Raw genomic sequence first — 144,179 nt, 5'->3', positions numbered from 1 at the left:
CACTATCTGGAGACACATCCACGTTTTGTTGCATCTACACCTCGGTTGGCTTATAGCCATTATCCAATCTCTGTACATGACGAGTTTAGTGCCTAGTTTACCTCAGGTTGTCTCTTGATCCCCCAGCCGGTGACACAGCCCAAGCCTAACACACCTTGGGAGAAGAAAGATTGTGAAAGCAGGCTAACTTTTAACCTCTAATATACCAGCCTAAGTTTAACAATGAGAGAGAGGGAGGTTTAATGCATCTGGGAAATAAAGGCTAACCTCACAATCCAATTCAAATTTTGGGAGTCATTGGTTATACGCCTGAGAGAGTGTGACTGAGTAGTAGTCTGTTCAAGGTATTGAAACAGTAAATGAAACATTGTGGGAAATTACTTCTTAGTATTCCCGCCTGTGTTCAGAAAATAACTTTAAGGCAAAAGGAAACACCAGAACAGAATGTTGGTTTAAAGCTCAGAGAGACCGGTTTATTCTGCTTTAAGTGTGCCCAGCATGGTTTACAAACGACCACCTGAGTCTCCTAATCTCTATGTCTCTCCATTGACAAGTGGCACATCTTTATACATTTAAAACCCATGTAGTTTTACAACAGGCCATTTACTCGGGGCTAAAATTGAACTCCAGCCAGAGTTTCACTGTACTTGACACAGCTACTCCTTGGCTAATATATATTTATTGTGCATTTGCTAGGCCCTTATACATAAGTCAAATCTGTTTCAAAGCACCCACAGGGCAACAGGGAGGGGAAATGGGATTGAGAACAGTGAATACAGTGGAAGATAAAGACAAACCTACTATGCCTTGTAAGTATTCAGAACGTGAAAGTGCAGCTAAAGAGGGGATGTGGGGATGGGGTAAGTGCTGGAATGTCCATGCTCATGGACGAGCAGAAGATGAAGTGCATAGTATGGTAAGTGCTATGCGGCCTTGAGCCGCATTGGGTAAAAAGTGAAAGCCTACTGGGTTGAGACCGGTGGGTGCCGATGCAAGTGCTACGAGGGAGGCAGAGGCTGGGGCGATTGGGTAAGGGAGGCCAGGTCCCTGAGGGATGCATAAGGGACCTGGCCACCAATCACAGCGACTGAGATTAGGGAAGGATGGAAGGAAGTGGTGAAGAGGAAAGTCTTGAGCAGCTTCCGGAATTAGAGAAAGTCCTGCTCAAGACAAAGCAGAACGGGGAAGCTTTTGCATAAGAGGGAGGCAGCTGAAAAAGGCGATCAGCCTCAAGTCCTCTGTTTAGCTAAATGCTTTACACAAAGAGAGTTGGTGGCAGAGGACTGCAGAGGTCTAGAGCGAGAGTATTAAGTAAGAGAAAGTTGCAGGAAGTGTTGTCCCAGGCAGCATTGCGGATGATGCAGAGGGATTTGAATTTAATCTGTGCCATAACCGGGAGCCAGTGAAGAGTTCTTAAAGCCGAAGAGATACAATCGCAGAAGAAATGCAATCCCTGGGCTTAAGGCCAAGGGAAAGTCTTGCTGCCCTATTATGGATTAGCTGGAGTGGTCGTAAAGTAAAGGAAGGTCAGGAGAAGGCTATTGCAGTAGTCAAGCCTAGAGAGAACCAGGGGTTGTGTAACATTGAGAATGGAGAGGGAAAGTGATGTGCAGAGGTCAAGGAAGAGAGTGGAACAGGGGAGTGCAATTCGATGTTGAAATCGCCCATCAGGAGGAGATTAGAGGTGGTTGATAGTAGGGAGGAACAGAAATCAGCCCATTCGGAGAGGAACAGGGTGGCAGTGCCAGGAGGCATGTAGATGGTAGCAATGGTCAAAGAGGAGGGAGAGATGACCAGCTTGCAGACCAGGCTCTCAAAGGAAGTGTACAGCTGGGTGGGTATGACGGAAGAAGGAACCCACTCAGGGAAGATTAAGGCAACCCAACCACCAGCACGGTGAGGTCGTGGCTTGGAGATCATCTCGAACCATCAGGGAGAAGCGAGTCAAAAGCAGTGACTGAGCTGGCATTGGCATGTCTCGGTAAGAGCGAGAATGTCGAGGTCAGTGTCTTCAAGACAGAGGCAGATGACGGTGGAATGTTTGTTGGCTGAGTGGGTGTTAAGAGTAGCCAGGTGAAGGAGGTCTCTGCCTTTGAAGGTTTTCTGAGGTGGAGTACAGGGACGTGGTACACCAGTCAGAGGGTGAGGGACGAGATAGTGGTAGGGGGAGAGGCAGGTGAAGGAAGGAAGTTAATGAGGGATAGCAGGCGCTGGTCAAAGAGGAGGAGGAGGTTGGGTTGAGGACCCTGAACCAAGATAGTACCTGTGTGGTAGACATTAATGATGCAGTGTGATGATGACAAGCTAGCCAAGAGGACTTCCCACTTGATGCCATCATGAATGGGAGAGGATGTGAAAGGGCGGAGAGTGGAGATGAGGAGTCCATAGATCTGGAGAAGGGACAGAGAAGAGGATATTAGTGAAGACCAGTCTGGAAGCTGCCGCCGACCTAGATGCCTGCGATGGATAGGTCAGGGTTTGTGGACAGGATGTCTTTTTTTGTACTTTTTCCTTCCAGACTTCGTGAGAGAGGGAGGATAGGTGATAGTGTAGCAGTTAGAGAAGATAGGTGAAATGGTGAGAGCCATAAGCATGGCAGAGGTTAGTTGAGGAATGAAAGAAGAGGCGCTGCACATCACAGTTCTAGCTAAACTCACCAGGTGGCCTAGTAGGCAAAATTTAATGCAAAGAGGGTGCTGTGAGAAACCAGAAGTTGTCTCACCCACTAGGCCCCAGGGATCTGTCATCCAGGTGCCCAGGACATAGCCATTGCTTTTGGATCCAGTTCTTAGGGTGGACCAGTGCGGGAGAATCACCTGGGTGAGGGGTCTTTGGGGAATGGGACACCAGAGAGACGCAGTATCCCCTTCCCAATAACACCTTTACCCCATCCTACCAAAAACAAACACTTTCACACTGAAAGCCTGCTATGGGAGAAACAGACTAACACCCGAGCAGTATACCTGACATGTTTCAATACAATGGTCAGGTGAGGTCAGGTAAGTGCTGACCATCACACACACCTGACTTCCATTAAGCTTCAAAGTTATTCCTCAAACTCAGTTCCCTATAGATAACTCGTTGTCGCTATAAAGAGCTCTTCCTATCCCTGCAGTGGGTGTTCTCACCCTACTCATGCGCTGCTGTATCGCCTACAAGGGGTTAGGGGATAGAAAAGAGCTCACCCTAACCTCTCTAATTACTTTCCTCAATTTCTAAAAGCGAAGTGCCCACTAATGATGGAAATCAATGTAGTTATTTTAATGTTATTGTTCCCTTTAAGTGTGGTTTATCACAAGCTTATACTAAAAACAACTAGACATGTGAAGGTTAGTTCTTCCATGAACATCTCAATGTCTTATTCATAGTGCTTGGGACATTGGAAAATAGATAAAATGACATAATAGAACTACAGGCCCATTTCTTTCTTTATATGGGTTCTGGGGATTGGTTCGTCAGGCCAAGCCACTTCTTGTCTACCGGTTTCAGCGGATATGGACCCGCTCTCCGCTTTCTTCAGGACTTCCCTGTGTCTCTTAGTAATGCAGGGAAAAGTTTCATAAAAAAGACATTCTTGTCAATGATTGTCTTGTGCTCCTTCATTCACTTTATGCTCCTTCATTCACTTTATGCAAGGCGTCTCAGGGGCGTCTCAATTCTGACTCTGGGACTGTAAGCCTTTTCAGTCTTCTGTTCCCTAAAAGGGGGGTATATGCAAAAGGTGCAATTTATCAATATTGTATTTGTCTACAGGCATTGTTTCCTCTAGTTTAGAGACACAGGAAGAGGAATGCTTACCTCCTCTTATGTCAATCTCTGTGGGCAGCTGTATGTATTCAATGGCCCCTTCGGAGTAAGCTTGTTCTAACAGCGCTCCCCCGGTCTTCTTTTTAGGATAATATCTATGTATAGAAACAAGTAATGGGTAGATACTTATTCTCTAAAGGAATGGAACCTAATAGACACTTAGACAATTCTAGAAATGAAATAGACTTTAGGGCTCCATATTAATCACCCCAGTTTGTTTACTCGTTTAGATCAGTTGTTGAGCCCAATCTGGTGTCATTCCTGGCCAGTGGTTGGCCTAATAATCACCTTCCCAAACCTATTTCAAGGAATATGTGAGTCAATACTCATATTATGGTGCCGTGTTGTGACAGGTAAAAACGCTTCGACAAGGTTAATACAGCTTTTCTTAGTTTGTGCGTGTTCCCCTATGCATCAGCCAGCCGTTCTCACAAGGGTTAAGTGATCGAGTAAGCTCTTATTAATGCATGCGGACGCTGTGCAGTTACTTGACACAGTAAACGTGCGGGCAACAGTGTGGCTGTGTATTGCATTTAGAGCAGCCGTGTGTTAAAACGGGACTTAACTATATAAGCATGCAGCCAGACGTTAAGTTCTTAAATAAACATACACCGTGGAGAGACTGAATATCATCTAGCATCTGGATTTACTCAAAGTGAACTAAACATGCAAGCAGCGATCTGTCCGTTGACTTTTACAGAGCGACCGTAATCTTTAAAGAAGCTCGTCTGCAGCCAGATGCTAATTGCTAGATACGACATAGCTTATGTAGAGGGCTAAATTGAAAATAGTCAGACCATAGATACTGCGACCCGTATTGTATTGTATATGCTTCTTACCTCCAAGAGTTTGGGGACCATCCTGGTAACCGAATTTTGTTCAAGCCGGCGTGTAATGCGCCATCTTGGGAGTCTTATGTTTATATTGGGAGGAGTGCAGTACGTGATTGCGCCGCTCTGTTAGTCCATTTTTGATGTTCATAGATGATGGAGCTGTGTTGATAGGCGGCACCTCCCATACGTAAGATGCCTTCCGCCACTCACCAATTCATTACTGGACTCTCTCTGCCCGTGGGGCAGAGTAGTCGTTTCATGTGACGCCTACCTGCAGAGCTATTACGCATTTCATAATTATTGAGCACTGTATTCCAAACACCATAAGTATTGGATCTAGAGTATGGAGCCTGAGTATATCATAATATGTATCGTGGTTGATGATGTAATAGAGGGTAAATTGTGGATGTATCCCATAATAAATCAAGCAACGCACATCTTGATCACATGTGTTACTGTGTGGACCGTAATGATGAGGATATACATATGTTCCACATTTTAGAAGTAACTCGATTCTCAAGATTTTATAGGACCGCTAGGGTCTGCCAGCATATTTCTTCATTTAACCCGTCCCGGTGACTGTTCAATCTGAAAATCCATTGTTGTTCCCGTCTGAGTAGTATGGCCCCAATGTTCCCTCCACGTCTTGGAACCATTACATTTTCAAGAATAGTCCAAATCATATCATTCTCTGAATGTTTTTTGAGCATATAGTGTTCAACCAGTGGAGCTGTGAGTCTCTTACGTCTGATGTTAGATCTGTATTCACAGATTCTAACTCTTATTGGTCGTGTAGTCATCCCCACGTATTTCTTAGCACAGGGGCATTGAATGAGATATATTACATGGGTGCTATTGCAATTAGTGAAGGTTCTTTGCTCCCAGGGCATGTTCCATCCTATATCGATAGATGTCGGTCGTTTTGTAAATGGACATACAGAACAAACCCCACAGGGTGTATGTCCTGTGGTTTTTGTATGTTGCCAGAGGCATGGTTGGTTATCATTTTGGGGTAATTCCTTATAGGTATGTACAAGGCTGTCTCTTATGTTCCTCCTTCTTTTTACTGCAAATAGGGGAGTACTTAACTTAGTTTCTCCAACATTGAGGAGATACCAATGTCTGGTATTCTCCTCCCAATATAAACATAAGACTCCCAAGATGGCGCATTACACGCCGGCTTGAACAAAATTCGGTTACCAGGATGGTCCCCAAACTCATGGAGGCAAGAAGCATATGCAATACAATACGGGTCGCAGTATCTAGGGTCTGACTATTTTCAATCTAGCCCTCTACATAAGCTATGTCGTACCTAGCAATTAGCATCTGGCTGCAGACGAGCTTCTTTAAAGATTACGGTCGCTCTGTAAAAGTCAATGGACAGATCGCTGCTCGCATGTTTAGTTCACTTTGAGTAAATCCAGATGCTAGATGATATTCAGTCTCTCCACGGTGTATGTTTATTTAAGCACTTAACGTCTGGCTGCATGCTTATATAGTTAAGCCTCGTTTTAACACATGGCTGCTCTAAATGCAATACACAGCCACACTGTTGCCCGCACGTTTACTGTGTCAAGTAACTGCACAGCGTCCGCATGCATTAATAAGAGCTTACTTGATCACTTAACCCTTGTGAGAACGGCTGGCTGATACATAGGGGAACACGCAGAAACTAAACAAGAAAAGCTATATTAACGTTGTCGAAGCTTTTTTACCTGTCACAACACGGCACCATGATATGAGTATTGACTCACATATTCCTTGAAATAGGTTTGGGAAGGTGATTATTAGGCCAACTACTGGCCAGGAGTGACACCAGATTGGGCTCAACAACTAATCTAAACGAGTAAACAAACTGGGGTGAGTAATATGGAGCCCTAAAGTCTATTTCATTTCTAGAATTGTCTAAGTGTCTATTAGGTTCCATTCCTTTAGAGAATAAGTATCTACCCATTACTTGTTTCTATACATAGATATTATCCTAAAAAGAAGACCGGGGGAGCGCTGTTAGAACAAGCTTACTCCGAAGGGGCCATTGAATACATACAGCTGCCCACAGAGATTGACATAAGAGGAGGTAAGCATTCCTCTTCCTGTGTCTCTAAACTAGAGGAAACAATGCCTGTAGACAAATACAATATTGATAAGTTGCACCTTTTACATATACCCCCCTTTTAGGGAACAGAAGACTGAAGAGGCTTACAGTCCCAGAGTCAGAATTGAGACGCCCCTGAGACGCCTTCCATAAAGTGAATGAAGGAGCACAAGACAATCATTGACAAGAATGTCTTTTTTATGAAACTTTTCCCTGCATTACTAAGAGACACAGGGAAGTCCTGAAGAAAGCGGAGAGCGGGTCCATATCCGCTGAAACCGGTAGACAAGAAGTGGCTTGGCCTGACGACCCAATCCCCAGAACCCATATAAAGAAAGAAATGGGCCTGTAGTTCTATTATGTCATTTTATCTATTTTCCAATGTCCCAAGCACTATGAAGAAGACATTGAGATGTTCATGGAAGAACTAACCTTCACATGTCTAGTTGTTTTTATTATAAGATTGTGGTAAGCCACACTTAATGGGAACAATAACATTAAAATAACTACATTGATTTCCATCATTAGTGTGCCTTTCGCTTTTAGAAATTGAGGAAAGTAATTAGAGAGGTTAGGGTGAGCTCTTTTCTATCCCCTAACCCCTTGTAGGCGATACAGCAGCGCATGAGTAGGGTGAGAACACCCACTGCAGGGATAGGAAGAGCTCTTTATAGGGACAACAAGTTATCTATAGGGAACTGAGTTTGAGGAATAACTTTGAATAAAGATATTCTGTCTCTTGTGTTATAACAGTATGGGTGGAGACAGGATTGGCTACCCAGTGACTTTATTTGTGATTAAAAATTCCATTAAGCTTCACCACTCAGATAAAAGGCGAGAGCACACATTGAGCGAGGGAAAGCACACAAGGAAACAGCAGTTTCAAAACGGAAGCTGATCGAGAGAAGAAAGACGGCAAAACAGAAGGGGATCACGAGGAGGGAAGTTCCCTTGACCTTTTCGACAAGGAACCGTTACTTTCCAGAAACCTCGAGAATAGAAAGCGTAAGACCAGGAAACCGGGCTGAAGAATCCTGCATTGTTTGTCAGAGATACCCGGGGTCCCTCCCACATCAATAATCAAGGCAGGGAGAAGCAATATCCGCTGTGGTACCGTCCTTGGCTCCAAGAACAAAGTAGCAGCAGTGAAATCAACACATTCGATGAGTTGGGAAGACCAATACAAGACCGGTCTGTGTTGAAGCCAAGGTTGCAAGTAACAACATTCCATGGCGAGCGCTGGAACGAACATTGTTAAAACACGTGTTAAGAGACGCAAGTAAAGTTGAACTGTTGATGAGTGATTGAACTTTAAAAGCAAGATACAAGACCTTTGACAGAGTGGTCTGGCACCGGGTGTGTGGTCAATCGAAGGCCTCTGTAAGGTATTTAGCTAAGCTGTGGAAAAAGCGAAAGTGAGAAAAAGGTTACATCAAGAAGAGAACAAGTAATTGTGAATCAAAGTGGTCCTGCGACGGGTCGTGCAAAATCCTGCGCACAGTCAAAATCTTCGATATTGATGAAGTAGAGAAAGTTTGTAAAAGTAGATAAATTTGGTCCAAGCCTGGCGGAGCGAGACCAATTGAAGGTTTTGTGTTAAAGTGGGTCTGAGCCCAGCGCAGGGGGCCACAGGGTGAACAGTAAATCATATGTATGTGAAATCCTGAGAAGAAAGGAACTTTAATGTTTGTCGTGTTGCATCAGGACCTCTGAAATAAGAGACTTTGAATGGCTAAGAGACTTTGGCACAAAAGGCACTGATGTGGAGGTTTTAAACTGCATCCTCATGCTAGGCAAGCCAGAGAGTGTGCTAAACTCAAGTGTGCCGACTTGCCCCGTGCTGAAAACATGGGGAATGGAAGCCAACAGCTTGAATATCCTGACATATCATTTCTTGAACACTTTTCTTTTGCATAACATTGTTTCCCACACTATTTGTATTTAGAAGTAAGGCTTGGCAATAGGTTTATTAGTATAGGCCCTTTTATTTTGACAGTTTCGACTAGGCCTGTGGTATTATTATTTGATGGTCGTAGCTTGCTCCCATCTTTTGATTTACGATAGAAGGTCAATAAACACCCTTGAACTGTCATCACTTGTGTCTGTTTTACTGTTTGATACCATGCCTTCCTTACAGTGCAGAGATGTAAAAGCGCACACACCTAAATTCGAATTTCAAAAACAGTGGCACAAATGCAATGCAAAGAGGGTGCAGAGATGTAAAAGCGCACAAACCTAAATTCGAATTTCAAAAACAGGGGCACAAATGCAATGCAAAGAGGGTGCAGAGATGTAAAAACGCACACACAAATTCGATTTTCAAAAGCAGTGGCACAAATGCAGTGAGAGATGAAGGTTAGGCGAGGCATGGAAGGCAGAGTGAGTAGGCACAATAATTGGTTCAGAAAGTTAGTGCAGGAGGCATGGGCAGAGTACAGCCATCACTCACTGGTAGAACTGCAGGGAGCGTAGAGGTTTAGGGGCCAAAGTTCATGGAGTAGCAGTATGTAAGTCTGGAGGCAGAATCATAGTTTGAGAAGGAGGAAAAAGATGGAGGACCTCAAGCCCTCCTCGGCATGGACAGGCTCAGACAGGGGCTTTAGTCGTTGGCCTTTTGTGTCCCCAGCTGACCAATGAGGAACAGGGGCAGGCAGGCTGGTGAGGCAGTGCTTACAACAAAGATGGTGTTGGTTATCTTTGAAAAATACAACTCCCAATGGATTTCAAGCAGCCCCACTGGGCTATAAGGAGAACAAAGATATAACACACTTGGCCTTGCTTCGAGAGCACATGTGAACAGCTGAACCCTAATAAGGACAGTGTGTTTTTGCAGGCTAAGGGCTTCTTTAGAAAGACCATGTTCGCAGCTATGTGCTTAGAGAACCTATGTTAAATAACTTTCAAAGCCTACAATTTTAATACATATTGCTAACAATTGGTCCTTTTTTTAACATAGTTCTTTTAACTATATCTATTTCAGTAAGTAAATGAATCTGCTATATCTATGATAAACATTTCCCTAATAACATTCTTCTGCATAAAAACATTTGTGGTGGATTTTGAAGTTGCCTGTTTTCAGTAACATAGTTTCATCGGGGTCACTTTTTTTACTATACTAAACAAGGATAGCGCTACATAACATTCCAGTGATAATAACCTACCTAACACACACATTCACTACTGACAGTACTGCATAAACCCCTTGGCATAACACTTTTGTCTTTTTTCTTTTTCTCTGTTAGGAGCCTAAAGATACATGAATTCTCTTTGGGATGAAATAGCCATGCATGTCAACTTGTGTATGGAGTAAAGAAACCAGCCAAAATAATTTCCATCAGGACATGTTTCATGGAGCTCATTTGCCCTTGGTAGTGTCTCTTTTTACCTCACCTTTTTATGTAGTTCATTAGAGATGGTGGGCTTGCCCACCTCGTAGCTGTTCCTTACGGCAAGAGATTCCTTTTTGTAGTTTGCAGTCCAGTTGCTGTTGAGTCACAGTTTCCTGGGTCTCAAGTTATATTGCCCACTCTATTGCTCCAGCAATGACTTTGTGGATGAATGGCAATGATGCAAATGTCCAATGTCTCAGCAGAACGGGTGCTTTCCATGCAAAACACGGCATGCAATGGTGTGGGTAATCTAAAGAGGATGATGCTTGCTTTTATGTGTAAAGCGCGGACCAAAACAAGCAGCCACAATATCTTTGCTGCCATCTGAGTGTGGAGCAATGCCTGCAACGCCCCTTTTTCAATTGGGGGGGCAAACCTACTGCTCGACAAATACCCAATCATCTGCCTGGATGCCGTGCCCTGGCCTACCCAATAGTGTTCAGAAAAATACTCCAATCAGCAACCTGTTTGCAGAGAATAGACAGGTATGTAGTAAACTCTTACAGTAATTGATTAACAGCGGATATAACACATTTTGAAATTTGGCACAGCCCATTCATTTGCTGGGCGGCCCATAACTACTTTGTAAGGAGACAATCCAACACCTGAATGCACTAATTCTGTTGCAGCATTAACAAAAGATACATTACTGCTGCTCCAGTCTAAGGCGTAAATACTCCTTTACAAGTATATTTTATTTTTTCCAATGCTTACTGCAGTTCTGTCTTCCCATGGGAAATACTTCTACCCATTTGCCAAACATACATTCTTATCACAAACACATCATCTTGACAGGGAGGCAACGTTAATAAACTCTAGCTGTAATACTTCAAAAGAAACTTAGGTGACCGAAAATGTCTATTTGGGGATACCTGACTCTTCCCAATGTTATAGGACACACATACTAAACAGTTTATGAAAGGCAATCATGGCTGGTATTTAGTTTAGTGTTACTCCACACTGTAGTGAGCAATTTTACACATTCCTTATGCACCAATATGAGACAGGCCACGAGCGCAGGACAACCAACATTAAAGGTAAATATATATATGTGGTATTTTCCATTTTTCATCATCTTGCCTATCTAGCCAATAACACCTACATATTTCCCGGTCTGTTTCAATTCCTGAAACTCTTGCTTAGCCTTAATAGTTCGCACTGTTTCAAGGGTATTATCAAATATGATATTCTCTGACTGAATCATGTGTGCAATATAAATAGGTGTTACGGGGACTGTGCAGTTGCCTTTGCAATTTGGTCAACAATAGCATTACCTTTCCCATGTGATTTATAATGGCCTTGGGTGCATTAGATTTAATGACAGCTAGGTTTTTTTAGTGTCACTGCATACAATAATTTAAAAATCATGGTACCAAGCTGCATTTTTATTCCATGCTCCAATGTAGGAGAAAAATATGCACACTGTCTGTTAATTTAACCTTTGTTGTTGAGTTAGTACAGATAACACAGAGCTTTGCTTTTCATGCACAAACAACATAAATCAGGCGTGCCTAAAAGCAGGTGAATTACATAAAGCAGATTTTAAAACATCAAAACTCTGTTGCAGAGCAGCATTCCATGGCAAGGGAACTGGGGGTGAGTTGCATGCAAATGTTTCAGCAAATCCATTCCCAACAGATTTAAAGCACATTTATCAGTGACAATAAGCTGAGCCATGCACAATATAGGACCTATACTGTACAGGATTAGATATTGGACTTTGGACTGGCCCTATGCTGTGCAGTCTGTTGTGTATAGCCATCTTCATAATGATTCCTTTCTGAATATTGCTGGCCTTTCCTAGGGTGAAAATACTTATGCTGTTGCATTAGTGCTCTGGTTTTTAATTCCTTCATTTTCTTGTCCTTCTCCCCTTTATCTTTGGAATGGTGATTGGCATAATACCTAGCCATAGTCAAAATCTGGGCAGCAGCTTGAGTCGGCCATGTAGACTCTTAGGTTCTATCATTCTTTAAGTGAGGCAAAAATCATTCTACAAAATGTGAACAAAAGGCTTTCTGTCCCTCTGGCATAGCCATGTCCATACCACTAAACAAGGTAAAAGCTTCTTCCTTTTGCACAAAATATCTTTCAACTGACTCCCCTTCTTCCTGTCTGCAAGCAGTCAACCTATCCCAATTAATTTGCTATCGGGGAACCACTTGCTGGATACACATTATCAGTAGTGCTGAAAGGGCTATTATTTCTTTGGACAATTCCCCAGTCATCCCCCTTTCATTTGCTGCCTCTATCAGCTCCTCCCACTTTATGACAGGATCTAAACTGTCTTGCATTTTGCTTTGGCGCCATATATCTGCTGGCAGAATGCATGAAAACAACTGATTTATATTTCCCAATGTAAGCAGACCTGTTTTAAGTATCTGGTCTGGCTGGGTATACCACTGGATTCTAATATCTGGATAATCTTTAGTAAAATACAGTAATTCCATCCGATTCCAAGGGACATGAATCTGTGCGTCGGATTATCAGTGTCAAACCCAGGCACTTTTCTCACTGGAAATGCTCGAGTTACCATAGACGTTGATGGGGCATTTAGGATTCACAATAAAAATGTTGACACTATTGCAGTACAGAGGTTTGAATGAAGCTTATTCGATTGCTTGCTCCATTTTCTCATAGTCATCTGGCAGAGGATACACTTTATCGTTCTCATTCACCTTTTTATGTAAAAGCCACATTTGTTTGCATAGCCTTTGTACTATTGCAAATATATGCATATCTCGTTGCTAGGGCATGTACACTTTAAGCCTGTTCTACTCCTTCCACCCATTTTTGATCCATGCCAACACTACCTTTTCTGCGGTTTCCATGTTGTGAGCTGTAATCATGTGGCCCTGAGGTGAAGGGAAGACCACCTTATCACTAGGTACTCCAATAGGGGCATGGGGGAGGCCTTTTAACCATTAAACATTCTAACAACTATTCTGTCTCATCCTCTAAAGTGACTTTTGATTTGTGTGTTGGGGCTGAGGGGTAAGCCTTGGCTACATACACACCCTTAATCCTTATTACATGTTCATGGTCTCCCTCTTCCCAATCTTTTTGTTATCTCTTTCTGATCATTTGCGCACGCTTTCTCGTTCTCAGATTGTGGTTCACGTTTTTTAATCTGTGCTTCCCTCATAGATTTTTGTCAAGCATAATCTTTCCATTGTTTACAAGTTTCCCAAAGCAGGGGTCTAATGGCCTTATCAACCATAGCGGCTAATATTTCCCTTAAATATCCTATTTTTTCTAGGTCAAAAGACCCATGCACTGCGAATTGTAAATCAGGGTTGTTGGCAGTGTATTCATGCCATTTATGCAAAATCAACACTACCCCCAAGCATCTCCTGATCACTAGCTCCCACCCCGGCATACCTTCCGGGTGAACAGGTAAATGTTTTTCTAATTCCGGTCGACTCTTACAACATTGCAATCCCATTTCTGTTCTACTTACTTTGTGATCACAAAGCTGCTTTGAAAATGTCCCAATTAAAGTGCTGTGAGAAACCTGAAGGTGCCTCACTTACTAGTCCCCGGGGATCGGCCATCCAGGTGGCCAGCACACGCCCATCGCTATTGGATCCAGTTCCAGTTCCTGGGGGTGGACCAGTGTCACCTGGATGGGGGATCTTCGGGGGGTGGAAGTGGGACACTGAAGGGTGAGATGTGGTATCCCCTTCATTTTGACAACTTTTCCCCATCCTGTCCAGGATACGTAGAAACTCTACCCCCCTTCCGTACATGAGCACTTTCTCACCCCGTGAGCGACAACGAACTAATCAGAGCTGTTTACCTGACATTTCCCAACACAAGGATCAGGCAGAATCAGGCAATTACAGACAACTAAGCCCACCTGAAAGCCCTTTCCCTTCCCCACTGGTATAAAAGGCGGAGCACAAGAGCACACTCTGAGCAAGACCGAATGTAAGAGGAAACGACTATTCCAGGATGGCAGTTCAAACGGAGGTGAAAGGCGGCGATATCTGAAAGGACGTTAACCTGCAAAGCCTCTGACAAAAGAAACATAAGACCGGGAATATCGCAGCTGGTAAATTGTGTGACGGATGTCAGCGGTACATGGATCCCTCCCGCACGGATAGCCAGGGCGGTGAGACGTGGTTTCCATCATGGTACCGTCCTTGATTCCAGCGGCAAAAGGAACGCCAATGAGTTCAGCACAGTCGGTGAGTTGGAAGAACGGATAGTGGGCCGGACTTTGTTAGACTCAAGGTTGCAGTGGCAACATTAAGAAGATTAAGAGACAGCAGTCTTTTGTGATTGAACTTGGTACCAGAGATAGAGTAATCCGGAGCCACGCGGGAGCTCATTCGAAGATCTCTGTCTGGTACCCCTCTCTTGAACAAGGAAAGTATTGAACCGAAAGATAGTGGAACTACAAGTACCAAGAGGCCATAGAGAAAGCCGGCATGAGGTGTCAAGGTGGTCATACAAGGATCAGGCCAAACCCCTTGTACAATCCAAAGTCCTTGGCACGTTGTGGAAATTGTGAACTGTGGGAATTGTGAGACAGGTGTTGGCGCTCAGCAGAGGGGAACGCAGTGCGAATTTGTTATTGTAAAGAAACACACCCTTGCCATAGGCTAACACAGTGACCCAGCGAGACGTGATTGCACTTTGGAAGTCTTTGTTTAAAGTTGGCAAGTGCAGTGGAAGGTTTGAGCCCGTATGAGAGGGACCTAACAAAAGATGGTTGTTTAAAAAGTCATTGAGATTTTTGAATATTACAAATAAGGAACTTGATTGAAAGACGATAGTGAACCCGACAGAGACGTCCAGACAAAAGTGTAAAGACACTAAGTGAACAACATTGTGACAAGTATGAACCCTACTGAGGGGTTTCCACAGTGAGTGGTTGGGCTGAGCCCGGCTGAGGGAGGCTAATCACTAAGAGGAGGATCGGAGCCCGGCTGAGGGGGTTCCAAGGGTGAAGAGTAATCACCCTACATGAAGGTTAAAAGAAGAACTTTTGTCCGAAGAATAATCACTCGACGTGAAGGTTATCAGAACAAACTGTTTGTTTTGTTGGTTTTGGAATATCAGGCCCCTCTAAAGCAACAGACTTTGCATCAGAAGAGACTTGGGCACAGAAGGCCCCGATATAGTGAAAAGGAACTGTAAGTTCGTGCCAGAAGCCCAGGAGTGTGCTGTTCTCAAGAGTCCAGCCTTTTTCCAGTGCTAAAAATGTGGAGAAGGGAGACCCCGGCCATAACATCCTGACTTATCATTTGGTGAACAATTCTTTCTTTTCTTGTGAAACATTACCCCCACACTATTTTGTAGCATAGTGGTAAGGATTGGCAATAGTTTTTTTTAGTATAGGCCCTTTTTATTTGACTAGACTCCACTAGGACTGTATTATTATTTGATGTTCGTAGCTTGCTCCCATCTTAGATTTAGGGTTGGATTAGGCGTTTATCTCACCCGTTTTATAGTTTAATAAACACCCTTCAACTGTGATCACTTGTGTCTTTCTTGCTTTGATACCATGCCTTCCTTGCAGCACCCACGATCAATGCAATCTACATGCTTATTTCTTGATTCATCTCTACCATGGATTCAACCTGTGTACACCCACTGTATTTCCCTATTGTTCATTAACAGTATGCTGCCTATAGAAAACACATTATATTTTCAAGTGTATTTCTCTTTGGTTCATTAACAGTATGCTCCCATAGAAAATACATTTGATTTTTATAACATCAGACCATACAACATTATTCTGGCACGGTCTCACCCCTTTTTCTGCAGTATTCTGTGCCAATGCTTCACCAGGAATGTAAATCCCTTTTCCTCTCACAGAAGGGCCTCCCTCAGTTGCAGAGATCAACGTGTCGAAGAGGTCAGCTGGTGAGTGAAGGTGTGGCTGCTGGAAAACTCTTGTCCAAATAACCACACACCCCACACCCGACTCTCACCCTTTGCCTGCTCTCCGACCGTGGCACATTTAGACCAACTGGATCTTAACTGCAATGAGGTCCCATCCGGTGATGCTAATTGTGGGAAAATACTTCTTAGTATACCCACCCGTGTTCAGAAAATAACTTTAAGGCAAAATGAAACACCAGAACAGAATGTTGGTTTAAAGCTCAGAGAGACAGGTTTATTCTCCTTTAAGTGTGCCCAGCATGGTTTACAAACGACCATCTGAGTCTCCTATTCTCTCTGTCTCTCTGTTGACAAGTGGCACATCTTTCTACATTTACAGCCCATATAGTTTTGCAACAGGCCATTGACTCAGGGCTAAAATTGAACTCCAGCCAGGGTTTCACCTTACTTCAGGCAGCTGCTCCTTGGCTAATATAACACAGTGGGCCTTGCCTCGAAAGCATGTGTGAACAGTTGAATCCTAATAAGGACATTCTGTGCTTTTGCAGGCTAAGGGCTTCTTTAGAAAAAACATGTTCAAAGCTATCTGTTTAGAGAACCTATGTTAAACAACTTCCAAAGCCCACAATTTGAATACATATTGCCAACAAAGTACTACCAAGGAGAAGGCTGCAAGAACAATTAAATCACTGGTTGCAAACGTAAGGTAAAGAAGCACTTATCCAAAATTCTAGAAAGAGCAATTGAGAATGCCAGAAGGAGGAACTTACCACTGGTTGCAAATCTGTGGCAGACAGATCGAGAACGTTTGTTCCTGAATCTTCGACAAACTGAAAGTAAAGTACAACTATTTGTTCCCAAGTCTGTGACTACACTGAGAAGGGAATGGATTCATTGATTGGCAGGATACAAAAACACAGAAGTGGTCTCAAATCCTTGAAAGACTGAGGGTGAAGTGGAACCAGTGATTGCCAGTGCCTAAATTAATTAAACAGGAAGTGGACATGTTGCTACTTGATGGGAGTCTGTGATGATCCCAGTTTAAAGGGAAAAGATCACATTCATAAAAATGAATCACTTTTTTTTATTGGTTATTTTTAAAAATGTGCAGGTCAAATTATTCTCAAAGGTGAACTGCACATGCAGGAGTGCTGGACAGCAGTTCAAAAGATGCACAAGCAAGCCTCATTGCATACATTAGGGTCGCAAGCGCAGTCCTGACACTAATGTATGACTAGCTCCCACCACTCCTACTGGTGCTGTGAGCACATTCCACAGTGACATTCCCTTAAATGGTCTGTCTTTGGGACATGATAAAAAAAATGAAAAAAGCATTACTGTAGCCATCACCTTGAAACACTTGCGTATAAGTGTGTTACAAATGCCATATCATATCATACCCCGCGTCTGGGGGCGTGTACGGGCGGCAGCGCAGTCTGGAAGTAGTTCCCAGGACTTAAGGACAACACTTCGGTCTGGAAGGTAAGGGGGGAAGGAAGGGATGCGGGGAGTGTGGGGAGGCACCAGGAAGAGGCTCCCTGGTGTCTCCCCACAACCAAGATAGTGCCATCCTCGGAAGCGCCTCTGGTGGCTGGAAAATGCAGGCAGTACACAGTGGGCCTCATTACAACTTCGGCGGTAGCTGTGCTGGCAGAACCGGCATGGCTGCCGCCGGAGTTGACTTTTTACCGGCACCCCCGAATGGGCAAGAACCGGGTCATGCCGAGTTCGACGGACCCAGTAAATGCCCATTTGCGGGTGCCGGCAATAAGGGACTCCCCATACCCATTCCGCCCCATAGGGCTGAATGGGAATGGGACGTCGGATGCACCGGCACCATTATGAATGGTGGCGGTGCATCCGACGTGCTGTGCTCGCTGGTGCTGCTCTGCCCGCCAGGTCACACATGGCGGGCTGACAGGCACCCACGAGCACAGCTCGTAGTATGGCAGTCCGGGAACTACGGTACCGGCATGCTTACCGGTACCGTAGCTCCCAGACTGCCATGCTAATAATGAGGCCCAGTGTGTTCTTGCATGCTTTTCCAGCCACCTCATTGGCTGAGCACCCTTTCTACGGGTGTCTGTGTAAAAACAAAATAATAGAGATCCAAGTTGCCCACCGTGGGTAGAGGACTGTTATAAGTGCCTCTCCCCACAGGGCCAAAAAGAAGGTGGAAATATAGCAATATTTGTGGTCAGGAGCACCCCCCCCTAAAGACAACCAAAGGGGTATCCAAGGAGGAGCGCATCCAGCCCTTGACGCGCCATAAATAAAGGAACACGACGGCGGAATGGGGTGGCACAGCTCCCAGGTACCGCCCGGACAGAATGCAGAAGAAACGTGGGACGGCAGCCACTGCACAACACAGTGAGGGACAGGACACCAACTCCGGACAAAGCGCAGGACAACCCGTGCTCAACATTAAAGGTAGTGGATGGTTGAGGACAAGGTTAGCGGGTAGCAAACGCAGCCCATTACCCAGACCGCAGGAGCATTGAGCCGGAAGCGTCCGACAACGAAAGGCAGGAGGCGTACAAATCCTGCCCGCAAGCCCGGGGAAAGGGAAACAGAGACGCACCAGGAGGAGCGCCAGATAAACGCCTGGGTAAATGGAGGCACTAGCTGCACCCACACAGAGGAGGGAGCTCCATCAAGCACCCAGCAGTGAGACACCACGAGGGTCAACCCCCAGGAGGCACAACGGCAAAGGAGGAGACCGGAGGGTCTTCGGCGCCCATTAAACGGACAGGAAGGAATGGATGGGAAATCTGTGGAGGCGCTGCTATAGCGGACCTCACCCGTGTGTGAAGAAGGTGCAACGAGGGGCACAGAGGGACAGAATGAAGCCATAACCCCCACCACAACTAGCTTAAGGGAAGAGGGTCCCCACAGAGCAGACGCATACTAGTGAATACAGGGACAGGGAGGCCAAACCCATAACAGTGTTGCGCGCCCCAAGGCACAACAGGAAAACCACCCGCGAGGCATCAGGGGCACGCCAGGAGGCTCATGATATAAAACCTTTGCAGCCAAAAGCAATGAGAAGAGGGGTGCCCCCCCACACAAAATGTACATATACAAAACATTTATCATTTACTTAGCAACAAGTATGGAAGAGGAGAAGGTAAAGGAATAGGACGGTAGGGGTAGTCTAAACTCCAAATTCCAAGCCAACTCAGTACCAGGACACTCAAGAATAAGGTGCTTCCATGTTTCTTTACTAAGATTACAAAGACAACACACTATTTCTTGGCTCAATTCCTTCTACGAGGCTCCATGATATCCAATGTACAGAGCATATTAAATCTGAATCTGAGGTAAATCATTCTGATTCGTCAGGAAACATTCTCAGATATGCTCGGAAGGTATTCATCTGGTTTACAGTCTGTTTATAATGATCATACATTCTGTATTTCACAATGTTTTCATTCGGTTGCCACCAATCCCATTGCTTTACCTTAATTGTACACCCTATTAGGCTTGAACAATAATTCTTCCCAATTAGAACCTATATTATCCAATGTTTTGAAGCACTTCAAAAACATCCGGACATGACGGAGAAAGTACCATCCATTTCATGTATATGTGAAGGCTCCCCATTTCTCCATGTGAACTCATTAACTTCAAAGAGACAGAACATGCGAGTGACTCTTCCCAAGCTTTGAGGGTGTTTCAGGAGTTACCTGAATTTCGTGAAATTTCATTTAATAATACACTATTTAATAGTAATGATTTTATCACACTGATCAAGAACCCCTTATCCCATGGGCAAAAAGGCAGACCCACATGAGCAGCCACTAATGCCTCGTCTGCAGGTAAGAAAATCTACAATTTCAAATTTGTATTTAGATTTGTACAAAGTTATAGTAAATTACATTGTCACAGTCTTTTGAAAACGACAAGTCTCTTTCTTGCTGAAGTAGTTATTTGAATCTGTCCTTTAAACACTTTACAAAAAAATGATTATTGTGCAGTAGTGCTAAAGAGGCTGATTCTACAACCGGAAAACCTAGTATCCACTTTCATGTCCCTCAGCTTGACCACCTCCTGTGACTGACCAAATCGTTCTACTAGACCTTCCCCAGTTACCCAGGTTCAGCAGTGCCGAAAAAAGATTTAGGACTTTAGCCCTCTGGAACAATTAAGATATATAAATTGATTTTTCTTATCTATACGGACTGCCTGTGCACATCATGGGACTACACACACCCAATGCACCATCTCATGTTGAGGAATAGTTATGATAATCTGCCATCATGCTTATTGGTACCACTTAAAACATGCCACTATTATAAAACATTTACATAAAGCCTATGTGTAACAGGACCAACATGTTTCTTCAAACACTCTCCACCCGGATGACTCACCCTTGCTCTTCCCAACCCTCAGTCCGCCTACTCCATCTGAATCACCTCTTTCTTTCACAGATCAGACATGGAAATCCTGGCAGAGACAATTCGTCAAGCCTCGGACAAGCCTAGGTGCTCTGAGACACCTACAGTGGTGATTTGTCACACTATAAAAGCTCTAGGATATAACATGTACAGAAGGATAAGCGATTGAGTAAGGCCATATCAGAGACCTCGGGTTACCAGCTTGTATATGTACATCTTTTCATATAATGAAACTTACTTCAAATGTTCTCACTTGCCCGCCGTAAGTAAGATAAATATCTGAGCCAAGCACAACTGAGCTGTCACTGCTCTTCCGCCAGCTTAGCCTTTTTTAACGGTTCCAACCTATTCCACAATCTGCACACATCAAATATCCACAATTTTCTTCCATTACTTAGGTTCAACCCTTTCCCCCTCATGTCTGCCTACGAGCATTATGCTGCAGGGTCATATACTCCACCTCGTCTCCCACTTCTCAGTTTATCCTCTCCTCTATTTATCGTGTGTGTGTGCGCGCGCACACAGTCAGGAGGAGTGACAAACTGAACAATTGAACAACGTCTGTGATTTTAAGCAGGTTTATTCTGAGGTTCAGATGGAAAGGTAAAGATGGGGATTAACAAAGATGATAGGCACATTTAGTGCCTGTTTTAGTGTCCACAGGAAAAATGATTTCTCATAGGGACCCTACCATTAAGAACATGGGAATCTCTTTGCCACTAGACCATTGCTTTGAGAGTTCTGTTATCAAGGAAGGGTTAACAGTCCCCTGGATTTTGTAGGATGTCCCCTCCTAGCCAGTCATTATCCAGGATCAAATTTTGTTCTCCCGAGCTTCAGGGCAAGGTTAGGTGTGAAGCCTACAGGAGAGGCATTCAATCAAAAGGGAACAATTCTAAGCGGAACAGTGAGTGGAAGGGGAAACAAATCAGCCTTTGCCTTGTCTGTATGATGAGTTGACTGTCTCACAGCTGATATGGATAAGCCTTGTGCTCTGAGTGTTAATTTACTGCTATCCCCCCGCCCCATCTAGGCCAGATTCCACCCCCGCCCCCATGTGCACCTTCAAAGGTTGGGAAAACGTCACCACTTGAGGTGGGTGTCTCAAAGTTAGTTGCCACCAGAGTCTGGGCAAGAGACTGCAGCTGGCATCACTTTGAATACGTTCCTCAAGGTGTTGCCCAGGCCAGTCTTTTTAACCAGATTTTCAGTAGGTCTCCTAATCTTGCCTGTCCCTTCAAACTGGCTTCTCTTAAATTCTGGCTAAACTGATCCAGCCTCCTGTTTCTCGGTCTCCCTGTTCCTAATTGGCCATCTGGGGTGGCCCAAGGCATGTTTAGGTGTGCAGATGCTCCTTCTCCCTGCAACTGATTGGTCTTCTTGGCTGACACAGGTTCTCTTCTTCAAATGCTCCTTCCCTCACTACTCACTAGAACACCCCTCTCGCTTGAACACTGTCCTATCACATTGTCTGGAGGCTTCCGTCTGTTTTTATAGAGGTGCTGACAGCGATTGTGGACCCGTTTACGCAACAGGGTTATACTTCATGATAGGCCTCTCTATAATGATTGCACATTCGCTTCAATTGTGTGGCCCGTGATCTCCTTAGTCTGCATGTGTTGCTCGTTTTTTTTTCTAGAGGATATGGCCGGTGCCTCAGCCCCCATGGCCCGAGATTATAAGAGACTTGCCCATGTTGGCATCAAGTGGTGCCATCATGGCAGCCTACGGACCCGGCACCACAGCTTTCCTATGCCTTTGTGAGTTTTGTTTCCTGCATGCAGCGGCTCTACATGGAGCACGAAGGTTTGCTGCCTGGGCTTCTTCTGATCAACTTTTTTCACTTTAGCTCCAAGTTGTAGCCCTTGCCAGAGCTTGTTCATACTCTGTGCATGGAACCGTGGGCAGGCGCAGAGTACATTTTCAAAGGAACCGCTTGTTCTGGGAAGGACAAACCAGGCTTCTGGTGCCACTTTTCTCAGGGTTTTCACCCTTTGAATGCTTGTCTGGACTGTGAGCTCAAGGGAGTAGGCGGACTCTCCTTACTAATATGATGTTGTTTTAGCAACTTTGACAAAGGATAACTCCTAGAATCACCCAAGCTAGTTCTGGGGAGCTCTGGGGCATCCCCCTTATACAGCCTTTAGGGGTTGCATCACAGTTGCTCCCCTGGCAGCCACAGTCCCCCAAGAACTCCCTGTAAAGATTAAAAAAACAGGAGACCTCATTAGATAGCACACAAGAAAAACTGAAACACAACAACAAAAACTAAAAATACTTATCTATAGTCTAATTGAAGAACAGAGTCCAGTTAAAGATTGCAAGCTTCTTTGAGGAAGTTAAATAGCAACCATTTTCTCATGCACAAAGTGGTTTGGTTTATACTTTAACTTCGCAGTGAGTAGTTAGATGTGTAGTGAGCCATTGAACTGCAACATGCCTGACTAGTAAAGCAAGTGAACACTTCCTAAGATACCTAGTTCCTAATGAGGAAATATTTTGAGGCAAAAGGCGCAGGGCATTGTTCCTGCAGTGCTTTCAGGACACCTTTCCTCAGGCAGACAAGATCAGAAGCTTATACTGCTATAGTTGATTCTAAACAAGGCAGTTTTTAGCTTCAGCTCTGTCTATTACAGATGTCACTTTGCTTTCCATCTCCAATCATTTTGCAACAGTTGGGGCCTTAATTTTGTGAACAACAATACCTAGACAGCAGTTAAAGCACCACCACCATAAGACTATTACAATTTGCCCAGAAAGCATGGCGCCAGCTGATCCCTTTGTTGGAAAAACGTGTAATTCAGTAGAAAACTGTACATTTTGGGATTATCATCAAGACTCTAATCACTGTCCATGAATGTGTGCCTGCTACTCTGTTTTGCAAGTGGATTCTCCTGCTATGCCAAATAATCGATACCTTTGGAACATCCTGGAGGAAATGTAAGGTGATAGGAGGTGGTAATGTCTCTGGGTGAGGCCTTACAATTTTCAGGCCTTTGCTACCGAAGACTGAGGCCTTGGCATAAAGGGATAAGAAAGCTCCTAAATACCTACCTTTTCAAAAAAGGGTTAATTTGTTCCCTGTGAGCAGCACGTGTAGTATATTTAATGACTTATTTGGACAATATTGCCTTTACCTACTACACAATACTTTTACCCAAGAGGTTTCAGCCAATCCTCTGCCAAATGTTCCAATTCACTGTGACAATGTGACCATTCGGTTATGAATGAGACTAGAAATGCGGACACAAGTAATAGAGAGAAAAGCTGTATGCCAGAGGCGTGTTTTCTAGAAGACTACTGGCATAAGTGGCGACTCTAATGGGCGGACCCCTTGATTGCGGATACAAAATACATTTTTCTCTAAAGGACTTTCAAAGCCATCATAACAAACAAGTCTATTCAGTGAAATATTAATCAGCTCTTAAACCCAAATTCTCAATTATGACTCATTTGCCAAAACGAAGCAATGTTTAGAGAGGACTAAATGACAGTGTTAAGTGATATGTTTACAGAATGAGAAAACACCCAAAAGGCACCAAATTCATTCCGCCAGATGAAGCAACACACATTTTGGTTCATTTGCTCTCCTTTATTGCATATCATCGCTGAGGTGGTGCACTTGGCTGCAGTGTCTCAGTCTGGCCACTTTCCTGGTTTGAAATGTCGCTGCAGTCTTGCACTTTCTGCTGGTTCTTCTTGTACTCGTGCACTTCTTTTTCTGACAGAGGCCTCAAAACACACATGCCGGCTTTTCCATCTTTAATCAATTTTGGTTTGTACACGCAAACAGCCCTTCCAGGCATAGTGTCAATAATTTGCTCAAGAACAGCCTGCAACAAAATAAAAAATAATAAAATGTTTACTTTATTTAGAAAACCTTTGATTAAAGCTCGCTTATTTGAGAGCTAGTGAGTGATAATATTAGATAGCCTAAAATTCTTGGGGACGGGACATTGTCCCAAGCGATAATGACTCCCCTCCCGAGGTCTAGAAGGCTATTAGCACTGGTGGCAGTAGCAATACATGTTTTGGAGTGTTGGGGGTGAAGTAAAACATTTTACTGTAAGAGTGAGCGAAGCAAAAAGAATAAATGAGGTTGTACATTTTATTTGTGGTTTTTATGTTGTAGTATTTAAAGAACATGTTTGTCTTCATAAGAAACTGTTAGGCAGAAACCTGTGCAGTTCCCTCTGGGACCACTGCAAAAGATTTAAGACTACAGGTGTTTGGCAGTAAACTCACTGGGTAGCAGTCTGTACCACACAGATTCACTTGGTAGCTGTGGCTGAGCAGTCAGACTTCCCTCAAGAAGAGATAGGCAGTATACAGAGTATTCACAATAGGCCAAAAGAACACAGTAGAACAAGTAAACAATGACCAGGGCTTGGTGTAAAAGAGATATAATTATTTATTTAAAACCACATCTAGAAAAACACACAGGCACTAATAGTAAGCAATTCAAAAACACGGTCATTAAAAGATATACACTCCCTTAGAAGAATATTAGACAAGTCTTAAGTAAAGCCCCACTTATTTTCAGGTTAGAATAAAGGGTAATCCCTATTTTTTGTTGACGGGGGGTCTAATCTGAAGGAAGGGACGATCTGTGAAGGAAAATTATGAAATACAGATTGACTACCCCTCTCTTTTAGTCTTATATGGATCCCAGGTCAGGGTTCAGGGCAACCTGTGTATTACATTCACTTAGGTAATCTCTTAGTTGAGAGAAATTGCGCAGCAACTGCAATTTATTACAAAATATCTATCTCTTTAATAGTCATAAAAATATCTTAAAAAACATTTCAGACATGATTATCAATCATACCATTCAGTCATCATTCATATATTCTAACAGGGGAGTTCTAAAACTGAGGAAAAAACTTGTGCATAACAATTGATCAATGTATGCAATTTAGACATTGGAAAAAGACATTAGATTTTCCTTAGGCAGTCGACATATGTTTCGGCCCATTATAGTGTACCACTTATGTCAACGGTGGTCACAACAGTAAGTATCGGGCCATCTTCAGGACAACAATTACTTAGTGGTAGATCAATCTTGTTCCCCATTAGCACACAAACACATACATATGCGTCTTCTGTTTGTGTGTCTTTGGATGCCGTCTTACTTTGGCTATAGCTAGCTCGACGTCTTATATGGTGTTCCTAAGTAAAACTCTCAGAGGTAGTATACAATGGACATCTCTGATGTTCATACAGGTTGGTTGCTGCTATTTGTATATTAGAAGCTGATCTTGCTTTTGCTGCGTGCGGCCAGGTTCCTTTTTACAGTTTATTTGGACATATGTTCCAGTAGTTGATTTATTACCTTATTGTGCACCGTCCGTGCATTGGAAAGGGAGCCTGTCTCCACGAGAAGACGAGAACGATTTCTTATTATTTTCAGACAGCGGTGAGCGCTTAACGCAGATGGCACTCTAATAATTCGTTTTAAAAGGGAGAGAAATGCAGAGAATAAATTGAAACAGGTCACAACACTTTTACAAGAACACAACAAGAGAGGAAGGCAAAGTAAAACCGTGAAGTTAGAGTTCAGTAGGCTGGATCCACTTTAAGAGGATCAAACAAAATGTGTCCAAGGTCACACGGTCGCAGTGCACAAAAGTTTTGAAACGGTTCAAAAAGAGTTGCATTAAAGAAAGGGACCTGTTAGGAGGTCAGGCGGCCAGCCCAGTCTAGAAGGTTAAGGGGTAATTATTACCTTGCAGCAATCTTTAGAAAGGGAGGCCTGGCGGACACGGTACCTTAAAGTGGTGAGAATCCTCCAACGGGGGCAGTTGTTCCTGGCAGCGGATGCAAGTCGGTGCTCAGTCTGGGGGAAGAGAGGATCTCGTTGGGGAGGAAGACAGGAGTCTGTTGCACTGCCAGGGAAGGAACCAGCCGCGGAGTTTCTCAGGTAAAAGGAGCGGCCCTTTGATTCGCGGTCCAGTGGTAAGTGGCTATCCGGTTGCCGGGGTGCTTGGCATGGGCAATTCGACCACAAGCCGGTCTGGGGTGGGAAGAGAAGAAGGTAAACTGGTTGTGCCCACCAGTCAGGGGAAGAAGCCTCTCCAGCCGGGAGATCTTCTCTGTCGTCGGGAAGTGGCGAGTCGGTTCCACAGGGCTCCACCGGTGGTGTCGTCGTAGTAGGTCGGCTCAGCTTATCGCTCGTCGGATTCTCAGGTCCTGTGGCGACTTCTGAAGTTCCAGTCCCCAAAGCCCTGCTTTTATGCAGCACACCCCCGTTCACTCAGCCTAGCTGTCAATCAAACCTGCTAAGTGGTGAGCCGGCCGGCTCACCACTTGTGCCAATCACACAAGAGTGCGACTTGAGTTACCAAGGTAACTCAGTCCAGGGTGCCTAAACCCCCTCCCACACCCCCTGTGGTACCCAGACAGAGTGGCACCACTTTTAGAGGCTTCTGTGGAGAAGCCCGCCAAAAAGTGGAACAAAGGGCTCGACTTGGGTTGGAGTCACAGAAGAGAACACAAACGCCATTTTAGCATCGAGTCCTGGCAAAAAATACCAACCGGCGAATTAATATTAAATAAATAAACCGGCTGTATGTTGGAGGCTATGAGAATTAAATAATTAAAGTTGGTAGCCTCGAACAATGGGAAAATCCCATAGGGATATATTCGCGGTCGAATATAAAAAGTAGTATCCACTGCCACCAGCCAAAACTCTATCAGGGGGGATGGAGACGTGCCCCCTCGACTAACAGACCCCAGGGCAATCGAATTGCCCCGACCAGTACGTCCACAATATGATGGTTTGTACTGGTTTCTGTTAATAATTTGGGACTAGTAAAGCCAATGGTGACTTTACATGCCCTGGGAGACAGTAGTCAGTCCCAGGGTATGGAGTCTATGGTGGGGTGTCACTATGACACCCCTGTGTCACTGCACGGAGGCTGCTGTGTAACACACATAGTAAAAACACATGAGACCCTATGGAGTAAAGGACCCCATAGCTCATAAAACACATTAACAGTCAAAGGAACACCATAAATCATGTCCAAGAGTGGGAGAAAAAAAGAGTCTCACTCTTGGCAGGAGAAAAAAACAAACTCCAGAAATCCAGCAAAGCTGCTGGGGGACTCACTAGGTTAGGAAATTCAGCCTAAACAGAGAATTCTCCCTAACAAACATTTGAATTACAATTCGGTTAAAATGGAACAGGTTTAACATGAGCATGCATGGAGAGTCACGCAAAAGTACACGGTTTCTTCTATAAGAAAGAGGAAGTAGTTCCTTTCTCGTCAGTGTGTTAACTAGCATGTTGTAGCCCAAAAAAATCTTTCCAGAGAGAAAGTGTCTTGTTGAAAATAATCTTGCCAGAAAATTGAATTTGTTTCCTTTATCTGCTTCTAAAGCCCAAATGTTCAGAATGCAGTCAATACCAGTAGTTATTGACTGCACTCGAAACATTCTGATTGGCTGAGAGGAGGTCAATTACGATCTCCATGTGCTAATCCTCTACTTTCCACCCTCTGCAACTAATCCAGAACAGGACTGCAAGATTTATCATTGGCCTCAAGCCCAGGGACCATATGTCTCCAGCCGTGAAATGTCTCCATTGGCTATGGTGGCTGAAAGGATCAAGTTCAAGGCCCTTTGCATTGTCCACAAGGCTTTCTGGGGGCAGTGCCTGCACTACATCAAACTCTCTTTCAAAATACCTTCCTTCTAGAGCCCTTCGCTCAGCTACCTCTAACTCTCTAAGGGTTAGACGCTTCTCTAGGTAAAGAGTGGGGGGTAGATCTCTCCCCTCTGCAGGTGCCTCCCTGCCCCTCAAACGTGTGCCAAACTACCTGAAGATCTGCAAGCAGCTCAAAGCGTTCCTCTTCTCCGCTGCTTTCTCTCTCTCCCTCCACTGCTGACCTACCTGACATAACTGTCTGCTCTATGTTCCTTACCCGTATTTTCCAATATTTCAATAAAGGGAATGCTCTTCCTGTCACAAGTTTCTCCTCCATTAAATATCACATTCTTTTTCATTTTAAATGCATCCATGCAGCGGCTTCTCGCTTTTTCCCCATCCCCCTGCACCCACATGTTTGAACGCAGCATAAAGCTTTTTTTGCTCACGCCACCCTTCTTATTTACACTCTCCCGTCACAAAAACAATGAACAGTGTGTGGCTCTGTAATCGTGTCGCTGCAATTCCCCCCCCCCCAAATCTGCAATTTTTCCTTGATGAGCTCAAGAACGCAAATACTGGATGTGCCCCCTGAGGTACCTTATGTTTCTTATGGTTACGCCAGGCCCCCGATGTCTTTCTATGTGAAAACCCACACGTTGCAGGCTCTGGGAGGCCACAATGACCGGCTGCATCCTGTCATCATTTTCAGTGAGCAGGAGATGACTGCACAGCAGGCCTGAGCCTAGATATTATCGCTGTTTAAAACTAAGAACACGGTCCTGCATCCAGACCCTATTCCTATAGTATCTATTTAACAGTTTGGGATTATCAGCGATTTCTGAGAGCACTGCCAGGTAAGACTTCAGGTCCGTTATTCCACTGTGAATGGCCCATTATGAATTATCATAACAAAGGGTCATTTATTATGGACTCACCCTGGCATGCAATCGGGACTTAAAGAACATAGTTAAACTACCGCGACATACTCTAAGTTAACAGGGCCCACACTGATGGCTCCTTTTGTCACTGACCACAGTACAGATACCTGAAAGTCGTAGACTTGAACTTATTTAGAGAATTAGGTAGTCTACCCCCCAGGGCATTCATTCCTAGTCAGATTGATGCCAAGGGTGGCATTTCCTGTGAACAATCTGGCACTACCCTTTTTCCTAAAATTGTCATCCTATGTCATTTCATCATTCCCCCATTGGAAAGGACCCCTTAGTGGGTCTATTCATGAGGCAGAACGAGCTCTCTTACTGTGGATGTTTCCTTAGTTACTGTCTGAGCATGCACTTGCTAGGTAATCTCAATGCTACATCTTCTGTTTAACCCCCAAACTGAAAGAGAAACGAACAGCACCATCCCATTTTCTCCATGGTGTGGCGCAAGTCGGAATCCATAGTGCTCAAGTGCAAGGTTTTGGCACAGCCAAGCACATTACGTTTCCGCTCTGATCTACGCTTCCTCTGGCTTTACAGTGTAGGCAGTGAAGTTGTTAAAACACTTGCCTCAGAATAAAGAGAATCAGTGAGAGCTGGGTTGAATCCAACATCTACCAACACCCAAAACCAGAACCCGTTTGTTTTAGTAACATGTTTTCCCCCCTCACTCACCATCCCCTCTCTCCTTCAAGGATTTCACACTGTCTACCCATATTACATATCAGGTGTACAGTCACACTCCTCCAAGGTCTAGAAGGTGAAGTCTTTAAGAGCACCATTGCTGAACATAATCGTCCTTTAGGAAAGACAATAACTTCGCCCACTCTTGCCTATAGCAAGCCAGGTAATTCCTAAGTGAATAGGATATCCACTCAAGGGCGACAAATTCACATAGTTACGCACCCAGTCGTGATAGTAGGTGTGGTGATACTCTTCCAATTTTTTGCAATGAGAAGCCACGCCACTGCCAGGAGGATCACCACTGCTTTTCTGTCCCCCTTCGGGAGCTGTCGGTGCTCTCGGAACCATATTGCTAGAAGGTAAATGGAGCAAAAATGAGGACCAAGGCCATGAAGCCAGCGGTGCGGGCTGCACTCCCTGTTACCACGATGTGGTATAATTACTTAACTGCGTCTTTATAAGTAGTAAATCTTCAAACAATTTCTTTGAGTTTTTGAATTTGAAGTTTATTCGTTTTCACATTGGTGCTACACAGTTATAGGTCACTGGTCTAGCAGATGCATCACATGAGCTCTAGTTGGCCTATGCATTTCGGATAAGTATCTTTCCTCAGGGCCAGCTCATCTTGGTTAATATCATGTCTTAACCAATTACTGGTTGGATAAATTCCCCACTGTATACCAGAATACAACATATTTTCAATAAACGCATGCATCATAATACGTGATATCAGTTGAACATTGTAATCCATTCATCAGAGTCATCTCTAGAGAACACATATTGTAAAGACACCATGGATTGTACAATCAGTAAACAGTGTAGAAGGTAAATGGAGACAGTGTTCAGCACCGGGAACCCTTGTACCTTTTGCAGTGTGTTCCCTACTGTCACTCAAAACTCACGGATCTTCGAACAGGACCACCAAATGGGTTGCCAGTCCCCCTGTGCCCCACATTCCTTCCCAACAGCTAGGCGGTGTACTGGTGTTCATGGCTTGTAGTGCCATTGTACCATCATTTTGTACCAGATTTCTCTAATTTGGATGGCGTTAGAGAATTTTGGAATGCATTTCCATAGCTCCTCCCACTGCTCCTCATCTACCTTCGCCTGAACGATGGACTCCCACTTAGTGATATACTGTAGTGCACATCCAGCGATAAAGAGACGAAACGAGATGCTTAGAGCCCAAATTAGTTAAAATATATGTTTTTCAAAATAGTGAAATCCCCAATTGCTGCTGCCTTAGAGACCAAATGCCCGAGTTGATTGTATCTATGTCGCTCCCCCTCTGTTAGCTGGAACAAGGAGCATAAAGATGACCTGTCAAAAAGATCTCACACCAGTTTACACCCAGCCATTTCCCATCTGACAAATTAACGATCTTCACACCACGGTGTAAATTGCGGGTTTCGAAAAAACAAAGGTGTGAATGGTGAGGGGAAAGTAGATGGATGGTATCTTTTGACCAGACCGTCCCAGGTGTCACCCACAACTCCAGTAACCTGGCTGAGATACATGTTTTGTGGTCCCTTCCCTTTGGAAAACCATAACACCTCGTTCAGTGGGGATCCCACCACTGCCCTATCCATTTTAACCCATGGTTTAGTGGCATCTGGGCAGAACCATTCCTTAATGACTCTGATTTGGGCAGCCTCGTAGTATGCTTTAAAATTTAGGAAGGCTAGACCCCCTTTATGCTTAGGTAATTGGTACTGTACGCAACACCCTAGTCCTCTTGCCCCTCCATACAAAGTTGCCTGTTAATTTTAGCATGTTGTCTGCAAATGCCATATTATTGCGTTTAATCCTGCTGAAAGGTATGCCCTTTATTCCCCACACTTCCTTCAGGCAAATCAACAGAGGCTCCAAGAAAATTGCTAACAATAAAGGGAAAAGGGGACAACCATATGTTTTACCTCTTTGAAGCTCAGTCCTCTCCAACAGGGATTCACTGATTACCAACCCGGGCTGAAGGTGCCATGTAGTGAGCCTTTACCAGTTGTAAAAAACCTGTTCCGAACCCCATCCGTCCCATTGTGGTGAAGAGAAATGACCATTCCAAGGCCTTTTCGGCATCAAGAGAGCAAAATCACTGGCATATTTGTTTTGCAGAATTTCTCAATGATGTGGGAGATCCTGTGAATATCATCGAACGTTTGTCGGCCGCTCACGTAGCCTGCTTGGTCCTCCCCTATAAATCCCGGCAATAAGCCGTGCAATCTATTTGCTAAACTTTGAGTGCAGATTTTAGCGTCTATGTTGTCCGGTGCTATGGGTCGATATGACCCATATTTGGAGGGATCTTTGCATGGTTTGGGGATCATAAAATGTTGGCCTCCTCCATTGAGGAAGTAATGCCTCCTTGTTTTCGAAATGAGTTACATAATATGGCCATGATGGGAGCCAGTGTTGTTTTGAATTTTTTGTTTAAATGGTGTCTAGAAAGCCAGCCAAACCTGGAGATTTGTGCAGTGGCTAGATGTGTATCCCGTTGACTACTTCCTGTTGGGAGATCTCGGCTTCCAACATTATATTGTCGTCTGCCGCTCTCTGTGGGAGGGATACAGTGTTTAAGCAGTCCGACTGAGCTTCACTGCTAGGGGAAGGGGCTAGGGGAAGTGTATAGTGTGGTGTAGAATGATGCAAATGTCTTTAGAATAGCCCCTGTCTGAGTGACCCCCGTCCCTCTATGTCCACCACCTCCTTTATTACCCTCAAAGCATGCTGTTCCCGAAGGGCCCTGGCCAGCAGCCTCCCTGGTCTGTTGCCCTCTGTGTAGTATAGCTGTTTTGTTCCCAGAAGGGCCTTCTCAGCCTTTTTAGTTCGAAGGAGCCCGCTCTGACCCAGCAATTGTATACCTCTTGTTCCAGGGCCTGTTTCAACTCCCTCAACTGTTTAATCCTCTGTGCCTTTAGTGCGATCAGCTCCCCCCTAATCACTGCCTTGAATGCATCCCATGTAGTACTGTTGGAGGATTGACTTAAAAAAGGCAAGAATGTTCTCCCTAATCACACTAGTTATCACTCGGTCTTGGAGAAACTCCCTGGGGAAGTTCTATTTCTAAAGTCTGCTACCCCTGGTCATGATGTCTATTTTAGCTTGCACCAGGGCATGTTCCGAGACCGTAATGCTCCCTAAGTCTGTTGCCATTACCCTGCCCATTAAGACGGGGGTCATCCAGATGTAGTCGATTCTGGAGAACGTCTGGTGGACCCCAGAGAAAAAGGTGTATTCCTGTTTTTGGCCGTGTGTCACTCTCCAAGAATCCCTGATGCCCATCCTATCCATAGCTGCCATCAGGCGTTTTGACACGGTCCCTGCACCCTCTAGTCTAGATTTGCTTCTTTCTAGATCTGCCGTCCAGACAAGATTAAAATCCCCCATGAGAACTACCTCCCCTTCTGCAAAATCTTCTAATTTGCCCAGTACTCTAATCACAAAACCGCTTTGCCCAGCGTTAGGGGCATATAGAGATGAAATGGTAAGTGTCATCTGACCTAGATGCCCGCAAAGCAATACAAATTGACCCTCTTTGTCCTCCCTCATTTTAACAACGTTAAGTCTAAGTCCTTAAGGGCTATCAAAACCCTGCATGTCCTGTTGGTCGTATTAGCCTGGAATGCTCTAGCAAGGCCTCTCAGTCTATCTCTTTTCCTAATGTGTGTCTCCTGGAAGGCTACTATGTCTGGTTTATGATGTCTTAAGGTGATGTGCAACCTTTTTCCTCTTAACAGGGGAGTTTAGGCCCCCAATGTTTTGTGAAAGGATCAGTAATTTGAGACTCCTACCAAAGGCCTTCTCTTTTTACCATGGGTACGCTCAGAACATTTTCTCTAACCTCTAGGTCACCCTTCTTAGGGCACCTAACTGTAATCCTTGGTCTTCCCTTTCCCCACCCTTAAACTACACGTCCCCTCCCCAGCCGCAACATAACGCACATGCAAACCAACAGTCGAGTCATGGTGCGACCAATAAAAGGTTCCCTGAGCAACTAATGCCCAGAGCCTACCAATTGACCTAGAACACAAACACATGGGCTCCCTAAAGCCTACCAATAGATTCAAAACCCTCCACGATCCCACCCCCTAGAGAAGACCCTCCCCATCTCCCATTGCCATCCGCCTGCCGCCGAGGCTGCTGGACCTCTGTCACTCCACCCTCATGTAGAAGATTCCCTCCTCAAGGAACCTCTTCCGCCACATGACCGAGGTCCCTTAAGTTTCTGTGACCATTCCAATGCATAGGTATTCCATTTCCTTTGCCTGCTGGTCTCTGTTGTGGCGTCCAGATCTTCTTCATTTGGGTACAGCAGAGACAGTGTCTCCCTTGCTGTTGTAATGCGATGTGCTCCATCGAGGTGCAATAGTAGACCAAGAGGGAAGGTCCCTCAGGATTGTATCTCCCTCTTGGTGAGTTTTTTTTATCACAGGGCTCAACTCCCTGCGTTTCTGAAGGGCGGCCAAGGCTAAGTCCAGGTTTAGCTGGTTTTCCACCCCCTCACCTGCAGAGGGCCAAGCCCTTCTTCCGCAGGCCAATATAGCTTCTTTCTGAGGGTAGCTCGCCAAGGCTGTGATGATATCTAGAGGTCTGGGATTGGGGCCGATACTTGTCTGACCTGTGCGGTGCACCCAATCTAATTTGATGTCATCCACTGGAGGTTCCCGTCACCCACTTCTTCTGGCAGATTTTGTATGCGGAAGTTGGAGCGCCTGAAGCAGTTCTCAAGGTCTTCACACTGCAGCTCCAGGTTCATAGATGTTGTGCGTAGATTCTCCAGTAGCCCCCTACTAGAGCTGATGCCTCCGATAGCTCCTGAATAGCCCTTTTGTTAGTGTCTGTCCTCTGCCCTATTTGGTTTAAGTCCACCTTTATCTCCCTAATGGATTGCTGGAGTTCCTCCTTAACCAAGCCAAATTGTTCCTGAAAAGATTTCATGAATTTGTCTTGGAAGAACTTTAAGCATTGTAGTAGCTCAGCTTTATTCAGAGTGTCAGTGTGGTCTGTTCTCCCGGGTTCTCTGTTATCTTCATGCGTCCTCCCTTCAAGGATACACCCTGACTCCAGCAATGTGGCAGGTTGCCTTAGTCTCCCAGGGTCAGAAAAACTTGCCTTCAACTTGGCCCTAGGCATAGAGGGAGGTTTAGAAATCTGCTCCACCACTTCAGGGCTGCACTACCATCCTAAAGGTCAGAGTATGCGGAGGCACGGTAACGGTGCCGCCAGGATGAGCCCCCGTCCATCCAGAGTCTGATGGTGGCGTTTCTGGGCAGGGTCCCTGTCCTGCCCAGAAACCACTTCAAATAGATGTTACTGCTTTAGCAAACCCCCTACAGAGACCGTGGCACGCTTTCTCCACCTCTGCGTCGGACCGCCACCAACCTCGAATCGGTCAGGGCTCCTTCTCACCCAGGCCTCTGGATGCGGCCCACGAGCACCGGCTCCTCATCCTCACTCGCGCGTTGGGTGCCCTACCTTCAGTTTCCTAAACAGATCCACCCTTCATGCCCCAGCTTCTACTCTGGCAGCAGGACTTCTCGCAAACCCTTTCCTTGTGAGAGCGGGCCCTCCTTTGCCACCTCTCGATCCGCCTCGTCCCTTCTGCATGCTAGGACTACGCCGCTCTCCGGATCACTGGATATTGTTCGGAGATCAGCCCCGTACACCAGGCACCGCGCTTCATGGACATTGCTTTGCCCCTCCTGCTGGCTTTCTGGTTGTCCAGTGGCACCTCACCTGTCCGCTGGGGTCTGCCGTGCCCCAAGCATGACTCAGCACCCCCACAGATGGGCTTCGTTGTCAGCCAGGTCTGATCCTGGGCCGAGGGGGTCTCTCGTTCTGGGTCACTGTGGCTGGAATCATGTCCCCGTCACTTGGGGGGATTACGTGTAGTAGTACTTGTGATGGATATCACAGAACCGGTGCAATAGGAGGAAGGAATGCTTTTCTGCTGCCGTTTCTCTTGTGGAGTACACCAACTCGCTCCTGTGTCGGCGCCATTTTGATTGCCCCAATGCTGCTTTTTAGTTTTCTTTCTGCAAACAGTGGCACTTTTTAATTACAAATAAAAAGAATGAACAAAGTGGTAAAAAAATGTATACTGTATGGGGTCACTGGTTATCACTACCTCCAGCTCTTTTGATTTTACCACCTCCGATAGCTACACCGCCACCTTCACTACACCTCTCCTGATATCACGTCCAGCACTGCCTTATATACATGCCAACCGTCCCTACTACATTTACACTAAAAGGGTCAAACTCCAAAACGTTTTCTTTCTTCCTCCTTCTGAAATATCACCAGCCCAGATGAAAGTCAATAGCGTATTCGGTTCTCACATCTACTCTCGCCCCATCGCAAAGTTTCAGTGTTTTTAACACCAACGTTCCTGTATACTATGTTTTGCTTTGCTAGTTGGTGGCTGTGTGAGATCATCGATGCCCTGATTAAGAAAGAGGACTACCAAACCCATCTGAAATCTCTGCTGTGCTCATCACATGGTCAATGTTACCTACAAAGTCATCTACCATGTTCAGAAAGCTCTGAATGTCGTGTTTTTACAGTACACAGATAGTAGTGCACTGTACATGCCAAAATGATCCAATGTATTCAAATCTATTGTCGCTTACAGAGTGCATGTATTTGCCTTGCATTCTAGGACTTGGAGTCTTGGCTCGATAACTGGAAACACTAACCTGGGTGGTGGGGCTGTAACCCGAGGTCAAACAAAGAAAAAAAGCACCCATACATTTTCTGCAGAGTTTGCAATTTGTTCGGCTGAACAGTCCAGTACCATTGTGTTTCTATTATGTTCTATCCTGTCACCTGTGATCCATGATGCTAACAAGTGGGTGTTGCTCGCAAAACAGGCGATGGTGACAGGCGTGCAGAATAGGAGGATTGTGCTGCCTCCTGATTGTGTTGCTAAGGCAGACCATTTATTGTTAGAGCTGCTTGGTAATGTTAGCTGAGTGATGAGACGTCTGCTCACAACTTGTAAAATATAGTCAAGTGGGAAAGTGTACCCCAGCTTTAAATGATAACTCATCATACACACGGTTTCTTGTCCTTTGTTATAACAGGATGAGACTTTTCATCAATAAGTCTATCATGAATGTCCTAATGAAAGACAGAAATCTGAGCTATTTTGTACTTATTTTATTTAGTGGTGATGCACAGGCAACATGTGTTTCGCACACCAGATGTGTTCTAAAGGCTATAAAAAGTCTAAAGGTCTGGAGTACATCTGATCAGTGTTTGCCAGAGTAATGATTCATTTGTGAAAATTCTTGTTATTACTAGTAGAGAGTTTCAAAGAATTGGTCTCTTGCTTCCGGTGGCCAACAGATTGGAATAAAAAAGAAAAATGTATTAAAATAAGTCAGGTTTGTAACACCTTAGTGTCCCTGCCGGCTTTGTCGAGACTTTGTGGAGGACGTCAGTAACATGCTGTTCACAGATGACAAATCCGTCATGCCTAAGCGACTGAACAGGATTGTGTTTTCAAATGAAAGAGTGTTGAAATTAACTTCTCAAGTCAGCCATGGGGATGGGGGGATGAAAGAGGGAGACTTTAGGAGGTCACCCTAGTTATGGTGAACAGGGAAGACTCTGAGAGGTTAGTCAAAACCCAATCACGTTAATGTGGATGAGCAGTCAAGGCTTAGAGTTAGGAAAAGTGAGAGTGGTCTAGGGTTACAGAGACTCCACACAGGGCAATACTTAATAATTCAATTTAGACGGTCAACTTACAAAAATACAGTAGTTTATTCTGCCTTTGAAGACAACATTGTAATCAAAAACCATATATCACATCATAGTGCAGCCTATGGCGATGGCTAGTGGCTATGTAGTGTTTTAAAATATACAGTGGGCACGGGTGAAGGCTGTGCTCACTGGCCAGGGCCGAGGGCCCTTTCTTGTGGGATCAAAGGCTGTGGCCACCTAGTGGGGCCAAAAGAAACATATTGGGGGAACATGTACAGTGAACACGGCCGAAGACCATGGCTAGTGTCCTGTAGTGTTTTAAAATATACAGTGGGCACGGCCAAAGGCCGTGCTTTCTGTGGGCAGGAAAGATATGTATAGTGGGTCCAAAAGAAATATATTGGAGGAACATGTGCCAGTAGCCCGTCAAAAAACTATGGTATAATAAAACCCAGTGCTCCAGATAAGATTTTGAGGTGGGAGTATTTTACTCTCTGTTTTTAAACTTTGAGAGTAAATGTGATTTTGAGTAAAAATGACTTTTCTCCTTCGCAAGGGAGTAAAATGTATGCAACATCCAGCCGACATGTGAAAAAACTGTAGGGAAATCATTACTATGCGGCAGCATTCTGCAATGTGACAGAATACACCTTTCATTATTTCTGGCCATTTGAGCTCTCCTGTATATATTTAAATGTTGAAATCACTAAAACCTAGCCAATTATATAGTGAAGCATACATGAATTTGTATTGCGTATATTGAGATTCGATAGCAGAATTGTCTTTTGATGTTTAATGAAAGTCCCAATTTCCTGGAGCTATTACTACCTAATGGTATGCCAATGTTATGATACAACAGTGCAGAGAGGCAAGGACTCCATGCTAAATTCTATATCTAATCTAGTGGTCAAATGGTTATTTATATAGCTCTTTTGGCAAAGCACTGTACATAGAACATATTTATCACAATTACCACCAAACCAAAGTCGGTACTCCTTTATCGACCATGAAAGGATGAAAGGCTGAGTTGGACTTGCCGGGATTCGAAACCCGCAACCCACAGATCACGCAGAGATTGCAGCAACGAGTGCTCAACCCGCTGAGCTATCTTATTGGCTAACATCCTTCAGAGGTTGGTTAACTGAGTATCGACTGAGGTATAATAATCACAGTACCTAGATGTACGACAAACCATTCATGAAACGCTACATAAAGTTAAATAACTATCTGGATTATCACAGGGACAGGTTTTGCTGAGTTTCTATTTCAATTACCATTGTAACTTTCATTTGTTTGTTTTTGAATGGCGCTTGCACTTTCTTGAGAGTCAGGTTTTGGATGTTTTATTTGTAGTTTTGAAGATTTGAGAGGCTAGAACACCTGCGATCAGTGTAATGGCAATTACTCACCCTTGAGCAAAGACTCTGCTGCCACTGACCATTTATAGTAATGTACCCCATTGACTGCAAGGTTGAATGGATGTAAACTAGACTGTGTATAGTCATCATTTTACACACTGTTTTTATAATTATAAATTAAATTAGAAGTGTAAAAATGATCTGCCTCTGCATGATTATGCACACAGCACCGGAACTCTGAAAAATACAATTGTGCAATACTGATTTGCTTTCACTGGAAAAAAAAAAAATAATTTGTTAAAAAAAATATACATTCTCAATTGCAGCTTAGTTTTCCATCTTATTAATTATACAATCCTAAAATTCTAGGAAAACATGCACAGTGCTTCTGAAGCTGAATGGAAAGAAACCATTCCTTTTATCAGTGTGCAGTTTATTTTTTTGAAAGGCTTCAGAGAAATACATTCTGTTTCTGAGGTGGCTTGCAATTACATCCATGTACATAGAAATCACAAGAAGCCTTCTGGTTTCTGTCAAGTAACCTGACCTTTGCACTGCCCTCTGCTCTAAACCTGTTTGTAAATATACCCATGAAAATAATAAAGCTTGTGTATTTACAAGATTTTCCTGCGTAAAAAGGCCTAGTACTCGCCTTATCTGGAGCCCTGATAAAACCCTTGAAATGCAGTGAAAACCCATAGTGAAGGTGCAGTTAAGTTGCGCAGATCTAATGCAACAAAAACCCTTGAAATTCACCGGATTTGGGAAGTTATGACCAGCTTAACTCGGCATGTTCCTGCCCATGAGCACATAAATATTATAACAGAAGGGATTCATAATGACACACAAAATGCCATTATGGGGGACCTTGCATTATGGGGGACATCAACAGGAGCGTGCAGAGTTAAGCTTGCCATGACTTTCACAGCTGCTGAATTTCAAGGGTTTTGTTGCGTTAAATCTATGCAACTTAACTGCACCTTACTAAGGTTTTTTCATACACACACACACACACATTCACTTTTAGTAGAGAATATCACTTACTTGTAGCTATCAGGTAACTAATAAAATGCAAGAAAAATAGGCATAATCAGTCCAAATTCAGAAGTCCAGCCCTAAGATGTATGGGCCTAGTGCGAGGTAGCCCAGGAGGCAGCATGTCAGTTTAACGGCCAGTGTGCAGAATGGCTCCAGGGGTTCTCATTCTATCAAGATTTGGGTCTGGAAGCCAGTCGAAGCCCACCAATGGTAAGTCTGCGAAAGCAGCAGATTCCCAGGGGTAGTGCACTACCATATTTGGAATTTCCTGACCACAGGGGGCAGGAAGAAGGCAAAATGTCCATATGGCCAAAGAACAAGCAACACAATCTTGTGGCAGGCCATCTTTGGGTGCTAGCCACCTTTAGTAGACAGTCGCAGTAAACTCAATAGTGCATGAGTACAACATTACAAAAACGGTAACAATATCACTGCTGCCACTCACTTGTCTTGTTTTCTACACATATAAAAAGTAGTAACCGAAAACCCAAAAGGTAAAACGTTATAAGGATACAAAGTATCCTACACTGGAAGGTGATGTGTGCAATTGTAGAAATACAAGAATTCCAAAACGAGGCACAAAGTCTCTCAGTACTGACAGTCTTAGTGACTTCGTCTGTTTCCCCATAACGATGAGCAAAAAGCAAGGGAAGTAAAGCTGAGGGCTTTCCTTTCCATCAAAAAGTCAGGACAGAGTTCACAGTCAAGCTAATTAATAGAAGGGTGTCCCATAGAAATCTATGGAGGGAAAGGTACAAAAATAAAATCTTTCCCAATAGAGGGCACCTGTTGATTAAATTCAGAGTGAAGCACCCAGTGAACGTCCATGTATATGGGGCATCTCAAAGAAAGGCCCAGTCCCCATTGTTCTCTTTGAGGGCATAACGGGCACTGTCTTCTTCAACAAGCACATTGTGTGGGGCGCTGGTCCACATTTTAAAACATATTATTCCCAGGACACCCAAAAATTAAGAACAATCCATAACAATGATCCCAAACATTCTGCTTCAGGATTTATAGAGAGCCCTGGTCTTTTATTCGGTTCTGACTCATACTACATTCCCAGACTTAAATCATATAGAGTTCATTCTTTCAGACACTCGCCAATCCCCTGACTCCCCCTGTATATCTTCCTGCTTTCACTCTTTTTCGCTTCTGGCTCCAAGACACTCACTTGAGCATCCTACCACTCTTAATAATGGATTTCCGCTTTTTCCATCTTCAAGACAGACACGTCTGAATCTACTGTCCACATCTACCACTTAATATGAAACAACGAGAAGTGCTCCCACCAGTTATGAGGGAATATTATATGTGACTCAATAACCAAATTCACATCATTATTGTATGCCTCGAAGAGGTTATACCCACAGCAACCCTATTGAAATACAAGACTTCATCTGAGAAAGCAAGCAAGAAATGTTTGAACACTAAATCATTTAATTCATGTATTTAATAATCTTAATGTCAGAGATCTGAAATAATATATACAAAGTAAAACATAAAACAAATGGACAGTACAACGTGTGCCACAGTATGAATCTGTAGACATAAAAAGAAACAAAATACATGAAATACAAGTGTTCAAATGAAAAAGCAATACAAAAATAGAAATGGAAGCAATGCAGTCAATCCCCATAGCCCTGTAGTAAATAACAGTGTACACCTAATCCTATTCTAAGGGGGTCAAATCGCAAAGGGTCTACTTAAGGACATGCGCTGACAAATATTTCAATTTTATTTCATCTTGAGTTGTATGGCAATGGCGCTTTCAAACGTTTCAGTGAGTATGTAGATGTCAACAGCTTCGTCAGGCCCAAACGATATTTGATCCTGTGATTAATAATAATGAAAACCAAAAGCATACCTAAATGAACATAGGGTCACAGAAACTCTTGCTAACTGCGCTAAGTGACTACCCATCATCAGTGAATCAACTAAATAAGGTGTAGACAATGCATACCTGAAATGTGAACAACTAACCAAGAAGCCAGACAGGACCTTGTTTAAAACATCTATTTGTAAGCCTTGAAAAGCCAAAGTCATCCATGAGTTATATGCAAAGAGATAAAATGATAGCTAAGAAAAGGGAAGCATACTATACATAGGGAGATATCTTACCCTCACATATACACTGGCAGTGTACCATAAAAAATGTGAAGCACGGAAGATCTGACACGTGCCTAAAAAATTCACCCTGCATAAACAGAATGATAATTTTGATGTATTAGTATGCGAGCTAATCCCTGTACAGATAACATGGTCACAAACAAGAATTAAATACGGAGAACATCTATGCTGACCAGAGGTGGTCTCATTAAATAGGAGGGAGAGTTTCATACATCAACGTCTCAGAGTTCTATAGCAGACAAACGCCATCCTCTGCCTGTAGTCTATAGTAACCGAACACCCAGACACTGGTAGACACCACTTAATGGTGCATGCTCACAAAGCACAGATGCCCACAAGTGAGTATTACAAATCAACAAGATTTACCTTAACCATTTGTCCCAGGGAAGGCAACAAAGCTGCGTGACCGTGTGAACTAAAAAAGAGATGCACAATATGGGGCTGGGAGCACGCCATTTAAACGGAGGCTGTTGCTAGTCACCCGACATGCCCCTGCCAAATTGTGCCAGTTCCCTCGAGCTGACAAAACGGACGCCATCTTAGAGAGATGCATTGAAAACGGGTAGTGTGAAGAATCCTACAGATCCCTCACTGAAACCTGCCCAGAGTCTCCTCACAGGTGGCCTGGGAAAAAGGCAGGCGCTTCCTGATCACAACCCCATGGGGATGGTGAACTGAGGGAGGATCACCTCGGAGGAGATGGGGCCCAGGGTGGTGAGGAGATTCCATGGGATGAGACGCAGTATTTTTCCTCTAACATGAAGATTCTTCCCAATGTGCCTAAAGAGGTTATGGCTTATTGTAATGTCTCTAAACTGTATGTTAGATCTGGGATTGTGAACCCCAAGTTTATAAAATCAGAGCAAGTTATAACAAAAGAAAGACCTTTTCCGGTATCCCAAACTAAACTTCCTCAATCGCAAGGGTACAATGTAAAAGGATATGGAGATGCTGTCTTCTGTACACCATCTTCCTTTGTAAAAATGAATTATCACAGCCCTCCTGTTAAAAATATTAAGGGAATAAGATCTACCTTTAAAAAGAATGTAGAAGTTTTAGATCAAACTACAAGTCCCAGAATCCTAGAGACACTGAGATGAAGATGAGGGCTACGGAGACATGCAGGTGTAGCAGTCAGGCAATTACGCCTTGTAGCCATTGCAGGAGTTAGGCAATTGAAGCCAACGGCTCACACCTGAAGTCCATTACACAAGGTGGGAAGCATAAAATGACCAAGCAAGAAAGCAGGAGTAGAAGGAGCTGAAATACAGACTGGAGGACTGGCTGCAGTAACAGTAGCAGAGAAGAAGCACGAGAATTACGAGAAAGTGGCAGAATGGATAACAGAGCACGGAGACAGCAGATTTCACCTGCAATCTCCGAGTGATTACTTTTCTGTCAAACTCTCAATTACAGAGGCTGCGCAGCAGAAGACGTGCAGGAGGCTGAGTTTTCCCCCATGTGATTATTTATTTGAGATTTTGTAGACCGCACCACACGCCCAGAGGCCTCAGAGCACGCACACAAAACACACAAGACAGACAATCAGTAGATGGAAACAAATAATGCAGTATCATAGAAAATGAAGTTTGAATCAGAAACAGGTTAATCAGCTGGTAGGTTGAATAGATACGTCTTCAGACTTTTTTAAAATTCCCTAATAGTAGGAGTAGCTCTAAGGCTATACAGAAGTATATTCCAGGCAATAGGGTTCTGGACATTAAATCTGTAAATTTACACCTTGGCTGAACAATTTTCAGTTGGTTCTCGGACCTAAGAGAGTGCGAATGGATATAGTGAGAAAGGTAATCAACAAGATATTTTGGGGCCAATTTGAGTACACACTTGTGTGTCAGAGTCAAACGTTAAGGGGTGACTCTTTGTTTTGCAGGCCGGCAGAGGAGTGCGGGCTAGAAGTAGTTATATGGGCCTATCTAGAGAGACCCGAGACGGCACAAACTGCTCTGTTCTGGGAGATCTGAAGAGATGACAGATTATGCTGAAAACAGCTAATCAGAAGACTATTGCTAACGTCCAGGCGCGAGTTGACAAGGGCGATAGCAAGAATGGCCGCATTTTCATGTGTCACAAATGGTAGGATATGGCAAAGTAATTTATTAACCAAACCACACGAAAAATGGATCTGAGCAACATGCTGATTCATGGTTAACTCTGCATCCAGAGTTACACCTACGGTCTTTACTTTTTTGGCCACTGGAATGATAGTGCCAGAAATGGAGCAGCTCTTATATTCATCTGGTAAGGTTTTAAGCTGCGAGCAAGAGGCCACAATCAGGAGTTCTGTTTTCTTGGTGTTTACAAAGCCATGGAAGTGCAGGAGACTAAGGCCAGAAGCAAAAGGCAAGCCAAGGGTCTTCAAGTTAACAACTGGCAGAAAGGTGGGAACAGAACTGGGGAAGGGAGCCAAATGATTGTGAAGAATACCCTGAAGTAAAAGACAACCTTTGGTGTAGCAGACGGCTAAAGCCAGAAGGGAAAGAGTCTTGTTAGCAGGTGAAAGCTCTCCTTGTGGTGGTTAGACAGACTGAGGAGGCAGAGGCTGCTCTTTTAAGAATGGCATTAAAAGCAAGACTCCCTTGCCTGCCTGACGAGGTTGAATGTCAGGTTGAAATGGACCTAATAATTCACAATTACTGAAGCAGTATGTACCGAAGGCATGGTATTAAACAGTGAAGACAAACAATGTATCACAGTTCAGGGGTGTTCATTGAACTTCAATTGGGTTGGTTGAACGCCTATCTAAACCTAAATCTATGGATGGGAGCAAGCTGCGACCGGGGCAAATGTTATAATTGAAACCAGGTGGTGTTGTAGGATTGTTACTATATGATGTTATAATCTAAATGCCAATAAAATCTGATTTTCATAAAAATAATAATAATAACGCAGTCCTAGTTGAGCCTGTCAAAATAAAATGGCCTATACTAATAAACCTATTGCGAATCCTTACTTCTAAATACAAAAGGGTGTGGGACAATGGTGTATGTAAAAAGAAAAGTGTTCAAGAAATAATATGCCAGAACGGTTTTGTGCAGTTGGCTTCCCTTCCCCATGTTTTTAGCACAGGGCAAGGTGGCACGTTTGTGCTTCGCACACACTCTGGTTTAGGATACAGTTCAAAGCACAGGCATCAAGGCCTTCTACCAAAGCCTCTTTTCCAATAACAGTCTCTTACTGCAGAGTGTCTGTCGTAACAACCAAATCTCAAAGTTCCCTTCTTATCAGGATATTCACATGCACAAGTTCTCGCTTTCAATGTTCATCATAGGTCTCCCTCCTACAGGCTGAGATCCCATTTTTATCACAATGTTCACACTTGGTCTCCCTCGTTCAGGCTCAGATCCTCTTGATATGGATCTCCCTTGTTTGGGCTCGGATCCTCCAGATATGGATCTCCCTCATTTGGGCTTGGATCCTCTTGATATGGATCTCCCTCGTTGGGGCTCGGATCCTCTAGATATGGATCCCCCTCATTCGGCTCAGATCATCCAAGAATCACAATCGAAGACTTTCAAATGTGCAATGGGTTTTGCTTAAACCGACGCAGGACCCCTTCGATTCACTCACACAATTGTTCACATCAATCTTCTACTTTCCTTTCTTTTGGCGGAATAGCTTACAGAGACCTTTGATTGCATATTCATGGCGCCGGACCACACTGTCAACGATATCATATCTTTCCTTCTCAAGTTCAAACATTCATCAGCAGTTTAGCTTTACTTGTGTCTTTTATCACACGTGTTTAACAATGTTTGTTCAATCGCTCATTATACAACGTTGCCGCTTGCAACCTTGACTTCAACACAGAGCGGTCTTGCATTGGTTTCCCCAACTCACCGGCTGTGTTGATTTCTCTATAATTTCTTTGTTCTTGGAGCCAAGGATGATACCCTGGCCGCTGCTGCTCCTCCCTGCCTTGGTCAGTTACGCGGGAGGGCCCTTGGTATCTCTGACACACAATGCAGGATTCTTCAGTCTGGTTTCCTGGCCTTAAGCTTTCTGCTTCGAAGGTTTATTGAAAGTACTGGCGTCTTGCCGAAAAGGTCAAGGGTAATTCCCTTCTTACGGACCCCTCTTGGCTTGCCGTCCCTCGCCTCTCGTTCAGTTGCCGACTCCAAACCGCTGAGCCTTCATGTGGTTTGCCTCGCTCAGAGTGTGCTCTCGTGCTCCTCCTTTTATCCGTGTAGTGAAGTATAGTGGAAGTCAGGTGTGAGTGATTGTCAGTAATTGCCTGACCTCACCTGACCATATTAGCGGGACATGTCAGATACACTGCTCGGGTTTGAGTCTGTTTTCTCCCAGAGCAGGCTATCCATGGGAAAGTGTTGGAGAAGGAAAGGGTGGGGGGAGGGTAAGATTCCCATGTATCCTACCTGGTAGGATGGGCTAAAGGTGTTACAGGGCGAGGGATACCGCGTCCCACCATCCGGTGTCCCACTACCAATCCACAAAGACTTCTTATCCAGGTGATCCTCCCCAGGAACTGGATCCAAAAGTGATGGCCTTGTCCTGGCCACCTGGATGACAGATCCCTGGGGACTAGTGGGCGAGACACCTTCTGGATTCTCACAAGTAGTTGTTACACTTGACCTGTGGTGGTATATAAAAGTGTCAGCCGATGTCACATTGAAGTGGTTGAAGCAAAACGTACTGTGGGGCAAGGGTGCAGGTTTTCATAGTACCAGCAGTGGAAGTGTTGTTGAAATTAGAAGCAGCAGCACAGAGATACATCCTGACAAATACACCAAAGGTAAAGTTGTAAAGAAGTTGTAAAGAATTATTGACATTTGAGGAATATCACACTTTCTTTTGAAGGCCCTTTCTTGTGGGATGAAAGGCTGTGGCCACCTAGTGGGGCCAAAAGAAACATATTGGGGGAACATGTACAGTGAACACGGCCAAAGACCATGGCTAGTGTCCTGTAGTGTTTTAAAATATACAGTGGGCACGGCCAAAGGCCGTGCTTTCTGTGGGCACGAAAGATATGTATAGTGGGTCCAAAAGAAATATATTGGAGGAACATGTGCCAGTAGCCCGTCAAAAAACTATGGTATAATAAAACCCAGTGCTCCAGATAAGATTTTGAGGTGGGAATATTTTACTCCCTGTTTTTAAACTTTGAGAGTAAATGTGATTTTAAGAGAGTAAAAATGACTTTTCTCCTTTGCAAGGGAGTAAAATGTATGTGACATCCAGCCGACTCGTGCACAAACTGTATGGAAATCATTACTGTACAGCAGCTTTCTGCATTGTGATAGAATACACCTTTCATTATTTCTCTAAGATCTGGCCATCTGATCTCTCCTGTATATATTTAAATGTGGAAATCACAAAAAACCTAGCCAATTACATAGTAAAGCAAACATGAATTGTATTGTGTGTTTTGAGGTTCGATAGCAGAATTTTCATTTGATGTTTAATGAGTCCTCATTTTCTGGCGCTATTACTATCTAATCGTATGCCAATGTTATGATACAACAGTGCAGAGAGGCAATGACTCCATGCTAAATTCTACATCTAATCTAATGGTCAAATGGATATTTATATAGTGCTTTTGGCTAAGCGCTGTACATAGAACATCTTTATCACAATTATCACCAAACTAAAGTCGGTACTCCTTTATCGACCTCGAAAAGGATGAAAGGCTGAGTTGGACTTGCCGGGACTCGAGCCTGCAACCTACAGATCACGCACAGATTGCAGCAATGAGTGTTCAACCGGCTGAGCTATCTTATTGGCTAACCTCCTTCAGAGGTCGGTTAACTGAGTATCGACTGAGGTATAATAATCACAGTACCTAGATGTTGGATGAACCATTTATGAAGCACTACATGAAGTTAAATACCTATCTGTATTATCACAGGGACAGGTTTTGCTGAGTTTCTATTTCAATTACCAATGTAACTTTCATTTGTTTGTTTTTGAACAGCACTTGCACTTCCTGGAGAGGCAGGTTGCGGATGTTTTAATTGTAGTCTTGAAGATTTGAGAGGCTAGAGCACCTGTGACTGGTGTAATGACAATCACTCGCCCTTGAGCAAAGACTCTGTTGCCACTGACCATTTCTAGTAATGTACCCCATTGACTGCAAGGTTTAATGGATGTAATCTAGACTGTGCATAGTCATCATTTTACACACTTATAATTAGAGTGTAACTTAAATTATCAGTGCAAAAATGATCTGCCTCCGCATGATTATGCACACAGCACCAGAACTTTGAAAAATACAATTGTGCAATACTGGTTTGCTTTCACTGGAAAAAAAGCATAATTTGTTACAAAATATTAATTCTCAATTGTAACTTAGTTTTCCATCTTATTAATTATACAATCCTAAAATTCTAGGAAATTATACATAGTGCTTCTAAAGCTGAATGGAAAGAAACCATTCCTTTTATCACAGTGTGCAGTTTCTTTTTTTGAAAGGCTTCAGAGAAATACATTCTGTTTCAGAGGTGGCTTGCAATTACATCCATATAGATAAAAATCAAAAGAAGCCTCCTAGTTTCTATCAAGTAACCTGACTTTTGCACTGCCCTCTGCTCTAAACCGGTGTGTAAATGTACCCAGGAAAATAATAAAGCTGTCGTATTTGCAAGATTTTCATGCGTAAAAAGGCCTGGTACCCACCTTATCTGGAGCCCTGATAAAACCCTTGAAATGCAGTGAAAACCCATAGTTAAGGTGCAGTTAAGTTGCCCAGATCTAATGCAACAAAAACCCTTGAAATTCACCGGATTTGGGAAGTTATGACCAGCTTAACTCGGCATGTTCCTGCCCATGAGCACATAAATATTATAACAGAAGGGATTCATAATGACACACAAAATGCCATTAAGGGGGACCTTGCATTATGGGGGTCATCAACAGGAGCGTGCAGAGTTAAGCTTGTCATGACTTTCCACAGCTGCTGAATTTCAAGGGTTTTGTTGCGTTAAATCTATGCAACTTAACTGCACCTTACTAAGGTTTTTTCATACACACACACACATTCAGAAGATCCAGAAGCAGAGACAATTAATAATCATAACCAGGATTTACATTGGTGCTATTTTCTTTTTGGAAGTTGGAAAGGGATCTTTTCACCTAGGAATAAGACATTGTTCCTGTCACGCTCACCTGATCTCCACGGGGGCGTAGCTCGTGGCTGCACGAATGATGTCTGCGCTGGTGTGGTAATGCGTGATTGGTGATGTTGCTGCAGCTTTTCCCTGGTTACCACCCTCCCGAGGCGTTGTCTGCAAGGTTAAAATAAAGTATTAGCTGAGTTGAGTTGAGTTGGACCCCCTCCCTGCTACCATCTGATGCCCTTCTCCGCTTGCTCTCACCTTGTAGTTTTGTAAGGCAGGCCCTCCCTCCTTCAATCTGGCAGGGGCGCGAAAATGTCTTTCAGGATCGAGTTACTTCACTGATCCGAAGAGCGAATGCGGAGTCGCAGAGAGCTTGGACAAACAGGTAAGTCTCTATGCCAATGACTGCTTGGTATAAAGTCCTTGAGTTTTTATTTTGCCCCAACTCCTTTAATCAGTGTCTTTCTCTTTTTTTCAGGCGCGGCTCCGAATGGATTATGCATGGGGAGTCAGATGGACTTGGCACACCGAGCAGATGTATTACAGGTAAGTGGTAGCGCAAGAATGAAGCGCTGTTATCTGAAGTGTAGTCTTTCCCCTTCCTTGCGCGACTAACCTGTCACTATTCTTCTTTTGCAGAGGCGGTGCGGTGCTGGAATGAAGAATGGGGGAACACTCCGAATATGCCGGAAGGATACTGTGCCCGAGAGGGCTCTTCAGCCAGAGCGAAGTAAGTCAGCTGATGCGAGGGCCCGGGAGCGGCCGAAGAAGCCGAAGATGCTGCCGGTTGAAGGATGCTGCAGGTAAGGTTTCGCCGCTGCGCTGACTCGTATTTTCTCTGTCTTTTTCCCTTCCAGATGCTGATGGTTGGAGTCCAGGACAAGCGTGGCTGTAGAAGTCCAGGAACAGAACAGACACGGTGAGCGTTACGCTGCAGGAGTGCAGACTAATGCGAAGCGTGTTCTGTATGCAGGGCGTGGCTTAAATAGCCTCGCAAGTCGTCCCAGGTAAAGTAGTCCCTTTACCACTCCCTGTCCTTGAACAGAATAGTCCCTCAGCCACACCCTGAGGAAACAGAAAGGTCTAGTCCTGCCTAGACTGGGCAAGTAGTTCTACATGAATCATCCCATATCATGAGGCTGGCGCCAACGGTGCCAGGACTGAGTCCGAGAGGCTCTGGCGGCTTGAAAGGCCCTCATGGGAGTCTATGACTGGGGGGGGCTCACCAGATCCAAGGGGCTTTCAGTGTGAACCATGACAGCACTCCCCCCCCCCCCCCAATCCCTCCATAACAGTGGTTTTCCCTCGTGGGCCTGGTTTGCTCGGGTGGTTCTGATGAAATCTTTTCAACAAGCGAGGGGCATGAATGTATTCGCTGGGCTCCCATGATCTTTCATGTGGTCCGTAACCTTTCCAGTCTATTAGATAAAATAGTTTGGATTTGACGATCTTTGAGTCCAGGATGTCCTTCACTTCAAATTCAGGTTCCCCTTCAACTATGATTGGTTTTGGTGGTTTCAATATTCGGGTTCCGGGTTGCACTGGTTTCAAAAGTGAAACATGGAATACGGGATGAATTTTCATGTGAGAAGGTAAATCTAGCTTTATAGCTACTGGATTGATGATGTACTTAACGGTGTTTGGGCCTATGTATCTGTGGTTGAAGGTGCGAGTTCCTTTCATGGGGATATGCTTAGACGCCAGCCAGACTTCATCCCCCACCTGATATTTAGGAGCTTCACTCCTATGCATATCTGCTGATTTCTTGTATCTTTCTTTTGCTCATGTCAGGTGGTCAGCTGCTTGTTTGAAGGCTTGAGTGAAAGTCGTGTGCAAGCTTCTTACTGCTGGCATTTCCAGGGGTTGTAGTGGGTCAAGATTTGAAGTTCGTGGATGCAACCCGTAGATAGTATAGAAAGGACTTTGCCCAATGCTGGAGTGAAGGGAGTTGTTGTAGGCATATTCCGTTATTCAAAGAATGTCTTTCCAATTGTGCTCTGTCTGGTGTAACATGCACCTAAGATATTGTTCTAAGGTCTGATTGGTTCTTTCGGTCTGCCCATCAGTCTGGGGATGGTGACTGGTGGAAAGTCTTACATCGATGTGAGCTAACTCGCAGCATTTTCTCCAGAAACGTGATACGAACTGACTGCCACGGTCAGAAATCAGGATAGAAGGAAATCCATGTATCCGGACTATTTGTTCCAGGAATTCCCTTGCCAGGATTGAAGCCGAGGGTAACCCCTTCAGAGGAATAAAATGAGCCATCTTGGAAAACAAGTCCACTACTACCAAAATTGTATTGTAGCCATTACAAGGAGGAAGATCAGTTATAAAATCAAGCGATAATGTATGGCAAGGTGTGGGTGGAGTGTCCAGAGGTTGCAATTGGCCTGGCGATTTCTTTTTTAGGGTTTTGTTTTGAGCACAAACCCCACAGGATAACACAAACTGTTTGATGTCTTTGCGCCAGGTTGGCCACCAAAAAAGTTGCTTTATCTTGGCTGCAGTCTTAGCGATTCCAGGGTGGCCCTCGATCACTGAGTAGTGATAATTAGAAATTATATTTTCTTGAAGTTCCTTGCTGGGCAGATAAAGACGACCCTGAAAGTATGGTAATTGGTTTGAGACCGAATGGTCTGCACTTTTGGTAGACCAAACCTTTAGAGTGTTGGTATCTATGAGACGAGCAATCTCTTCATGGATGCCTTCTAAGGTGAGAGATGTTGTAATTCCCAAGATTTTTACTTCTGGGATGATTGGTACTGGATCTGGATTGACAGTTTCCTTGTCTACTCCTATATGAGATAGGGCATCTGCTTTACCATTTCAGCAACCGGGACGATAGGTAATTACAAAGTCAAATTCAGCGAAAAATAGTGCCCATCGGAGTTGGCGGGAAGATTGAGCTTTTGCCACCTTTAGGTATTGTAGGTTGCGATGATCAGTGAGTACCGCGATTGTGTGCCTTGCTCCCAAGAGATAATGCCAGCAGGCTTTAAAGGCGACCTTGATTGCCAAGAGTTCTTTGTCCGTAATGGTGTAATTCAGTTCTGGGGCCGTGAATTTCTGCGACCAAAAGGCCACAGGGTGAGGCTGACCGGATTCAGGGTCCTTTTGGGAGAGTACTGCTCCCATTGCTAAACTGGAAGCGTCGGTCTCAACCACGTATGGTAAATCTGGGCGGGGATGTTTCAGGATTGCGGCTGACATTAATTTCTGTTTCAAGTCTTGGAACGCCTTCTCTGCTTCCTCAGACCATTGAAAACGCCTGTTCTCTCAGTAATGAGGTAATAGGGTGCACCAATTGTGAAAAACCCGGGATGAATCTTCCATAAAAGTTTGCGAATCCAAGCATACTCTGACTCCCTTGATTGAGGTCGGGGAGGGCCAATTGAGGATGGCATCCACCTTCCGCATATCCATTCATACACCCTGAGGGGTCAGGACAAATCCAAGAAACTCTACCTCTGTGACATGGAAGAAGCACTTCTCCAATTTTGCGAATAGTTTGTTTTGGCGGAGTTTGTCCAGAACAGCTCGGACATGTTTTACATGTTCTTGTTCAGATGGGGAGTACACCAAAATGTCATTGATGTACACTACAACACATACATTGATTAGTTCTCGCAGGACGTCATTCATAAAATACTGAAACACCGCGGGGGCGTTGCAAAGGCTAAAGGGCATCACCTGGTATTCGAACAGCCCGTATTTGGTGCGGAAGGCGGTCTTCCATTTGTCCCCCTTTTTGATTCGTACTAGATGGTATGCCCCACGGAGATCTAACCTGGTATAAATTTGTGCGTCTTTAACTTGGTCCAAAAGTTCAGGTATCAAAGGCAAAGGGTAATGATTTTTTACTGTGATCTGGTTCAGTGTGTGGTAATCGATGCAAGTTCTAAGGTCACCTTCTTTTTTAGGCACGAAGAATAAAGGACTGGCTGCGGGGGACTTTGAAGGATGGATGAATCCGTTAGCCAGGTACTGATCCAGATATTTCCTTAGATGCAGGTTTTCGGGTTCGGTGAGTGCATAGATTTGACTGCACGGAATCTGTGCGCCAGGTATGAGATCGATTTGACAGTCATACGATCTATGGGGAGTCAGGGTGTTGGCTTGCTCCTTCTGGAAAACGTCCTGATAATCTTGATACTCGGAGGGCAGTGGATTAACTACATTCATGATCGTTGTCGCTTCCTTGACCAAGGGTTCTTTATCCTGATAGCAGGTACCGGCACATTCACCCAAGAAGGTCAGACTTTTGGCACGCCAGTCGATACAAGGATTGTGTAATACTAGCCAAGGTATCCCCAGAATAACTTGGAATTGAGGGGCCTTAATTATATCGAACACAATTGTCTCCCGATGTCCGTCTTGACATAGAAGTGTCACCTCAGCCGTTGAGTGCGTTAGAGGACCCGAAGCGATCTCGGTTCCGTCGACAGTGGTGACTAGATCTGTTGTTGCCTTTTCACGGAAAGGAAGACTTATCCTTGTAGCCAACTCATGGTCCATATAATTTCCAATGGCTCCGCTGTCAATATAAGCTTGAACTGCATGCATTCGAGACGGTTGTTGGTGATTTATAAGGATCATTGGCAAGGCTAGGTGCAAGGTCTGGAAGTCCTTCTTTTCACTCGACAAGCGGACCTCTACGCTTTTCGGGCGAGGGAGTTTTGCGGCTCTGGTTCTGCTTCCTTTTTGCTGGCAACCCCAACTGCCTTTTTCGGAGGCTTCACCGGACACTCTCGGAGAAAGTGGCCGGTTGACCCACAATACAAACACAGTTGCTGCTGCCGTCTCCGATCTCTTTCAGCCTTGGATAGTGGCCCGCGTACCCCTCAAATCTGCATGGGTTCGGCCAAGTCGGTAGTTCTAGATGCACTTTGCTTAGGGCGTACAAATACTGGAGTGTCCATCCTAGCTCGATCCGCCTTACAGTTCTGTAGTCTGTGATCAAGCTGAAACACCAGATCTATATATTCAGCACAGTCGCTAGGAGGATTAACCACTTGAGCTGAAACGTCTTTTAATTCTCCCCTTAATCCTCGATGAAATAATGTTGTTCTTTTGTCGTCTGGCCAGTCGGTTTCCACTACCAACCAATTGAAAGTGGCGATGTAAGTTAACAGATCTTGATTGCCTTGGTGCAGAGACAAGAGTTCGTTATCCAAAGCCTGGCCTTGGGAGTGGCGGGCAAAAAGCTTCTCCATGTTCAATTGGAACCTTTGAAAGTCCCGCAAAATAGGATCATACCGATTCACCAGTGGCACTGACCAGTCCGCCGCGCTGCCACTGAGATATGACAAAACAAAGGCCACTTTAGTTTGGTCGTTCGGAAAGGCTCCTGGCCTACAAAGAAAATGCAGTCGGCATTGATTGCTAAAGACTACATACCTTTTCGGGTCTCCCACAAAGCGTTCCGGCGGTGCCAAAGGTACGGCCCCTGGAAGGACCACTTGGACTGGATTACTTGGTGCTGTTGGAACCTTGGGCCCCAATTCATGTAGTGGTGTTTGCCCCGCCTGTGACTGAAGTAATTGTCTAGCAAGGTCATCAGTACGATCCTTAGCCACAATCAGTTCTCTTCTTAAGGCATTGGTTTCTTGCCGAGCTGAATGTACCTCAGCCCTGAGTTCCCCCAAGAGTTGAGCTAATTGATCTGTTTCAGAGGTTGCCATTAAGCCCAGGTAGAGGTTTCTGTATAAGGCTTCGCGTTCTGTCACACTCACCTGATCTCCACGGGGGTGTAGCTCGTGGCTGCACGAATGATGTCTGCGCTGGTGTGGTAATGCGTGATTGGTGATGTTGCTGCGGCTTTTCCATGGTTACCACCCTCCCGAGGCGTTGTCTGCAAGGTTAAAATAAGGTATTAGCGGCTGGGAGTGAGTTGAGTTGGACCCCCTCCCTGCTACCATCTGATGCCCTTCTCCGCTTGCTTTCACCTTGTAGTTTTGTAAGGCAGGCCCTCCGTCTTGCAATATGGCAGGGGCGCGAAAATGTCTTTCAGGATCGAGTTACTTCACTGATCCGAAGAGCGAATGCGGAGTCGCGGAGAGCTTGGTCGAACAGGTAAGTCTCTATGCCAATGACTGCTTGGTATAAAGTCCTTGAGTCTTTATTTTGCCCCATCTCCTTTAATCAGTGTCTTTTTCTCTTTTCAGGCGCTGCTCCGAATGGATTATGCATGGGGAGTCAGATGGACTTGGCACACCGAGCAGATGTATTACAGGTAAGTGGTAGCGCAAGAATGAAGCGCTGTTATCTGAAGTGTAGTCTTTTCCCTTCCGTGCGTGACTAACCTGTCACTATTCTTCATTTGCAAAGGCAGTGCGGCGCTGGAATGAAGAATGGAGGAACACTCCGGAGATGCTCCGGAAGGATACTGGCCTGAGAGGGGTCTTCAGCCAGAACGAAGTGAGTCAGCTGATGCGAGGGCCCGGGAGCGGCCGAAGAAGCCGAAGATGCTGCCGGTTGAAGGATGCTGCATGTAAGGTTTCGCTGCCGCGCTAACTTGTATTTTCTCTGTCTTTTTCCCTTCTAGATGCCGATGGTTGGAGTCCAGAACGGCGTGGCTGTAGAAGTCCAGGAACAGAACAGACACGGTGTGCATTGTGCTGCAGGAGTGCAGACTAACGCTAAGTGTGTTCTGTATGCAGGGAATGGCTTAAATAGCCTCGCCAGTAGTCCCAGGTAAAGTAGTCCCTTTACCACTCCCTGTCCTTGAACAAAATAGTCCCTCAGCCACACCCTGAGGAAACAGAAAGGTTCAGTCCTGCCTAGACTGGGCAAGTAGTTCTACATGAATCATCCCATATCATGAGCCTGGCGCCGGCTGAGTCCAAGAGGCTCTGGGGGCTTGAAAGGCCCTAATGGGAGTCGATGACTGGGGGGGGGCTCACCAGATCCGAGGGGCTTTCAGTGTGAACCATGACAGTTCCCAGTGGGTTTCTGTTTGGTGAACTGTTGTTTTGACTTTGAACTTTCGAGAACTGGTTAAAACCCTTTCTTTTGTTGAACATTTTGAAGTGACTTTGGGGGGTGGGGAAGGGACCTTTCACAGGAGAGGAGGAAGCCATTCTGATACTGTGTTAATATTATTATACTGTGTTGTTATATAATTTCTGCTGTACACTGGTTGTTCAGTGTGAAGACCAGTTTGAACATGCTAGAGAATGATCCATTAGCCTCTAGACTAGGTAGGGAATTCCTCTGTAGAGTAGGGCAAGCAAGTTATTTTTTTAATTATATTTTCTTTAATAAAATGGCATATTTTGAGAAATCTACAAGCAGTTGTCGACCTCGCATTACTGACCCCTCACAGCCGCCGGTTCCTGTGTCCACTATTACAGAGTCCCCTACTTGGACATAAAAATATGTCCCAATTTAGAAGACAAACTAAGAGCTTTGTTTAAAAAGCCAAATGTGCACCCTAAAAACCAAAAGGTACTCATAGTTATAAAGTCCACAACATAAAGTGTTGGAAAGGAGGGAGTTTAAGCCTATTGTGAGAAACCTGAGGGCGTTCTCACATGTAGTCCCCAGGGATTCTTTATTCAGGTGGCTAGAGGAGGGCCATCGCTTCTGGATCCTGACCCTGTGGGTAGACAAGCGAGGGAGGACCACCTGGGTAGAGGGTCCCTGGGCACTGGAGAGAAATTGCCAGAGGGCGAGACATGGTATTCTCTGGTTCCTTGCCCCAATCCATGCTACCCTTCGTCCGCCATTGTGTATTGTCACGCATGTACTGCCCTACCCTATGACGTTCTGACAAAAATTCACCCCAAGAGGAACGTAAGGGAAGACAAAACCCCAAGACAGCAAACCCCTTTTTCTAACTACAATGAGACCCAATCTTTTCCTTCTCTGTTAACCTCATTTACAGAACCAGCAACCTCTATCATCATCGTCGTAATAAGCTAAAAGGAGATGATTTGACCCATCATACCCTAACCCTCTTGAACATTACCCTAACATTGAGAAGGCGGAAGAGAAAGCCAACAATACCACTTTCCTATCATAAGGACAGCCCTAAACTGGACACCATGGCACCCCCCTTCCTTGATAGGAAACTACCCAACCTCTCCTCAGCCTCCAGAGGATATATTAAGACAAGCAATCTTCATTCCTCCAAGTATCACTCAAGTACTGTAATGAGGAAAAGGAAGTCAAGAGGAGTGCAGACTTCCTATGAGAAACATCACAATGGTACTGGGTTGAGGAATATGCAGATCAAGATACATCAACATCCTCATTGGACATGTCCCACTAAGAAGGCCAGGCAGGGTCAGGCAATCGACATCAACCATGCCCACTTGAAGCCTATCAAGTACTCAGGTGAATGTAAAAAGGACACACACTTTTAACAGTTGGGAGGAGAGCTGTGGAGCTGTAGCTGCCCAGGACCAGCTGGAGGAAATTAGGAAGCTGAGACGTTGTGGGTTTGCATGAGGGAGCACCTTACTACATTGTGGCTAGAAGCCTGCCACTTCAGCTGCAAAAAAAAGGCCCAGAAAAGGGAGCCAGGAGACGGGTTGATCCCTTTTCGTATTATGAATACCAAGTGCTTGATTCCCTGGGCCAGGACAAGGACCCGGGAGTGCCTGAGGGGCAGGTTGTGATACCCTGACCTCAGACTGCAAGGGCGTTGCCTGTGAAAGGAGAAAAAGACAACTGGTAAGGCAAGCGATGTGAAAGCTTGGTGTGTTTGAATAAACTGAGCGAGAAACAATCTGGCCGCTTGAAAGTGTACAGTGGAAGACGCGTCGAGTGAAACTAATGAAAAGGAATGATACAAAGTGGCAGAGTCATCGTGGCTAAAAGTACTTATTGTCGAAAGACTCTGCAAGTGAATTGGAAGCTTCTAGGAAAAGGGGGAGCTGTGCGCAGCCCTGAAGTAGGAGGGAACTAGAGATCCGAAAAAGGGGGATCTGCGCGAAAACCAAAGTGGGAGCAAAATTCACAAACCTGATCAAAGGGAATTGCAACAAAGTAGTATTTAAAAAAGCACTTGGGTGGACTCCAGGCCGGTCACAGATCCAGGAGGGTCGCGGAGACCCCACTCTAAAGATAAGACACAAGCAAAGTAAGGCACCTCGTTGGGCGATCTGTAACGGGTGGACCATGCCGTCTGTCAACTGCGCCACAAACAGGGGAGCCCTAGCTGTGGAAAGAGCTGCCTGATATATTGAAGCTGAAAGTCAAAAGGACTTGGTTTAAAGTGGGGAAGGGAATCCCGCAAGAAACCAAGACAAGAGTGACATTATTCCAATAAAACGTTTGTGAGTTGAACTTTTGGGTTTGAAAAGGAAGCAACATTGAACCAGCTGAACATTTGTAAGTTGGAGAACAACCAATATGGTCTAACTTGGGGCGAGGGAAGCCTGAGAGACCTGTTGAAAAGGTGAATCCTGACAAGGAAAAAGGTACTATGAACTTTTGTCAAATGATTTCCTGAGTTGCCAAGTGAATCCTGAGAATCTGTGGAACTTTATACAGCTGAGTGCCTTGAACTTGGGAAGGGAGCTGCAGAAGAGCTCCTTTGTCACATTTACTTTACTTTGAACACTATTAAGTTGGCTAAATTCCATACACCCGGTTACTCTGTAGAAATGAGGGCAAGCATAGGTTTTGACACAGACAGTTATTTGCTTTTCACTGACAGACTTAGACTTCCCGCAGTTTTCTTTTCATTAGGGAACATTCCCACCTTAGAGTTAGGGCAAGTTAGGCATTTTCCCTATGTTCTTAACAGAACAACTGTTTACAGATATGAGAATATCCAAAGTATCAAAAATGAAGGGTATATTAACTGCAGAACTACCTATGTTGTTTATGTAAACTGTGTGATTATGTAATAAACTATGTTTCAAGCACCAAGTGTCTGTTGAGAATCAGAATTTACTAAATTAGAAGTGTTAAAATGCTAAATTAATGATATCCATTAGCTGTGCATTGGAGGAAACGCAAAGATGCGAAAGTGGAAGAAGTGAAATATCACAGCACAGAAATAACACTAAGGAGGAGCCCAATTAATATTCACCATGTTGACCATGCTGGAAGGAATACATAAAGACAGCGAATTGTATCAAGTTCCATGCAAATGGCTAACACTGGTATCTATTGGGGATGCTGTGAGTTTTTGACAATACAGTGTTTTAGTTGCTTAGCAAAGATACAGATCAGGAATAGGATTGTGCCGGTACCTAGAGATACATTTGTTCTACCAGCAAACATTTACTGATTCTACTAAAGTGGACAAATGCTTAAACGCCCTCAATATAAGGACCATATTAGATAAATATCACATATTGAGGGTGTTTAAGCATTTGTCCACTTTAGTAGAATCAGTAAAGTTTTGCTGGTAACTCAAATATAGGTTTTATGCATTTTTGACCACCATAATACTGTAGACACACTGCACCTCTATACATAAACAGGTAGCTCTAGTTACCAACACTATCCTGAACATAAATGGAATTGATTTAGTATCGCTAGTATCAAATTCTTTTAGCAATCCTTCAATAAAGATAGCCCTCGGGCTAGCATTAGGTAGGGATATCCAAAATTACATATTCCTATTTTCACAGAAATTGACCAAACTTGGAAGGCTAAGATGGTGCTACCAGAAGTATAGCAGTAGTGCTACCGTTACTTTTAGTCAGTAAATGACACAAACATAGTGTTAATTATATTATATGTTCATGTACTATTCTGTGGCTTTCTACTCGTGTCTTCATTAATATTGATCTAGTATCAATTCATAATAACACAATTTTGCTGAACATTCCAGCATGTTGTTTGGGAACATAAATCTACGGTCAAAGATGGCGTTAAAGGTTCAGCATACATAGTCCTACATTTATATGTAAACATACGTGAGGTCATGGCGTCTCTGAACCATACTGGAACTAAGCTTCAACAGGAGTGGCAATTACACTGGTCTAAAAATGAATTTAACACCATGCACACCAAAGTGTATCTTAACTTTTCGATTAATTTAGGATTGTTTTTATGTAGTTGTAATGTGAGGTCAATGTGCGGGGGAGAAAGATAACAACCCTGACATATGGATTGTGAACAAAGTGAAAACAGAATAAGTTCCCTATTACACTGGTCTCTCATCAAAACATATTAGAGTATCTAATTAAAATGTTTAGTTGTGCTTTTAATTTATGAATATCTTGGGTCCTTATTAAGTTGTATTGGATATTCGCTATCATCAGCTGTATAGTAGAAAGATTGAGTTTGTTATTCATAATGTTTTCAGTTGCACCATATTTGGATCATTGAATTGAACTTGGTGTACCTCAAATGAAAGGGAATAAAAAAATGATAAATATCTAATCAAGATTAAAGAAACTGGTCTGTATAGAACACTGTATTTGTTACTGCTCATACCAAAATGCAGACTTTTTCTTTACACCATTTTGCTGCACATATATGCAGGGGGAGACCGCCCTCCACATGTATGATTAACTTCACCCACCCCCCACATATATATGCGGCGAAATGGGGCTGTAGAAATTCGGCATTTTGGTATGTGCAGTAATGGGACGTGCAGTGATGGTATGATACCAAAGAAACCAAGTGAAAGGTACTATTCCCAACATACATTTCTTAATATTTTGAACAATATTTGAAACTATTGAAAGCATGTTTTAAAAGAAAACGTGTTATTTATTACACTTGGAATATAACGGTAGCATTACCACATTTGAGTTGAGATGCATGGTCAAATCAAATACAATCTCATTGGTTACACACACATAGACATAAATCATAACAGAAATGGGTGGGTCAGCCACGGACAAGTACGCCCCTACGTCAGACCATATGTTCTTGGGTTTGGCGACATTAGGCATTAAAGTAATATACACATTTTCAGTGTCATTTGCCCAGACCATGTCCTTCAGCCATATCTCTTTCATAGTAAGTTTTATGTGTGTCCACATCATGAGAATAGCCCTCTTGGCCAACAATAAACCCAGATTCAAGAACCTGCGCTGGAGTACACCCATTCAGCCAACGTAGCCAAACATGCAGTCACATGCCAACAGGTCCAGCTGCTCCCCTAGTATATCGATCAAGGTGGCCCTTACAGCATTCCAGTATACACACAGTTTAGGGCAGGACCAAAGCATATGCAGTAGGTGGGCATTGCTATCTCCACATCTGGGACATAAATTAATCTCATTGGTCCGGAACAAGTTCAATCTCGCCGGGTGGGGCAGTATAGCCTGTTCAAAACCTTAAAATGTACAAGCCTGGACTTAGAATTCAATGAAACTCCTTTAGACAATGAACAGTGTGCCCTCCACTGAGAGTCAGTGAATTCTACCAGGAGGTCCTCGCCCCACTTGGAGCGTATATGTCTACGAGTATCAGTGTCCATAGATTGTGCAAATTTGTATAGTGCTGAAATACATTTCTTAATAGAAGGCCCTTGCAGTATATGTTATAGACATGGGTGTGATGGTGCCTCCACCGGGAATGCTGGCCAGTGCGCCTGAACTTCGGCACGCATCCGTAAATAATGTATTATAAAGCCTGCATAGGGCTTCCTCCTGCGGCCGATCTGAATGCCTGCCACTCTACAAAGCTCCAACCCATATATAAATCGCCGGCCGTGTAGACTCCCAACGCACTCCAGGTTTTAGCTATGCTGCGGTCCCCAGTTGGGGACGCATCGGGAATCCCACAGGGGGAGAAACCCGTCATATAGTGGCACCTGGGTCCCCCTACCAACCAGCCTCTTCCATGGCCAGGTGGCCCCCCATCAGATCCAACTGTATTTGTATTAGTATTTATTATGTTTTATATAGCGCCTTTCACCAAAGCGCTTTACAGAGAACAATTAACTGTACATTAAAATAAGCAATGGAAATCGGTGTTCAGAATCAGCCAGTAACAATCAAACAGATGACTGAAGTAAATGCGTTTTTAAAGAAGAGCGGAGTGGAGCAGAGCTGGTGCCGAGCCTGGTGTGTACAGCTGACCATTAGGGAGGTTAAGGAGGCTAGACAAACGCACATTTTCTCCAACCGTGAATGTGGTAATGTATGATGGGACGTGACCCAATAGGTAGCATAAACACCTGCGCCACCATATAGTACAGTTTTTAAAAAATCGGGCAAGCTGAATCTCCCCTTCTCGTATGGCCTGGTCAGGTGTGCCCACTTCAATCGTTCTGCCCTTTCAGCCCATATAAAGGTTTTACATTCTGTGTTGATGTCGTGCAACAGTTTGCGGCCAGGCCAAAGCGGGATATTGTGACACATGTAAAGCAATTTGGGAAGTATAATTTTAATTAAGGATAACCTCCCTGCCACGGACATCTGTATCTTCCCCCACTTTAGTAGTTTAGACTTCAATACCTGCGCGTAAGACCCATAGTTCAGTTCTCGAGTTTGACCGGGGGTACGTGTTATCAGTATCCCTTAATAAGGAATCGAATGTGCAGCACATTTTACCCCATTGTGTGAGTGATTTCTTTCATCCCAGACGTCAGGGGGAATATCTCAGACTTACTGTTATTCAAATGAAGACCAGACTACCTCCCAAAACTCATCACTGTGTTAAGTACTCTGGCCAGCTTAACCTCTGGATCACTTATGTACAACAGTATATCATCAACATATAATGATATGACTTCCGATTTCCTTCCTAACAGTATCCTGGCTCGGCTATGCCCGGCTTGTATCTTATCTGCCATTATTAGAGCAAATAACAAAGGGAATAAAGGACTCCCCTGTCTGGTGCCCCAGCACGTTGCAAAAGTGGAGAGTCGCAACTGTTTGTGCACACACAGGTATATGGACATTAATAGAGTAGCTTCACCCAGGATATTAATCTAGGTCCAAATCCGTAATTAGTTATTAACTGAAAAAGGAAAGGCCACCATACCGTATCAAAAGTCTTCTGCATGTCTAGTGACACCTCCACGCCTGTGCCTCGGGGAGGGGAGGATGTAGGGGGGGGGGCATAGTTGTGACATTATACAGCAATCGGAGGCACAGTGCTGGCGACCGGCTTGGTAGAAAACCTGCCTGATCATGATGTACCATATGGGTCATCAATGGGGATAGGTGCATTGGTGAATATGTTGGCGTCCATGTTGATAAGAGACAGGGGTCTGTATGACCCGCAGTCCTCTGGTGCCTTGTCAGGTTTAAGGAAGAGAAAATTATAGCTTCCCGTACAGTGTCCAGTAACACCCCTACACCTAGTGCTTCTTCCCAAAGCTGCAGCAAATATGGAGACAGCTGATCAGAGTATTCCTTGTAAAACTCAGCTCCCAGCCCGTCCAAGTCGGGGGTCTTACCAGAAGGAAGGTCTGCTATGTCTGCCTGAATTTCTTCTAATGTAAGTGGTTCCTGAAGTGCATCTCGCGTCGCAGCGGAGAGCAGGGTAGTGGGTATCCCAAGTATTGCTCTGTATCCCTCGTAGAGGCACTCCCTTTAGGTTGCTATAGGGTCCAGTAGAAATAAAAGAATACCTTATTAATATCAGCGTTGGTGGATGCTAATAACCATCGGGGTACGGATGTAAGGAATGTATGCATTCCCAATCTCTAGTTTCACTAGGCGTGCTAGGGTCCGACCTAGTATGCCCACCTCCCCATACCTTCTTGCCATTTGTGGTTTGTGCATAAACCTCACCTACCTTTGTGCGAGATCCCTATATGCCTCCAGTGCCCGCTTCATCTCAAGCTGTAAATCCATGTTAGGTAACAACCTGCCCTTCTGCTGCAGGGCCCCATGGTCTGCCTCCTTTTTGGCCAGGTCTCTGCTAATACTCTTTAGGACACCAAACTTAGCCGACATCACAACCCCCCAGACAAACACCTTGAAAGCCTGCCACAAGGTTGCCACCGTTGGAACGGATCCCACATTTTTATTGAAGTAGAGTGCCACCTGAACGCGCAAGTGCATCGAGAAAGCTGTGTCCAATAGAGTAGCCGGCTTGAATGCGGGAGTACATATTGTGCACAGAGGAGTAGAATGACTACTCTCTGCTGTCACCATGCAGCGTCCTTCAAACATTGAGCAAACCCTGCATTTGCATACCACGCACAATTACCTGCCCCGCCCTGCATAATGAATACTTAGTGGTGCAGGATTGGTCTAGTGTATTGTCCAATATAGTGTTGAAATCGCCACCCAACATTATCTCTGCCAAAGGATATGAGGCACAGAGCCCAAACTGTTTATTGTAAAAGGTCGGGTCATCAATGTTGGGCCCATAAACCTTCAAGAGTAAAACTTCTTGCTTGTGAAGTATCCTGTGAATCAGTATAAACCTCTTGTCTGCCTTGACATCTAATGGTGTGAAGCACAGCGCGCAATGTATCAGAATAAGTGCCCCCCTAGCGCTGGTAGAATAGGTGGTGTAATATCGCGGTAGGTCCTGTCGGTCCAATGCGAGTGTCTCCTGCAGAAAGAGAATCTGCGCGCCTTTCCTATTAGCATACACAGTTATTTTACAAGCTTTGACCGGTTTACCCAACCCCCTAAGATTCCAACTCAGTAACGTAACTTTCTAAGCCATCCCCATTGTTTAAACCATGAGTCTGACAACGGTTCTCCCCAGTTCGAATGTCTAATTACATATAGTCCATGATTCATCCCAAATTTCACCAAGTGTGTGTTTTTAACCAGCCCACCAGCCCTACCAACCACACCTCACCCTTACTACACCCTGAACTGTGGCAGTGCTGAAGTCCCCCCAACATTAATCAATCCAGAACAGCACATTGCACTTGCCAGGGGGATGCTGATGCTGCACGGAGCGGGCAGACAATTCTCAATGCCATCTTATAAAGTGTAGCCCAACAAAGCAGTAATTCCTATGGACCCATAATGCAGGGAAAGATATTACTAAAGTAAACGTGCACCTTCAGGTGGGGCATGAGCTACCAGACGAGGGACCAGGTCGGGGTATATGCGTCGCTATAATGGATACCGCCTCGGCAGGGACTGTGAAGAAGAATGTTTTGTTATTATATTGTAACTTGAGGCGCGCCGGGAAAAGCATAGCGTAGGAGTTGTTTCTGTCTCGCAAGAGTTTCTTCACGCCAGTAAATGTACGTTCTTGAACCGCTACTGAGAACTCTGGGTATATGTAAAGAACATTGGATTCGAAACGAAGGCCCCCCTATCTCCCTGGCCCGGGGTAAAATGTGATCCCTGTCCCTGTAGTTCATGACGCGGACGATAAGCCGTGGGTAGTCACCAGGTTTGGGTTTAGCCGTCAGTGCTCGGTGGGCACGCTCAATGGTGAAATGAGGGGACAGCCCAGTGACGCCCAGCAGTGTTCTGATTACATCCTGCACTGCCATCTCCAAATTGCCACGGAGGGCATCCTCTGGCCACCCCACACTGAGTAGGTTGTTCCTGCCAGATCTCGATTCCAAGTCATCGCCCTCAGCCTTTACCCTTTTCATATCTTTTGACAAGGTGGCCACTGTGGTCTGCAGGTCTGTGATGTCGTCCTCCGCTGAACTGATCCTGCCCTCAGCCTCCTTAATTCTCTCTGTCTCCTTTTCAAGTTGGTCCCTTATTGAGGTGACTGTCGTAGTGATATCGTCAAGGTCATCATTGACAGCGCTGAACCCTTTTGTTACAGTGTCAAGAATCTACTACATACTAAACGGTTCAGGCGCTGCTTGTGCATCTGAGGCTGCGGCGGGTGACGTGGCCGCCATTTCAGATGTTTTAGATGTTGACGTTGTGAAGCAGTCCATGCTACCACCCTTCTTGCTCACTGTCCCTTTCGGCATGATCCAAGTCAACGGTGGCCAACCCAGCCACCAGGTTCTGTACTGCTTGTGTGCACCAGGGGCATCCAATGCCAGTGTCTATGTTCTGTCCGGGACCCTGGTGATGTGACTAGTTCTGCACAGCATAATTGCTCACAAACGACCTGGGTGGCCAGACACAGCATGCGTCCCAATACACCTTTGAGGGCCCCACTCGCCTGCAGCCAGTATGTGATGTAGCCACCCCTCTGTTGTACTCGAGAGGGCAACTGGTCACAGGAGATATGCTCACACCAGTATCCGAGGCCTACAAGCAGCTGCTACAAGCTTAAAAGTGTCCCTCACTGCAATCCCTTCCCTTCACTAATAGATACAATCTCTGCACCGGTGACACTTATTGTTCGGGGCAAATGTGTACAGTCGTCATCCCAGAGAACATTTCAACTTGTGATACCATCAGATTTCTTCTTCCCGCACCGTGGCAGGCACAGCCTCCCCACCATTGGTTCTGGGGCAAGGCACACTGCATAGGCCGCCCCCAACGGGCCGTGTTGCTCGGATCCCCGTTGCCGCCACACACACTCACCACACTAGTGTTGGAGGTAGGGTACGTCGTACCTTACCACGGCCCTGCGTCGTCGTGGACGTATGCTGGAGTGGCCAGCCATCCCCTCACAGTGAGCGTTCATACACTCTGTGGCCCATCCCTGAATCTTGCAGGGCGGGGGATGGATGCCGCGCCCGTCTCAACTCGCGACCTGGATCTGATGTTGCCTCTACTCTCCGCCACAGGCCGGGTGCTTAGTATTCCAATGTTCGTCCCACGGAGGTGGACACAGTTATCGAAGTGCTGTGGCAGGAACAGCAGCGTTGCAAACCGCCACGGCAGCAGAGCTCGTCACTCCTCCCCGCCAAGCTCCGAACCGCCCGTCAGGCCCCAGGACACATCCATCGGGGAGGTTCACATTAACCCCGGATCTCAGTGTCAGATGGAGCCGAGGGATGGCTGCGCAGGGTCTGCAACATGGTCCCTCAGTTCGTACAGTAGTCAGCACAGATTATGCCATAGAATCCTTGTTTGTGCCGCCCGCTCCACACAGAGCTTAAAAGAGAGTCGCCATTTTAGCGGTTGCTCAACAGCACCCCCTACCCCTATTAAAAGCATGTTGATAAAAGATGGTTTTAAAATGTACTCCATTTGTATTCTTAATTCAGGAACTTCCACAAAGCGCAACAGAAATAAAACAATTTAGAAAATATAATTCTGTTGTTGATGTTATGCCATGAAGAAAGTACAGCTCACAAAGAGCCTATGAATAATTACGAAGTGAGGTCAGGGTTTACATAGTTCATTCAATATTAGTATGTGCAACATGAGCTAATTAGTACAAATCACAAATTATCAACTTTGTTTTTCTTTTAATTTATTACAGAATCGTTCTCGCTTTGTTGAATGTTATACAAATTGCTATAAGCCCTTAAGAGTTGGCTAGTCCATGGTAAAAGTGCCGGTAATAAATGTTCACCAGCACTTTTACCTGACAACTACAGCTTTGCTGGTAGGGCTGACGGATTTACCTCCAGCTAATAGCTGCAGGTAAATCTGACACCTACCGGCGAAAAAAAATGCCTACATTACCAGCACGATAATACCATTGCTGATAATTGCATCAAAATCCCCCATGTAGTCCTATGGGACTCCATGGAAGTGGGGACTTACTGTGAATAACGGTGTTACCGGCACACAAGTGCCAATAACGGTATTACAGTTTGCCGATATCCCAGCGGTATTACCGCTGGGATACCGGCAAACCCTTAATGAGTCGCGAGTCGCATATACTTATGAATGACTCAATGAGACTTTAGCATGGAAATGGTGTCATCCTCTAATGTTGGATTTTTGTCTTCCATTGTATGATTTGCATACACTCATAAAAATTGGTTTATTGATTGGGAAATACAGAATTGACCTTTCATACACATGGATTAGGCCTTTCAAAAATTTAATTTGCTAATAAATGAATGCTGAATTTTGAATGATAAAAACATTTGACACATCTTTTGTTAATGATTAATCTATTACTTACATTTTTATTTGGTAGGAATTAGGGCTGCACCGAATAGCATATTTAGTATTCGGCCGAATACCGAATAGTTCGTCCACTATTTGTCCGAGGCCGAATATTAAGCCGAATCGTTGCTTTATTTAATAAATCATGTTCCAAACTTCAAAAAAACACTTTTATTAAAAAAAAATACCATTTTAAATGCATTCTATACTTTTATTTCTCTTCATTGTAATTAATGTAACCTCTTCATTTAAAGTATAAAAGCCAGAAATAAAGCAGATTTAACCAAAATGAAGGGACCAAATGTACAGAAGATTGTTGCATATTCAGTGCAAGTTAAAGTAGGAGGCTTCACAAATGCAAAAGGACTGCGTTTGTGAATCAGATGCATTGCATTCTCTATCCAGTTGCAAAGTCGATGCGGTGGAGTTTCACAGCTCACATAGAAATGTATAAAATGGTCCATGTCGGCTCATGCAGGACACAAGTCAAGAGGAAATCTGAAATGCGTAAACTCCATCTCATAACTATTCACCCCACCTAAACAAATGCTGCTCACTTTTCACTTATCCTAGCCACTCTTTCTCGCCAATAAAAAACATATGCAACTTGTAATTCCTGATACAATATCAGATAATGTTAAACTCAGGACTCAAGTCCTTAAAAAAAGAAAAGGGGGGACTATGACGTACGCAATGGGAAGTGACATATGATATGATATATTTTATTTGTATCGTGCTTGTACACAAGTGTTTCAAAGCGCGACAAGGCAAGGGACGGGAACAGGGGAGAACAAAACAGCGATCTTACTAGGCCCAGTGACATTGAGATCATGCAAGTGCATGGGAAATGGAAAGGGGAAAGTGCATGGAAGGGGGAGGGTGGAAGGTGCAGATCAGAGGATAAACAGATAAATATTAAATACAAATAAAATAGATAATGGAGCAATAAACAGGGGTAGTGCAGCCAGCAAGTGGAAAGTGCTGTGTTTACAGCAGCAGAACTGGGTAAGTCTGATAAGTGCATTAAAAGAAGAAAATGGGGGTGTGGGGGACTGTATGGGTACAGATACAGTCCCCAGTGCAATGGGTGGCCGGGAGGCCGTGCCGAAGGGTGGCAGGGTGAGCAGGTACCTGGGCAAAGGAGAGGCAGGGTGGCCATATGCACAGTGCCGACAGACAGCAGATCAGCAAGGGAGAGGGGGAACAAAGGCAGATGCAAAGAGGAAGGTCTTGAGGTGCTTCCGGAACCGGAGATGGTTCTCATCACGTTTTAGAGTGGCAGGGAGGCTGTTCCTGAGGGAGGCCCTGGCCGAAGACAGAGATCTACCCCTGGCTTGTTTCTTTGAGAAACGACTGACCCTGAGGGCGTTAGAGGTAGAGGAGCGAAGAGCTTGTGAGGGGATGTATTTGCGGAGGGATAGCTGAAGGTATTTTGGACCCAGGCCCCAGAAAGCCTTGTGGACAATACAGAGGGTTTAGTATGTAATCTTTGCATCCACCGGGAGCCAATGGAGAGATTTCAGAGCTGGAGAGATACGATCCCAGGGCTTGAGGCCAAGGACAAGTCTTGCAGTCCTGTTCTGGATTTGTTGCAGAGGGCGAGGAGTAGAGGCAGGTAGATTTAGAAAGAGGCTGTGACAATATTCCAAGCTAGAGAGAACCAGAGCTTGTGAGACAGTGAGGTTCTGGGGGAAGGAGAGGAAAGGAAGAGTACCACTGAGGAGGACAGGCCGGGAACTGAAAGTATCTATGCACATTTCTTTCAGTTTGTTTTTTCCAACTGAAAAAAGTGCACATTGCATATAAACATTGGCAGGCTAAATATAAAAGATGAGCACCTTTTTTGTCTAAGAATCTAATAAAACATGCCCTAAAGAGGAGATTACAATATAAGATATTTTTCAGCTGTGTAATAGCAATTTTTCTGGTCTAATTCTATTCAGTTTTGCAAAGTGAAAACTATATTTGCCTTTGTGAGTTCATGTAGCATTGTATTCAAATGAGAATGTCAATGTATTCGGCAAGAGCCGAATAGCAAGAAACTATTCGGCCGGAGCCGAATAGTTTTTTTTCAGCCGGTATTCGACCGAATACTTACTCGAAGTCATGGTTCGGTACACCCCTAATAGGAATATTGATCTGTAGTGGGAGAAGTGCATTTTGCCACAATTCTCTCACTAATGTTCTGATTTGTCAAATCTCTCTGCCATGACCTAAAAGCTTTTTGAGCTAGAATTCAGATCATCATCCCTTGTTTAAACGGAAGAAGGGCCAGCTCAAAGAATTTGAGAATACCTTCCCGGTATAACAATTTGTGTCAAGTAGTCGCACCAATTTCCCATGGCTTTCCATGAAGAGGATCCACTGGAAGAATATGCAATCCCTCTAAAATAGCAAAATGGGAAATTGTGCTCTGCTCGACAAATATAATTCACCACGCGTTCTCCAATGATCACAGTAGATTTACTCCGCAAATCACCAAGATGTCCTTCAGAATGAAAATTCTCAGTTTGTATAGTAAAACATGGATGCAGATACATTTTCATTCTCTTATTTCCCTTATAATATGATGCTCTACCAGATAATGAAGCAAGGTTATTTACACATTTGAAGGGTGCAGAAGTACGGCTAGGACACAAAGGTGGCATAGTTCTGGCTTGTTATCCACAAAAAAGGTTGGTAAAAACGGCCTCTCTGTCCCCAAAGCTAAGAGGGGTTTCCCTGCCTCAAAGAAAAATTGTGAAACTATCAGGATGCCAAATAAAAATATGCCTGTCACGGTCATATCTCAACTACCTACTTCTGACCCAAACACTAATAACCTAAACAAAATGTGAAAGGATGTCCTCTTCCAAAGTAAAGTGGTAATGACAGTTCTTGTCAATAGAAAGGTTGTCAGTGTCTCTGGTGATCCAAACAACAAAAGAAATGTTCCACAAAATTCAGCTCCTAGGAATGGGGGTGGTTGCTCCTTTACCCTGATTCTTTCTGGTTCTATTTTTTCTCCCTATCCCCTTTGGTCCCAGAACCTGCATCATCTTGGATGCATTTCAGTGTACTCTTATTATTTCCTGTGGGCGCAAGTCTCAGACTCGCAGTTCTGTATTATGGCAACTTGGAACACTCTCCTGCCAAGCAAAGACTTTCTTATGATCCCCCTCTTTTACTCTAAGGATCCCAGACCGGTTGCCAGACATTTGGTCGAAAAAAATTGGTCGACCAGACAAATGGTCGAACCAATTTGATCGAAAACCAAATGGTCGAATTTTTTTTATTTTTTATTTTAACCCTTTTTTTCATTTTTTTGGGGGGGTCCTCCCCCCCAACCCCCTTTTTTTCTCTAAAAACCCCTTTTTTTACTAAACGAAAACCCGAAAAATAAATATATAAATAAAAAAAAAAATTCGACCATTTGGTTTTCGACCAAATTGCGTCGACCAAATTGCAGTCGACCAGTTTTTTTTCGACCAGTTGACTGGACACCTCCCAGACCCTCTTATTTTTTAGCTCTCACATGGGTGTGGGTCCCAGACTCACAATGCTCTGTTGCAATAGCTTGGTTTACTCTCCTGCCAAGCATATACTCCCTCCTGTAATGTCTCTGCTTCTCTTAGGGTCCCAGACCATCTTGTTTGTTTACTCTCATATAGGTGTGTGTCCTAGACCCTCTTACCTCACCTTCTGCAGCCGTTCCCCTATTCCTTCCGGACGTCCAGCACTGCTTGGTCTGCCCACGTACCTCCGGTTTGTGTCCTCCGAGCAGCGGTGCTTCCGTCTGAGACTCTGACAGCATTCAGGTCTTTTCTGGGGTAATCAGCGTCCTCGTCGGTCAACTTGCGTTTGGGTTTCTCTTCTCGCCCGCTCTGCCAGTCTCTTCTCCCTTCGCGGGGTGGGGTTTTGCTTTCGGGCGGCTTGCTGGATTGTGGGGTGCCCGGAGATTTGCTCGGTCAGCATGTCAACTCGCTCCGGTTGCTTAGACTACTTCTGCACTCCTCTTCACCTACACTCACTGTGTCTTCTGCTGTAGTCCCCTGTTCGTCGGGTCGACGTCTCCCGGGCTTCCTCATCAGAGGATGGCTCTCTGTGTTGGTTTTACAGATTTGTATTTCCCTTGACCAATCAAATGAGGTGAGAGACTAGACCGTTCACTCTGCTTCTCTGGAGTGATCATCTGAAACTCCGGGTCATCTTCTTCTTCACAGTACTTGAATTGGAGCTATACGGGAAACAGTTGGTATTGCCAGGGTCGTCAGTCAGGTCTAACCTAGCAGCTCGTTTGGCCCCAGAATAAAATATATTGGCCCTGATTGGGCCCCGGTAAGGAGAGCTTGGCTTGGGGAAGGAGGGAGGGTCTAATGAAGCAGAGGAATACTGCGTTCTCTGGGATTGGTCGTCCCTAATCCCACAAGGGACTTCCTCTCCCATGTGATCCTCCCCGGTGCACCACCCCAAGGGCGACTATTGTACTGTGGATGCACCGCCTTGGCCCCAAGGGAAAGGTCTACGCCTAGGGCAGAAGGGACCATATCCTCAGCTTTGTCACAACAGTGAGAGCAAAACATCAAAGTAAAATTCTAAATGACAGACCAGAGAACATAATTATGATCTACAAATGTTTTACTCAACTATCACAACTCTTCACATCTGCTATCAATTCCATATAAGGCATCCCGATGCTCCAGCCAGAATAAGATGGGAAAATGTGCTTTGGGAGACCATCTCAGAAAATATCTGAAAAGGGACACTGAAATGGATGCACAATTTAGTCAAGCCAGCAAATCTTTAAAAAAATGATGTTTTAGATACTACTGAACCAATTCTCTTAGAACAAGCAGCTGAACCAGGATGCAGCTGATAAGATTTTGACCTACATATTGATCTTGGGCAGCCATTGGTTTTCATACTGGAGAGGTGCCAGGGCCCAAAAAGCGTCAGCTTCCCCAAAAAAATGGTGCGAAACATAAGCAGCATTCTTTAAATCTGGTAAGCAGAACAAAAAGGAAACGAAGAACCATTAACGCGGTTGTCAAGGTGCAACAGGCAACTGCTGACTGTAAAGTACAGTGAGAAAGAAAACTTGATTGGTCAAGTAGCACCCTCAAGTTGCTACCGTCCATTCATCTTTATGTTAGAAAATGTACTGGAGTGATGTCGGGGCACAGAAAGGAGTGGCTGGGACACATCCCTGGCAGGGCCGGAGCCCAAGGCATTCAAGGGTTATTAAGATGTGCAAAAGGGTCCAGTATCCCGCGGGGCGGTCATGACGATGTAGGGGCTGTAGTAATGTTTTCATAGTTGATACGTGTTATCACTTGAGGTCTCGGATTTGCCTACTTCCTGAGTCCTTTCCAAGTTGGAGGTGGGGGGTTGGGGGCCATTAAACTCCAATGTCCAGATCAGCATGAACGGAACTAGAATAGTTAAGATGCACAATTAAGCAAGCGCCTGTAGAATGCATTATCAAAACAATGCTTGTAGCTGGGCTACCCACTTGATCCGTGTTACGCTTCCTGATATTGAACAGTGTTGTACACATATGCTCAGATCTACACAAACATTAGTTAACCAACCCCAAATGACAGGACAATAACATTTAGATCTCGACAAACTGGCAGAGGACCATGCACGACAGACTAGAGCCAGGAAACCGGTTTCTCCTGTACTTCTAGAAAGGGGAGCTTGACTGGCAGGGAACAGCCATCAGGGGGGATGATGTATGGTAAATGAGGGGCCACTTTTCCAGCTTACCAGCTTGTCTGTTCCGTCAGATGAGCCTCCTCGCTGTACTGTGATTCTCACATGATGTTTCTTCTCGATCCACTGCTGGATCTGTTTGGTTTTCGTTTCTAAATCATGCTTTGCAATGCAGGCAGAAAAGCTCAATTCCTTCACTTGGGTCGATCCTGCCAAATGGCGAGAGGAAACAGGCCTCATGAATAAAACAGCTCAGTAGATAAGAACATTTCAAAAGCCTAACAGTTCACAAGCGAAATCACTGAACCATGACTTATCCTGAAAACGGGAACAGAAGGACAAGCTCTGCAATTAGTTTTTTAGTTGAACAATTTATATTGCTACTAAGACCCGGAGGATTAGTAGGCACTTTGCAGAAAATGGCATTGGCATACAAATAGGAATCCGTTAAAAGACCACAATGGAGTATGAAACATCAAAGAAGAAGAAGGTAAGAGACAGAAAAACAAAAATGCGATGAGTAATAAATACAATAAAAAAAAAGAAGAAAAACTGACGCCGTGGACACAAGGAGACAGGATCAAATCCAATTAGCATAAACATAACCCAGATCTAAGGCACAGGGAAGGCCAGCTTGAACACATGTGTTTTCTAGATGTTCTGATTGCAATAGGCACTGGCTGCAAACGAAGAGGAGGGGTACATTAATCCCCGAGCCCACAAGAAGCCGCGTGAAAGGCACATTTGTAACCCAAGCAGGTTTCTGCTCTAGAGATACGGCAGCCACACTGCCAAGCAGGCAGTAAACTTGCAACTGGGGTGACCAACTGTCGCGTACTTTGTGAGACTGTCCCGTTTTGGAGGACTCTGTCTAGTGCTGGACAGGTGAAAGTTCCGCCTCCTTTCATGCTCATGTTTATGGTTTAACCATCTCCTCCAGCAGTCAAACAATTAGCATTGCAATTAAGCCAGGGGTTAAAGCATTAACGGTCATTCACCAATCGTTTAAATAACAACTGTGGTGGGACAAAGGTGAAAGATGCCGTGACGTCATCGCCGTCTTGTGGGCAAGTGTCCCATAAAATCATTTCAGAAAGTTGGCCGCCCTAGTCTGGAAAGGGAAGGTCAGCCAATGTAACCCTTCCAGAGTGGGTGTAAGATGTTCAAGCATTCACGGCCCCGTGACTAGCCTTAACAGTAGTCAGGGTACAGGCAGTAAGCCCGTCCAGGCAAGAGATGACCAAAGCTTGGGCTGCAAAGCAGAAATGGACGTGGTTATCTGAAAACTTCAATAAAGACAAAATAACACATGACTTTTATTATGACAAGTGTGCTGCAGTTTCCACACTTGATGCCAGATTCTTTCCACATAATGTGGTATCTAATATATCAATTTAAACAATTTCCTATGTATAGTCAAGTTAATATATTCATTGCAATTTTTTTTTTAAATTGTCTTTATTATTTTCAACAAGTCAACATGTATTCAACATTACATTAACTTCTCCCCCCCAAATCCCACCCGCCCCTCCCCCCCTCGGCGACACGTGAGTTTTGCTTCCGGGATTGCATTATGCATTGAAGATGTCTGATATCTTGATGTTGTGTGGGCACCATTGTTCCATAAAGTCTGACTGGAGGTACTCCTGAACTCCTCCCCATTCCTTAATGAACCTGTCTCTCGTTCCCTGGATTGTGTGTGTGACTTTTTCCATCGCCATCTGGGCCCAGACTTTTTGAAGCCAAGTGTAGATCAGTGGGGTGTCTTTCTTCTTCCAATTGTGGGCTATTGTTGTCCATGCCGCTATGAGGAGACCCATGAAGCTTCTCCATTGTGCTTTATTAAATCTTCTTGCCCTATCGTCTCTCATTCCACATAGCCAGACTCCCTCTCCTAGTTGTCCCTCCTCTGGATATATTTTGCCCATTTCTTCCTTAACTTCTTCCCAAAAGGGGACTATTCCCTTACATGTCCACCATATGTGTTTCCATGTCCCCACCTCTCCACATTCCCTCCAGCAGAGGTTTGACGAAGTAGGGAACATTGTATGAAGTCTCTCTGGGGTGAAGTGCCACTGTGTAATGACTTTTGTCCACATTTCTCTTGTTTGTGCTGATCTTGTCATTTTTGGGATCAGAGTCCATAGGTCCTCCCACTGTTTTCTTGTCGGTTCCTCCCCCAGTGTTTTGTTCCATTTAATAATATATGACCACTTAATTTCTTCATCCTGTGTATTAATAAAGGAGTATAGGATTGAGAACCATTTCTTTGCCCCAGAGTTTGTGACATATGTCTCAAATGGGGTAAGAGTTCTCGTGGCTGCCTGCGCTATGTCCGGGGTTTTCAGCCAGTGTTTGAGTTGTTTGTGTCTAAATTTCTCCCGTGTGTTGCGTGCTGAGGGAGGGAGGCATGTTTCGTATGATCTAATTTCATTGTTGAGGAACATTTCCCCTATTTTTGTTATTCCTACCTCCTCCCAGGATTTGTATGCCCCCTGCTCCATCCCTGGTGGGAATAGCGGGTTCCTACAGATAGGGGTGAATGGGCCTAACGTGGTGGTCATTACGCCCTTTCTTGTTTGTGTGTCCCACGCCTCCATCGTTGTTTTCATTATTTCGCTAATCCCTATATTGGGGTGTCTATGCTGTTTCTGTTTCCAGAGGAGTTCCGCTAATGGGGTTCTAGCCACTGCTCTGTCCTGCGCTGCCCAGATCGGTTGTGGGTCATCTCCTAGCCACTCCCGTAGTACTTTTAACTGTGCCGCTTGGTAGTATTTCTGGAAGTGAGGAAGCGCCAGCCCCCTTTCCCTGATTGGGGTGGACATGACAGCCATAGCGAGTCTTGGCGTTTTCCCTTTCCACACAAATGTTGTGATTGCCTTTGACAATGTTTTAAAGAATGGAATGATCTGGGTACCCCTATCGGGAGGGCCTGGAAATAGTATAGTATTTTTGGAAGGATAGTCATCTTTACCGCTTGGATCCTGCCCCACCAGGAAATCAGGAGGGGAGTCCATCTCTCCAAGTCTCTACGAAGCTTTGTTAGTAGCTGTGGATAGTTATTCCCATATAGTTGATCAACCCTATGTGTAAGCGTTATACCCAAGTATTTAATGCCGCGCTCTGCTATCTTAAGGTTCAGTGACTTGGCCTCTCTCTCTATCTCCCCCCTGTCACCCGCCAGTATTAGGATTTCCGATTTGTTCCTATTAATTTTTAGGCCTGAGATGGCCCCAAATTCTTCTAGCTCCCTTACCGCTTCCACCAATGTTTGGCCCGGCTCTTCTAATGCTAGCAGCATATCATCCGCATATGCGGTTACCTTGTGCTGTATGCCTGCCATGTCTATCCCTTTAATGTGTGTGGCTTCCCTTAATCCCTTAATTTGAGTAGCAGGGGTTCTAGAAAGATAGCGTATAATAGAGGGGAAAGCGGGCATCCCTGTTTTGTTCCGCGGGATATGCGGACCTTTTCAGTAACCTCCCCATTGATTGCCACTCTGCAGGTTGGGTCATTATAGTTTGCTTTTATTCGTGCTATAAAGTTCTCCCCGAATCCCATGAAGTGCAAGGTCTTAAACAGCATGGACCATTCCACCCGGTCAAACGCTTTCTCTGCGTCTACTGCAAGTAGAAGAGCAGGGGTTTGCTTTATGCCAATTTTTTCCACCAAGTGGATGATCCTTCTAAGGTTGTCATGGGTTTGTCTTCCCGGGATAAAGCCTGATTGGTCTAGATGTATTAGCTTCGGGAGGAGCGGGGAAAGTCCGGCGGCTAGAATCTTAGTGTAAATTTTTGCGTCGATGTTTATTAGGGATATCGGTCTATATGTGTCATGATCTCTGCTTCCAAAAGATCAGGACTTGCCCGACTCCCTTGGAAGCAGACCCATAACCCCGGTTCCGAGTGCCAGCCAGTCCCAATTGGGACGTTTTGGACCCTGTCCTGGCGCCAGTGGCACCAGGCTCATAAAGATGCCCAGTCCCAGCGCTGGAAGCGCCGGGCTCATAATGCTTGGGTGGACTTACCTGCAGCAGACCACGCTGCTTACTTACCTGCCAGTTGAACCCCTGATCCTCTTCTGTTTGGGACTACTTTTCCTGTTGGGTGGGGCAGGAGCCACTCCCTAGGTTCAGAACACTGGAACTCTTCTGGAAAGCAGGAACTCTTTTCTTACCTAGGCGTGGCTGTGGAAGGAGACACCTAAGCACTACAGGAGGCTATTTAAACCACACCCGATGGATGAATCTTGCTTTGTGTTATTCTGCATTCTCTGCAGCAGAACGCTCATCGTGTCTTCTGCTTCTGATCCTGGGCCTAAGGGAACAAAGGCTTACCATCCTGGAATCCAGTCTTCAGCAGCACCTGTAAAGACAAAGAAAGAACAGGTTAGCACTACGGTCTTCAGTGGCAGCGCATCTCTTACCTGGTCCATCGGCTGTCACCAACGCCTCGCGCTGCATTCCGGCATCTGAAAGACAAAGGCTTACCTACTCTTCGCATGCTCCGGAGGTCTTCGCACTGCATTCTGGCATCTGAAAGACAAAAGCTTACCAGCTCTTTGCACGCTCCGGAGGCCTTCGGCGCTGCATCCCGCATCTGAAAGACAAAAGAAGGTGCGTTTAAAAAACATTGGGCAACTTTATTACTCACGTGCCATTACTCCTTCCCACGCCGAATCCAGTGGGTATTCCAGCACCCTTCAGCTTCTCTAAAGCTCCGAACTTGTACCTGCAAGATAAAAGGGACAGTTAGTGCGCATCGTGAAGCAGGCTACAAGCGCTTACTTACGTGCTTCCAGGCGCTTCTATTCCTCACGCGAGTTCGATCCTCAACTCTCATCAGCCCGCCATCCGCCATCGCCGGAACCCTGCAAAACAAGAGATATCATTACAAAAGACTTTTAAGACATTTGAAGTGCCCAGAACTTACCGTTCGTGCAGTTAACGACGGACATCAGTCCTCTGAGGTCAAGAGGCCTGCACCCTTATCCAGTGAAGAAACTGGTTACGACACCCTGCCCCGAGGCAGATGGAGAGCTCGGCGTTCACTTACCTAAGGTGAGGGAGTTAACCTTTGGTGTTCTACAGGAGAAGAGAAAGGGAAGAGGAGAGAGGCACCCAATAACCCCAGTTCATTAATCCCATATTTTCTATCTGCAGACATCTTACTCTTTGAGTCAGACATACAGTGCACAGAGGTCCAGCCCAAAGAGCCAACCGTGTGTTACACATCACCTTTGAAGATACGGCATTCACCCAGTCAAGACCGGCGCCTCTGCGGGAATCAAGTGAGCGTTACAATATGAGGCCGGGGCCGAGGGGTCTTTCCCTGGCTTGTGAAATACTAGGACCTTCGCTTCGTTCATTGTGGGTGTCACGTTACCACTATCTTTAAATGAGTTTAGGAGTCTGGTAAGGACAGGGATTAGCTGATCCGCATATGTTTTATAAAATGGGGCCGTGAAGCCATCCGGGCCTGGGGCTTTATTTTTTGGGAGGTCATTTATTGCTTTTTTAACTTCCTCTTCTTTAATAGGGTCCTCTAAGGCCTGTCTGTCTGCTTCTGAGATTTGTGGGAGGGTGAGTGTTTTCAGATATGTGTCCTGTGCGTCTGCATCCGGGTGGTCTGTGGAGTAAAGTTTTTGGTAGTATTCTCTGAACACTTCCCCTATGTTTTGTGTGCGCGTGAGGTGTTCTCCTGCCGTGTCTGTAATGCTTTTGATCGTAATTTCTTTTTGTTTTGCACGGAGTTGTCTCGCTAGAAGCCTATCTGCTTTGTTTGCCTTAATATAGTACCTTTGTCTTAGGTATATCAGACTCCTTTCCGCCCCTTTAGTGCGTAGCATCTCTAGTTGGCCTTGTGTATGCCTCAGCGCCCTCTTCAGATCTCTAGAGGGATGTGCCGCAATTTTCCCTTGTAGTTCTGTAATTGATCTTTCCAATTCTTTTTCCCACATGTACCTCTGTTTCTCTTTCGTGATTTTCAGAGTCATTATCCTTCTGCGGATCACTGCTTTAAACGCCTCCCAGACCGTGCACATAGATGTTTCCCCAGTGTCATTTTGCGTGAAATATTCTTCTATCATTTCCCTTATTGATTCCTCCGTAACCGGGTCGCAGATTATGTCCTCCGGTAGCCTCCACCTCCATAGACCATTCGTTTTCCCCGGGAGTTTCAAATCTAGCAACAGAGGTGCGTGGTCTGAGAGTGCGATTGTCCCCTTTTCCAGCCCCTGGATCTTGCCCATAAGCCTAACTGAGGCCCAGAAGTAGTCGATTCTCGACATGGAGTTATGCACATGCGAGAAGTACGTATATCCCCTTTGCTCCCCCTTCTGTTCCCTCCACACATCATTCAGGGCTAGTTGGTCCATTTGTTGCTTGAGAGGTTTCGATGGTGCCCCATGACCTTGTACGCTACCCGTGCTCCTGTCCAGATTTGGGTCCCATGCTATATTCAGGTCTCCCCCCAGAATCACCTCCCCTTTTGCGAATGATTCCAGTTTACCCAGAGTATCTCTTAAGAAGCCATCCTGTCCCACATTGGGCGCGTACACGGACGCGAGAGTGAAGCGTTGTCCCTCCAATACCACGTTAGCGAACACATACCTTCCCTCCCTATCTGTGGTGGCGTCCTCCATTTTTGCGTCCCATCCATCCCTCACTGCTATTAGGACCCCCGATCTTTTTCCTGTGGAGTTCGCCTGGGCCCATATTTTAAACCCCCTTAGCCTAGTTTTCTGTTTGTCCTTTGCTCTAATATGTGTTTCCTGGAGAAGCAGAAGATCCGCCCTTTCCCTTTTGAGTAGCCTCTCTAGCTTCACCCTTTTCGTGGGATGATTCATCCCCCTTATGTTATAGGTTACAATGCGGACCTTCCCCATCTAGTGAGATACAGGATCATTAAATCAGGAATCCCTTGCTTTGCTGCCGCCCTTATTTTCGTGCCCCCCTGTCACCTGTCCCTTTCCCCTAAACTCCCCCCTCAACCATTAACCTTGAACCAAACAAGTTGCCCCCGAGTAGGGCGAGGGTTCCTACTGTTGCCAGGGCGTTGCACCCACAGCTCCCTGCCCATCATCCTCTCGGGGGGACTTTTTTGAGGGGGATTCTAAACCCCACAGTACCATTCGTCCTTACCGGATTCCAAGCCGAAGGGGCCCTCCGGGCCACCGACTCTGCCTCTGATGTAACGTTTTTTACTCTCCTCTTCCCCCTCACTGATGCAATGTGTGATTGCCACAAAGGTGCCCATGCCGTTCCATTTCTGTTTCTCCGATCATGGCATCTTCCTGCGGCCTTCTCTTCCCGTGTTTGGCCTTTTTTATTTGATCGTCTCCCATCCTTTGGGATTTCTCCTATGCTCTCCACTAGACGTTGCTTGATCCCCTTCTTCCCCATCGTCCTGAAGCCCCAAGATGTTGAAGCCCTCTTCCCGGGTGGTCGCTCTTCTCTGTTTTCCTTCCCATGTGAAAGTCAACCCGAAAGGAAAGGTCCACTTGTACCGGATTCCTTTTGCCACCAACGCCCCGACTAGAGGGCCCATCGCCCTTCTTTTTTGCAATGTGACCAGGGCCAGGTCCTGATATAGCTGGATTTCTTGTCCGTTCATCCTGATGTGATCTATTTCTCTGGCTTTCCTCATAATCTGCTCTTTTTGTGTATACGAGGACAGTGCCACCAGTACATCTCGTGGTCTCTCCCCAGGAGCTCCGGATCTCTTTGGTCCAACCCTGTGGACCCTGTCCACTCCGATTGCATCTGGCTCTGATTCATCCAGGATGTCTCTGAACACCTCTTTAACAGCCGTCTTAAGATCTTTGTCTAGTACCGTTTCTGCCATGCTTTTTATGCGTATGTTAGAGCGCCTGGAGCGGTTCTCCAAATCCTCACTTTGAATCTCCAGATTATGGGCGAGTCTCACTAGGTGTTCCTGAGTTTCACTCGTCTGTCGCGTTTCCTCCTCGACCCCTTGCAACGTTCTTTCTATTATGTCTGTTCTCTCCTCTAGTTTGGCCATGTCCACCCTGAGGTCCTGGACCGCCTGTTTCATGTCTTCTTTCATCGTCGTGAACTGTTCCTGAACTGAAGCCATGAATTTTTCTTGCATCTCCTGAAACCATGCTTGCATGTCATCCCTTGAGGGTGGGTGATGAGGGTTTGTCTGCACCATGTCTTCGCCTTGTTTGTCGCCCTGAGGCTTTCCTTTTATTTGCGCTGTATTGTCCGTTGACCACAGCTGTAATATGTTTGCTTCTTGCCTTGTGGCTTGTGGGGTCTGTTGGGGAGCGTTGCTCTTGTTTTTTGCCCTTGACATGATCCGTTAGTTTTCCCAGTGGTGTGCGTGGGGTCTTGTGTTGCCCCCGTGATCTGCGCGGTGTCGCCGTGGAGGAGCTCCCGGAGGTGTCTTCTTGGGGTGTCCCGCGTCCCACCCGTGTGAGGTATCTTCACCAGTCAGGGCCGCTTATGTGGGCTCTTTTCACGCCGGGTTGTATATTTCCCGGCTCATGTTGTCAGTCTGGTCAGCAATTGGGTTGCCCGCTGGGCTCGCTGCTTCTGTGGGATCTCCCTGTTCCCTGCTACTGTGTCCTCTCTGTGTTCGGATTGTGTGCCCTGGGCCGTCCACTATGCTGTCTGTGGGCGCGCTCCTCTTTGCTTCTCTGTGGGATACCGTCTGTACTCCCCTGTTTTGTGGGGTAAATGAGCATTGCTGTGTTGCGGCTGTGAGGTGCGTAGTGGGGGCCCCACAGGGTCCTCCCGTGTTCCTGGGCCTGATACTCCTCCTGGGCTTGATTCTCCTACTCCTCCTCGCACCCCTGTGTTTCCTTCTCTGGGCCCCACATGCCCACGCTGAGCGCGGGGGGACTCACCCTCTTCCTGCGCCGTGTGTGTGCTTCACGCCGAGTCCGGTGCCGGGTGTTTTCGCCAATGAGGGGGGATGGGCCGGAGGTCCCTCCGCGCCGACCCCAGGCGCCGCTGCTTCCCGGCTCAATCCCCCTGCGGTGTATGCCTCGGCGGGGTGTCTGGCGGGAGGGAGCCCGCTCTTGTATCTCGGGCTCCCCTTTCCTTATTTCGGAGTGCGGGCTTCCGCGATTCTCCGGCATTGTTGCCGTCTCGTGTGCTGGGAGCTCCCGATGGCGGAGGGGCGGTCGCTGCCTCGCTCGCTTTCAGCGATCCCCGCGCCCCTTTGGACTGGGTGCCAGACCGGAGGCTTCCGTGGGTGTAGGGGGGGCAAAACTCTCGCCGATCGGGTCAAAACGCTGCTTCAACGTGCGTTTTTCGTGCGGCCAGGGGAGAGCGCGGTTCAGATGGGTCTCGTCACCCCGGCGGCCATCTTGGAATATTCATTGCACTTTTAACACAAAATCCTAAAATTCAATTTCCATATATAGAGGAGCAATAGTTATAATATGGCTCTCTATCAAGAGTCGGCTCCAAGTTGCAACCCAGTTACTAACTACTTAGCCTTTTTACTATATTTAACCAAAGGTTTCTTATCACCGGTTTTAGCGACATTCGTCTCCCAGCTAGGCACCGCGCCCAAAGTTGATCAGTTTTTATGGCAGTGAGACAGTGCACAAATCTCCCTAGATAAATGATATGTGCGGGTTGCAGCTCCACACATTGCGTTAACAAACAGCGTGCAGTTTCTTGTGCACTCAATACCTTACATAACCAACAGTATCTCTTGTTAAATTCAGTGCTAAGCCTGCGTCCAGTTACTGTGAGCGCAGGACAAGTTCATCTGCAGGAGCATAAAAAGCCTGCAATGTTTTATGGAAGGAAAATGGACACGAAGGGTGGCGGTTTAGGACAAACTGCGCCACTGACCCTTGGCCTACCCGTGTTGAAGGCTACTACAGAGGGAGGGCATGTGATCCCAGCACAGAACACAAAGGACTGGACAGGATTCAAGTTCCACGGGTATGTTGCACAGGTCTACCGAGGATCGGTTGCAGATAAAGGGCATGTGCCCCAGATACATGTTTTTCAAACCCGTGACATACAGCATGTGTTTCTGAAAAGGATGACACTTGGAAACTGTGCCAATAAAAAAAGCTTTCAAAATGTCAACTTAATCCAATTATTTTAGTCAAAAAACAAACTTACTGAAAAGAAATGGAACAAAATGAATATCGATTTGTTAAAAAAGTAATAAATAGGGACCATAAAAGACAAAGAAAACTGCACTCAAAAAGATGGATGCGAGATCAGCTCCCCAACCCGACAGCTATGAGGATAAACTGTCCTTTGGCCATGGGTCATGGATATTTAGGGGAGAGTAAGGCAGGGTTTGCGTACTAAATGTGTAGAGCAATTTTCCAGCCAACAAGTCAGAAAGGAGGGAGAGCCTGATACATATAAGAGGAATGTGATTATGCAAATATTAGTCCTTCTACCATGTTGGGATTTTAAAAGTAGGGATCACCTCCACAGAACATGACTATACATCCATCCTTTTCTTAGACCTCACCAGAGCAGTTATCAGCATACGAGCTGGAGAGAAACGTCAAGACGATTCCTATAAGCCATATACATTTCATACTGCTGGGAATGCAACTATATTTAGTATCCTCACTGACTCCCGATTACACCCATAGGACTCTATCTACACTTCCGGGTTTAGCTGTTCATCCTATCCAATGCAATAGTTATGATTCAATTTGCTGATCTATCATGTTTTATCCCAGCTCCAAACACCATGCACATCAAGTGACTCAACCACGCCCTCAGAGAAAGCTAACTGACCCCCAACGACCTCCCCGCCATCTACAAGGTATCCATCCACCCTTAGTCCTTTATAAATAACCATTGACAAACTGTACTCCTTTCAATGCCATTTATGATACTGTAATGTGTTGCAATTGTACAGCATTCCACTCCGTAAAACAAGGTCTGCACTAGATGTTATTTGTTTTTCCACTAATATAAATGAATTTGGACATCTGATATAGCTGCATACCTGCTTTTGAACTGGCTTTGTTCTTCTCTTTCAGCATTAATTGTTCTTCATGAATCTGCTTTCCAGTCATCAATCTGTACACTGGAGGTTCTGCATTCTCTCTCAAAGGAACCAGCTTCAGGCCACGCTCGTCCATGATTCGAATGACATCTGCCCGGTGCATATTTCCCAGATCTTGCCTATTGTCGTCAATTACATGAATAATGCGATGAGGAATTTTTCTTCCAATGTTTCCAAATGTTCTTCTGGCGTTCGGGTCCAATTTATTTTTTTTACTTTCGGTCTCCTCCTCTGGATCTTCTGCTGTCGTACAGAGATAATTACCATGCACATTCACATGTCCTATTTTGCCAAAAAATATCGTCCACCTTTGCTGTGGTAAAGTTCTGCTTCTGATGGTTTGAGCCAGCCAATGGCTAAAATATCGGAGGGTGTAGCTGGATTCTTTTTGTGTTGTCTTCCAAATACACCTATGTATGCAAAATGCAGCCATCCTATCAAAGGAAGAGAATAAAAGAAATGGGTAAGCTCAAACACCTATGTTATTTCAAAACCCACTAAGTTGTTATATGCAGGAATCTGTCATTTATTGAACACGGTCAATACAATGCAAGTGCATTTTTCAACTCTCATGATTTCAGAAAATGCAATTGATTGACTCTTGGATAGCCTAACGATTGTGCCTGGATCACCAATGTTTAGACAGAGATCTCTGCTTCAATCACCGATTATCTGAGACTCCCTGGTATGTGTATGTAAACTTTATGTTTTCTGTAAAAATGCTAAACTGCAAGTGTTTGGGTTCCAATGCATCCAATGCACACAGAGTAGTATCTGAAACGAAACATGCTTAAATGTCTTTTCCCGTACTGCCATTTTCTGGAAAGCTAAATAGGGCCCTGGGGTAGCAATTTTAAGGGTCAAGGGATTTCCCTTCAAAAGGACCAGCTAGGCATCTGGGGGAGGTGATTTCACAAGGGACTAGTACGTATTTTGACGAATCCCAGGTTGTCGTCACTGCTTCTGTAGGGGGAGTCCCTTCCTATGAGGACAGAGAGGTGAGGCTTCTACCCGACAGTCCCCATGGGGGTGGTACTCAGCGGGTGGATCTCATGGCAGGGGAAGCCCCCTGTGGGACCAGTGATGACTATTGTGAGGAACGTAGTATCCGCCTAACACCTACATTATGTTATGTTGCCAATTTTTATAAAGCGCACGGTCGCCCGAAGGCATCATGGTGCTAGGGGGAGAGACAGACGCCTCGGTGGATTAAAACAAGTGGGTTTTAACCCGTCTTCTAAACTCCAAGTAGTTAGGGGTTTTCTTGATGGCAAGCAGGAGATTGTTCCACAAAGCTGCTGCAGCGATGGAAAAAGCCCGTCCGCCAACCCGGTCCCTATTGTGTCTTGGCACAACAAGTTGTCCGGCAGTGGCTGAGCAGAGGTTGCGGGCGGAGTGATAGCGAATGAACTTGGCTTGGAGGTATTCTGCTCCCTGATTATGGAGGGTACGATGTACTATACACAGAGCCTTAAACTCCATCCGATGGGCCACCTGAAGCCAGTGGAGAGTCCGAAGCACAGGGGAGATATGGGCTCCAAAAAGGAGAACCCGTAGCTACCCGAGCGGCCAGATTCTACAGCCGCTGCAGCCGTTTAATCAGGCCCTTGGGTTGGGCCAGATACAAAGAGCTGCAGTAGTCTATCCGTGACAATGCCATGGCTGCTACCACTGGAGGGTGCAATGGGGCCGGGATCAGCGATAGTACCTTCCTCAAAATCTTCAGCTGGAAGTGACCAGCCTGACATACAGCAGTGACTTGTTGGTCCATAGACAGTGATGCAGAAAGCATCACACCCAGGCTTTTCACTTTCTTAACCGGGATCGACAAAGGTTCCAGGGAAGAGGGCCAGAAGGAGGACACCCAAAGTGTAGAATTAGGGGGATAGCCCACCACCATCACCTCAGTTTTATCTCCATTCAATTTGAGCCAATTGTGGTTCATCCAATCTCCACAGCTGTCAGGCACTCCCGCAGGCTCGACAACACTTCAGACCGATCAAGATCTAATAGGAAGGAGCGGATGAGACACACACAAGGACCCAATGTAAATGTTAAACAAGATAGGCGACAGGCAGGAGCCCTGTGGCACTCCGCAACTGAGGTGACAAGGAGCAGAAAGGAAAGGAGGCATCAAGAGGGTCTGAGTACGATCCGCAAGGAACGACCTGAACCATGCTAGTACCTGCCCTGATATACCAAACTGGGCAAGACGAGATAGCACGCATCAACCAGCCTGGTCATGTCGTCCAAAACGGCGACAAGAACACTCTCCGTGCCTCGACCAGGAGGGAACCCAGACTGAACCGGGTCCAGAAGATTAGTAGATTCCAAAAAGGTAGAAAGTAAAGGAGACACCAGTGACTCAAAGAGTTTAGCAAGAAAGGGAAGAAGAGAAATAGGGCGAAAGTTAGATACACCTCTCCTTCACCCCTACGTTCCTATCCGATAAACTTCTATAAAAAGCAGGAAGTAGAAAGGACTGATATGAAGAAGAATGGAGGTAGCTATCATGAAGATTCAAGCCAAGAAACTGACGAGGGAGAGGTGCAGATCTGCAGGGATCAATTAGAGGAACGGTCTTGTTTCCAACCACAAAGTTTACTGGATACCGACATAAAAACTGACAATGAACACTGAGACACTTGCCATGGAGACCCACAGGGGTAGACCGGAATGGTAGAAGTGAAGAAGCACTGTGTCCAGGGGACACGTGAAAATACAGAAAACAGAGGCTGGCTGGGGAGAGCGCCAGCAGTGCAGCACTGTGGGACCACAAGGTCTGGCAGCGAGAGAGACACCGAACAGGATAGGAAGCTGCAGAGCCACTACAGCATGCCAGAAAGAGCACCAGAGTGCCGGTGTGCCAGAGAGACACAGGGAAGCCTGCGACCAACCTGAAAGCTGCAGCTAAAACCAGTCTTGGGTGGCTGAGCCTATGGTTGCAGTCCCCATAGGGTACAAGGAACCCTAAAGACAACAGTGAATGGAAAGTGGGGGGAAAGAGAGAACTCCTACGGGACATTAACAAGAATATCATTAAGACACTATAACAAAGAGAATATGGTTGTGGACCCTTACAGGAGAAAGACATATCACGTATCAAGGTTACCTAATCTTCTCTGTGACAGTACTTGAAGCGGAGGCGACCCAAGGCTTTCGAACATCAGAAGGGAGTGTGAAGAAAACTGTGAGAGCAGTACTCGGCAGGAGAGTAAACCAAGTTGCATATAAAAATAAGAGACTAATAAAGTAATACATACGAACACAGAATTTGGCTGGTGAGTAAACCAAGTCTGTGTTTGAGACTAAGTGCTGGTAGAGAAGAGAACCAGGTCTGCCAACCAGGATCAGGGACCCACCAAACTTTGGGGAAGCATCCAAACTATTCTTCTTCGTCGCAGTGCCTGGTAGAGAATAGAACCAGGTCTGCCAACCAGGGTCAGAGACCCACTACATTCCGGAGAAGCATCCAAGCCACTCTTCTTCATCGCAGTACCTGGTAGCAAAAGGAACCAGGTTTAACACTCGGGGTCTAGGACTCACAAAGACAGAAGAGAAGCCTGAGAAAGGTCAGTTGGGGAAGGGAGACAGTACCCCAACAGTTGAACTGCACCAGAAGCCTGAGGAAGGCCAGGGAAGGGAGACATTCCCCCACCAGTGGTAACTGAACTCAGAACTTTCAAACCAACAACTGTCGATTGTCCAGGGGAAGGGAGCCATTTCTCTGGATCAGGAAGATACCCTTTTGATTTAGGTTAGCATCAAATGTGAGGGACAGAGATGGGATTCTGACATAGAACTGTGGACTTTGCTTTTGACATCCTGACTGTGACATTACTATTTTGGTTAAGGCAAGGACACCCATCTTAGAGATATGGAAAGATTGGGGGTTTCTTTTTATTTCTTCACTGGAATTAGTCTTTATCAATCACAATGACCCTTCTGAGTCAGAGTCTTACTTCTGCACCATTACAGTATAAACAAACATAACACCCAAAACAATAAACGTAAGCAGTTAACCAAGTTTTAAGGTATGTCTTTCCACCTCTACACTGATGAAGCAGATTGAGAAATACAACTTGTCCCTGAGTCCCACTTTCTTTATATGATCTACCACCTTGTTACCAAGCAAGACCCCAAGAATGTAGGTTTACCATTTACAAGGATTGTTCGGGAAGTATTTATACAGTGGCCCAACTGAAAATAAACAGGATGATCACAAGCAAGGCACATTGTCAGGATAGCTCCCAAAAGTGCAGCAAAGTATCGGAATGGCTCTCCAAAACCAAAATAAAACAAAATGGTCATAATGTCCAAAAGGTTCCTTGCCAGGTCCTCATAGCCCATAAAGGGTTCCCTCAGCCCTCTGCGGCAAGTTTCTGTTCATTGTTGGGGGTTAGGTTTCCCTCACCCTGATTCTATGACTGATAAGGTGCAGGATTTCCAGGGATTCAGACTCCTCGACCACACCTAGTGTGCAGTCCACTTAGCAGCTGTACCAGCAGGTGTAGGCCTCGTGCAGACAGGCAGGGATAGGTAGCACAGTACTTCAGCAGGCCTTCGCTAGCCAGGTCCCTCCGGTGTCTTCCCTATTGCTCCTTCCTCAGATGAGCATATGCTCCCTGAACCCCTCTTTTAGCATCATCAACTCGGGCTAGTGATGCTACTTCCTTAGAACTACCCCATTGGGCTGATTTTACTACTTCCACCTAAATAGCACCTCAGTCTGATATGTTATGCTATGTTATTGAGATTTATATTGCACACATCTGGCATTTGGCATTTTCATGGACTTTAGGCACTGAAGGGGATCTGAAAATCAAGGTGGGTTAGTGTGACAGAAAGGGAGTGTGCAAGAGAGATCTTGCCGTGCTATTGGTAGCATCAGTTCTGAAAAACCGACTGTGTTGGGTTTGCTTATAGATGGTATGCGTTTGGTAATGTTTTGTTTGGTGTGCAAGTCTGCATAGTGTTGATGGGGTTTAGTGCATTATGATTGAGTGGGATGTCGGAGGGGATGTGTTTGTTGTGCAAGTTCAAGTTGGTGCTGTATAAGAGGTATGTTTATGTTGTATTCGGCGGTTGAGCAGTGTGTTTGTAGGAAAATGAAGAGTTTTATTAGGGTTAGTGGTGAGAAGGTTTGTGGGATCTAGTAGGCTCCATTGCTTTGCTTAGGCTTATTTCTTAATTCATTTTGGCGATATTATGCTTTCTTTTTGTTTGGCCTGCCCAGTTCGGTAGTGTCTGTTTTAGTGGTACTATGGTTTGTTGTGTCTCTCATTTGATCGATATTAGGCATTTCTCTTGAATAGTAGATTCTGTTTAGGTTGGGAGAGACAGATTTTTAAGTTTCCTGAAATGTAGGTGTTGTTCGTGGTTGCTTGAGCAATTAGTTTTTCTGAGATGCATGAAACTGCTAATCCACCACATTGCAGTTTTGAATATTGCTTTGGTTCGAGGCGAATGTCATTGCACGATCTCAGGGTTCCTTCCAGTCTGAAGATGGAGATTGTTTCTTGGAAAAATGCTGATCCTTGTTTGTTTGTTTGTTTATTAATTTATATAGCGCACCTGACCCGTAGGTATGTGAGCGCTTTTGCAATGGTTACAGGTTAAGACAGCATAAAGTTATACAGAGTAAACAGGTAAAGGCAAATTATTTACAGTACACAAGTTGAGCTAGGCAACAAATACTAAGTATTACATTACAAATCAGTTATGTACCTTTGAGAAATGAAGTGCCAGGTTAGACGTCGAGAGAAGTAAGCCAGTTTTTGTCCTTTTTTTCTGAAGCAGTGGAAGGAGGGCTCTGACCTTAAGTATACAGGCAGAGAGTTCCATAAATTGGAGGCTAGAACAGGGAAACCGCTTCCCCCTGCTCTCTTGAGGTTGTATCTGGGGATCTTGAGGCAATGAGAGTGTAAGGTTCTTGTAGGTCGAGCCGAAATGTTTTTGGAGAATGTGTCCGCTAGATATTTCAGGGCAGGGTTTGCGAGTTAGGTTTAGTGACTTGAAGTTAATTCTGTCTTTCACCACTAGCCATATAATGATGCGTCTAACCTCAGAGATGTGCTGCATTTTGGGAATGTTTAGTGCAGTTCTTACAGCGTTATTTTGCAAGATTTGCAATTTGTTGATGTTCTGTTTGCTGGTCCCAAGGTATAGCGCGTTACAATAATCTCTTTTGGAAAGGATTGATACCCTGGCCACAGTAGTACAGCTTAGTGTGGAAAGGAATGGCTTACGTACATTAATTGGCTTGGAGGTGTATGCCATAGCCGAGGCTGAGCATTAACTTGTCTTTTCAGGTTTTGGGCTGAATCAAGATAAAAACCTAAGGTTTTTACCTCCTTAGATACTGTGGTGATATTGCTGTCAATGTTAAATGAGTGAATAGGTTGCTTCGTTTATTTAGACGTACTGAGGAGCCAATGAGCAAGAGCTCAGTCTTCTCATCATTTAGACAGAGGCCATGATTGGCCATCCAAGCCTGAATGATGAGGTAGCTTTTATTGAGCATGATTGTGTCCATCTTGTGGTCACCAGTGATAGGGATGAGAATCTGGGTGTCATCAGCATAATTATTGTAGGTGACACCCGGATTGTCGAGGTCGTCAAATAGAGGCTTGGTGAAAATGCTATACATCGTAGGGGAGACACATGACCCCTGCGGTACTCCACAAGTGATAGTTATGGGTTCCGCTGATGCAGTAGGGGAAAAAACTCTAGTTGTGCGATTATCCAAGAAGGATTGAATCCAGGCGGTAGCTTCATCAGAGAAGGCTGCTGATTTTAAGTGGTCACATAAAACTTTATGGTCTATTAAGTCAAATGCTGCCGAGAGGTGTAAAAGGAGTAGAAGGGCAAGTTTACCTTTGTTGCTGATATCATCCACTTGATTTCTTAGGTCTATTAGTGCTGTTTCTGTTCCATGTTTAGGTCTAAACCCTGACTGACACAAGCCAAGAAGGTTGTTAGCTTCAAGGTAAGCCTGAATTAAATAGAACAGTCGTTCTAGGTCTGTAATTCGTTGGGATAGCTGGGTCGAGGTTAGGTTTTTTTAGTAATGTGAGGACCCAAGCGTCTTTTAAGTTTGTTGGGACAGTACATGTATTGAAGGAGGAGTTTATTAGCAACGTGATAAATGGTGCTAGCTCCATGGCTGCCTCTTTAATTACAGGTGCAGGACAGGTATCCCCCTGGCATCTAGAAGGTTTGGGGGAAGCTATTATGTGCTCCACTTCAATACTTGTAAGTGGAGTGAATTTGAAACTATGCTCGGGTTTCGAGGGGGTTGTTTGTGACTTCTGCAGTGAAAGGTTCCCAGAGAGACTACGATTTTTATTTTCAATTTTCTTTTGTAGAAGATCAATTTTGTTAGAGAGCCTGAATGTTAGTGCACCAAGACATATCTTTGGTGCAGGTTTCTGATGGAGGAGAAGGGGATTCTAATCCTCTTAAAATGATGAAAAGTTCTCTTGTATTAGAGTTGACTTTATGGACTATATTGTTATACGTGTCTTTTAGTTTGAGTAATTTCGGCGTTGTATCTAGTGGACATTTGAGATAATTTACTTGTTCTCTGGTGTGGGGTTGTTTTTTCCAAGAAGATTCAGCAGTTCTTTTTTGGTTCCGTAACATTTTCAGATTTGGGGTAAAACATGAGTTTAGATGCGCACGTGGTTTACTTTTGCGCAGTTTTAAAGGAGCTATTTTGGCAATGTCTTGATTGATAGTATCGTTGCAAAGGTCTACAAGAGCTCTGGGGTCCGATTTGGTAGAATTGACGTTGGTTGGGTTGGAGTAGTGGTAGTAGATTCTCAATTGTAATATTACGTTTATTTCTGGTAGGAGCTGGGGGAGCTATGGTGTTAGCCTGAGTATGATGTAGACAATCTTGTATGGATAAGGAAATACTGTTGTGGTCAGTCCATGCACATGGTTCATTGGAAATGATTTTGATATCACAATTTAGGTCAGCTAACCAATCTAATGTTCTACCTTTAGAATGCGTTGGCAAGTTAATTTGGTGGGTGAGGCCTAATTCGGTAATGGTATTGGATAGTGAGGTAGCATTATCATCTTTTGGGTCATGGAGACCTAGATTAAAGTCGCCTAGTACTATGATTTGGGAAGTGGGTTTGGTATTAGAGGTGAGTATTGACGTAATATCCCCCTGAAAAGTAGAGATAGGTCTAGGGGGTCTATTGATCAAGTGCATGGTTATGGTACGTGATGGTGTTAGAAGCAGTTTGATTGACAGCAGCTCTCCTGAGGAGCACGGGTGGTGTGGGAGGGTCGTTAGTCCCAGGTTGGTTTTAGCAATGGAGGCAATGCCTCCTCCTCAGGCAGTTTCTCTGTCCTGTCTTAGTAAGGTATCATTTTTTGGGATAGCTAACGAGAGTGATGGTCCTGCAGCCAAATGCGACCAAGTTTCTGTTATGGCTATGAAATCAAGTTGGTTGGAGATAATAATGTCTGCGATGTGAAGTGGGTGGGCTACCAAAGATCTAGCATTGATTAGGGCACCTTTAATGTGAACAGTGCTAGAGTCAATGGGGATAGCTCAGCGACAACATGCTCGCCTTGGAAACAAGACGACACAGAGCACACAGGTTTGATCCCCGGGACCGCGCTTAGAAGCCTCTGGGTATTAAGCGTGTTATAAATAACATCATATCATATCATAGGAGGAGGGCTGGTAATTACCTGTAGAGAAGGCTTATTAGTGGTATTGTGGTTATGTAATTTTTGAATTCGTCTCTTTTTAGATAAGGTTGGTGTATTAGGATGTCTGACCTTGTCATTGGTTGGAAGTTGATACACTTTTACCAATCTTGATCCTAGTCTAAGGTTCCTGAAGTGTGTAGGGCAAGGTTGATTAGCGGTCAGCCTAGTAACGTATAGTTGAATCCACTGGGGTGGTGATAAGGAACACGTTTGCCAGTATCTAATTTAGGACAGGTTGAAAAAGTGGAAGTCCTATCAGAAGGTGTGAGGATATCAGCGGCTAGGTTTAAAGGTGTTAAAAATAATGTGGGTCTTATGTTTTCTGACTGTGGTTGTGACATTCGTTTGTCAATGGCTGGATTAAGTGGAGGCAAGAATGTAGTTGGTCTTATACATATAGTCGGTGGTAGCGGTGCAGGCATGGTTGGTGAGAACATGATAGAGGTATTAGCCATGTCCCGGGAGTTGTATGGCATGGGGCTGATCCAGGCGTTCATCGTATGTAAGCTAGGTACCGGTAAGCTATTGTAGCAAATTATTAAAAAAATGCTTATACCGTTTTTTAAACACGAGTGCATGGCTTGGGATGCCAGTATGATGCTCGAATAGGAAGGAAGTTTGGGACGTGGGTGAGGCAAGCCCTGTCTCCGTTCAGAACAGGACACTCGGAGTAAATGAGGTAGTTCAAGACAGGCGAAACTATACATTTATGAGTGGATATGGCACGAACCCGTATAGGGGCCACACTAATATTATTTGTGACGGACAAATTAATGTGGCAGGATACGTATTTGAGTTAATAAGATCTTACAATAGTGGCATGCGCAGGAGTACAGTCAAGTAACATAACAGCAGGAGAGCCAAATTATGTAGCCCATGGGATGGCCTGATAAGGTATATGCATGACCTAGAGCCACCAGCGATGTTATCTGTTACACAGTCACGATATACATGTAGTACATTGGTAGTGAATTGTTCTGTGGATTATGCAGAGTGTTTTGAAGCCAGTGTAGAATAATCAGTGCAGGTGTGATGTGTTCTCTCTTAGTGAGTCTGAGGAGTTGTTCACAAGTTCTGTATTTACTGCAGTTTCTTGGTGAGGTAGTCTGGCATTCCAATGTAGCTGCCGTTATCCTGGTCTATTCTTGGCAAGCAGAGGTAGAGGATGGCGAGTTTTCTATGTCGGAAGGTGAGTAAGGGTAGTATCCATTTGATTGTGCAGAGGTGGAAGAAGCATTTCTTTTCTACTGCACTGACTTGTGCTTCCATTGTTAGGTCTGAGAATGCTCACTATTTTGGTGGTTTCTGGCCAGTTTCCCATTTCGCATGGCCATGGGATGTGATGTTGGTTGGATGGGTAGTTGAACGTGATCAGGATTTCTGTCAAAGTTGAGTTTCAGGCCGTTTGTGCTCATCCATTAATTTGTGGGAGGCAGTTGCTAAGGGTTTGGTCTAATTCTTCGGTGGTGTTTATTTTATAGATGATTTGTGTGTCATCTGTGTAGCTGTAGCAAGTGAGTCCATGAGCCTCATCACGAGTGGGCGGTATCCCTGCAGTAAATCCGTCCAACGCAAATAGCCTTACCGCAACTCCATCTGGTGCTACTAGCTCTGTATCCCGAGTTGTGGTACAGCGGCAAGTCCCCATTTATATTGGGCCCATTGGATCCAATGGGGCATTTTCGTCGCTAATACCGCTGCAGTAATTGTGCCAAAAATGAGTGGAAAGGTCACAGCTGGAGGTCAATCCTCAACAAGCAGTAATGCAGCAGTAATAGTGCTACTGACACATTTTTACCGCTTCGCCCAACTTGTTATGAGGCCCCATGTCTTTTGATGAGTCTGATGAGTGGGCTCATGTAGATGTTGAGTGATGGCAAGAGGGATGAGCATTGTGGGACCTCACGGGTTGGTCTGTTTGGTGCTGAGCTGAAGAGGGTTGGCCGGGTTGTTTCTGTTAAAAAGGATTTTAACCATAGCATATCACAACCTCCTTCACCTTTACTGATTCCATCTCCCACCCTTTAGCTGTCACTTAAATGTTACCACCTCCTCACAACTACTCTCTTGGGCTGATGTTGCCACCTTCTCCATCCTCACTGCTACAATCTCCTTCCCTTCAACTGCCACTAAATCTGTCAGCTTTATCACCTCAATTGCTGTCACCTGCCAAGTCAACTCCTCTCCAGCCACTGAATTCTTCAGATTGGGGTTCTGTGTTTTTTACACTGTGTCCCTCCTTCCTGGTGGAGGGTCTCTTATTAAGGGTCTGCACTTGTGACGTTTAATTAGGTGAAGGATATGTTTCGTTGTTGTCTGTAAATTCACCCGGGTCTTTTGAGCTCAGGGGGTTGGAATACGCAAGGAATTGTCCTGCCAGCCATTTTGGAAGCCAGTAGTAGTTGTTTCCTTCCCCTTGTCTGTTTTGCTATTCCAGCAGAAGACGTATACCGGTTTTCTAGCATTAGACTTTTCTGCTGGGAAAGCAAATGGTAAGCTGGTCAGATTCCTTATTTGACTGTGGGGAACGTGTATGCCTGGCATGAGACTATTCCACTAGGGAATGCTTCTGAAATGTTGTCTTCTGTGTTGTTTTCCCCATATTCGGAATGTATGATACCTGTGGGGCCTCTATGTTCCCATGGGGTCCATCGAATCACATGAAATTGCTTCTTTGAACTTGTGTATGTGGGTCGCAATGGGAACAAAATTAATGCCAACTATACTGAAAACAATGGGTTTCCCCTGCTATTCATTTGAATGCCTACTATGCTTTACTCGCAGAACCTAGCCTATGCTAATGTTTGCCATCTTGAATTGTGGTACACCACCTCACGAAAGGTAGCCTAACCTTATGTTGTTGTGCGCATGTCTTAGTTGAGTGTACACCAGGTACGCATGCGAGAAGCAGTACTGCTACATTGCCTGTCCGCTTCCTACGCTTTCCTGTTTCGCACAGGCAAGCGAGTATTAGACCTATGAATCACCAGCGACACAGCTTCAGCATGTAGAATTAGCAACTTTAGGCAGGCCAGGCATTGCCTGAGCCCTGCGAGAACTGTAGTCGACTTATCGTAGAAAACACTGACCTGCTAGAAATGTATCTGAATAGGCCTGCTCTATGTTGCAAACTTTACTCGCCAAGGCATGAGACCTAGCTGATGCGTTATGCCATATTATGAGAACCGTGTAGAACAGGTTGCAGATACCATTATCACTTTATTTTAAGCCAATCGGAAGTTGTTTGGTACACCCCTTCAATAGAAGATCATGTTATGTGTTCATATAAAAACAATGTAAACCAGGGAAGGCGATTTGCTGGATCGTAGTCTGTTTGGGCACTGGGATCGGGTGTTTTGTGTCATGTGGATTTTTTGCCTGCTGCTTTGCCAACTGCCAATGAAGACGCTTACGAACCTATTGTATGATTGGATTATTTGCTGAGCAGTGAATTGTTCTGCAACACCACTAAAGGGAAAGTAATTTTTTCTTCGGCTAGTGATTTGGGTCTGCGAACTGACAGCTTTAGGCTCTCTCTGAGGGCAGATGTCAAGTTGTGTGTGCTGTAGGCATGTGGAATGCCCACATGACAACAGTGGTTCTGCTGTGCCTTCATGAGACTGTCCCTTGCCAAATGTCAGACACCAAGGGAAGATGACCCGAGGATCATGGAGATTCAAAGAGCCGGACCTTGTGAGCGATGGCAGGTGCCATGCACAGAGCTTGCAACAGTGAGGACAAGAAAATACTCAAAACCCGACACCAGGAGCCTGAGATAGCGCAAAGGGGTGTGCAGTAAAGCAATGGTAGATGCTGGGGACAAGGGTAACCGCTGGAGGGTATTGTGACAAAGAGACTACTGAAAAGGAGCAGTCTAGTTGGCAGAGAGAGGGGAGCAAGGGTTCACTGACAGATACAAGTACAGCGAAAGAGAAACCATGGAGAAGAGCAGAGGGCAGAGGAAAAGCATACAAGGTGAAACCCAGGTATAACACTCCTTTTAGAATGGGAATGTAAGGAAGAACGCTGCAAGCTGGAACTTGGAGTCAAAGATCCTAGAGCACATTCAGAAAGTGAAAATAAGGAGAAGGGCTGCATGATAAAATGTAAAGTCCAAGTTCCAAGAGAACATGAGAAAAATGGGAATTTGAAGTCAAAGGGCCCGAGAAACATTGGGCCTCGTTATGAGTGTGGCGGTCCGGAAACAAGAGTGCCGGTAAGCTTACTGGCACCCTTGTTTCCGGACCGCCACACTCCGAGACTGCCTGCCGGGGCCGCTGCGCCTGACAGGTCTGACTCTGCCGGGCACAGCGGCCTCGGTAGGCAAACTCATCACGGAAGCACTGGCACCTTTTCGAACGGTGCCAGTGTTTCAGTGAACCCATTCCTGTGGAGTCCTAGTGGACTCCACAGGAATGGGGACTAACATTTTCCGGCACCTAGCTTCCCGGTCTGCCGGGACTTGTAATGTTCCGGTGGCACCGGGAAGCTAGGTGCCGGAAACAGTGTTACGAGGTTGGCAGCAACCTGCCGGTTGCACCGTCGTGTTACCGCCGACCTCATAATGAGGCCCATTGAATATGTGAGTCCTAAAAGTAGCATTATAGATTGGGGCCTGAATTCCAAGGTCCCAAAAGACACTACACAGCAGGAGCTAAAGTCCAAAGTAATAAAAAGGGCACTGCAGCGAACCATTGTAACTGCTTGAAATCAAAGACTAGCGTTGCAGACCACCTGACACATTACACCATTCCAGTTAAAAATAAAGTCCTAGCTCAATGCCTTGACTTACATCATTTCTCTCCCCCCTTTATTATTGAGCAAAACAAATATGTTTGCCTAATAGCAAGAGCTTCATCTATTTGATATACTTCCAGTGACAAAAAATTCCCCCGAAGAAATTGAAGAGGGAGATGGAGTATTTGCTCAGGCCAAGACATGCATCCTTTCCCATAGTCTATAATGATGACCAATAAACCCACAATTCTAGAGTTGACGGATTTCGACCAAGGATAGAAGTGCTGCTGGGAGGAGGACTCTCGATGAAAGGGACACAAGGTCAACGATAGGAAAACGTAGTTCCTCACGAGCGGCACGGCCAGACGGACTGTCGAACCAGGTGTTAAAAGAAAACATCGAAGTATGGGCAGGGCTGTTTTTATTTGCAGATTACGGAACGCGTACTGAGCTATGAGACGCTAAGTAGGAACGAACAACAAGTCCATAAGCCAGAATTGCTTAACAGTGACAGTTGATCACCAATAAATTGAAGTTCAGACGGATTAAATTACTGTCTCAACACAAAAAGGAACCATAGAGATATTAGACTATCCTCACATGAAGAGGCCACAAAAATTCAAAAACCACACAAAGATACTACTGGAGGAGACTACTATTTATTAGTCTCTCTGAAGATTTTCCAACTTTCTGGATATTCACTTTCCATCACACCCACTAACAATATCAGTTCAATGAATCTTCACTAATATAGTTAAAAGAAAGGAAGACTGAGACTTTACTTTCAAATAGCCCATGTGACTATGACAATTACTCCTGATGAATGTTCCAGAATAACTAAAGTGAACAGAAACATGTCGAGAGTTATACCTTGTATAATATTATGATACCAGGTTAGGTAAGAACAAGAAGTTGTGTATGTTTACAACCTGAACAAAAATTGAGAGCGTAGATTCTCTTTCTTTTTCTTTATAAACCGATTTTCTCTCAGTCATACGAGTACCAACAACAGGATAAAATCAGTCACAGACAATGTTTTATCATTTTTTATCTTAATGAATGTATTAACAATTGTCTTTTTGATTCAGTAATTGTATTTTTTATATATGTGTTTAATAAATTGTGTTATTTCTAACTAACTATCATTAGATTCCGTGAACTGTTTTGCACGATTCAATTACCTTACTAAATAATTAAAAGAGGGCTGGCTACCTCATATTTAAACAGATAATGAAAACCAAACAAATTCCAGCTATGTGGAGGGAAGCCATTATAGTCTCCATCTTTAAGAAGGGTGACCAAGGTGATCCAAATAACTATCGCCAAATTGCTCTCCTGGATTCACTTGGCAAGCTGTTTGCATCGGTGTTGCTACGTGATGTAAAAGCATGGGCACTAAAAACGGGGCGACTGGACCCGAGACAAACAGGGTTCGTGAAAGGAGTAGGGAAGCAATTGAATTGGTTCCTCATTAACATCTTGAAACAGAGAGCTCTTGAGGCGGGAACCTGCCCCTAACAGAGAGCAGCTATGGAGTAAACTATTGCAATGGAAATGCCCTACTGACCTGGTGGAAACCATGAGGGCCCTATACTCTAACACCTCAATACAAGTCCAGCTATCAGCCAATTGCCAGCTCTCAAGGAAAACTACATCTTCTGCAGACTTAAACAAGGAAGCGCCCTTGCTTTTTAGTCTTTATATCTCAGACCTTGGAGAATCCCAAAAAATAGTGCAAGCATTCCCCCCGAAGATAAACAAGACTGAGGTTCCTTGGATACTGTACGTCGACGTTTTGGTATTCCTAGACCACACCCCATTGGACTTCAGAGGCGGATCGAGATCTTCAATGACTATCTGAAGTCCAATCATATGCGAATCAATGTAGGGAAATCCAAGATACTTGTCTTGACGTCGACGCACAGGAAACAAAACCCCAGATTTGTGTGAAGAGTGGGGCATGAGCCGCTAGAGATTGTTGACACAATGGTTTACCGAGTGGTCATCAATAAAAATATTGACGATAAAAGCCATTATATGTCACTTAGGAGGAAGGCGGAAAAGCTATAATTGCAGGGGGCTGTTCTGCACAGAAAGTATGGCAGTTTTTTCCTCTCCCCAATTATCATTTTCTAACGGCAAAAAGTGGCTAAAATTCTAACATATGGCTCTGAAGCTATGCTAAACCAACCATGGGAAACCTGGAGGATTTTGGAGGGAATCCTCTAGTGTAAAGTCTTGAGACTGCCAAACTCCCTTCCAATGTCCACCATAAGATATGAATTGAGATTGCAGTCTTTGGCCTGGATAGCCTTGTGGAAGTCGATGGCCCTTCTTAGAATCTGCATCTTGGTGGACTTGGCGGCTCTGTTCGCAATCCTCCAAACAGAGGATTGCGAGTCTGAGCCTAATCTTATTTGAAGGAGAGCAAAATTGGTGCCAATCTTAAGCAACGCATATATCGAACTAGAGGGACTAATTACAACCTCCATGAAAGCTAAAAAAAATGCCCCAGAACTTAAACTGGATCAAAACCATTGAAAGGAGAGGGTTGGACAACTTAAGACCAGTCCTGATCTTGGAACGTAAGGGCTTGAATCAATTACCAGTGTATCTTCAGAAGTTCCCATCACCCAAAAATAGAGATTTCCTGCTTAGATGAAGATTTAACATCCTACTCACTAGAGAAGTGGAACTGGCAAGAAAGCTAATTGACCTGGCAAACTCCCAATGTAGATACTGTGGGGAGGAGGAGAAGGTGGAAACTCTAGGCCTCATTATGAGTATGCCGGTCTGGTAACAACAGCATTGTTACCGGACCGGCATACTCTGAGTTCTGCAAGCGGGTGCCTTTCCGCCTGCCAGGTCTGACCTGGCGGGCGGAAAGGCACACGCTTGCAGACCTTGATGGGTGCACCGGCACCATTAACGGTGCCGGTGCATCCGTCCTGAATGGGGAGTAATTTTTCCTGGCGCCTGGCTATGGGGAATAACCGGGACCGCTGGGGCTGTAATGCCCCAGTAATTCCCCATTGCCAGGGGCCAGAAAAAAACGACCCTGGCGGCAGCTGTGCCGTTTTTACTGGCACGCTACTGCCAGGGTCGTAATGAGGCCCTCTGTTTCATTTAATAACTTCATGTAAAGCTCTCACACTGGTTAGCTCAAGACTGTTGGAGGATGCGGATACCCTCACTCTAAGCCTATCTGCAGAGAAATGGTGGGAGTGGATCCTTTTGGGCAAAAGAACAAGTCTGGTTTTGAGGGTGATGAAATTGGTGGAATATGTGCTTAAACAGGTAATTGTAAATACGCTCCCGTCATTAAATGACTACGGTGAGCTACCCATGGAGGGCAAGGCCATTAAAATTGATAAATTGACCTAATGATCGCTATGGGATGCTATAGGTGACATGGGGTACCTTTTTTTTAAAGATCTTAACTTTTTTTATATTGAATGAATGGTGGAGAATGTAAAAGGTTTTTGTTTTGTGTTCTGCGCAATTTGTAAAACCAATAAAAAAAAATGTCAAAAAACAAAATAATAAGGTGAACGAGACGCTGAGACGTTGACGGCCTGCAAGGAGAAGCAACAGGAAATAGCGTGGCGAGGGAGCCGTGTCTCCAAGGAGCCAGAATTGTCCTCAGAAGGGAACCCAAAAGGTGTGTGGGTCCCTTGTGCCTAGCCTATAGCAAAGTGCTTGTTCCCCTGGGTAATAAGAGCAGCCCAGGAGTGTGTGAGGGGCAGGCGGCGAGACCCTGCCCTCAAAACAATGAACCGCTAAAGCAAATCACAACTGGTGAATCTTCATGGTAAAGAAAGCCCAGTTTGTGAATGGGTGAGTAAATACAAAGTTGCAAGCCAGCGCGTAGAAAGAGGGGCGCGCCTATTGAACTGTGAAGCTGCGATCGTGAAACTGACAGGAAGAGAAAGCATAACAAAGAGGAGATACCAAGTAACAGAGTGCTCGCGGGTAGGATTACCCGTTTTTGAAAGCCTCTGTTTAAATGAAGGAAAGAGAAGGCAGCTCCTAAAGTGAAGGGGAGCTGTGCGCAAACTGAAAAACAAGCAAAATAGACAGCATCAGCAGGGGAGCAACGTTTAAAAGGAAAAGTATATTAGTGTTAAGTTGAAAGCTGAACAAGGAGATGAAGCTGAAATTGCCAAAGAGGGGGAGAAACTAAGCCCCGGGTCAGGGGTTGCGCGACCTGAAGTGGGTGGACCGTGCAGTCTGACAACTGCGCCACGACCCAGGGAGACCCCACCGAAAAGTGTGAACTATAAATCCAAATTGAGAGAGCTTTGTGAAATATGGGGACGGGAACCCCTAAAGGATTTCTATTTAGAAAAAAGAGGGGGTGAGGCGCGCACTCTAGTTCCAAGCTTTGTGTACCTTCTGCAGTTCAGTTGCTCTTCTCCTCCAAGCGCTTTCATGCCTCTTGCAATTTTCAGGAAGGCAGTCTTTTCAGGTGTTGCTGATTAGTGCCAATTTTGGCCTCAGGGAATTCTGGTAGCTGTAGTCAATGCTGGTAGCCAGGAACCAACTCCCCTCCAATTGCACAGTATAAATCCCACGGTGAATTTGTACTTTGAAAAGCTGATCTTTAAGTTTGAAGATTAAAATACTTTGAAGTTTGAAACTGAACTTTGTGAAACAAAGAGGTTCTAAGCTTGGGCGAGGGAAGCCCGAGAGGCCCAATGAAGACTTTGAACCAAAGGGGCTTTAAGTCTGGGAAAAGGAGCCCAGAGAAGCCTGTCTATGTTGTAAAAAGATATTGTGAACTTTGTTTGAGACTTTGGTAGCCCTGCTGAACTGTGGTGAACCCATTGAACTTGGGGGAGGAAGCTGTAGAAAAGCTCCAGTGCTATCCTGTTTTACTTTTCGAGTGTACCCAATCCTGTGTACATTGTATAGATTAGAAGTGAGGGCAAGCATAGGTTTGACACAGACGGCCACTTTGATTTCGATAGACAGACTTGGACTTCCTTTTATTTGCTCCATGGTCAAGGCTACTCCCACCTTAGAGTTAGGACCAGTTATGTATTTTTCCCATACCTACCAATCCAATAAAGGTTTTTGAACTGTATCGCTTGTGTTCGTGTCTACTTTTGATACCATGCCTGTCTCCCATTACCCTTAATGCCATAAATGCAGAAGTATGTACTTAATTCTCACCAACCTTAAACAACTATTAAGTTGATCACTTCTTTGCGTCACCTGTCCCTCCTGCATGCCGTCGACCCAGGCAGTCCAAGAAAGAGGCTCAAGTTTGAACGGAGGCCACCTTGCATTGCCCTCTCCTGCAGCAGCATTTATCTATGGTCACCCATTAGGTAAGGGCACACATAACATCTTGCCAGTTGCCTTTTTAATGCCAGCCCCAACAATATAAGATTCCTAGTTGTCTCTGTGTCTTCTTTTTACCCAGTTGAATTCCCAGGCCACAGACTTCTGAGTCAAAAAACCAGGACAACGCACGCCCCACAATCTCCCTCCAATGCCCCAGCAAGTCTGGTAATGTCTGGTAATGTAAATGTCCTTTTATAATGTATTTCCTCCGCTTTCTCCCAATAGGTGATATGCAGCCCGGCAGTAGTTGTGGTGCAAGAAGCGAGGCCAAACTGGAAGAGAATGGAGTCCACAATGTTCCGAACGGATGGTGAGTATTGGTTTAAGGTCAAGCGCGATCATTTGTCTAAGTGCGACCTTAAGCGTAATGTCTTGTGGTTTCTAACCTTGTCTTTATCTTCTTCTCTTTCAGGCACCGTCTGTAGTGACGTCGTACTGGAGTGCTGTTATCCAGAGGTCTGCAGGTGGATGAAGGATGCCTGGGTCCGCAATGATGTTGGCCGTGAGCTGACTCGCGGGTTAAGTACTGTAGATGGTAGCTGGAAACAGGTAAGAATGTGCTCTGGCTGCGGTTGCTGGAAACGGGTAAGGATGTGCTTCAGGTGGCGGTGAGCGTTACGCTGCCATAAGCAGATTAACGCAAAGTGATTGCATGCGGGAGGGGCAGACTTAAATAGCCTGGCTCCGGCCACGCCCATTAGTTCTGACTCATGGCCCCACCCTGCCACTCCTAGAGGATGCTGCACGTGCAGCCCAACTCTCTCTCAAGGCCACACCCGCACTGGATGCACGTGGAGGCCCCTGCAGGGGAAACAAGCACCTTGCACAAAAATAAAAGTGTGCAATGCACACTTAAAAATGAGCCTGGCGCCAGAGGCGCCAGAACTGGGTCCAACTGGACCCTCTATGTTGTGGTGTCTGTGGTTCCTGGCCAGTGGCCATGACAGCACTCCCTCTCAAGGCCCCTCTCACAGGTGTTCTTGCTCCTGGTCCTGGCCTGGTGGTTGTTGCGATGGAATTGTCCGATTAGTCGTGAAGCATGGACAAACTCACAATGTTCCCATGTACGGTCTTGAGGTCCATAACCTTTCCAATCTATAAGGTAGTACAATTTAGATCGCACTATCTTGGAATCCAGAATAGCCTTGACCTCGTATTCCGGTTCTCCTTCTATGATGTCGGGCTCGGGGGGGGGGGGTGCCTCGATCAGAGTACCTGGTTTCATTGGTTTCAGGAGAGAGACATGGAATACCGGATGGATCCACATTTTAGGTGGTAAATCCAATTTCATGGCAGCAGGGTTTATAACGGACTTGATGGGAGAAGGTCCCAGGTACCTGGGACGAAAGGCTTGTGGTCCTTTTAAAGGAATGCTTTTGGATGCCAACCAAACCTTGTCCCCGACCTGATAATGTGGGGCCTCTCTTGGGTGTAGATATGCAATTGTTTTCTGTTGTTCTTGGCTCTGGTCAGATTTTCGGCTGCTTCTTTAAGGATTCGAGTGATGGTTTTATGCAAGGTTATAACTGCTGGCATTTCCAATTCGTCAAGTGAATCAAAAGTGGACGCTCGAGGATGTCAACCATGCACTGTGTAGAATGGGGTCTGTCCGGTGCTAGTATGGATGGAATTGTTGTAGGCGAATTCGGTCAACCAAAGTATGTTTTTCCAGGACTCCTCAGTTTGTTGCAATATACACCTCAGGTATTGGTCCAAGGTCCGGTTGGTCCATTCGGTTTGGCCATCAGTTTGAGGATGATGACTAGTGATAACCGGAGATCAATCTTGGCTATTTTGCAGCACCTCCTCCAGAGTGCTGAGACAAACTGTGTTCCGCAATCTGAGATTAATACTGATGGGAATCCGTGTAACTTGACAATCTGTTCCAAAAACACAGTGGCAAGGACGGAAGCAGTGGGAAGTCCCTTTAATGGAACAAAATGGGCCATTTTGTAGAATAAATCCACAATAACCAGGATGGTGTTAAATCCATTGCAGGGAGGAAGATCGGCGATAAAGTCCATTGACAACGTATGCCACGGTGCTGGTGGTACAGTCAAAGGACGCAGTAACCCAGCTGGGCTTAACTTCTGAGATTTGTGTTGCGCGCAAACACCACAGGTCGCAATGAATTGGGCAATGTCTTTTCTCCAGGTTGGCCACCAATAGCACTTTTGTATTTTAGCTTGAGTCTTGGCAATCCCTCAGTGTCCTTCCACTAGTGAATCATGATAGTTTGCTATTATCTGGTCTTGTAATTTCTTGTCCTGAATGTACAGTCTCCCTTGAAAATAAGGTAGATCATTTTCAATGGTGTATTGGTCTCCTCTGGCTAGCCACTCCTGTTGTGTTGCTTGGCTCATCCAAGATTGGGGATCGGTTTTCAAGTCATCCAAACAGGTGGTTGCAGCGATTTGGTTTTGGATTCGTTCTTCTGGAACGATGGCCACAGGCTCAGACGTGGTGAAAGCTTCTTTGTCCTCACTCATGCATGACAGAGCGTCTGCTTTCCCATTGCATACTCCGGGTCTGTAAATGATGATAAAATCGTATTCCGCAAAGGAGAGAGCCCAGCGAAGCTGGCGTGAGGATTGGGCCTTGGCAGCCTTCAAGTATTGTAGATTGCGGTGATCCGTGATGACTGTGACCATGTGTCTTGCCCCCAGAAGATAGTGTCTCCATGTTTTGAAGGCTCCCTTAATCGCTAGCAGTTCTTTGTCAGTGATCGCATAGTTCAACTCTGGTGCTGAAAACGTACGGGACCAAAATGCTATGGGATGTAATGGTCCTGTGTCGGGGTCCTTCTGTGATAATACCGCTCCCATGGCTACGTTGGAGGCATCTGTTTCAACCACGTATGGCAGATCTGGTCGAGGGTGTCTAAGAACAGGTGCTGCGGTGAAAGCAAGTTTTAGCTCCTGGAAGGCGTTCTCCGCTTCAGGATTCCAGAAGAATGTCTTGTTTTTTCTCAGCTGAGAGGTAATTGGATGAACTATCTGCGAAAACCTTAGAATAAACAGACAATAAAAGTTAGCGAATCCGAGCACACTCTGTACTCCTTTTGTGGAAGTTGGTGATGGCCATTGAAGGATAGCATCCACCTTGCGTGTGTCCATGTGTACCACTCATGGTGTTAGCATAAAGCCCTCCAATTCGACTTCTGTTACATGGAAGAAGCACTTTCCTAATTTGGCAAATAGCCGATGATGTCGAAGGTTTTCCAAAACTGCTCTTACATGACCAACGTGGTCCTCCTTGGAAGCCGAGTAAATAAGAATGTCATCTATGTAGGCAAGTGTGCAAATGTCCAATAATTCATGAAGCACATCGTTCACAAAGAATTGAAACACCGCCGGGGCATTACATAACCTAAAAGGCATGACCTGGTACTCAAAAAGCCCATATTTGGTTCGAAATGCCATCTTCCATTCGTCCCCCTTTTTGACCCTTACAAGGTGATAGGCTCCTTGTAGGTCCAGTTTTGTGTAAATTTGAGCATTCTTTACCTGATCTAGAAGTTCCGGGATAAGTGGCAGGGGGTATCTGTTTTTTACTGTGATTTGGTTAAGCGCTCTATAGTCAATACAAGTTCTTAAGTCACCCTCTTTCTTTGGTACGAAAAAGAGCAGAGGAGGCAGGGGACTTAGACGGGCAGATAAAGCCGTTAGCTAGATACTGATCCACGTAAGATTTTAGATGCTGGTTTTCCTGCTCCGTTAGAGCATAAATTTGACTGCAGGGAATTTGGGCCCCGGACACCAGATCGATTTGGCAATCGTAAGGCCTGTGTGAAGGCAGGGTGTTTGCTTGCTTCTTCTGGAAAACATCCGGGTAATCCAGATATTCAGGGGGGGTAGGGAGCCAGAGAGTCCCAGAATAGTGTTTGACTTGGGTTTCATGTTCCTCACATTTTTGTTGTAGCAGAGATTAGCACACTATTGAGGGAAGGTCAGAACCCGTTTTCGCCAGTCGATCCTAGGGTTGTGGGTTTCCAGCCAAGGCATTCCTAATTTCATCTGGACCTGAGGAGCACCGATGAGATCGAAGGAGATGTCTTCTTGATGACCATCCTGACACATCAGCATGACTATTTCGGCATGTTGCGTCACTGGGCCGGATGACAACTGAGAACCATCCACTGCTGTGACGTTTTCCGATTTCAGCTTCTGCCGGAGAGGAAGGTCCATTCTGGCAGTCAGATCTTGATCAATATAATTTCCCACCGCTCTGCTATCAATATATGCCTCCAAGGCATGTACCTTTGACGGTTGTTGGTGGTTGACCAAAATTACCGGGATGACCAGATGTGAGTGAGGTCTGTACAGATTCCTTCTTTTCGCTCGACAAGTGGACCCCTACGCTTGTCGGGCGTTGGAGTTTTCCGGATTTTGTTCCTTTTCATTGTTGCCATTGTTCGCTGCACCAACTAATTTCTTGGGGGGTGGGGGTTTACCGGGCATTCTCTGAGGAAATGTCCTGCTTCTCTGCAGTATATACAAAGCCGTTGTTGCCTTCTTTTCTCACTTTCTGCCTTGGTGATAGGACTCCGTAATCCACCGATCTGCATTGGTTCAGCTTGTTCGTGGGTTTTGGTTTGATTGTCCTGGGGTCACATATAGACTGACCTCCCTTCAGTTCTTGTGTGATCCATTTTTCGATTCTGCAACCTATGGTCGAGCTGCGCAGTCAGGTTGATGTATTCCGCACAACCCTCAGGGGGGTTGACCACTTGGGCTAGAACATCCTTAAGTTCCCCACGTAACCCTTGATAAAGGTGTGGTCCTCTTTTCTTCTCGCCAGTTTGTCTGTGCTATGAGATGATTAAAAGTTGCAATGTAGGTTAGCAGGTCTTGGTTTCCCTGCCTGAGTGACAATAGTTCATTGCCCAGAGCTTGTCCTTGAGTATGCCTAGCAAACAATTTTTCCACCTCCCGCTGAAATTCCCCAAAGTCTCGGAGTAGTGAATCATCCTGGTTTACTAATGGTTTCGACCAGTCCGCTGCGCTACCTCCTAAATATGAGAGTACAAAGGCGACTCTGGCTTGATCGTTAGGAAAAGTCCCAGGCCAGCACAAAAAATTGAGGTGACATTGGTTCATGAATATAGCGTACTTATTGGGGTCGCCGGTAAAGCGTTCGGGCGGGGCCATTGGCACTGCACCTGGAAGAGCCACTTGAACTGGTGGTGATGGCTGCGGCATGGGAGGTTGGGCAAGCCCAGGTAATGGAACCTCACCTGTGTGAGTCTGAAGCATTTGTCTTGCCAAGTCATCAGTTCATTCTCGAGCTACAATAAGGTCCCTTCTTAAAGCATTGGTTTCTTGTCTGCAGGCATGGACTTCAGCCCGTAATTCCCCCAGTAGTTGGGCCAACTGGTCTGTTTCCGAGGTTTCCATACCGCCTGGGCAGAGATTCGGAGAGGCTTTGCGTTCTGTTACGCTCACCTGGTCTCTGCGGGGACGTTGGGGCGCCGTTGCAGCCCTCCCTGGAAATGGCTTCCCTTTGTCAGGCTTCTTCCCCTGCTTGTGTGCTGTGGACTGCGCTGGTTGTTGGCACCGCCCCTGCGAGGATATGAGAGATTGTGAGAATCTGCGATATAACCGATGTGTCCTTCGAACCCTTCTTCCCAGAATGTGGTGAACATGCGCCGACCCATATAGTCTCACCTGTTTATTGATGATGGCAAGCTCTCCGTCCTGCTTCTAACTGCAGTGGCGCTTTTGATGGACCGAGTTCCTTCACTGGTCCCTGTGCGTGGCAGCCCAGACGGGCTGTGGCCGAACCACTCCTAAAGGTAAGTATCCTTTCAATAATGTCTTTCCTTGATTATTGTCCGTATCCTTTTAATAATGTCTTTCCTTGATTATTGTCCGTATCCTTTTATATGGTCTTTCCTTGATTGTTGTCCGTGTCCTTTTATAATGTCTTTCCTCTGCTTTCTCCCAGTAGGTGATATGCGGCCCAGCGTTAGTTGCGGTGCGAGAAGCGAGGCCAAATGGGAAGAGAATGGAGTCTGCAATGTTCCAACAGATGGTGTGTATTAGTTTAAAGTCAAGTGCAAGGATTTGTCGAAGCCCGACCTTAAGCGTAATGTTTTGCGGTTTCTAACCTTGTCTTTATCTTCTTCTCTTTCAGGCACCGTCTGTAGTGACGTCGGACTGGAGTGCTGTTATCCAGAGGTCTGCAGGCGGATGAAGGATGCCTGGGTCCGCGATGATGCTGGCCGTGAGCGGACTCCCGGGTAAGTGCTGTAGCTGGAAACAGGTAAGAATGTGCTCTGGCTGCGGTTTCTGGAAACAGGTAAGAATGTGCTCTGGCTGCAGTTGCTGGAAACAGGTAAGGATGCGCTCTGACTGCGGTTACTGGAAACAGGTAAGGATGCACTCCGACTGCGGTTGCTGGAAACAGGTAAGGATGTGCTTCAGGCAGTGGTGAGCGTTACGCTGCCATAAGCAGATTAACGCAAAGCGCTTGCATGCAGGCGGGGCATGCTTAAATAGCCTGGCTCCAGGCACGTCCATTAGTTCCGACTCATGGCCACACCCTGCCACTCCTAGAGGATGCTGCACGTGCAGCCCAACTCTCTCTCAAGGCCGCACCCGGACTGGATGCACGTGGAGGCCCCTGCAGGGGAAACTAGCACCTTGCACAAAAATAAAAGTGTGCAATGCACACTTATTCATGAGCCTCGCGCTAGAGGTGCCAGAACTGGGTCCAACTTGACCCTCTATGTTGTGGGGTCTGTGGTTCTTGACCAGTGGCCATGACAGGTAATGACCACACCAAATGCAAGAAGACCGGGTCCTCACTTTATTTTGGATAGAACTATCCTGAAACTGTGCTTGGGAAGATCCTGTTTACTTCCAGTTGGCCCATTGTATAAATAGTCCACAAATAAACCTTTCATGTAAAATGGTCTGGTGCATTTCTTGGTTCCCCCAGTGGCCAACCAGGAGATGAATGCCGTACCGGCTTGGCAACAATTAACTCCTTTGTAAAACATGAAAATGTATCAATTTGAACCTAGAGTTGGATGACACTGTTTTAGCAAATATGCAGGCCCTAACCAGATTCCCTTCTGTAACTGTAGCTACCAATTCCACCCCCCACTTCTCCGTACCAGCGGGGACCTCTAGCATAGCCAAGGACACTAAAACCTTATATATGCTTGTCACTCTCTTATGACCCCGCTGAGGTTGCGCAGCTCTTGTAGCAGAGTGGATGAGAGAGGCCCGTTGGGTACCTTGGGTCATAATATCCTACACATCCTGCATATATTCAAATATGCCACATACTGAGTGTTTGCCAGCCCACTGTAAGGAACTCATGTTGGCAACAGTAAAGACAGTCACAAGTGATCACAGTTCAAGGGTGTATATTAAACTGTACAAATGGTTGAAAAAACACCTGACCCAAACCTAAATCTAAGATGGAAGCAAGCTATGACCATCAAATAATAATAATAATAATAAGGCAGTCCTAGTGACGCCTTGTCAAATAAAAAGGGCCTATACTAAAGAAAACTATTGCCAAACGTTACTGCTAAGTTACAAAATAGTGTGGGATAATGTTCACCAGAAAAGAAAGAAGTGTTCACAAAATGATAAATCAGGACGGTATAATTAGGGTCTCCCTTCCCCACGTTTTTAGCACGACTAAAGGCAGGACTCTCGAGCACAGCACACTCCTGGGCTTCTCCTGCACGAGCTTACAATTTGTTTCCAAATTATCAGGGCCTTCTGTGGCCAAGTCTCTTTTACACCAAATCTCTTGCCTTAGAGGGCCTGATGTACTATAAACGACAAACAACAAGTTCCTTTCAGTAATATTCCCGTCGGGTGATTTACCTTCACCCGTGGATCCCCCTCAACCGGGCTACGATCCTTTTTGTACCATTGGCTTTCCTCAGACGGGTTCACATTTGCCAGTTTCACACAGTTCACATATTCGTAATATCTTGTGGGATTCACTTCCCTTAGCTTTTTCTAGCCCCCAGTCAGGATTTCCCTTAAGCCCCCAGTCAGGCTTTCCACATTTATTGTTTGTATGGCGTTTCCCTCAACTGGGCACACATGCCTGTTTCACAATATCAAAACTTTAGTGATGGGTTAAGGACATTTTCGATTGTGCAAGGGTTTTTGGCTCGACACTTCTATGACCGCTTTGAAGCACTCTTTTTGTGTCTAAGCGCTTTATAAAATAAATAATACCATACCATTTATGAATAAACAATACCATGACCACCTTAACTTTATTCCAGCCTTTCCTACGGCCTCTTATTACTATAATGTTCACAACAAAAGGGGACCAGCCAGAGTTTTTCGAATGGACGCGCCTGTGGCGTCGGACCACGCTGCAGCTGGTATTTACTTTAACTTTAAAAGTTCACTTAGCATAATATGTTGCCGTTTGCAACCTTTGCTCAACACTGCCCGTTTTACTATTGGTTCTCCCTCCAACTCACCGGCTGTGCTGACCTCCTTGGCGTTTGTCTCTGGAGTCAAGTATGGTACCACGGCAGCAAGCGCGCCTCCCTGCCTCGGTTATCAGTACGGGAAGGTCCTGTGCACCATAGACATCTGTTACAGCACACGTCAGGTGTAGTTCCCGGTCTAATGAGTCCTTTCAGGGAGGCTTTGCAGGTCTGGGTTGAAAAGGGCAAGGGCACTTCCCTACTTGTCTGTTCTGGTCTCGACACCTTTCTTCTCCATTTGAATTGCCATCCTGGAATAGCTGCTTCCTCGTGCGTTTGTCCTTGCTCAAGGTGTGCTCTCGTGCTCTGCCTTTTATCCCTGTGGAGAATGGAAAGGGCTGTCAGGTGTCTGTAGCTATTATTAATTGCCTGACTCTGCCTGATCCTTGGGTTGGGTGACGGAAGGTTAATAGTTCTGGTGTTAGTCCGTTGTCTTTCATGGTGTAAGAAAGTGTTTGTGTTGGAAAAGGGGGTGGGGGTAGAGCGCCTCGCCCGTCCGTGTCCCACTTCCACTCCCCGAAGACCCCACATCCAGGTGATCCTCCCCCACTGGTCTACTCCCAGGAAATGGATCCAATAGCGATGGCTGTGTCCTGGCAACCTGGGTGACAGATATGATAGGATAAGATATGATATTTTATTTATATTGTGCTTATACGCAAGTGTTTCAAAGCGCGACCAAGCATAGGGAGGGGAACAAGGGAGAACAAAAACAACAATCTTACTAGGCCCAGTGACATTAAGAACGTGCAAACGCATGGAAAAGGGAAAAGTGGGAAAGTGGAAGGGGGCGAGTGAAAAGTGCGGAACAGAGGGGAGAACAGAATAAATAATAAGTGCAATAAATAAATAAAGGCTGTGAAAAGTGGTAGTGCAGCCAGCGAGTGGCAAGTGCATGATTAGTCAGATAGGGTATATCTGATAAGCGCAGAAGAAGAATTGGGGACTGTATGGTTACAGATACAGATGCCAGTGCAAGGGGTGGCCCGGAGGCAGTGCAGGAGGGAGGCAGGGTGAGCAGGTACCTGGGCCCAAAGGACAGAGGGTGGCCACATGCACGGTGCAGAGATAAAAAGAACAGATCAGCAGGGGCGAAGAGGGGCAAAGGCAGAAGCAGAGAGGAAGGTCTTGAGGTGCTTTCGGAACCGGAGATGTCTCTCCCAAGTTTCAAGGTGGCCGGGAGGCTGTTCCAAAGGGAGGCCCCAGCCGAAGACAGAGATCTGCCCCCAGCTCGTTGATCTCCGGGGACTAGCGGGTGAGACACCTTCATGTTTCTCACACCACACTCCACCCATAGCACCTCAAACTCCATCCATCTGCCATTTTGGAAAAACGACGCCCCATCCCATACACTGTGTTCAGCCCACTTTTTTCTTTCAATGATTTTGAGAACCTTACAATTGTGTACCACCTTGAAGCTCCCATCATAGTTAATTTAAAATATTTTAAGGTAGAATCTCCTGTGTACTCTAGACAATACCATAGACACTTGCAGATCGAACTGGGATATTTATTTGCCATACCTGCAGTCCCTGTAACTGACCCTCCACCGATTTATCGATTTGCATCTTAGCCACCAACTCCGACTCCTCATTTCACTCCCTTGCCCTATACCAATCAGCCGCATATTAGATCTGTGATACAAAATAGTAATCTTCATAATCTGGAAACCCAAGTTTAACTTTTTCATGCGAGTTTCAGAATGGCAAGTGCTAACTGTTGGCATTTGCCCGACCTGATCAATGAATTTAGCATATGGCTCAATGTTTGAATATTGTTTAGAGAGAGGCGCAAGTATGTACCGGAATGAATAGGGCAGTCAAGGAAGGATAATGATTTTACTAATCACGATCCGCCTCAATAAGGACAGCAGAAGGGAATTCCAGAACCCAGGCACAGTTTTATACGCTCTACATTCTTGGGAACGTATTTGAAGGAGGACAGGGTCCACTGGATGCATAGCTGGATTTTCACCCAAAATGCCCACAGGGGATATACAGGATATTTGCCAATTAATCCAAAGTGTTGAGGCCCAGTCCATATTGCTATATTGCCTGCAAAATCGTGAGGAATGTAAGCTCAGGGTTTGTCATACATCTACAAAAACGTCAACCATGTACAATGAGTACAACAAGTCCACCTGCAATCTATATGTGGATTGTGACAAATCCCTAGATGTCGCCACTTCTCCCCAAGGGATAGCCCTTTCCCATGAAGGCAGGGAGGTTAGGCGGCTACCGGATAGTCCCCCTTGGGGTGATGCCCAGCCGGAGGATCTAATGGGGAAGAACTCCCCCTTTGGAGATAAGGACTTGCATCTGGGACACAGTTGGCACAACACAGTTCTCCCTAACCCATACCTACCTCTATCCTCCTCTTCCTCTACTCTTCTTAGCACCTCTATGTGCCACTGTACTGTTGGTAGCATGCCTTCTGTACGTACTGACACGAAGAAGAGGCGCAACTCCATGAAGAATACCTGGTGGAATTGTAATGACTATCCTAGCTTTCCACCGAGGAGTGGTTGTGAGACAGAGATAAAAACTGACAAGGGACTTGCAGAGATTGTTCTGAAGCCCGAGGAGCTGCACCAGACCGCCACAGCGATTGAAAACCCAGCCAGGGAGATGTGAAGAAGACGCAGAGAAGGAGGAAGTCATACGACCTCGAGGGAGCGAAGAAACCGGTGGTGTGGGGATGGTCCGGAGCAGAACTGGAAGTTGGAATCCGGTGTCAGGAAGGAGAGGCGCGGGCAAGCAGAGAAGTGCCTGCACAGCCCAACGAACAAAAGCAAGCGCCCAAGGAGGATCGGCGGATCGTACAGGAGACCAAGAAGGTAAAGTGCTTTACGCCGACGCTTGAGGAGAGAAACCGGTGTCTGGGACCCACAATGAAAAGCAAGGCATCTTCCTCATGGCAGTACTTGGCGAGAAAGTAAGCCAGGTGGGCCGAAACGAAGAGTGAGAGAAACCGGGGTCTGCGACCCACATCGAGAAGTGAGGCATCTTCCTTGGGGCAGTACTTGGCAGGTTAGTGAACCAAGTCGGCCCACGCAGCACAGCTGCGGAACACGGTCTGGGACCCACAAGCAAGGAGAAAGAAAGAAACCTGAATCTTGTTCGTCGTAGCAGTGCTTGGCAGGAGAGTGGACCAAGTGAGTCGGGACTGGGGATGTCTGGGTCAGAGACCCCAAACGTTATGTGAACTGTGTTGCGGAGCAGCTTAAAGGGGAAGCAGGGAGACCAGGGAAGGGAGTCAAATGCCCCTGGGCTCAACAGAATCAAAAATATCAAAAAAGGAAGTCATTCTTCTGGTAGTGCGACACTTGAGAAGAGAAGGCAATCTATTTGTGGAATCCTGGGGCCAGGGATAGGAAGTCATTCCCCCTGGTTAAGAACTGAAACCAGAACCGTGCCATTCAGTCCAGGAGAAGGGAGGCATTTTCCTAGACCAAGAACATTGACACAACCTTCTAGTTTAGTTAAAGGTGTAATGATAGAGTTAAGAGATTTTAGACTCACCACAGTGGAGTTACAATGGGCATTCTAACAGTAGTTTATTTGAGGCAGGGAAACCCCTCATAGAGATAGGGAAAGTTAGGTTTTGTCTTTATTTTCTTGGTGAATAAAAGTCAATAGCAATCACTGTGCCACCTGTTTGTCAGTCTCCTCCTTCTGCACCTTTACAGGATGAAGAAGTAAACAGGCCACCAGGGAGGGTGTGGGGGTCAACGCCCTATGGACCATACACAACAAAACTGGTGTTGTTGATAGGAAGTTACTATGGAGAAGTGAAGGTAATCCTTTTCAATTTGGGAGAACCTGTCCTACATTGTTAGCCCAGACCAACTGATAGCACAGCTAATATGCAAAAAACACATACCAGAGATCAAGGAGGTGGGAACATTTGACGGAACAAGCAGATGCTGGATTTGGAGAAATGGCAGGGGCACAAGAAGAGAGAACTCCATCCTGAGGAATCTCGGGTCCAACATCTGTGGAGTTCCCAGAAGCACAAAGGACGCCTCCACTTCTAGGCAGGCCCATCGGTTCCTCCTTCTTGGTTTTGAAAAATCCCTATGAAATCTAGAAGGAACGCAAATGGACACTATTTGGGAGTCATTATCCACGATTAGCTAAAACAAGGATGAAATATTTGTGATCCTCTGCTGTTCTTTTATTACGTTTCTTTAACAAAAATTATTGATTGAATTACAAAGCCTTACAAACTGGTCTTCTGTACAATTTAAGAATTTATTTTGTCATTCGCAAAGGAATCCGAAAGTTTTGATGATCAATTTATGTGCTAATATTTCTGAAATCTTTAATTGTCAAGAGTATTTAACTTAGCTTTTAGTTTCTGGTTCACTTTTTCACAATTTTTTCATCCGATACTTTCACTGGGCTCTTCCTTCCTTTTCACACCACTCATTATTCTTCCATTTAATTGCTTTCCCTATTCTAAGATTAAGTTTTAAATGTACAAGTTCTGTTTATGCTCTTCACTGAAATAAAATAAAATTCATGGCTCATTTAATGCATTTCAGTGTTCCGCATGACACTTTGTGGGTATGAATACAAATTAAATGAATATTATGTGATACTATGTTGATACAACTAGGTTAAAATCAATAACCAATTAAGTACCAACAAAGGTAGCAGTCCCCTCTTTTGTTCCTTAGGCATCCACTTCTAGAGCAAGCTCGGAAGAACTTAGTGTCAGAAGCTGAGAGGTGGACACCACATTTCATTGACAAGAGGAGATATCTATGTCAAGTCTATCTAAATCCAAGAGATGAAAGAATAAATTATCACCACATATTGGTACCAAAACAATTCTGAAGGGCAGTTTTGGTGTTGGGCTACTCTAATATGAGAGTGCGGCATCTGAGGTTAGAAAAAGCAGAGAAGACTCTCCTCAGCAGATTCTATGGCATGGGGTATACGTCAGAGTGAGGCAGCTCTGTGCCAGCTGTCTAATTGGCCTAAAAGACACCTCCATATGATGTGCCCCAAGTTCCACTACAGCCATTACCGATCAAAGAAATAGCACGGTGTGCGAAGAGTGGTGTCTGCAACGTAAGGTCTGCTTTCAGCCACATGCTGCATGTCTGACCCAGGAGCTGCCACTCTAGTCAAAAGGAAGCTGCCTTCCACGGAGTGACAAAGCCCGGTGTGCGGAGGCCAGTGTCTAAAACGCGAGGTGCCCGCAAGGCGTGGAGTGAAATGCAGGGAGCTGCTGCTATGTCATCCTAGCTTTGTGTATTCCTCACCCGCTGCTAAGCCGATACTGCGCTTCGGTTACGAGCAGTTGCAGAGCCGACGGGGGGTAATGCACCGTTTGCACTGTTTGCTGAGATTTTTAATCTAACAGTGTGTTTTTACGGAAAGTCCAAAAAGGAACATTTTGGGGGATTGGTCATTAGGACACAGTAAATTGTGAAAATACTTTTCTGTCCACAGTTCATGACTCACGACCAACGGTTCAATTGATCACCTGATTTTCCAAATAACTGCCAATTTATATAGCAACAGTCGCACACTGGGCACGGGCGAGGGGGAGGGAGATGGACTAGGGCTGCCTCTCGAGTAGTCGAGCGTGCCTCGCCCAGCCTGGGGCTGAACGAGAGAGGCGGTTGCTCTAGCCTCCAGCTAACAAGTACTTTACCCCAGAAGTGCAATACCTTAAACAGGATTGCCAGCTAAAAGGTAGAGCAGGTCACGCGAGATGGCTAAAAGAAAGGCAGAATCTTCGATCACCCCTGAGGGTAGAGACAATAAGCTGTTGAAAGTGATGCATCCCATTATGAATGTGAACCTTTTAATTACTGAGATCCAAGGGCTGTTGTAAGACATTAAAGAGATTGAAGCACCGTCTGGGAGAGTAAAATTCGCCGAGGAAAGAGTAACATCGCCGAGGAAATTATAGCCTAAAAAAAATGTTCTAATTGACCTTTTACTGAAATTAATGAGGGTGGTATAGGCTTAGGTGAAACCCAGATGAGGGCTACAAATAGAGAGTCGTTCTCAATCTTTCAAGCATATCAGAAAAAGAGGAAATTAGACCCCTTGACCCCATTTGAAGTCGATTTAAGGCCTGGCAACAGGGTCGGTGGGGGGAAGAGAATGTGTTCTCAGCTACCGGGCCCGGAGTCTATAAAGCAGACTCTGGCTCTGCTGCAGTGGACATAGTGGAAATATATAATGACTGTAAATATGTTGGTTTTGGGCCCACTTTGCAATATGAAAATCCACTCTCCCTAGACCAGCCGCCACCGGCTGGGAAGGTTGTTGTGGGTGAGGGCATCGGAGAACCATGTGTGCATAATAGGGGACTTCCGATCCCCCTCTCAAACAGTTTTACAGCAATGGCATTGGCAGTGGAGGTGGAAAGTCCTGAAGTGGCGATGATGGAGAGGGGGGCTGAGAAAAACATAACCATTAAGAAATCTATGGCATGTAACAAAAAAAGAGCCATCTCAGAAGGGCAGTGCTAGAGGTTAAACAGGGTAGACCCGAATTAAGCAAAGTAATAAAGAGGGCAAGTCATCCCAACAAGACTCCTCCTACCCCTCGAACAAACACTAGTTGTGTTGGAGTGCAGACCGAATTACCAATATTAGATCAGCCAGCTATTACAAAAGAGTATAAGAATGATATCATGGGAGAAATAACCCTGCCCTCACTATTGGACTACGTAGAGAAAGGAAACATTCATGATTTGCTGACTAGGCTCCTGGAGGTCTCCAGATATGGATTGATGTAAATCTGAATTGGAAGGTGGTTAATGTTGGAATAGACTCACCAGGTCTCCAACTACTATTTGTGACAACAAAGGTGGAGTGGGGGGTTGAATGGTTTTTGCTGTTTAATCTGTATAATAGACCCAATGTGGCAACCAGTATGAATGTGCTATTGAAGCTGCAGGGATTGATTAAAATGATCCGAAGATCTTGAGATGCCAATTCAGTCTGGTGGCAGGAGACATGAATTTAGAGAAAGAACCAGTGGAAGCTACCAAAGAAGGGCTTGCAATGGCAGGCTATTAGGTGATCGGCCAGCAAAAATAACATTTAATGGCTGCAACGGGTCCTCACGCATTGCCTACATCTTTATCACGGGTAATAGCTGGACTAAAGCCCCGGATTTTGAAGTGGTTGACAGAAGTGAGAGCGATCATAACACCCTTGTGCGCAAACTTTTTAGGAAGAGTCCAATAATACTCCCAGAATTCTGTTTGGGTATAAACCAACCTATAGCTATTGAAGTCCATGCAAGTAAAACAGTGAAATGGGCCAAATGGGTTGAAAAGAAAGCAAAACCAGAAGCGTATGTAGCAATTTTAGATAATCTTGCAGATATCTGTAATGATAGCTTGTCAGATAATATGGTGATTACAGAATTCAAGTTCCTGGGTAGGAATGTAATCCAGTTTCTGACATATACAACTGATAATTTTTAAAAAAAGAGCGCTGTGGTGGTAAATGCTTGGTATGAGGAGGATTGCACCAGGGCAAAGAAAGACATGGTTCTGTGTGCACGATCTGGCGCAATCCCTGATAAGAGCAAGTTCTGGCATCTTAGAGCAGAATATAAAGCCCTGTTAAACAAGAAAAAAAAATGAGTATGTAAAATCATGTTGGGAAGCACTGCACATGGCTTTAGTAGAGGGATACACTACTCGCTTTTGGAAGTTGGTTACATCAAGAGATTTAGATGGTGATGACATTCTGCATTGTATGCTAGAAAAATGACCTGCGTATGTTCCCAAAAGGAATTTGGACCCCCCGATTCTTACTGGGAATGGCGAATTTCTATATATGAGGTGGAAGCTGCTCTATTCTCACATAAATCAGGTAAAGCAACATGCCCTGACCTGGTACCAGTGGATTTTTATAAAAGATGAAATGGGGATATCGGTCCCAAACTTGTGCAGGGTTTTTAATGCCGTAATTCGATCTGGGGGAAGTCCCAAAAAATAGGAGAGACGCAACCATAGTAACCTATTTATAAGAAAGGGTATAAAGATTACCCAGAGAACTGTTGCCCGATATCACTGCTGGGTTGTGTCAATAAAACGTTTGGAAAAATAATCCTGACCAAATTACAAAACTGGGCAGACGAAGCTTGGGTAATTAGTGAAGCACAAGCTTGTTTCCGTGCCAAAAGAGGCACTGTGGATCACTGCTTCATTTTGGTTTTTATTAATTCAAAAGCATACAATTTTGGCAAACACAAAGTTTGACACAGTTCCAAGAGACATTCTTTGGCAGGTTTTAAGTTATTTGATAGTACTTGCTCCACTGGTGGTATCTAGCACATTTTTTTATCTGGAAATCCAAGCATCTGTGCACTATGGATTAGGATGGGAACAATCTAAGCTCTTTGCTGTGGATAAGAGGGTCCGCCAAGGGTGTGTTTTGGCGCCCCTCCTCTTTTCTATTTACATTCAGGGCATAGTGGATGCACTGGAGGAGGGTGCACTTGATGCTCCTAGGATTGCGTCCAAAGATGGCCAACCCATTTTTACGCAGATGACGCAGTGATTTGTGCAACATCCCAAGAGGTTGGATACATCACTGGACATTTTTAAGGTAAAGAGCAATGAGCTTGGACTAGAGCAGAATGTTAACAAAACTAAAGTCATGGTTTTTAAACCACCCTTTGCGAAGAGTAGCCCCCTGAGAATAGTAATTGACAGTACGAAGTTGGGACAAGTCAAATACTTGAATATTTAGGGACCAGGTTTCATGAATCAGGTGGATGGTCTGAACAACTCCTGGAGGCTCAGATTAACCTGGGGAAATATATTCTTTGTTTTCCTAGCATGGTGGCGGGGCAATCTCGCTGGCTCTGGATTTGTATGAAAAACAAGCATTGCTAGCAGCCCTCTATGGTTCGGAACTTTATGGCTATGTTTAATACTGGCATCACCATCTACTATTGAGAATACATTCATGAAAAAGCTACTTTTGCTGCCAGAAAATGACCCTACTTCACTGGTTTTAATGGACGTTAATGTCTTCTCCATATCTGACCATATTGCCCTTAAACCTGTGCTGTACTGGGTTAAACTCTGGACCTCCCCAGGGTTGGCACTATATCTGGATGGTTTGAGAAATGTCTTACTATTGGAGGGGGCCAAAAGCTGCGTTTGGGTGGTCCATGTAAAGCATTTGATACACACGTTGAATGTCGGATCCTTGTGGGATAATCCCACTGATTGTAAGAAGACCTCAAAAATAGACATTAAGGTGAATACCAAGAGAAAATCAATGGAAAAGTTGGAGACTAAAAGGGCCCTACTTAAGAACGGCACAGAATCCTTGCTTAGCACCATGATGGGAAATTGTAAGGGCATTCTGGATGAAATTCAACCACCTTATGAACGGTCTTTATATGTTCGATTGAGGTTAGGGATACTACATACAGCATGGTATACTCGTTCATGGTTGTCTTCGAGGTCAGGTTTATGTCCCTTATGTAGGTGTGCAAATGAAACATGATCACATGAACGCATTATATGTTAATCTGCCCTGTTACTCTGAAACTAAGGTGTATGCATTTGAAATCACCATTGAATGACTAAAGGGTACGAAGTACACATGAAGCTATGCAGTTTTTAATATGTTCAGTTGTACGGAAAGTTGTTTTTGCATCTGCAAGGTATGCGCACCGTGCTTGGCTACTAAGGCGGAGGCTGTTGGCAAAGGATTCATTTTTATAAATATTAATGCACCAGTAATGAGGCTGTGAGCTTGCTCTCCTCAAACGGGTGGGGTAGTAGATAGAATGATATAATTTGTATGCTGCTGTGTTTTTATCTGATGATTTTGTTTTTTAACAGAATCTTTAGTGTACATAATTATTTCTATTTTATCTATTCCTATGAGTCTGTCATAATGAATGTGTGCTAAAGGTTTTAAACCGAATAAAGGAGAAATACCCTTCTTTGGAATCGGTATGGTCGGACTCTTGGAGCCCTAAAACTCTGGCAAACGGTACATTTTGGTAATTTTGGACTATGCTACCTGATATCCTGAAGACTTCTCCTTGAAGAGTAAACACAAGCAAATCCATTCTCAAGGACCTCATACTTTACTTCGCACCAGTGTGCTTCACAGCTGAAATCCTAATTGACCAGAGAAGCAGTTTTTGGTCAAAAGGAATGGGAGACTTGAAGACACTGATGAACATCAAAATTCTCCAAACCTCAATAGACTATACACAGACTGATGACTTTGTGGAACAGTTAAATCAATGTAACTTCCAACTGGGAGTTGATGCGATTACTCACAAGCACCCAAAACAAACTACTGGCTAGGTGGTGTAAGGGGGCAGAAGGAGGAGGAGGTGGCATAGTAGTTGCTATAGACTTTTATTCACCAAGAAGATAAAGAGAAAACCTAACTTTCCCCATCTCTATGAGAGGGTTCCTTACCTCAACTAAAGTACTAATGGGTCTATCAGAATATCCTTGTAAATAAAGTGTCCACCGTCATGTGTCAAAATCTATAATTCTGTCTCCTACACTTATAACTAAACCTTAAACGTATAACTAAACTAGAAGGTTGAGTCAATGTTCTTGGTCCAGGAGAATGACTCCCTTCTCATGGTCTCAATCATTCCCAGTGGTTGCAAGTTCTTAACCAGGGGGAGTGACTGCCTTCCCATGGTCCCAATACTTCCCAGACAAAGAGCTATCAATCCTGTAACACTTTGTTTCAGAAATGTTCTGCGTTTCCTTGCCCCAGGGGGAATGACTCCCTTCCCCTGAATCACAACAGTCAGTGGTTTGATCCTTGTTGCAGATTCAGCTACCAGGAGAATTACTCCCTTCTCCTGGTCTCTGGCTTTCACTGCTTCTCGTGCACAAAACCATGGGGAATGACTCCCTATCCCTGGCCTCTTGGTTAGATAGTCCTTTTTCCCGTAGATGTAGCACTACCAGGAGAACAACTCTCTTCTCCGGGTATCTTGGTCTCACAGTTACTTCACACTCAGCGGCACCCAGGGGAAATGATATTTGTTTCACACTTTTCTTTCTTTCCCAACCCTTCATGCACAAGTATGATTCCTGACCCAGGTTTCCCCAGTATAGCCCACTTGGCCTTCTGACTTGCCCAGTACTGCCACGAGGAAGAGGGTCGTTCTCGCTTGTCTTCTTTGTTCGTGGGTCCCAAACCCATATTCTTCTTTTCAGCTTGTTGGACAGATCTGGTTGCCTATCCTGACAAGTACTATCACGAAGAAGATGATTTTCAAAGTTCTCTTGACTCACTCTTAGTTCATTGGACAGACTTGGTTCACTAACCTGCAAAGTACTGTCACAAAGAAGATGATTTGTAGGGCTCTTTTGAGGATATGGGTCCCAGACCAGAGTTTCTCTATTGCTTTGTTCTGGCAGACCTGGTTCACTCGCCTGCCAGGTAGTGCCAAAAAGAAGATGACGTGTATGGATCTTCCTTTGTGGGTGCGTGTACCATACCCAAATTTCTCTCTCTGTTTTTGGCATTTTTAATATTCATTTCTCCTGCAGGGCTTCCTTCCTCAGCCCTGCTCTGAGTGTCTAGAGCCCTCCATGGCTCTGTTGCAGCCCTGTCGACCCGTGACCTGTGTAGGGTTCTTGCCAGCATCTTTTTGTCTGTCTTGGGCTCTTCTGCCTTCTGGTTCGGGCTTGTTACGTCTACTCCCGCTCTCCGGTGTGCTGCGGCGGCTCCGCAGCCTGTGGTTCCTCGCAGGATGCATGTCTTCACACACCTTGACCTCTGCTTCGCCAGCTTTCCAGTCGGTCCAACCACGGCGGACCGGATAGGGATGCATCTGCCTTCTCGTCAGCATCCTGGTCAACAGCCTCTTTTGTGCACAACAATTCCCATGCTTGCGGCTCCTCCAAGGATGTCTTGACCTTCTCCCTAGTCCATCTTCTGTTTTTAAGTTGGTGTTAGTAGTGGCCCTTAGTGGAGAACTAGAATGCTCACTCCTACTTTTGGTAGTGATCATCATAGTTCTGCACCTCCTCCTCGCCCCAGTCTTTGTGATGCAAGTCTTACTTGGGTAATGTGGGAACTTCTTCGTCTCAGTGCATTGTATGTCACTAGCCCTACACAGGTACATGGGGTGGCTGGATAGATTACTGGGGTGTACCATAGGTGTAGGTTGAGGAGGGGGTAATTAGGAGGAGGTCATATCGCGTTCTCCCAAGATGTCTGTCCCTATCTCCAGAGTGGGAGTTTCTCTCTATGAGATCCTTCCACTGCGCACTACCCCCAGGGGGACTATCGGGTAGTGGCCTCACCTCCCTGGCCACATAAAAAGGGACTCCCCCTTGGGGGAAAGTGACAACATATAGGGATATGTCACAGTGGAATGGGCCATATGTCATCACTGAAGTTGTATCTCATCTCACATACAAGGTACAACAAGCTGATTGAATAAACCCCTCTCCGTTATGTCATGTGAACTGAAGGCATGGAGGGAAAACAGCAACTCCTACAATCCATCCAAATCTCTTGATGTAACCAACTTACAAAAGCGAGTGGTGTCTCCCTCTACTAAAGCCATGTGCAGTGCTTCCCAACATGATTTTACATACTCACTTTTTTCTTGTTTAATAGGGCTTTATATTCTGCTCTAAGATGTCAGAACTTGCTCTTATCAGGGATTGCGCCAGATCGTGCACACAGAAGCATGTCTTTCTTTGCCCTGGTGCAATCCTCCTCATACCAAGCATTTACTACCACAGCGCTCTTTTTTAAAATGATCAGTTGTATATGTCAGAAACTGGATTACATTCCTACCCAGGAACTTGAATACTCCTCTACCAATCAAGGTTTATGGGGTCAACCTGCCCGCTGGCCTCTCCACAACCAGCCACCAAGAGCTTGTCTGATTGATAGGGAAAGACCCAAATGTTTTTTGAAGGAAGCCTGGACTTGTGAAGGGAGGCATCCACAAAATCCAGATGCCCCCAGGGAGGGTTAAATGTCTCAAACCCTACCGGAGGCAAGACAACAAATCATTAAAGTACCAAAAAAGATGATAGACCTTTGTGTAAAGAAGAGCTCCTACAATAAATCGTCTTACCCCAAAATCGTTGTTTCTTAAGCCCGACAATACGTGGAGATTCTGTATTGAATTAAGATGTCTCAACAAAATACCGAGGCCCAATGCCTATCCGATGGCCTCGATAGATGAAATGGTGGAGACAATAGGGAAGGCGAAATTCACCCTCACTCTGGACCTGTCTATGGGCTACTGGCAGGTGTCCCTGGACGAAGAAGCAAAACCAAAGACTGCCTTCTCAACTCCAGAGGGCCCTTTTCAGTTCACAGTGTTGCCATTTGGCCTTCACGGAGCGGCTGCTACCTAGATTAACGGACCAAGTTCTAGCCTCATGTCGGACATTTGCTGAAACAGATCCTGACATTGTGTATTGCATAATTTGGGATGGTCATTTGAAGCACTTAACTGGAGTATATGATCAACTGCGGAAAGCCCATCTCAACGCCAACTCGGCCAAATGTCACCTGGCCCAATCATTTATAAAGTACCTCTGGTTCGAAGTCGGAAATGGCCAAGTGCTACCACAATGAGTCAAAGTAGAGGCCATACAAAAAGCACCAAGACCAGTCACAAAAGAGGTCTGTCTTTCTCAGCCTTGTGGGCAACTATTGGTGATTAATTGTAAATGTATCAGAGAAAGCCGGACCCTTACCAAACAAACTTTTCAAGAGCCACTTGTGAAGGAATCATGAAGCAAGACACAGACAACAGATTCAAAACAAACACTTTTATTAACTTAAATGTCAGGATGGGAAAAGGCCTAACTTGCCCTATGGTAAGGTGGGATTTCCCTACCTACATAACACAAAGGAAAGTTTGAGTCAAAGAGTTCAACTGAAGAATCTGGCTATGTCCAAAAACCTATACTTGCCCTCACAATTAATATATACAATGTGGAGGGAGCAAAGTTCTGAGCCTCTTACAGCTCGCAGCTTCCTTTCAGCTCCCTTCCCAAAGTATTAAACATTTCCGGAAAAAGTCTCAAAATGACTTCTCTTGGATTCAGAATAATGCAGTTTTAACCAGTACTCGGGGTTCCCTTCCCCAAGTTCCAAGTAACACAGTTGCAAGCACAAAAATAACTCGAGACTTCAGTCTCAAGTCAATAAAGGGTTCAAGTCTCAGGGTTCCCTTCGCCAAGAGAATTTCAGCAGCACAAAAATATCCTTTGTCTCTTTCAAGTTCTTTGTCACTCTTCTGCCCTCTTTTTATGGTTGGTTTTTCATGTACAAATTGTAGCTGTGTTGGAATAAACTTCAGAGTCTTATTTAATTCTGCTTTAAATGTAATTTTCTGTTATACGCAGTTTTCACGTCATTCATTTTAGAATACAGCATTCACTGGCGTCACTTGGATTTCAAGTTTCATTTAGAATTCATCTGATGGTTTTGCTCTGCTCTTTTCTAATGTTTTAACTCAGTTCGGCATTCCGTTTTCATTCAGTTTGGTATTCAGTAGGTCTCGGTTACGCTCAGATCACACTTTCCATTCAACCGTGTTGTAGGTTTTCATTTAGTTCGATGTTCAATAGACACGGGTTGTGCTCAAAACACACTTTCCGTTCAACCCGCTGTGTAATATTTCTTTAATTTACTTCAAATGAAATGTCCACCATTCAGAGACTTTCGAGAATGTGTTTCCTCAAACATGCAACCACTCCAATACAAAATATGCCTTGAACAAACAATTTCAAAAGTTCGTGCACTGGGTTTCTTAATGCTAGAAACTCACTGGCCACGTTCACAGGCTTCCCAGCAGCGTGGCTCATACAGCCTTCTGTTCTTCATGTCAGGGGTCCAACTCCTGCCCCTCAGGAGCTCCTGTGGTGCCCTTCTGACACAGGGGAACAAGCATCTCGACCACAAGGAAAAGGGACAGCCTCTCCACATGGCTCCCTTCACAATGTTCAGTCTGCTACACAGACCCCTAGCTCCCACGGTACACTTCCATAGGCCGCCTCTCTCTGCAGACTTCAGCGTTTCAGCGTGGTTTCCAATTAAAATTCCCTGCTGCTTCTCCTGCTTTACCAGAGTGGTAAAATAGTTTAGTCTTCATTGCTCTTAGTTGCCTCTCCTTCGTCCCAGTCACTGTCAATTGTCATCCATGGGAAAACAAGGGGAACTGGCTTATGACAGCCCAGGAAGGGTTGGGTTGTTTGTCAGTAGGGAAAGGGGAATACTGTGTCTCTCCAAAGGACTCCCCACCCCCAGCACCAAAGGACCCGCCACCCAGGTGATCCTCCCTTGCTTCTCCACCCCCAGGGTAAGGATCCAATATCAATGGCCTTTCCCCGGCCACCTGCACAGAGGATCCAAGGGATTTACGAGGGAAAATACCCTCAGGTTTCTCACACACCCTAGCATCATCTGATGGGACTTCGCGGCCCAAGAAGCCTTCCACCACCTAAAGAATGCTATCTGCCAACGCCCTGTTCTAATTAGGCAACAAGGGCCAGGCATAAAATAAGCAGTGTCGCATAGCAATTTTCTACGTCAATCTATAGGTTTGCTAATAAAGTTGACACTTGCGTAGCAAAACTAGCTATTTAAGTTACCCTGTTCAATGAAAACACAGTTCACCCTGTATTCCTCGCTCGCCCGCAGTGGTCCGTCCACCGTCTTTTCTCTGTTCACTGCAAGTTCAAAGGGACTAATGGAGAGAGTACAGCAGTACTCCTCTCCTCCACTCTACGTGCCAAACGCCTGTGTGGGAGTGCTAGACAAGACTGCATTTCTTTTTCAAATAATTGCAAACCAGAAGTAATCTGGATGTTACTTTTATTAAACTAACTATATTCTGCCAGGCAAAGACCAGTATGTGTTAACCTTTTTTTTTTAAAGACAGTCCTGAAATTCCATTCCTAAAAATGTAAGTTGTTATATAATGCATAATTATAGTATTGCTATTGTAAAAAATACTGCATAGTCTGCATGCTTTACAGTAAGCATTAGGTTAGTGTACCTTAATCTCATAGTGTCAACTAGATTTAATTTTGTTGGGGAAGATGCATCACATTGACGAGCTGACACTTTTGAAAATGTACATGATCACACAGCCAAATGCTTTGATGGCAAAACCAGTTCTGTTACTTGCTGGTTGCATACATCGGTGCAACTGGTTGTCAACCCATGAGCTGATCGCATACTCCTTGCCATTCTATCGTATCACCTTGTTGCTTTATTGCAGCTACCGAGAGTGAGATGGCAGCAAACTACAATATTCCACATTCGTTTCCCAGTTCTCTGTCTGCTACACCTTCCACTCTGCTTAGACTGTTACCTTCTTTCCTCTTGCATAATGAATGCACAATGCTAACTACAGGTTTACACAAAGAAGTGATCAATAGTTCCATCCTGTCTGTACATCTACAGATCTAAAGCAATACCATACACTATGGGTAGCCTCCAGATTTCGCTTTGCTCTGATTATGATTGCATTATATATTAAAACCCACGGGAGAGAACTGACCAAAATCAAAGCCTTTTTATCATATTTATTTGTGTCCATTCATGCAGGTAACATTTCACAGACACTCATACAGGGTTTGCAAAATCTACTCGCCCACTTGCATAGTCGAGTAGATTTTATAAAGGGCGAGTACCATTTGCAGGGGATGTTTAAAACATTCTGTTCGCAATACATGTCAAATAAATGTTTCACTGTGAATGACTGACCTCTCGGTGGCACCAGTGTGCCAAACAATGTGAGTTTGTGGTGACAAGTGCCATTTCACAGAAAGGGCATTTACATTGTTTGCCATTCGTTGACATAGGTCAAGTGCAAGTTACTCGATCTTCAGGTCCAGCGGAATGTATAGGAATTTGGAAGGCATAGTTCATCTTACTAATGTATTACTTCAGTGGTACTCAAAAATACTGCATTAATACTGATTTTATGTCTTGGGTACAAATACCTTCTGGTGATATTACAAATATTCGTACAACACTGCAAAACAAATGGGTTGGTTTGCTAATCAAGAAGATTTTAATTAACAAACTCTGCTAATCAATTTTTAAAAACTAATTTATGCCTTGAAAAGTAATATGGACCTACCTGGGTTTAAGCTAGATAGTTACAGCCAATATTTGATAAGAGCCACAGGGAATGAGACCAAATGGAGACCCAGGTCCAAGTGCCACACATAGAAAATTACACCAAGAGGGGTTTGGCCTTGATCTAACTGCACTCAAAAAGAAAACCCCAATAAATTAATATGCTGTGTAAAGTGCTAAGTGCACCAGAAAAATCAATTCAAAGTCATCCAACCACAGCAAAAATCTCTTGTTGATAATTAAGAAGAGAAAACGTTAATCTAATAATGTAGCCATTGATATTCTCTGAACATAGCTTTAATGGTAAGACACATTACATCTTAAAGATGTTTGTTTCTTTTGATTCTCATGGCTTGATCAATATATGTCCTGTAGGGCTGCAGTAACCCCACACTTTCCCTTATGAACTATGAAATTATTTTTAAGCGTATGGTGTCTAACTGGAAGTGTTACGTGTCTATTCACAGAGGTTTGATGTGTATCTTCTGTGTTATTGTTTGAACCTTTTCTGCACGATTATTCAGGTGACTGGTTTCTCTGTTGATTTAGATCAGGGTTCCGATTTCCGGTGTTGCTGTTCTGGGTGTTGCCATTTACAATTCACATATGGTGGGATGAGAAGGCATTTGTAATGAACTTTAGCTTGCGATTGCATTTGATGTTACAAGGTCTAATTGATGCTTATTTTGTGTTTCTTTTATTCCCTTTTTGTTTTTGTGGTTATTTGTCTATCTGCTCTGTGCCATATGTTAATTGCTTTGTAGGTTTTGTTTGGTCACATGTGACATGCAGCATATCTGTGCGATTTATGTGTGCACATGTAATGTGCCATCATCCCTGAAGACGCCCATTGGTCAAAACTGGTGTCGCCTGTTTTTCTTTCTTAACAATTAAATCTGTTGGAGTGTTTTGAAAATTATCTGTTTCTCTTGTTAATTCTATGGCAAGACGGAGGCAAGCATTATGCTTTTCTTTCTTTATTGTCACCAATACAGCATTTCAAAATTTTAAACATTTAAACCAACATATTTTTCTGTTTGGGGTAGCAAAAAGAAAACACTTCCAGTTTAAAGGTTTAACTCCAGCCCAAGAGGCTCCAAACTGCCTAAAAGTGCAAATCCCATTTGCCTCTCCTTTCCTGGTAGTCCTGGGGCTGTACTCTTTCCACCTATCCGGTGCCAGCTTCCTGTATAAGAGTCCCCAACCCTGGGTCCTTTCCTTTCTTTTTGCTGCCATATGTCAGTTAAGTGATTCTCTCTTATTTTCATTCAGGTCATTCAGTACTGAGTAGTTTCATATATTGATGCAGCGCGCGCGTTTAAGATATAATACTTATATTAACGCTGCGCGCACATACTCCAGGAGTTTTCCATACTACTGAGTGCGGCGAACGCCGCTTCGAATTATCTGTGTTTGTGTGCGACCGCGGCTTTGCCGCGGCCGCACACTTGTAACTCCGTTTCAGTCAGGCGTGGAGACGGGGCCGGAGCCGCGAGCGCAATCACTGGCGTGAGACAGCCAGCCCTGCTCCACAGCATGTCACTCGCTCGAGAGGCGCGCTTTAGGACCCGGGGGAGCAGAGGTTTTACTAAACTTCCTGTCATCCCCCGGGCCCTTCAGTCAATTTGCGCTGCTTTCTCTAGAGAGAGTAGAGATGCAAGACGTGTTGCAGGAAGTGTGTGCCCAGAAAAAAAAAAATCATACGTAACGAAGGAGTCACGAACGCAGAGACTGCTTGGTCAGCTGCTTAAGCAGAGAGCTTACAATATCACAAACAGCAGCTGAACCTCGTGTCTGTGGAAGGCCTCCAGCTAGTGAATACAGCTACTACATACTGTGAGCCAGTCAGCCGACACAAGACAGATAGCTTTGCTAACACAAGGGAAATTGTTCAATATGGAGAGGATCACTCCACAACTCTGGAGTATAACGAGAAAGAGTGGGGGGGGGAACCCTCCCAGCAAGAGACCGAGCTTTCGCTCAGTTTCAAAAAGGTGTTGGGAGATTCGCTGTCCCAAGCAGTCGCACAGGGCGTCCAGCCAATTGAGCACAGACTGGACATGCTGGAAGCATGGATGCTAGAGAAAGACCAAAGATCCTCCAGGAAGTAGCGGGTGCTTAGTCCAGGTGAAGGCCCTTCAGCTGGACACTGCCAAGAAGGGATTGAGCAGGGGCATACAGCTCGGAAGAGCAGAGACTCTTTGACCCCCCCGAGCAAGGAAAGGAAGGTCGACCTGGACCCCAAAAGGCAGAGGACCTAGTCGCAAGACTTAAGAAGGCCTTCCTGGCGTAGACAGCAGATCGCCAGTCCAGACCCTCTGCCCCAGGGGTGAATAATTCAGGGGACATGGATGAGGGCTACTCGCCTGACAATGAGGGAGGGGAGGAGGAGGACCTCCCGGGGCACCCTGCACCAGACACACCGACCCTCGATGAGGAGGAGGATATGAACGACATGTTTAACCCAGAAGCCATCGGGCATCCGAAGTCTGCAGAATGGGTGCCTTCACCCAGGGTGGCGCTCTACATGCTGCAGCACATAAGAAAGCCCCTGGAAAAAGAAGTACGCTCGTGCATGAGAGCAGAATGCCCCCGTCCAGAGCTCCCCGTTAAGTTGTCGGAGACCCCCGACCTTGACCCGAAAATGGTCACCTTTGTGACAAAGTTCTCCAGGGACATCCAGAAGGGCATGGACAGGGCATGGAGAGGATGCCAGGACAAGGTTCTCGACCTGGCTGGTCCATTAGCAAAGATCATGGACCTGGCAGAGAAGGCCAAAGATACCGGGACCCCGATAGACCCCACCGCCTTAGCCAAATGGGCGCAGCGCGCAGTTTGCTTGTTGGGGAATGCCAACTGTGCCCTCTCATCAGAGAGGAGGAGAGGCGTACTCTTAAAAATCGACTCTAAATTGAGTGACCTCTAGTCATATGAAGCAGGCCAACGAGCCAAGGGACTGCTTTTCGGCGAGGCATTAACCAAGGAAATGGCCCAGTTCGTAGGAACCTACTCCGTCCTCGAGAAAGCACAAAGTTCAATACGGAGGGTCTTCCCAGGGCATGTTTTTGCCTTGCCTTTGATCGCAGACCCCAAGGTCATCGATCACAGTAATGGGAAGGGAGGCAGCAAGATGCCTTCTTCCCTTCCAGGGCAAGATTCCCGAGAGGTCACAGGCAGAGAGGAGCCTCTATCGGTGAGTACATCCGACATGCATGTGGGGGGGCAGGACCCTCCAGTTTTTTGAGCGCATGGTATACTTTATCCAGCGATGCATGGGTGCGACACGCAGTAGCTGGGCTTCGCATCGATTTCCTAGGCGACCCCATTCAAGGGCGGGAACCGCAGCCAATTCACATGCCGATGCTAGTAGCGGCGCTGCTCCAGAGGGAGTTAGTGAAGCTACCTACAGCAGAAGAACGCAATAGAGCGCAAGACGGAAGTAGAACCAGGTTTTATCAGCAACATGTTTCTTGTGCACAGGAAAGAGAAGGTCAGACCCGTCATCAATCTAAAAAGCCTGAACGAATGGCTGAAGTACAACCATTTGAATATGGGGGGATCCATCTTCTCAGAGACTTTCTGCGCACGGGGGAGTAGCTAGCGCGCCTGGACCTCAAAGACGCATATCTGACAATACCGATCGCGGAAGTGCATCGCAGATTTCTGCGTTTCTGCTGGAACAGGGAAGTGTGGCGCTTCAAGTGCCTACCATTCGGTCTCGCCTCAGCGCCTTGACCAAGCTGATGCGACCAGTGGCCGCAGCCATAAGGGAGAGAGGGATTCTGATCATAATATACCTAGACGATATCCTGGTACTAGGAGCAGACAGAGCCTCCCTAGCCAACGACGTGCGTTGGGTTTTCTCCCTCCTATCCTCACTGGGATTTCTGGTGAATCTAGACAAGTCACAGTTGCAGCCGGTCCAGAGGGTTGAATTTCTGGGATTTACGATAGACACCGTAAGGGCGATTCTAGAGCTCCCGAGTCACAAGGTGAGAGTGATCAAGAAGGAGCTCAGAGCGGTTCTAGCAAAGAAAGTCACTTCTCTTCGGAATCTAGCCAGGATAATGGGGCTGCTAGCAGCTTCCATCCAGGCCATTTTACAGGCCCGCTCCATTACAGGGCGCTGCAGCGACTCAAAATCAAGCACCTGTAAGGGGGGCTGGGATCCCACCAGCAAGTAACACTAGACAATGAAGCAACAACAGAACTGCACTGGTGGCTGCAGAATATGGAAGCCTGGAACAGCCGAGCCATCTTCGGCGACGTTCCGGACTTGATAATAGAGTCCGACGCGAGCAGGACAGGATTGGGTGCCAGATGCAAGCAAGCAGAGACAGGGGGAAAATGGTCCGAGGACGAATTACGGCTCCACATAAACTGTCTCGAATTACTGGCAGGCTCCTTTGCAGTGCAAGCCTTTGCCAAAGGCAGAGCCAAATGCTGCATGTTGTTGAAGATGGACAACATCTCAGCGGTACGCTATATCAACAAGCTCAGCGGTACCAAGTAGAGGATGCTGGCAGAGCTAGCAAAGGATTTCTGCCACTATTGCCTTCAACATCAAATAGCGGTAGCAGCGGAGTATCTTCCAGGAGCACAGAACGACGTTGCAGACTGGAACTCGCGGTATCTAGCAGATTCCAGCGGTTGGAAGCTACTTCCCCAGGTATTTCAGAGCTTGCAAGAAGTGTGGGGACCCCTATATACAGATCTATTTGCATCCAGACTGAACGCAGACGCGCAGGTATTTCAGCTGGAGGATAGACCCGGGAGAAGCGGGCACAGATGCATTCCTCCAGTCTTGGGCGGGAGCAGTGCATTACGCGTTCTCGCCATTCATTATGATCAAGAGGGTTCTAGTAAACGCTCGCAGCGAGCAGGCAGAGTTAGTGTTAGTGGTCCCATTCTGGAAGTCCCAGCCCTGGTTTCCAGTAGCGATGGAACTTTCCTCGGATTTTCCGTGGATAGTCCCGCATCACCCGGACCTCCTCCTCAGCCCGACCGACAAGGCTCACCCGCTAGTGGAGGCGGGCACCGCGCGCCTTGATAGCTTGCAGAATTTCAGGAAGATATGGGAACTGCCGGGCATGTCGCAGCTCGCTGCGGACTGTATCAGGGACTCCTGGGCGCTTTCCGCCATTAGGAGCTCTAGTTCAGCATGGGATTCTTGGGCGCGATGGTGCGCAGACCAGCAATTGGATCCCGTTTCAGCACCTGTAGTGCACATACTTAATTTTCTAGCAGCCAGTTTCCAAGAAGGTTGCGCATATAGAACTTTAGGAGTGTATAGATCTGCTTTGTCCGCAGGTCATGACAAGGTAGAGGGTAATCCGGTGGGAGAGCATCCAGCAGTTCACAGGTTGCTGACAGGGATCAAATTAAGAAGGCCACCGGAACCCAAGTACGCAAGCCTATGGGACGCCCGCCAAGTCCTGCAATTTTTTATGGAATGGCCAGAAAACGGGTGCCTCTCTCGGTCGCAGCTCTCGGGCAAAGTGGCAATGTTGCTTTGTTTGACAGCATGTCGAAGGGTTTTAGATGTGAAAGCCCTAGAGATAGACAGGAAAATATTCTTCCCGGAGGGGGTAGCATTTACCATTGTGCAGAGGGCTAAAACCGATACTATAGTAATTTCTTACCCATACTTTCCAGACAACAAGAAACTGTGTAGCGCGATGCATCAAGGACCATGAAGCAGCGACATTGCTTATTAGGCCGCCAGGGGTCACCCAGCTGCTGATTGCGCGTAGGAAGCCCTATCATGCGATAGCCACAGCGACTATAGCCAGGTGGGCTATAGTCGCCACTGGCAGGCATAGATTTAACCTTATTTGGCGCACATTCTGTGAGGGACGCGATGGCTTCTAGAGTGTTTTCAGCAGGAGTGTCTTTGCAAGATATAATGAAAGCAGCCGATTGGTTCTCAGAATCCACGTTTAAAACGTTCTATTTTAAACCAGTGTCAGACATGACTAATAAGGTGGTGGCAAGCTTTGAACAAGCATAATGCTCGCCTCTGTCTTGCCATAGAATGAAGATTGCCAGTGCTTTCTGCTGGTCAGTCTTGATTCTATAAAGACAAGGAGGCGAGCATTATATCCCACCCAGCTGAATGAGATCAAGAGGAATATTGCAGTATTGTGTTTTACAGGTGTCTTCTACTTTGTGACGAGGATCCGCATTCCCACCCTCATGATGTATTTATTTCTCTCCTAGGAGATGAACAGAAGCCTGCTTGAATAAGTCAGCGGCGGCGTGCCATTTTGAAACAAGTTGTCCCGTTGCACCATAAGGGCCGCAAGTCAAGAGATCAGAGTTATCTCCCTGTGGAGCTCAGGAACTTGGATCGTTATAAGTTGACATTGGATTGTGATGCAGTCAAAGAAAGAGGAAAGAGCCCAGGGTTGGTGCCTCTTATACAGGAAGCTGGCACCGTATAGGTGGAAAGAGTACAGCCCCAGGACTACCAGGAAGGGAGAGGCTGATGGGATTTGCAGTTTTAGGCAGTTTGGAGCTTCTTGGACTGGAGTTAAACCTTTAAACTGGAAGTGTTTTCTTTTTGCTACCCAAAACAGAAAAATATGTTGGTTTAAATGTTTAAAATGTTGACATTCTGTATTGGTGGCAATAAAGAAAGAAAAGCATAGGCGATCTTCATTATCAACAATTCAAGAATGAGATGATCTTGCAAACTTCATTGCAATCATAGAAATTATTGCTGCTGACATTTCTGGTGCACTTAGCACAGCAAATGAATTTATTAGCGTTTTCTTTTTGGGCGCAGGTAGATCAAGGCCAAACCCCTCTTCCTGTTCTAATTAGGTCCGATTTTAACAAATTCATCTTGCAAACAAAGGCTTCCTTCATTTGTCTCGTTCTGAATTATCTGTAACCAGCTGCACTCTCCCCCTGTAGCCGGCCACCCTGCGGCCACAACACTGTATCACCAAGCCTGTCTGCAGGTGCGTTCCTCCCTTTGCCACCCAGGGCTCCTAGTACATGCCCTCAGGCCCACCGAGGGCACATTCTCCACTTGCCCGCCCTCCCAGCTACTATGCTCCTCACTCGCTGGTATTCCTTCTATCTCTTCTTTTCAGGGACATTCCGACCCCCTACAGCCCTCTCCAACTGTTTACACTGATCACCCCGACCAGCCGGTGCTTCACTTAGTGCAACGCAGCACCCAGCCTTCGACTGCTCCTCAGCTTCATTCCACAATGTACATATTTTATACTATGTCCTTCCGTTTACAGTTATCTCTTTCCTTCACATACATGAGCACCGACATCCAACTCACCTAGCCGGCCTGCTCACTGAGCCCAGGTGTGTTCACAACACCAGCTGTCGAATTCAAAACGACGCGTCCTTTTGCGTCGTTGTCTCCCTGGAGACCAGACTGCTGCACCCATGTGCATGCACGAGGGACAGACGGGCACTCCACCCGCATGCGCACTTCATATTGCTCGCACAGCTCCTTCTCCTCTGAACGTGAGCACCGCTTCTGTGCGAATTCGCTGCACGCCAACAGATCCATGCCTTTAGGTGAGTTCCACCCCACATAGGGCACCAGCCTCCCATTCTGGGCTCCACCTCACAGCCCGGACCATTCAATGACAGGCTGTTGCGGTCTCTTCATTTCCCTTTTTTGGTTTTTTGTCTCTCCTCCCTACCCCGCTCAGCAGCTTCGATCTTCTGACCGCCTAGATCTTTCAGGTACCCCCCTCTTTTTGTTACTTTTACATCATGTCAGCAACTAATAGGCTCCCCAGCCAACTGTGTCTTAATCCACCACATATGTCTTTTTCAGGTCGCTCCTCAGTGATTACCCAGCGTCCCTCAGCCAGCGGGCAACCATCCTTTTACCATGAGCACTGCTACTATCAGCTCATACACCTAAAAACCTCCGAACGCAAGGTCAGTGCTTGGGTACGGAGGGCTTTCCCCAGCTTGTAGCCTCTCACGGGCATTTTTAACATTAGCATACATGGTCCATGTTCTGGAACATCCAACAATAGCTTATATATTGTATTTTAATCATAGGGAGACCTGCTTTTCCTGGCCCCATAAGAAGGCTGCCACCCTTTCACAGCCGAAACGTCCCACGTCATTGTGTCTTGAACCTACATCATAGAGACCAATGACCTACATCATCCTTACCACCTTCAGTGTTGACGTCGCCTCTTAGCAGACCCTATTTTTAGGTTTCTTGAAGTAAAACATTGCATTGTACGAAGTACTGGTTGTAAAAGTGTGGATAAATATGAAGTCATATTTTGTAACACAACACACAGGCAACACAACAGAGTAACAATATAGTATTGTGGAGATAACACACTATACTTATCTTACGAATGTGTTTGATTTTGAAATGTTGGCAGAGTGCCTATAAAAAGTCACTTTTGATTTCTGTACGACTTTAAGTATAACAGGCAGCATTTTGTGGCTTTTGTGTTAAACATTTGTGTCCTTGCTTTACAAAACTCAGCAAGCAGGTGACTATGTTTACTGCTTATTGTCTATATGTAAGTCTTTCAGCTAGCAAAATTTAATTATCCATGCTGTAATATGTGACCTAAATAAATAAAGGTCTCAATAACTGGTTTTCCAGTTCTTCCAGAATGTGGATTTGTATGTTTCCCTCCTATGATGCATACTTATGAAGATGTATTTTACTTAATATGGAGATGTGTTATAATTGTTTCTACAGCAAACCATTGTAGTTTAAATGTTTGAGGTCAGGACCACCCCCCTGTACTAAAAATCGTTCTGAATTACCGCAGGCACAGGAGAGGTTGAGAAGCCTATATTGTTCATCAGCAGGAAGCTCTTTCCCCGTGGAAGAAACAACCCTGTGGACGAGTTGGAATGTCCAGGAAAGTCTGGGTTGTTTGCGTGAGGTCAGAAGAGTAGAACGTGGCAGACCAAGAGACCAGAAGGTGGACTGCAGTGTGGTGGCATTTTAGGGAGAAATGAGGTGGACCATATTAAGTTTGAGATACTGCATAACAGGGCGGCGGTTTGAACTGATCACAGCTCATGCCCCATTGGTCTGGATGGGAAGCAATAAAGACATCAAACTCTGCATCCTGTGGTGGTTCTTTGCTCTACCCAGTCTCTCAGCTGGATCTGGGCAGTCTGCCTCTTGCGCAGCAGTCCTCGATGTGGGCAAAGCGGACCCTGCTCCTTGTATGCGGTCCGGTTTCCCCACGGGGGAACTACGGTGCACAGGTCACCAATGAATATTAGGACCGCTCCACGCTGCCGATCTCCCACAGAACAGCTGGCATCGGCTCTGCGTTGTGGGGATGCAGGGAGAGGAAGTCTCTCGATTTTCGGCGCAATGTACTGTAGTTGGCTCCTCCCCCGTTGCAGCCTCAGGAGCCTCGCTCTCTGCCCCGACAGGGTGCCTCACTTCTCGGATGTCGCCGGCGGCCAGCGCTTTCCATTTCAGCCAGTGTTTCTTGGGATGCAAGTTTCCCTGCCCTTTTACTTCAAGGGTAGCCCAAAGTGGGACAGTGTCTGCTCCAAGACCTTAGATACGTATATTTCTTGTTCCGGTTAGGAAAGGCGGCACCAATGAAGATCAATATGTGTTCAGGATGTGGCCCAGGACGGAGCTTCACAGTCAGGCAACCATTTCTCAGCTGCACAACAGCACGCCCCTCTGAAGACAGTTTTTTTAATTGACCTATCCAATGGGCCAATGCTGCTGAATGTCCTTTTGCCACAATTGGTGGGGCAGCATCTTCTAGGTTATCTGTATAGCACAGGAACAATGACAAGATATCCTGAGACATTACTTATTTGAAAGAAAAGATGCCGTTCAATCGTATGCAATCAAGTTTATTTAGCAAAAATGAAAATATTTTGTAATAAAACATAACGGCAATATGACTGCTTTAAGTTGAGCAGGTCAGAGTCACTTGTCGTTGTCTTCTATCTGTCCTTGATGTATCAACAGTCACGTTTGCAGCATAGGCAGTTGTTTCCTTGCAGCACTTTCCAAAAATAGTCAGTATATGAACAGTGGTGTTAAGGCAGTAAACTCGGATTGCTGAAAAGTTTGTAATTTTTCAGTGACTGCAACCTCGTCTTAGTTGGATAGGGTCCAACAATGCAAGGGCCTAACCAAGTATGGGTCTTATGGAGAGACAAGATGAATAGCAAGTTCACATCAGGCTATAGGGCAAGATTCAATCAGAGAAAGGGCAATGTTACTGGACATAGCGCCCAAACAAAAATGCGTCGAATTGAATATCACGTGGTGAGATCAGGTTAACAACATTTGCATCAGATTGATAAGGGGAGTTCAACCAGAGGCTAAAGTTAGAAACAAATGCATTGATTAAAAAAATGTGCCTGGACGTGCAAGACAACAATAGCAATGCAGGGTCTTAAAACCCCCCGTTACTTACTGTTAATTGTGACATTAAACATAAGCAGTTCAAAAGAAACTCTTGCATACAGCAATTAATCAATTTAAACAGGTTTTCAAAATCACATCATTAGCACCCTGCAGGTGGCTATTCTGTATGGTATAAGGCAGCATTCCGAGGTGCATGGGCAGCCAGCGCCCCCTTCCCTATAGCACCCTGGTGCTAATGGTTTAAAAAAATAAGACACTTACCTTTCTTGAGTGGCCGGTGTTATATTTGATACCCCATCCCTTTCCGGTATCCCCCGGTCTTCGGCTGTGTCCGGAGACGCACCTTCTCATTGCTGATTGGCTGCATTAAACCTGAGCACCACCCCCGTGAGCCTGAGCACCCGCCCCTGTTCCAAGCTGTCGCAGACTAAAGCAGCGGAGCCCCGAGCTGCTGCTTCTGTTGAAGTAATAGATAAACACAGTATATTCAGAGAGAAAGCTTTGTATTAAAATACGAAGCTGCAAAGATTTCTCGCAATAATAAACAGTATTTTATCTATACCCACAACGGAACGCAGCTCGACATTTCATAAACTGTAATTTGTCATTAAAATACGAGGCTTTGACCGAGGAAGCCATTAATGACACGTTACAGTTTATAAAATGTCGAGCTGCGCTCTGTTGTGCAGTAGGAGTAGGAGCCGAATATGGCATGTGTCATATGCCAGTGACAAGTGCCACGCGCTGTGGCATGTGCCACATGTCACATTCGGCTCCTACCCCTTCTCTGCTCACAGGCATATGCGGTGTACCGGTTCCCCTCCGATATCCAGACTAAATTTAGTAATATTTATAAAATACATACTTTCAATACCGAACAGGTACACATTACTTTAACGACGATTCTGTCATGGCACATGTTAGCATTACGTTAAAACACGCAAATGAAATAATATGATGCTGACGCCACTGCCGATGCTTTTGCTACTGGTAGACTACATTTTCAAAATGTCATCCGCGTTTACAGGTCACCGTGGGCGGTGTTCTGTAATATTTGGTATCCCATACCGATCCGGTATCCCCTGTCTCGGCTGTCTTCGTAGATTGCAGACCAAAGTAGGAGAGTTCCAAGCCTCGGTATGGGGTATCAAATGTTGCACAACACCGTCATAACGCACGCGTTCCATATTTTCCAGTCGGGAGTATTCAGCATTGCCAGAGAGCCTCGGGGGACAACCACGGTGATACTCCGCTACTTTCCCCTCAAATGCAGTGCACGCAATTCCAGGTTGTCTCATTCGTGCCCACAAACTACCCACCCCTGCCCCAATCTATTTTTTTTAGAAACATTACTAGTGGCATCTCGCATTTTAACACAAAAAAACGGCAGAATCATTACAAATGCAGGGAACTCATCTATTAGAGATCTGTCCAGGCACTCTGGGGCAAAATACATGCACATCAACTAATTTGCATATGGATTGCATCAACAGACATTACTTCACAGAAAGCACATCACAAGGAGCATCATCAGTCTTTCATACTTGGAGGCAGAATACAAGTGACTTTAGAATACGTTGTCATAAGTAAGCCAAGTGGCAAATAATTCTATGGTGCAAAATACCTAAATTGCAATGTTATATATGGAGCAAGTCAGGCTTTTTAAAAAAAATAACACCATCATATATTAACACATAAGCTTTGAAGTGAATCACTTACAGAGCTGCAGATAAGACATAGTCTGATTTCATGATCTGCCCAGGATCACACACTTTGGTTAATAGTGAAACCGGGATGGAGACATTTTAAGCAACTGAGCACATCTTCACAGTTTTAGTTTGTTTAGATATTTATTACATATATTAACACATAAGCTTTGAAGTGAATCACTTACAGAGCTGCAGATAAGACATAGGCCCTCATTACGACCCTGGCGGAAAGTGACTGACCGGACCGCCACAGCGTAAATAGCGTTTCCGCCATTGCAAGAAGGAGCAAAGTGCGGCCCATTCCGACCCATCGGGCACGAGCACCACGGCATGGCGGAAGTGCAAAGTCCGCGATGGCGGAAATGACCCCAAAACGGCCCACACCGCCGCCATACGGCGCCCTAGGTGCAATACCGCCACCCATCACAGCGGACACCGCAGTGTGCGCCTACCGTAAAGTACGGTGACCGGAAATATACGGAAACGGAAGTTAAAACACGGGCCCGGAACGGGAAACAACCCGCCGTACACCTATAAAACCACTAAAACCACACAACCACTAAAATCACCACCCTGAGACACAACCCAACCCGTCATCCACCCTAGCGAAACCAAGAAAAATGGGAAAAGTAGCGAAGAAAGCGTGCGACCGCAAGCGGCAGGTCCACTTCTCCCGTGAGGAACTCACCGTGCTAACAGAGACCCTCCAGGAGAATGCTGCCGTCGTCTTCTCCACGCAAATGACCAGGACGGCACTCGCAAACAAGAAGGCCATATGGGCTCTGGTGGCACAGCGGGTAAGTGCGGTGGGGACCGCACCCCGCACCCCACAGCAATGCAGGAAGCGGTGGGACGACCTGCGGATACGCGTCCGCAGCATACTCTCTGCCAACCGCAACATTGCCACAGCCACCGGGGGAGGGTCGGAATCACCAATCAAGCTGACCCCCTGGGAAGAAATCTGTGCCTCCACCATCGGAATGGAGAGCATAGAGGGAGTCGGAGGGATGGAGAAAGGAGTGCAGACATCCGAAGATTCAGGTAGGTGGGCCTAATGAAACAATGCTAAATCCACAAAGTCCATCCATTCGAAGCACCATGTGTCCCCATAGTGCAACAGAAACACATGTCCAGGAGAACGTCCACACACATTGGCCTGATAGCGCACGTTAAAACCCACAATAAATACATAAATAATTAAAAACCCCTAAAACACGCACTACACGTGCAGCAGGCACACCCTAACTGCAGGCTGCCAAACAACTGCACCCTCACTCCACACACAAATGGAAGCACCTCCAAGGCCCCGACCCAAATCACCCTCAGGTACCACCCCAATGCATGTGATACATTGCCATTCCAATTCCCACAGACCCACCAATAACCCTCGCCCTCCTTTACTCCACCACAGGGTCCGATCCAAACGACGAGCTCCAGGACACCCCTACCAGCACACCTGCAAAGAGGGCCAAGACCGACGGCCAAAGACCCTCCACCTCAGCTGCACGCATCAAGACACGGCAGCAGCACAAATCAAGTGGCAGCACACAGGAGGGAACATCAACAGGCACCCCAGCAGCCAGCATGGCCACAACACCACCACCACAGGTCCCCCCAACGGATGCCACAGAAGGCACTGCCTCCGGTGGCAGCAGCACCATAGGTGACACCCCATTGATGGCAGCATGCTCCGACACAGAAGACGGGGATGTCGAAGTCAGATCCATCCATGACCTGTCCCAATCCCCCTGTCTGTTCCATCCCGTACTACATGAGGATACCACGCAGGGGCACCCACAAGACGACGACTGGCCATCCCCCACAAGCCCTGTGGCAAGGCAACATGAGGACAACAGCCCCTCTGTGACACCCCCGCAAATGGCCATGGCCCAGCAGAGGCAACAGTCCCTCGACCAGTTAATCGTGCAACAGCAGCAACTGGCCACGCTCCTCAAGGACCATGCCGATGAATGTGGGGGCACTAAGGCAGACATAGAAACATCAACTGAGACACTTAGGGCAGAAATGGAGAGAAGTACAGAGACACTAAGGGCACAAATGGAGAGTAGCACCGAGTGCCTGAGAGTCCAAATGGAGAGTAGCACCGAGAGCCTGAGAGTCCAAATGGAGAGAAGCACCGAGAGCCTGAGGGGGGAACTGCATGCGACGTCCAAAGACGTATGTGCCGAACTTGCCGCAGTGCGCCGTGTGCTCACTGAGCTCTCGCAAACCCTTAGGGACATGCATGGACGTGAGCAGGCAGAGACATCATCCGTTGCAAGTTCCGTCCAGGGCAGCCCCCAACGTAGATCTGGGAGGAACCTGCGCTCCACAGGCAGGGGTGCCCCTGATACCCGCAGAGGGGGCTTGCAATAGCGACTGCCCACGGACGATGAGCATCTTTGGACACTGGTGTTCGGGGGGGAGGTGGGAGGGTGGAGGGGGTGTGTTGGGCTCACTTGGGTGGCGGGTCGATAGGGTGTACAACATGATATCACATATGCCATAAAAAGTGCACGATCAACCAATGAGATGTGTGGACATTGATCTTTGTGTACGAGGCCATTATAGGCGTACAGTCCATATTGTGCATGTACCAGACAAACACAGTGCCACGCATCCCGTGTCCATGTATCAGCCACCAGGCGTGAGTGCTAGAAGCATACATCAATGAGATGCTGACGAATGTCACGGGCCTCCGGTGCCTCGCAGACTCCTTGAGGTGCTGCCACATCCCCACCCTCATCATGACCATCATCAGGTGCTTGCAGTTCTGCGTCAGGGGGCATGGGCACATTTCTACGTACGCACATGTTGTGGAGCATGACACATGCCATCACCATCTTTGCAACCTTCTCATGGCGGTACAGGAGTGCCCCGCCAGACCTGCTGAGGCACCGGAAACGGGTCTTCAGTAGGCCGAATGCCTGTTCAATGACTACACGGGTACGTGAGTGGGCATGGTTGTAGTCCTCCTCATGCTGGTCCCGTGGGTTGCGGACTGGTGTGAGGAGCCATCTCTTCAGTGGATACCCGGCATCACCTGTATGTGGACGAGAAACGTATGATGTGGAATGCCATTGCTACGTACGCACACCCCCCCCCCTTCCTGCCAGGTCATTGCCGAATCACATACCCCACATTATCATGCATGTAATGAGACTCACCGAGTAG

At 45.5% G+C, this 144,179-nt stretch overlaps 1 protein-coding gene across 1 annotated transcript; it reads right to left on the bottom strand.

The window, feature by feature from the left end:
• Positions 1 to 23,945: 23,945 nt before the first annotated feature.
• Positions 23,946 to 140,283, bottom strand: MTIF3 (mitochondrial translational initiation factor 3). The gene is made up of 5 exons (XM_069639057.1): positions 140,162 to 140,283; positions 139,558 to 139,753; positions 84,460 to 84,953; positions 73,550 to 73,704; positions 23,946 to 24,207 (listed from the first exon to the last, which is right to left on the bottom strand). Exons 3-5 carry the CDS (start codon positions 84,950 to 84,952, stop codon positions 23,977 to 23,979), a joined length of 879 nt encoding a protein of 292 aa, XP_069495158.1. The 5' UTR covers position 84,953; positions 139,558 to 139,753; positions 140,162 to 140,283; the 3' UTR covers positions 23,946 to 23,976.
• Between the last annotated feature and the right edge of the window lie 3,896 nt (positions 140,284 to 144,179).

Source organism: Ambystoma mexicanum, chromosome 7q, assembly GCF_040938575.1.
Source record: "Ambystoma mexicanum isolate Mex_15411 chromosome 7q, UKY_AmexF1_1, whole genome shotgun sequence".
Classification (NCBI taxonomy): domain Eukaryota; kingdom Metazoa; phylum Chordata; class Amphibia; order Caudata; family Ambystomatidae; genus Ambystoma; species Ambystoma mexicanum.
Note: the sequence above shows the minus strand (reverse complement) of the source record. Positions and strands in the feature narration are given on the sequence as shown.

Excerpts from the sequence above, each read along its gene's own strand:
- MTIF3 (XM_069639057.1), bottom strand. The coding sequence starts at position 84,952 with ATGGCTGCATTTTGCATACATAGGTGTATTTGGAAGACAACACAAAAA. Across the intron at positions 73,705-84,459 it reads CAAAGCCAGTTCAAAAGCAG|GATCGACCCAAGTGAAGGAA; the intron begins GTATGCAGCTAT and ends GCCATTTGGCAG. Across the intron at positions 24,208-73,549 it reads CTGACGGAACAGACAAGCTG|GCTGTTCTTGAGCAAATTAT; the intron begins GTAAGCTGGAAA and ends ATTTTGTTGCAG.